Source organism: Pseudonaja textilis, chromosome 9 (genome assembly GCF_049901715.1).
Source record: "Pseudonaja textilis isolate UNSWEBS1 chromosome 9, rPseTex1.2, whole genome shotgun sequence".
Taxonomy (NCBI): domain Eukaryota; kingdom Metazoa; phylum Chordata; class Lepidosauria; order Squamata; family Elapidae; genus Pseudonaja; species Pseudonaja textilis.
In genome coordinates this window covers 13785113-13906903 of record NC_141998.1, presented here as the reverse complement: position 1 = coordinate 13906903, position 121791 = coordinate 13785113, and the positions used below count along the sequence as shown (strand labels likewise).

The 121791-nt window shown below is 38.6% G+C and overlaps 3 protein-coding genes across 11 annotated transcripts; 2 read left to right on the top strand and 1 right to left on the bottom strand.

The window, feature by feature from the left end:
* Positions 1-36677: 36677 nt before the first annotated feature.
* OGDH (oxoglutarate dehydrogenase) lies at positions 36678-83827 on the bottom strand. Of its 5 annotated transcripts, none has more exons than XM_087938924.1 (24): positions 83752-83827; positions 78350-78605; positions 71147-71335; positions 68206-68296; positions 63932-63976; positions 61292-61407; positions 58563-58717; positions 57510-57656; positions 57109-57199; positions 56078-56257; positions 55774-55902; positions 53428-53607; positions 51965-52117; positions 51312-51414; positions 50780-50908; positions 50050-50200; positions 48364-48491; positions 48069-48247; positions 47402-47473; positions 46743-46865; positions 44471-44543; positions 43623-43786; positions 42798-42952; positions 36678-37929 (listed from the first exon to the last, which is right to left on the bottom strand). In XM_087938924.1, the coding sequence occupies exons 2-24, from the start codon at positions 78575-78577 to the stop codon at positions 37809-37811; spliced, it is 3102 nt and encodes a 1033-aa protein (XP_087795050.1). In that variant the 5' UTR covers positions 78578-78605; positions 83752-83827; the 3' UTR covers positions 36678-37808. The 5 variants fall into 5 exon arrangements, with proteins under 5 accessions (XP_087795050.1, XP_026573835.1, XP_087795053.1 ...); XM_026718050.2 differs by lacking the exon at positions 68206-68296 and adding an exon at positions 67974-68076; XM_087938927.1 differs by lacking the exon at positions 63932-63976.
* A 20-nt stretch (positions 83828-83847) lies between these two features.
* LOC148125040 (interleukin-36 receptor antagonist protein-like) lies at positions 83848-105005 on the top strand. 4 transcript variants are annotated; one of them, XM_087938930.1, is made up of 6 exons: positions 83848-84162; positions 91547-91709; positions 98736-98910; positions 100160-100273; positions 102108-102241; positions 104446-105005. In XM_087938930.1, the coding sequence occupies exons 3-6, from the start codon at positions 98850-98852 to the stop codon at positions 104671-104673; spliced, it is 537 nt and encodes a 178-aa protein (XP_087795056.1). In that variant the 5' UTR covers positions 83848-84162; positions 91547-91709; positions 98736-98849; the 3' UTR covers positions 104674-105005. The 4 variants fall into 4 exon arrangements, with proteins under 4 accessions (XP_087795056.1, XP_087795057.1, XP_087795058.1 ...); XM_087938931.1 differs by lacking the exon at positions 91547-91709 and having other exon boundaries at positions 83957-84162; XM_087938932.1 differs by lacking the exon at positions 91547-91709 and having other exon boundaries at positions 84004-84133.
* A 2012-nt stretch (positions 105006-107017) lies between these two features.
* LOC113447706 (interleukin-36 receptor antagonist protein-like) lies at positions 107018-117325 on the top strand. 2 transcript variants are annotated; one of them, XM_087938929.1, is made up of 6 exons: positions 107055-107125; positions 108025-108120; positions 109070-109275; positions 112230-112403; positions 114448-114581; positions 116961-117325. In XM_087938929.1, exons 3-6 carry the CDS (start codon positions 109191-109193, stop codon positions 117213-117215), a joined length of 648 nt encoding a protein of 215 aa, XP_087795055.1. In that variant the 5' UTR covers positions 107055-107125; positions 108025-108120; positions 109070-109190; the 3' UTR covers positions 117216-117325. The 2 variants fall into 2 exon arrangements, with proteins under 2 accessions (XP_087795054.1, XP_087795055.1); XM_087938928.1 differs by lacking the exon at positions 108025-108120 and having other exon boundaries at positions 107018-107125.
* Positions 117326-121791: the final 4466 nt, after the last annotated feature.

Below are 121791 nucleotides of genomic sequence, written 5' to 3'. Positions count from 1 at the left end.
TCCCTCACCCTGCGGTACAGAAACCAAGTACACAATGGGATGAGACTACTGATTGATACTTACCTCCAAATTCCAGGATTTAATCTCTCAGGACTTGTAGGCAAGGGGTTTGGAGATCATAGGCCTTTGTAAGGGAGAGTTATCAGAAAAGGAGATGATGCAATTTATTTGCCTAAGAAAGGGCAGGAAGTAGGTAGCTCACCCACCCATCTCCTGGTAGATCACTAGGCCTTAGACCTCTTGCTGAACTATATTCCCCATCCTAACCTATATTCCTGAAATACTGTAAAGAAAGCTTGGGATAAATAAGATTTTTCCCCTTCTGGGTATTCAACCAATTCCTGGCTTTAGAATTCTTTTCAGTCTGCTTTATGCAACAGGCTAGGATTGTTGACTGATCTTAAAAGCACCAAAGGGGAGAAAAACAGTACACTTTGAATTGGAAAAGAGAATTGATTGTTATTATATTGGATTACAGGTAGTACTCAACTGAGCTGAAATTTCTGTTGCTAAATGAGACATTGGTTAAGTGCTCCATTTTACAACCTTTCTTGCTATAGTTCTTAAATGAATCATTGCAGTTGTTAAATTAGTAACATAGCTGTTAAGTGAATCTGACTTCCCCACTGACTTTGCTTGTCGAAAGGAGCCCAGGACATTAAAACCATCACAAATATGAGTCAGTTGCCATCATCTGAATTTTGATCATGTGATGATGGAGATGTTGCAATGGTTGAAAGTGTGAAGAATGGTCATAAGTTACTTTTTCAGTAACATGTAACTTCACACAGTCACTAAAGGAACAGTGGTAAGTCAAGGACTACCTGTATTCAGATTAGCACTTGTCTATCCAAATGCTTATCCATTCAGCCTTGTTAGGCCTGTGGCTCACCGGAGGAAAGAGGAAGACTATGAATCAGTCTAAAAAAGCAACAACAGTTGGGCAACAGCATCAAAAGCATCATTGACTCCTTTCCAAATGCTGTCATGAGTTTGGATGGCATAATGTTTGACTACTGGTAATCTAAATTCTAAGAATACATTAAAAATCAGAGCACCATCTGTAATTTATGCATGCTTTTGGGGAGTTAAAAAAAAGTGAGAAATACCTGTTGCCTTTTTGTAGAAGCAATTTTTACAGTTGGAATACAACTCTCAGCATCTATTTAAGGATGGGGCTGATGAGAATTATAATCAAGAATTCTGAAGCCTTTTAGATTGGGGAAAGTTTAAATAAACAGTTGAAAAGAAAAGAGAGTCAGAAGAAAATGATAATTCTGATGCGTATCTCAAAACACCTACAAAGCCACCACATTTGCAGCCCCTTTCTTCCACTGAGCATGTGGATTACCTTTCCACCAGACTATTGGTCCTTTCAACCACACTACTAGGTATACACACAGTGGTATTGTGTTGCATGGTTATCACCGATTAACTTAGTCCTAGTTTACTCTAGCCAGTACTTCACATAATGCTCCAAACCATAAAGCAATCACAACAGCTGAATTTTGCATGACATGACAGGCTTACAATCAGGTCAGTTTAGAATGTTGTGAAATATGTTCATTTAATCTGCATGCTGGACATTTTCAAGTATTCTACTTGTGTAAAAATAAAATGTAGGACTATAACAAAACCTTATCTTTCACAAGTAGGACAAATTGTTTTTAAGAAGCTTGTTTCCAGCTTCTAAATCTGATTTGTGGCAATCTATTCAGTACATCTCCATATTTTTCTATCTTTGCAAACTATCCATAAACTTATCTCTATTCTGTCTCTCTTTTATTCAAGATGTCATTAAATCTATCCACTTACTGTTTTCTTCCTCTCAAACTGTTCAATCGTCTACTGCATGTTTGTTCTGCAATTCAGCCCTCATGCATTTTCTGTGCCTGACCAAATCCCTTCAACGTATTTTTTCTGCTTCAGCATATTCAGTCACTTTTGTGTTTTAACTTATTCATCCAAAGGCCATTCATTCTTGACTATCTTCTGGTTTTAGGACCCCAGTTTCTTAGATTCTGCATTCCCATTTTCTAGGTTTGTTATTCTTAACTCTTTCTTGCTCTCTATGACTAATGGATTTTTGCAAGTATCTCTTTCTCATAATACTGTGTACAATATTCCCACATTCTAATTTTTGCATTAATAATTTTGTTCTATAGCTTCTTTCTCTTTATCATTTCATTAAGCAGCCCTTTACATTTTTCTTCTTAGCAATTTCTCTGTCACTCTCTAACATAATTTGTTTCACTCTGTTTCAAGTAACTTCTCTTTTCTTACATCCCTGTTCATTCTGTAAATTGTCTATCTGCTAATACATTTCAGATAGAATTCATACCATGACTTCATGCAATCATTCTACTTTGACTCTATTTTTGCATATTTTTCCCCTTTCTTCCATGTTTTCCCCAAGATCTTTTCTTGACATTACAAGAATAATTAGTCCACATTCAGAACATCTCATCATCTTTCTATTCTTCATTAATTATTTCAGTCATTCAACATAAATAATCATAACTATCACACTTTTAGACTGATATTCATTACTTCGCCATATGTATTTGTTAATAGGTTTATGTTTAGAAATAATGTGTTAAGCAGATCTTTGCACATTTTTCTTGGGTCACCCAATAGCCCAAGTAACTTTTTAAAATAATATCTTGTCTTGTTCCAACCTATCCATTTGCATCACCAAACAAAGTATTTCCCTCTTGACTGCTTTAGTTTATAGTGTGGTATAATTGTACAATTCATCCTTACCATTCATTGAAGTGTAACATGCAACTATCACCAACAAATAGATTCCTACTTTCATATACATTCATGACAACCTTGAAACAGCAGTTCTTACTTTCTGACATTAATTTTAGCCCTTTTATTCATAATGAAACCTGCACTTTCATTTCCTGCCATGTAGTCATAAACTTCACAAGATCAGACCCATCTTCATTTAGACCAGTCCCGTTTCACTTGGATTCACAGAGACAGTATATCAATTTTTCTTTCATTTGTTAATTAATGCAGTTTTTCATTTATTATTTCAAGTCATGGTCTTCTATTTGCCATGGACCACTAGACTTGACAGGTGCCTATTGTGGTTTTGATCACTTAGTGGTTTCATATAATGCTTTTTAGTAACACAAAGAAGGTGTAGACTAGATTACAAGCCTTAGTTGTATTTGTGTCAGATGGAGCATTCTCTGCTTAATGATAGGGACTCTATGGATCAGGTTCAATTCATTTTAATCTATATGTCAAAAATGTCACCTAAAGCTGAATTTTACTGCTCATACTATTCTATGCAAGCTAATGTACCATTGCTCACATCTCACCAAATTGGAGGTGCATGAAATTTACTGATTCATATGGACAGTGTTGATTGTCTATATGTCATTGACATAAAGGAGCTTGCCCATTACAGTTGTAAGTTGTGACAGTCATAAAGCAGGTCATTACATGATTTAGTTTCTAAGCAAACACATTGTTCACTAGGATGAATTTTTGCTGAAAGCCAAATGTAATTATCAAATATGAATGTAAGTTAAACAGTTAACAAAAAGTCAAATCTAATAACAGCAACAAATTCATACCCGAATTTCCTTCTTGGGGGACCTTAGGAGAGATATGGGCCATGGTGGTACATGTTTAGAATGTAGTACTGCAGGCTACTTCTGCTGCCTGCAGTTCAGCAGTTCAATTCTCACTGGCTCAGGGTTGACTCATCCTTCCATCCTTCCGAAGTTGGTAAAATGAGGACTCAGATTGTTAGGGGCAATATGCTGACACTCTTAAACCACTTGGAGAGGGCAGAAAACACTGAAGCAATATATAAGTTGAAGAACTACTGCTAGTACTAAGGACAGAGTGGTAACAGCAATCAGTCAAGATGCATGTTCCCATACGGAAGTGAGAATATGTGTGTCTTGTTGCTGATCCCTACTGGTATCACTTCTCCTTAATATAGTTATCTCCTAAGCCCTTTCCAGATGTTCTTGCATAAAGTGCATTGCCTCCTGTATGTACCTTGCCTTTCCCTGAGGATACTAATGCCTAGTGGGCACAGAGGGGAATATCAAATGTACCACAGATACAGATTCAGCTGGGCATGTTTGAGAGATTAGTCCTTTGAGTTTTTCACCCAATTCTTCAAAATCTGAAGCCAGCAGTGTACAACAATTGTGTTTCTCAAGCTGGTGCCCTCCTGTGTAAAGCTGTGTATACCCAAGAGAATCATCTTGGAGTTTTAAACTACTGGGCATGGCTGAACTGAAACTTTACAGGTCAGGCTGCAGCTCAGCATCATAGTTTGGGGGCCACGACAGAGAAGAGATGAACCTGTCTCTCCAAAAGAGAAAATTTGGAACAGACTTTCCAGTTCATCTGGATTTCCAAGCCACTCTGACAACTTAATATGTGACCAATTTTTTTTCTTGGATTCTAGAAAAACTGGTTGTAGAACAGAGACCATAAACAAGGATGGTCTTTTCTTCTTCCTTCCATACAGTGCAAAACCCCAGCCATGTAAAGCCCCAGTTCCAAAGAAAAGACATTGCTTCGCCAATGAATCTCCCCCAGGGAAAAATGGAAGGAATGCAACGACTCTTAGTGCTATCCCAAAAAGACAACATGGCCTTGCAACTGCAATGCTACACATTCTTCCTTTGATGCCTGCCCACCTGTTTTCCAAGCAGCATTAGTGGAGGCCCACTCAAAGGAAATGTTGATCCAACAGACAATCTTGACTGCATATCAGTGAATGAGATTACTGAGTGGCAGACCCCCATTTGGCAGCTTCAATCAACCAGAATAGAGCTGGAAGGGACCTTGGAGATCTTCTAGTCCAACCCTCTGCTCAAGCAAGAGACCCTATAGTATTTCAGGCTGTCCAGTCTTTTCTTAAAAACCTCCAGTGATAAAGCACCTGCAACTTCTGAAGGCAAACTGTTTCAATTGTCCTCCCTGTTAGGAAGTTTATCTTTAATTCCAGGTTGCTTCTGTCCTTGATTGTCCTTGATTCCACCCATTGTTTCTTGTCTTGAATTATGGTGCTTTAGAGAATAAATTGACCCTATCTTCTTTGTGGTCACATCTATTGCACTTCTGTTGCTTCTTACAGATGTTTGAATCAGAAGATTTCTGCCATTTGAAATCTGTTCAGAAGAACCCCAAATCTCCACACAATTTCAGTTCATTCCAGTCTTGGTGTTAATTAGCAGCTTTATGTGAACATAAAGGTTTGCAAGCAATTGATCATTACTCCATTCTCCCTAAAGAAAATAAATATAAATGTATTTTATGAATATAAATAAAAGGTATGCTATTATGTAAGTTATCTAGAAGGCATGTTTTCCACTCAAGAGCTGAACATCCATAAACCTCAACACTGCTGAAAAAACCCTGAATCTTGGCTCAATTCATGGAACATATTTAGATGCCACAGTGACTGGCTTCATCCTAACACACTAAATCTAACTCAAAAAAACCACAACAGGGTTTTGAATAATGTGTGAGTACTCCCCATGTCAGAGATTTTGTGGCGTGGGGGGAATTTATTACTCTCGATGTGATATTATTCTGTAACTTCTTGTTGAACAATTGTGATTCCCCATGTTTTTCTAAGGCAATCCAGCTTGTTTGGATTCTAGGATTTCTCAGTCCATGTTCCTTAAACCTTTTAGGTACAAGGAACAGTAAATATCACTAGCATTTACAGGTGAAACTCAAAAAATTAGAATATCATGCAAAAGTTCATTTATTTCAGTAATGCAACTTAAAAGGTGAAACTAAAATATGAGATAGACTCATTACATGCAAAGCAAGATAGTTCAAGCCATGATTTGTCATAATTGAGATGATTATGTCTTACAGCTCATGAAAAACCCCAATCCACAATCTCAGAAAATTAGAATATTGTGAAAAGGTTCAATATGCTAGGCTCAAAGTGTCCCACTCTAATCAGCTAATTAAGCCATAACACCTGCAAAGGGTTCCTGAGCCCTTAAATGGTCTCTCAGTCAGGTTCAGTAGGAATCACAATCATGGGAAAGACTGCTGACCTGACAGTTGTACAGAAAACCATCATTGACACCCTCCATAAGAAGGGAAAGCCTCAAAAGGTAATTGCAAAAGAAGTTGGATGTTCCCAAAGTGCTGTATCAAAGCACATTAATAGAAAATTATGTGGAAGGGAAAAATGTGGAAGAAAAAGGTGCACAAGCAGCAGGGATGACCGCAGCCTGGAGACGATTGTCAGGAAAAGGCCATTCAAAAGTGTTGAGGACTTTCACAAGGAGTGGACTGAGGCTGGAGTCAGTGCATCAAGAGCCACCACACAGATGGATCCTGGACATGAGCTTCAATTGTTGTATTCCTCTTGTCAAGCCGCTCCTGAACAACAAACAACATCAGAAGCGTCTTACCTGGGCCAAAGAAAACCAGAAATGGTTTGTTGCTCAGTGGTCCAAAGTCCTCTTTTCTGAGAGAGCAACTTTCGCATCTCATTTGGAAACCAAGGACCCAGAGTCTGGAGGAAGAATGGAGAGGTACACGCTGCAAGATGCTTGAAGTCTAGTGTGAAGTTTCCACAGTCTGTGTTGATTTGGGGAGCCATGTCATCTGCTGGTGTTGGTCCACTGTGCTTCATTAAGTCCGGGGTCAATGTAGCCGTCTGCCAGGAGATTTTGGAGCACTTCATGTTTCCTTCCACAGATGAGCTTAATGGGGATGCTGACTTCATTTTCCAGCAGGACTTGGCACCTGCCCACATTGCCAAAAGCACCAAAACCTGGTTCAATGACCATGGGATTACTGTGCTTGATTGGCCAGCAAATTCGCATGACCTGTACCCCATAGAGAATCTATGAGGCATTGCCAAGAAAAAGATGAGAGACATGAGACCAAACAATGCAGAAGAGCTGAAGGCCGCTATTGAAGCATCCTAGTCTTCCATAACACCTCAGCAGTGCCACAAGCTGATAGCTTCCATGGCACGACACATTGAGGCAGTAATTGCTGCAAAAGGAGCCCAAACCAAGTACTGAGTACATATGCATGCTTATGCTTTTCAGAGGTCCGATATTGTTCTATGTACAATCCTTGTTTTATTGATTGCATGTAATATTCTAATTTTCTGAGATTGTGGATTTGGGGTTTTCATGAGCTGTAAGCCATAATCATCACAATTATGACAAATCACAGCTTGAACTATCTTGCTTTGCATGTAGTGAGTCTATCTATTAGTTTCACCTTTTAAGTTGCATTACTGAAATAAATGAACTTTTGCATGATATTCTAATTTTTTGAGTTTTACCTGTAAACTTATATACCACTTTACAGTGTTTTACAGCCCTCTCTAAGTGGTTTTACAGAATCAGCATATTACCCTCAACAATATGAGTCCTCATTTTACCCACCTCGGATGAATGGAAGGTTGAGTCAAACTTGAGCCTGGTGAGATTTGAACTGCCAAATTGCAGACAGCTGGCAGTCAGCAGAAGTAGCCTGCAGTACTGCACTCTAACCACTGTACCACTGTGACCAGTGGTGGAATTAAAAAAACATACTACCAGTTCTGTGGGCATGGCTTGATGGGCATGGCAAGAGAAGGATACTGCAAAATCCCCATTCCCTCCCCACCCCACTGACCTGCTTTCCAGCTCCATTCTGTGTAGGGCAACTAAAGAACAACCAACCGATCAGCTGGGACTCAGGAGGCAGAGAATAGATGGGGTGGGGGCTAATCAGAGGTGGTCTTTGCCGGTTCTCCGAACTATTCAAAATTTTCTCTACTGGTTCTCCAGAACTGGTCCGAACCTGCTGAATACCACCTCTGACTGTGACTCATGTTTGTTTCTGCCAAGAAGCCATACCTTGTTCAAATCTGAGACACCTTGCAGCTGATAAAATGAGTGGCATAGAACATGTGTTGCAAAACTTAATCATTCATAAGACATAGAACAAAACACTGACCTAGTTTGCATATTATGCTGAGCTATGGATCAGATTCATTGAGTTAATATGTGAATGTGTAAAACAATCAATCATGGTTTACAATAGCAGAATGCAATGTGGCCTCTCAGTAGAAGAACTGAATATCAACCCTCATTGGTATGCCCAATTTTAGAAGAATGTGAAAGTTGTAGTTGCCTCTTGAAGACTTCAGTTTGTCTATCCCTTCCTAAGTAGCAAATTGTCCCATCCTAGTTGAGGAGGTGTAAAGAGGTCTGTACGGTAGAAACCATCTCCTGGCATTTCCATGACTTCCAAAAGTAAGAACCCACCCCCTGTTTCCTGCTAGATCAGATTATAGCCTGGCATTCCAAATTCATACAGGCAGCAGGTTTCAGCCATAGAAATTGCTGAAGTATTAGGTCTCCATGGATTCAAGCTCTCTGCAAATGTCAGTGTCCTGCTATGGACTTTTCCTTGCTTCTTTTGTTTCACTGGGCCCCTCTGCCAGTCTTACTGAAAATTGGGAATGTTCCACAGTACAGAGGATCTCTCAGTTAAGATCCAGAGCGGTCTTTAAATTTCTCTTGCAACAGCCATCAAGGATTGTTCTATAGAGGTCCAATAAAACCAAGAGAGGGCCAGTAGAGAAGGTCAATACAACCAAGATACTGTTGATAGACTTAGATGGATTGACATCCCCCCAGCTCTTGTGATGATCCAAGATACTGGAGGTAAGAGCAGAACTAAGGAAAGAAAAGAAAAGATGGCATTTAAACTGCTTGATCTAGTGAGCGAGTGAGGGTGGAGAAAGAAGCTGAGAGTGGAGAGTGGCCAGAGAGAAAGCAAGTAATTTGGCATCTGCACGGCCTTGGGAGAAATTTGTTGTGACTGAGAAATCAATTGTACCACACTGACCTGGTTCACACGCTGCAAGGAAGCTGTTCTTAAAAACGGCTTCTTAGATCAGCCACTCTTGAGCAATATGGTGATTTACAAGCCACAGCTAGATTCACACGCAGCTTTATGCTGAAACCATCCCTGTTTTGGGAGGAGGGCCAAACTAGTTACTGCTTAGGTGTGAGAAACATCACTGTTGTACAGGTAGTCCTCAACTTATGACCACAATGGAGCCCAAAATGTCTGTTGTTTAATGAGACATTAAGTGAATTTTGCCCCGTTTTATGACCTTTCTTGCCTCAGTTGTTAAGTGAATCACTGCAATTGATAAGTTAATAACCTGGTTGTTAAGTGAATCTGGCTTCCCCATTGGTTTTGCTTGTCAGAAAATTGCAAAAGGGGATCCCATGACTGTGGGACACAGCAACCATCATAAATGCATGCCAGTTGCCGAGCATCCATATTTTGATCATAGGAACAATGGGGATGCTGCAACAATTCTAAGTGTGAAAACTGGTCATGTCACTTTTTTCAGTGCTGTTGTCATTAAATGAACTGCTGTAAGTCGAGGACTACATGTATTTCCAGTCCCTGAGTCTGTCCCTCTCCTTTTGGGCTAAGAGTGGGAAAATCTGCAGCTTTGCGAAGGAAGAGATGAACCACTGGAGATGTCCTCTTCTATGGCAGACTTCTCAGGCATTCAAAGGGAAGGCATAGCAATCAGCTGTCACCTTGGCTGACCTTTCTCTCCCCATATGTCAGAGAAATGTTATCAGCAGCAATTCTCCTTGACTTGGTTTCTTCAGTCAGAACATCATGGCAGCTCACATGGGTGGGATGAGAGAGAGGAATGAATGCTCACAGGTAGCCTCCAGCAAGCCTTCGGAGACAGTATTCAACTCTGTGCCCAGGGTCTTGCAAGGACTTCAATTGCAATTCCCATAATCCACAATCAGACTCCCTAGGGGGGTAAAAATCAAATTATAATTTCTGGGAGAAGGGTCACAGCATCCTTCCAAGTTTTTTAAAATCAGTAACTGATCAAAACATCTCTAGTCAAAAATGCAGATGAGCAGCCTAATCAAACCCACAAATCCTAGGTGAAGTCAAATGTTGCACTACAGCTGGTTGGTCTTTTCTCTCCTTTGCTGAAGAAGTCATTGATAAGTATAAACCAAGCATAGTCATTGGGCATCTGAGGGCTACAATTTTTGTATGCATGTGTTACATTTATATTCTGCCTTTCCTTCTGGTATTCAAGGCAGCATGCATAGTCTTTCCTCTTTTGATGTTTTTTTTTCACCTAAACAACCTTATGAGGTAGCAGAGAGAGATCTCAAAACTGGCCAAAAATTACCCAATGAGTTTCCTTGGCATTGCTGCCCTCCTGCTCTCCCCCACAACATATCAAATAAAAACCGTCTTACTGGATGGTAAAATTCTGGGAGTTTAGAAACTTTGAGAAATTTTCTGAAAGTTAGAACAATTAATCAGTGGAACAATTTGCCTCCAGAAGTTGTGGGTGCTCTATCACTGGAGGTTTTAAGAAGAGATTGGACAACCGTTTGTCTGAAAAGGTTTCCTGCCTGAGCAGAGGGTTGGACTAGAAGATCTCCAAGGTCCCTTCCAACTGTGTTATTCTGTCTATATTCTTGCAGCTTTGTCTGTATTTGTCAGCTATTTTTTGTATGCAACAGAATGGCTTTATGGTGGACTGCTGGGGGATAAATAAAAATTCCTCATGAAGCTTCTGAAAAGCAGATGTGAATGCAGATTCTACAGGAAGAGCTGAGTTGCCTCTCCCCAGCTTAACAGGGACAATCTTTGTTCAGCAAAGCCTAGAGCACTGCATGGCAGGAAGGAGAAAGCAAATGTAGCTAGCTGCCTTCTGTATGTGTCCTCAGGCTTAAAGTCAGCCTGGGTTCAAGGGAATGTGATGCAGTTGGGAAATTTTAGACTTTGAGGTTGAGCGTGGTTCCCTTAAGATGGTGATTTGTATTTACTGATTTCACCATGTAGTAAGTCTGCATTTAGGGTCCCTTTTAATTACTTCATCAAAGGAGGCTTGATGGCACCACAGCCCCAGTAAAGATTGTTAGGGTTATATCATGTCCTATTTTGTGCAACTCCAGGCAGAATATGCAATGCTCTTCCAAAGTTGCCCGCAACAATAGAAGAACAGCTGCAGGTTTGGGGTCTAGCTAGTTAAAGAAAAGAAGAATTAGGGATGACATGATAGCAGTATTCCAGTATTTGAGGGGCTGTCACAAAGAAGAGGTAGGGTCAAATTATTCTCCAAAGCTCCAGAGACAAGAAATAATGGTTGGAAACTAATCAAAGAGAGAAGCAACCAGGAATTAAGGAGAAACTTCTTAACAATGAAGACAATTAACCAGTGGAACAGCTTTGCCTCCAGAAATCGTGGCTGCTCCATCACTAGAGGTTTTTAAGAAGAAACTTGTCTGAGATGGTATAGGTTCTCCTGCTTGAGCAGGGGGCTGGACTAGAAGATCTCCAAGGTCCCTTCCAGATTTCTATTCTATTCCTATTCTTTTCTCTGAGAGGTTAGTACACCAACTTGCTTTCATGCCTAAGGTAGGATTTGAATTCATGGCCTCCTGTTTCTAGTCCAGCATCTTAATCACTATACCAGTCTGGCTACGCATTGTAACACTTAAAGATAGCAAGCAGCCTTTCCTACCCTGTAGTATTCCAAAAAGTGAATCCTAAATTCAACCATTTCCAATCTCATGTTAACAACTTGGACAATACAAAGGAAAATTGATAGAGGTTTCTAAAATGATTCATTGTGTTAAGGAAATATAGAGGAGAAACTTAGCAGCATCCACAGCATGGCATAATGAAGATCAAATGATAATAGATGCCTGATGACAACACAGAACCCTACGTGTTCAGACAATATGCAAATGTTGGCATTTGTGTGATTACTTTGTCACCTGCATTTCTTCATTTCAGCTCCCTTGGACAGCCACAAGAGGTTTTACTTCTTTCTCTGTCAACCTTGCAAAAAAGCACACCCAGCTTTATTGATTTACTTTTATCCTGCCTTTATTATTTTTATAAATAATTCCAGGCGGCGAACATATATAATATCTCCTCCTCCTCCTATTTTCCTCTCAACAACCACCCTGTGAGGTGGGCTGGTCTGAAAGAGAGAGAGAGAGAGAGAGAGAGAAACTTGCCCAAAGTCTCTCAGCTGGCCATGCTTAAGGTGAAACTAAAACTCACAGGCTCCGAGTAATTTGGCCCAAAGCCACTTAGGCTTTCATGCCTAAGGCGAAACTATAACTCACAAACCCTTGGCTTCTGGCCTGGTGCAAATGAACAATGCTATTTTATTGTAAGGTTAACAGAATGTTGCAAGTCTGAAAGTACATTTCTCCCCTATCTCCTTTACAGTGCACAAAACTAGGGGAGGGGTCCCTTCTGAAATGTTTGCCATTGTTTGCCATTTGCATTTTCCTGGTGTGGGCTGAGTTGCCCCCTGGCTAATAGTTTCCCTGTCAGAACTAAAATTTGACTATGCAATGCATATTAAAAAGAGAGAGAAAAATGTTCAATTGCATGATTGAGGGCTGCTATCTCAGTGGTGGGATTCAAATAATTTAACAACCAGTTCTCTGCCCTAATGACCAGCTGGATGGGCATGACTGGGTAGTCATGTGACTGTGTGGTCATGGCCAACTCGAAGTCACTCACCTTGAGGGGTGCTTCCTCCCCCCTCCCCTCCCAGTCACTCCTTTCCTCCCTGCCCGGGCTCCTTATGGCCCAAACAGGAAGCAGTTGTTGGAACTAAGCAGCCACCACGAGAAAGTGTTGGCAAAACAGCTGACTCAATTCAAATTGGATCTGGCCAAGAAGGAGGCTCAGCAGAAACATCTCATTGAGGACTACGAGCATAGGCTTTCCAAGCAGAGGGAAGATTTGTGGGAGTGCAAGGCCAGGTGTTGGTGCCTGGAAGCTAGGTGGACTGAGATGGTCAGCCAGTTCCAGGCCATGATGCAGTCCCACTTGAACAAGGCCCTCCGGCTCTTCACCACCAGTGGCGTTTCCCTCCAGCCTTCGCTCAAAGCCCTGCACCAGGAAGCTGAAGCAGACCCCAAGACAGAATTTCCGCCTCCCTTCGATCCTCACAAAAAGACCCTGAAGCACTCTCGGCATATGGGCAACTGCAAGAAGCTGGCATGAGCCAAGGTGGGACTGCTGCAGCCCATCCTCCAGCAGCAGAACAAACTGCAAGGGAGCTCAGGGCCTGATTGCAAGAAATCCCAGGCTCCTGGGAAGAGAGGAAAGAAGCTTTCTGGTTTGCTGGCCTCTCACTCTTGTAGCTGCAGCAGGTAAGTTGCTATTTTTCATTCTTCCCCCAGTATCAGCTGTTTCAACTATCAGCTGTGCCACATGATTTAACTTAACTAGAAAGCAGGAAACCGATGGATTTCCTGTTTTCTAACTAGTCTAAATTGCTGATGTGCTGCTTCGCTTTCGCCCAGGAAGCTTCCCTGAGGCCCAGTCAGTGGTGATATTCAGGGGCTTGGGAGGGGAGAAGTGGTCTGAGACCAGAGCTGAACCTTCCTTAGGACTGAAGCTTCTATTTTTCAGTGCAAACTCAGGCAGCAGATTGCAGAAAGGTAGATCTGTGAGTGAATATGCGATTCTGCAAGCAACTCAATCTGTCTGCCTGCTTTGCCTGCTTTTGGGTAAAAGTTGCTCTTTTTTATAAAAAATTCAATATTTACATAAATATTTACAATATTTACATACCCAGCCAGTCACATGTCCACCAACCCATGCCCAGTCAGCAAGCCATACCCAACCAGTCACATGACCACCAAGCCACACCCACAAATTAGGCCATGCCCACAGAACTGGATGTTAAGAAATTTGAATCTACCCTTGGTTTCCCCACTAAGCACTTAAAGGGTTTTGTAATTTTTTTTTGTAAATTTTATTGGTTTTTAAAGACAAACATAAACAAACAAAACATAAAAACATCAAACTTTCTTCCATAAGTATACAAGCAGTGTGTCGGTTGGTTTACAGTTTGTTTTTGTGCATCCATTTCATAGTCTTCCATTATAGTTACATTGCATAATAGCTCATATTATCAATTGAAAATTGAATACCCTGGTATCATTATTAATCAATCATTTGACAATAATTTTATTCATATTTTGCGAGGTAACTATAATTTACTTAGTTTATTTTATAACAATTCATATAATCCTCCCAAATCTATCCTAAAAACATTTTGTAGATATATAGATATATATATAGATATAATCGAAAAAGAAAAAAATACATCTTTATTCATTATTTTCTAAAATTCTACATATTCCATTATTATATTTTATTATCTAACCATTGATAGAAAAGGTCCCAAATTTTGTAAAATAGTTTATCCTCTTGTTCTCTAATTTCAAATGTCAATCTACTCATTTCAGCACATTCCAATATTTTCTTAATGATTTCCTCCTGCAATGGTATTTTCTCATTTTTCCAGTTTTTAGCAAATACAATCCTAGCCGCTGTTAATACATTTACAATCAAATATTTCAAATCTTTGCTATATGTATCAGGTAAAATTCCCAATAAAAATATCTCTGGTTTCAAATCTATATGTTTTTTTGACATTTTTTCCAACCACATGTGGATTTTAGTCCAGTATTTTCTAGGATTTTGTATTGTTGTGCCAAAATAATTGGCATTTATTTGAAAATAGTAACTGTGCCTGAATGATGCTGCAAGTCCCTAAGGTAAAAAAGTCGTACTCTCTTAACACACAAAGGATGTGTAGCACCACTTTCACAGGTTTGTTATGAAGATAAGAGCTCACATATATTTATGGTAACAACTACTGGTAGTTTTAACTGGATTACTATCAACTATCCTTTTGACCCACACATATAGCCCATCTGCTCTAAACTGCTGCACCCAATTACAGTATACACTCCCTTAAACTAAATAACCATGAGTTTAAATTTTTAACAACCTTCAAAAATTTGATAGAGATTAGCTTTCCCCAAAAATGGGTTTTTAAAAGCCAGCCGAGAAAAAATATGGAAACCTGCTTGTTTTCTGCCTGTCTGGCAGTTGTTAAGATATAAAAGGCTCTGTTAGAAAGAAAAAAGACTAGTATTACCATATATCTAAACAAAAACAAACACTTGTTCAGATTTGACCCTTCTTGCTCCTTGATTTGGCATTTTTTGTTATTATTACATCTGCTAACCTTTCACAGAAAGTAAAGCTAGAGGTAACTAAATGAAAATATATTCAAGTAACAATAAGTATAACTAAAAAGAAGGCTTAGTGTTATAAAACAATGATATATGAAAATTGTTTCAAGAAAGAAATGAATCTAATCTGGGTCAGTCACTTGGACCAGAGGTTTAGTCCTCTGAGCTTTCAGACTCGTGCTGAAGCACATCTTCAGAGAATTTCTCTCTACACATTCCAGCAGAGAGAAGTTCCCTGAGGATGGACACCAGCACGAGTCCAAAAGCTCAGAAGACTAAACCTCTGGTCCCAGTTACCGATCCAGATTAGATCGTGCATCATTATCCTGAGACATGTATATTTTCCTTCATTCCTGAAAAAGTAAATTTTATATTTTTGAAGAAATGCATAGATTAACTTTAGGCAATATAAAGAATTTTAAAGGGACTCCCAGCTGTACTTCGTTGCCTTCTGAAGTGAGGACCACGAGCTCCACAGCCCGTTCCAAACTCACCTCATTGGAGGGCCCCAGGCCCCAATTGAAGCCGTAGCCACCCTGGAGGGGTGGTGAAGTAAAGGGGGACCACCTGGCAGGTAGAGGAGAGCTGCATCTCTCCTCCCTGACATGGAAAGTCCCCTCATCTGAAGACGAGATGCAGTGGCAACCAAAATGGCTGCCATGAAGACGGAGACTCTCTGAATACCCAAGACTGTGCAGGAACGAGGAGACAGTGAATGGTGTGCAAACCAGGTGAGAATGGTGTGCGAACCTTTGAACTTCTAAGTACAACCCCAATAAAGATATTCAAAAAAGAGAACTCAGAAAGATTTTTAGACTGGCAGCAACCTAATACTGGAGTAGAATTTTTAAAGCACTAAAAGCCTAATTTTAAAAACTGAAAGACAGAAGTAAAGTAAAATGGAAGAATATAGTAAATTTCTTAAAAATTAATTGAAAATTGGACTTTGTGATTGGACAGATGTTGGCTTTGGATAGGCATTTTTAAAATGCTGTAATCTATTTACAAAAAAGAAATACACACACACACACACACACACACAAATATATAAATTATATATAAATATTGGTAAAGTTTGATGAGACAAAAAGAAAAGAAAAAAGTGAAAACTGATCTAAAGTCACCACCTGCTGTTAAAAGAAGCTACTACATCCTCAAGTAAGATTGTCTGTCCATTAAAGATGGCTTCTTCTCCTTCATCCCAGCCTTCTTGTTGTTGTATTTCTTGGTAGGTAGGAATCGCCATTTCTAAAAAGTGAAAAATAGATCCAGAAGAGCCCTTGCCTTCTTGTTCCTCTTCTTTTAGCTTTTGAAATTCCATTTGCAATTCCTCAACAGATAATGCCATTTTTTTTCCTTAAGAAAAACCCAAATGTTTTTAATCTTTCAATAAATAGTTCCCAAAAATCCCAAAGTCACAAAGCAATCCAAATCAAAATAAATTGTTTTGTTTAGCACTTTCTTCTTTTTATATTTTCTCTTCCTGGGGTAGAGTTCAATTACACAGTTCCAAAGTAATTTTTTAGAAGCCTTATTGCCTTTTATTTCTGGTCTTATAAACTCCAAGCAGTCTCCTGCAATACAATCTTAAAGTATGTTCTTTACCTCTTCCCTCCCACTTACAGCAGAAAATATTTTAGTTTTTAATTCCAATGTTCAGAAATCTTTTATCCCCTCGGCTTTAAATTTCAAGTTTAGTTACCTTCTGTGCCCAAGCAGGTTTTTCCAATTTCCATCAGCTATTTTCATGGGGAGGGAGAGTGAGAGAAAATAACTTTCCCTTTCAATTTTCTTCCGCCACTTTCCAGTCTTCTTAGGGAACAATGTATCATTCAAACAATTAAGATTCCAGGGTATTTAAAAGTTCCTTGTTGTCCCGGTTCAGCCAAAAAACTTTCACTTTCTCCAACTTCCTCCTGCACAATCTTACCCGGCTGCAGGCTTCTTTATGGCAGCCATTGCTGACCGCTACTCCACCGCCTTGGGAAAAAGGAGTTTAGCCGGCTGAGGAGGGGGTTTGTGATACTCCCAAACCCCTATCTGGATCTCCTCTATCTTCGGTTGCCTCTACGGGGCAACCATATCCTCCAGATCTGGCTGGATCAGAGGCACTTCAGCGGCGAGCAAAGCAGGAACCATGCACGATTGCAGATTCCTGCCGCCGCTGAAGCCTTGCAAACCGGAAATCTTTAATGGACAGACAATCTTACTTGAGGAAGAAAAGAGAAAGGAAGGAAAGAAAATGGAGAATTCAGAACTTAAAAAAGCAACCAAGAAAGGGAAAAATAAGATGAAAAATCGATACAATGTCAGAAAGCAACAGAAAAGAGAAATACAACAGAGAGGGAAGATTAAGAGAGGGGAGTTTGAGAGATGGGGTGGCAAAAAGGCTAGAATTGATAAGAAAGAAAGGGAAAAAGGAAAGAGAAGTCATAAAGGTTTAAAACAAGATGTTAAAAAATAGGTTTTTTTCAGAGACAAAGGGTAAATTATAATTTAAAAAATGATTCTGCAAAAGTACAATAAGATTGTATTGTGGATTGTAGTATTTGAAATTGAGTTAGAAAACTGAAATATTACATGAGTTAATAATACATTAAAGGGAATGTATAAAAATGTTTAAGATTTAATAATAGAGTTTAACTTTCTATGGAATATTGTTTTTACTATCTTATAAACTTAATTCTCTCTTTTTTTGTTTTATTATTCTAAAATGTAATATTTAGAATGTACTAAGCAGAATCAGTATGGAAAGTATGTATTATTTTAAGTGTTAAATTTAGGGGAAAGATAAAAAGTTGTCATACTTCAACCAGTGATTACAGGAGAAATATTGTATTAGAAAGAAAAAATAAATAGATAATTGAAAGAGAACGGACAAAAGATGCAAGTATAATTATCTAAATTGAGATGAAATAAATAAAATAGAATTAAGAGAGTGAATGAAGAGAGAAAATATATAGAAAATATAGAATGTTAAATAAGATATGAAATAGTATATTAACTGAGCATGAATTTGATTTATGTCTGTACAAAAAGATGTAACCCGGGGTAAGCCGCTTTCCAAAAAGTTTTATGTATTTATGTTTTGTGTTTTGTTTGTCTATGTTTGAATTAATAAAACATTAGAAGAATGTTGGAAGAGAATAACAAAATTGTATAAGACAGATAGATATAATGAATATATATAATTCAAGGCAAAATAAATATAATTGAATAGAAGGAAAGGGAGAAATAAAGAGAAGTTGGGAAAAGATATGAAGTTGAATCGATAAGATAAATATACATATTAAACTGTGCTTGTATGGAAATGTGATAATTTGGAATTATCCTGTCTTTAAATAAGATGTTTTATTTGTTTTTCAGAAAAGATGTCTTATGTTATTATATTCTACATTTTGTTTGTTTGTGTACTGTTTTTAAAAATTAATAAAACTTGTTTTTTTAAAAAAGGAAGCTACTACAGATCCCTAAAGTTTTGATAAGACTTGACTTAAGGAGAATCGAAAGGAATTGTATGATCAAAAGATCCTGGAAAGTTACAATATAAAATTTAACTGGAGAAATTTGTGAAAGTTTCACTCTTGGGTTATTTAAAAGAATAGGTTGACTAATTTTGGGATGTAAAGACTCCTGGACGTTAGATTTTTAGTCTGAAAAGTGATTTTGGTTTGAACAAAAGACTGTTGGACAATTGGACAGAAAGAAATATAATAAACAAAACAAAGATGAGTGGAATTTGCAGCGAAATCACATTGGAATTTCAGGATATAAAAGATATTATGAATAGAAGATTTGAGGACATTTTAAATAAAATACAGAGCATGGCAGAAGATTTGGAAATGGAGACGCAAATAACAGAAAGAAAACAGGAGACCCAGGAAGAGGAGGAGCCAATTGGAAGAGTAACCAGAAAAACAGAACAGATGGAACAAATAGAAAGAAATGGCAAAAAGGAAATAAAATTAAAAATGACAATGATTGACGTAATAAACCAAAGGAAGAGCACTTTGAGGGAAATGCAACCAGGAATGGAAGTTCAGGGAGAATGTCTTGGGAGAAAGATAGGGGTAAGAGTAGATAATTTGAAAAGGAGACAATGGAACATAACAGAGAATGATTAATAGGAATGGTCAAAAAATGATAGATAATGGGAGACAAGCTAGGAAGCGATTAATTAAAACTTGTGAGAGATGATGGCTAAAAGGGAAGAAATATTATGATTTCACATAAATGTGTGTATTATTACTTAAGATATATAATTGCTAATTGTAATAAACATTAAAATTAATGTTTTATTGTAGGAAAAAATGACGTGGAATCTGATGGTAATAAAAATAATATAGTGAAATATAGCATAAGATAATAGTAATCATATTATTATTAGAATTGTATAACTTGCTAAATGTAAATAGGATTGATATTATGTTGTTTGTATTAAAAAGAGACTAGAAAGGGATTTTGCCTTAAATATATATGTAGTGGCACAACCAAGAATCAAAAAGGGGATAAATAATGGAAAATAGAAATTAATATGAATTTATGAATGGTTATTAGAATTATATAATTTGTTAAACATTGCAAATACAACTATTAATATCTATCTATCTATCTATCTAATAAAAGAAGTAATGTTAAGAACACAAAGATTAACAAAAATAACACATGGTAATATTGTATAATTAAGATTGATAATTTAACAAAATATGTATATTAATATCAAACCATATAAGAATGGCAACAGTATTAAATATGAAATTATTGTCATTTGTTCTCAGATGTAACACTCTGTTCACACAATGTTTGCTGAAACAAAAATAAAAAATGTATTTAAAAAAAAGAATTTTAAAGATTAACCAATGTATAGATTACAGCCAACTTTGTTAATTGATAAAATACAAATCCTGAATTACATCCACAGTTAAGATTTAAGAACTGTAAATAGTGAGGTGAGAAAAAATGGACAAATGCCACAGGTGATAATACCCATGTTAAAATCTCTTTATGGTTTTCCTGCTATGAAATTCACAACTGGAAGAGGAATCTAAAACTATTATACCTTTATGCTTATACATTAGCTGTGCATGCTAATATATGCTGTTGGACTCAGTAGGATTAGTTCTGAGTACACCTACATATTACTGGCTGAATGTACTTAACACAACTCCTTGTTGCTACAGCCCATCAAGTCAACCCTGATTCCAGAAGATTACAGGGACAAGTTGGTGCAGTTTTCTTAGCAACATTTTTAGAAATGGCTTCCCACTGCCTTATTCCAAGGAATGAGAGAGTAACTGGCCCAAAGTCATCCAGCCAGCTTCCATGCCTACGGCAGGACCAACAATCTCCCAATTTCTAATCCAGCACTTTATCCACTATACCAAACTGGCTTTTATTGAACCTCATTTTAGATTATTGTGCAGATCTCACATGCAGGATGAGATTATATCACTATCTTAGGTGAAACTCTGATAATTATATTAACTGAGTAAACCATAATTAAGCTAAGCATGGGTAGGTATGTTGTAAAAACACAACTGCTCTTCTGAGACTTCTATTTTTCTCTAAAAATAGAGAATATTTTTTAATGTGGTAAATAAAATAATAATCTTTATTAGGGTGTTTCAAAACTACTATCTGCCACTATTTGAAACAATCCAAACCTGAATGTTTATAGAGTTTCTCAGTCATCCAAATCATGGTTGTCCCAAAGATGCTTTTAAAAATCAAGAGAAAACTGGACTTTCTTTGTTTGTGCTTGAAGATTCACTTCTCATCCAAGAAGCTTTTTCAGTTCTTCAGAATAAGCTTCTTGGATGAAAAGTGAAACATCTTCAAGGAAAAATAAAGAAAATCCAGTTGCCTTTTGAAAAAGCACATTTGAGCCCCTACCTGACATTCTCTAGATATTTCTCACTGCTTTGATAGGCTTATTTATTGCCTGTCCTCCAGGAATTCAAGGGAGTTTATCAGGGTGGAATTACCCTTCATTTTTATTTTTTCCAGCCTAATGGAATGATAAATATAAATTATATGAAAGGGTCAGGATTCTATCTATCAGCATAATAACCCTATACATATGAACTAAACAAGACCAGTTTAAATCTATGGTGAGGAAGAAAAAGAAAGTTAAGTTTGAAAATAGACCAGATCTGGCTGAGGGTTGTGGAGGAAAATAAATCTCCCTCAATTTCCCCAATGTATTATCCCAGCTGGAAGAGGCAGCTGGATAGCCACTCAGAGATTGCCAATTGTCCAATTAGATCCCTCCTACCCTCAGTCCTATATCCCAGGAAGTAGACAAACCCAACGAGCATACATGGAGACAATATGGAAAGCAGAAAGATGCTTAGGTAGTGATAATGTTTGTTACTCTGAAGAAAATATAGATGCCTAGATATACTATTTGTTATCCTGAAAATAACATGTTATCTGCTACATATGCTACTTTAAAGAAAATATAGATGCCATTGCTACTATATATACTACTCTGAAGAAGATACAGATACCACTGCTAGTAAACAGATTGGACTGAGTCCCCAAAGCTTGTTTTGCTCTGCTTGCTTTGCCTTCTCTACTTGTTATCCTCATGTTGGCAACTTGTGGGATAGGTTGGAGTGAGAGTGCTGGCTCAAGATTGCCCTCTGAATGCCCATGACTGAGGGTGGACTTGGATGTGGTTCTTCCTGCTCATAAGACAGTATCTCAAGTGTCCCAATATTATTTACTGGTTTGTTATTAAGTGATGCAGATGGGATCCTCAGTTCCTTTACTGTGGTGATACAGGAATTCTTGGCTGATTTAAAATCTCAGTTTCCCATGCTTATCAAGCCACCCTTTCCATAGTAGATTGACCTGTAACCTGGACAATATGCCACTTGTGAACATGGCTGCTCTTGTGGTTGGATACTAGGAATCCTTACTACAGTGAAAGCTATTCCCATGCCTCAGGGAAGCAAGAGAAACCATTGGTTACACAAGCAATGAGTCTTAATTGCCACCACTGATTCTTCTCACCTCCTACAGCTCTGTTTAACTTGTTCCACTTGAGAAAGCAAAACATTATCTACTCCAAAGGGCTGAATCAAAGTTTAGCCCACGTGTAAACAGAGGCGAGGACTCTTAGTCATCTTGAAGCTACCTTCTGAAGGAACAGCCTTCCAAAGATTCTTCCCCCATATGCTGATAGCTGCTCTAGCTGCCCCCAGCAGTGACAGCAGGAACTCAGCTGGGGCCCTCTGGTGTCAAGTCATACTAGCCCACAAGAAATGAAAGGAAGGAGACAACTTAAGGGAGGAAGAGAAGGAGCAGGAATCTCGTAGTGGGTTGCAATTGCAAGCTATGTAGGATCTCCAGGAGCTTCTAAATACCAATTTCTCTGAAATGGAAGTTCCCTGCTTTGCTTTGGAGCTTCTGATGGGTATCTGCTTGCCACCATCAGAAAGAGGATGCTGAACTGGTCCCTTTTTCACAGAAACCTAAATTCCCCAGAGAATTCCATTTAATTGCAGATACTCCAACTCTTAGTGCAGTTGAACTAAGAACAGCAGCTTACTATTACTATAGGAGGACAATCAGTAGTCTATGGTAAACAAAATCCAGTCTTTTCTGACTAATTTGTTTCAATGAAAAGCACAAGCATATCCTTTGTAAAAATATTTGTTAATCCAAAAAGATGATTTCAGACTCCTTCTGAATTCTGGCTGGGTATTCAAGCAGGAAAGGTGAGCGTATTGCCTTCTAGAAGTTGTTAGATTACAATCTGCAGTAGCTCATTGTGTGGGACAAGTGATGAAAAATGCTGAGAGATGCCAGTTACATGCAGAGATCCGCAGGGTCTTTACCCTGACTTTATTTTTTATTCATGGTGTATGTGTGACACACAAACATACACATTCTCAGAGCTCTGGGGAGCTGAAGGGAGGAAACATTGGGAATTGGGTTTGACTGAGAGAGGCTGACTCCAGATGACCTAATCATCTGTATGGTCTACTAAAGACTTCACCTTGGTCTTCTAGAGTGAAGTACAACACCGAACACCATGCTGGTGCTAAAAGCAAGTGAGGAACACTATCTGCCTGGGCTGACTGGGGATAATGGGATCTGAAGTCCACCATACCTGGCACCAAGTTAGGAAAAGCTTTTTCCTTAAAAGACAGGTAAGGGCTTGACAATATGGAACTGGTGGGAGATTCAACAGGTGAAGTCCTCTAAGCCAGGGTGTCCTACCACTATATTGCTACAGAAATGCATGAAACCAAAGACAAAAACCTCCTAGAATACATATGGGTCAATATAAAACAAAAACAGAATGACATGGCCATAAGTGTATACTATAGACTACCCAATCAGCAGAAAAAAATAGATGTCCTTTTTGCTAACCAACTAGCAAATATATGTAGGACTACAATAGTAAAGGGGGACTTCAATTACCCTGACATCAATTGGAAGACTAATTCTGCACCAAGTGAGAAATCGAGTGTTCTGACCAGAAGTGGTATTCGGTAGTGGTGATTTGGCATGGGTCACCAAATGGGTGGTGACTCTTGGCTGGCCACACCCTCAATCCAGTCATCTGGTCGCTCAGTTGCTCACTTGCCCCAGTCACTCTCCTAGCTTTCCCTACCATGTGGCGGCCGTGACACAGCTCGGATGGATGTCCCAGGGCTGCTGTACATACACACTGTGTGTACAGCTGCTACACATGCAGTGTGCATGTGCAGCTGCCCAGGACATCCACCCGCCCACCTCCCCACCCTCCCAGAGCACGTTTTCTTCCTTCCCCTGGCAGACGCGCAGGCAAGTAGGCAGATGTCCCAGGACCACTTAAAGGCCGAGAACTGAGAGCAAATGTAGTGGTGGCAGGGGTGATGGGCATGTGTGTCCCTCCACAATGAGTATGAAGGGAGGCAGACACCGCACCTCTGAGGAAAAGAGGAGGTGCTGAAGCCCTAGCTGTCACCCGGGAGGGGACCGCGGAGGGACCCATCACAAGCCTGTTGCCCCTGCTGCTGCTACTTTTGCTCTCGATCTTGGCTTCTTTCATGGGGCACTCTTAAAGTCGATCTTTTAAGAGCTGGAAGACATTTTGTTAGATCGCCGCCAGGTATAGCAACTGAATTCACAAGAAATCTTGGGCAAAGTTCTCTGACTTTTAAATTCATCCGTGTGGTGTCTGCCTCCCTTCACGCTCCTTGTGCACGCTAGGAGCGCTAAACCAGAGCAAGATAGAGCGAAGTTGACTGCTATGAGGTGAGTGCTTTGGCTTCCCCTCTTGCTCCTCAGAGTCATCCTAAGCCGGTGCGGTTCTTTTCTTGGGCATCCAGTTGGCCACAGCAGTGCCCGGAGCAGCAACAGTGCTGCAACAATGAGGTACAGTAAGATTTGGTGGTGCAAATTTATCTCTGAAGGGCTTCTGGCAAAAAACAAAACAAAAACCACCCCAAAACAAACCTCATTCAGCAGGCAGACTAGGCAGGTAGTCGTGATCTTTAGTTGGGCTTTTTTTTTTTGTCAGCCCAAGGGCGGTGGGGGGGAGGTACATAGGAAATCACCGTCTCTGCAGTATCGGTCATGTGACTGGGCAAGGCCAACTCGATGTCACTCACAGCAAGGTGCCGCACCACCTTGCCAAGTTGGCCACGCCCACCCAGTCACATGACCACCAAGCCATGCCCATCAAACAAGCCACGCCCCAGAACTGGTAGTAAAATTTTTTGAATCCCATCACTGGTTCTGACTCAGGCTTAGGAGAACCAAGGAACGGACTCCTTGTCCTGAAAAAACCCTCTTTATTTAGTTACTGTGAATTCATGGCATTCACACAGAAAAGTCCTGGCAATAACCCTCCCAAGGATTAATTGCAAGGACAGATCTTATCAGTCCTTGGATAGTGCCAGCCCGATAGCTTCCAGTAGCAAAGCTGTAAATTAAATAACTGGCAAGGAGTCTCTGTGAGGCATAAACTCTGATAAGCAAATCTTCCAAAAGAAATATGAACTAATTGTATCCTGCAACCATCACTCTCCTTTTGCTTCTATTTATTTTCCAGGGGCCATTCAGTGTCCACGTGTGCCTTTCCTTCCAAGTTAGCCCCTGTTCCTTAATTGTTCTCCTCTCCTGACAGCTCTGCGCATATGCGCATCTGGAACAGGCTCCAACTCTTCTTCTTCCCCACTTATCTCCCTTTCCATAGGCAACTGGGAAATGTCAGACGGCCCTGGCCCTATCTCTGCTTCCGAAGCAGAGCATTCATCAGAGCTTTCCCCAGACTCCAGGACTGACCAAGTTCCTCCCCAACCTCCTCACTGTCCGAATCTACCGCCAGCTCTGCTGGCAGATGACAGGCCACAACAATAAGTTCCTAACCAACCTAGCTGACAACTTTGTTGTCCAAAAGGTACAGGAGGAAACTAGAAGGACAACCATACTGGACTTAATTTTTACAAACAGAGAATAAGTTATAGAGGCAGTTAAAACCACAGGAACTTTGGGTGAGAGTAACCATGTCATACTAGAATTCAAAATAATGCAAACCCAAGCAATAGAACATAATGATAGCAGAATCTTATATTTTAAAACAGCTGATTTAAATAAACTCAGAAAGAACTTGGGAAAGATTCCTTGGATGAATATCCTAAAGGGAAAACAACTCAAGAATCTTGGGAAACTCTGAAAAATATGATCATAAAAGCCCAGACCAGCACAATACCACTGAGAAAGAAAAACAAGAAATCCAGGAAGAAACCAGCATGGCTGCAAAAAGATCTCTCTGACAAATTGAAAGACAAAAGGGACAAGTACAAAAAAACAGGAAACAGAGAGAAAGCAGGGCTGCTTAACTCATTCTTTGCAGACCAAAACTGAATGCAGTACTCTAGGTGTGGTCTTGCATCGGTCTTCATGCAAAAAGAAATTATAGCCCAACTTACCAAAAACATAGCTGTAAAAGATGGAATAGAAATAAAATTTAAAATAAGAAAAAAAAATAGTAAGAGAACACCTTTCTGATCTTGATGAATACAAATCACCGGAACCTGACGGATTACATCCCAGAGTTCTAAAGGAGCTGGCGGATATCATCTCAGAACCACTCTACCACATCTTTCAAAAATCCTGGAGCACCAGAGGACTGAGAGGGAACTACCAGAGGACTGGCAAAGAGCTGAATGTGGTTCCCATTTTCAAAAAAGAAAAAAACAAAGCCAGGAAACTACAAACCAATCAGCCTAACATCAATACCCAGGAAGATACTGGAAAAGATAATAAAAAAACAGATCAGCCAGCATCTAGAAATGAGTAAAGTAATAACTAGCAGTTAGCATGGGTTTGTTAAAAACAGATCATGCCAAACCAATCTTATTTCATTATTCAACATAGTGACTAAATGATCTTGATGAGTACAAACCGTACTCAACGAGTAGTCTATAATGGGTCTACATCTACATGGAGGGAAGTAAGCAGTGGGGTACCACAAGGTTCTGTGTTAGGCCCAGTACTCTTCAATATCTTCAAAAAGGACTTAGATGAGTGAATAGAAGGGGAACTTACCAGATTTGCAGATGATACTAAGTTGGCAGGAATAGCTAACATCCTAGAAGATAGGCTCAAGACCCAGATGGATCTTGACAGACTTGAACACTGGGCCCTATCTAACAAAATGAAATTCAATGTAGAGAAAAGTAAAGTCTTATACTTAGGCAAGGAAAACCAAAAGTACACATATAGACTAGTTGAAACCAGGCTTAATAGCAGCAATTGTGAGAGGGATCTTGGAGTCTCAGTGGAAAATATGAGGCAGCAGTGTGCAGCGGCAGCCAAAAAAGCCAATGTAATCCTAAATTGCATTAACAGAGGGATACAATCAAGATCAAGTGAGGTACTACTACTACTCTATAAAGCCTTAAGACCACACCTAGAATACTGCCTCCAGTTTTGGTCATCACACTATAAAAAAGAAGTTGAGACTCTAGAAAAAGTGCAGAGAAGAGCAACCAGGATAATTAGAGGACTGGAGACTAAAATATGTGAAGAATTACAGGAACTGGGCTTAGCTGGTCTAGTGAAGAGAAGGACCAGGGGAGACATGATAGCAGTCTTCCAATATTTGAGGGGCTGCCACAGAGAGAAAGAGGTCAAACTATTTTCCAAGGCACCCAAAGGCCAGAGAAGGAATAATGGATGGAAACTGATCAAGAAGAGATTCAACCTAGAAATAAGGAGGAATTTTCTGACAGTGAGAACAATCAACTAATGGAACAGCTTGCCTTCGGAAGTTGGGGGAGCTTCATCACTGGAGTCTTTCAAGAAGAGATTGGACTGCCATTTGTCACAAATGGTGTAGGCTCTCCTGCTTGGGTGGGAAGTTGGACTAGATGACCTACAAGATCCCTTCCAACTCTGTTAATCTGTATCTGTAAGTATTGAACTCCTGGCAAAGGGAATGCAAAGTCAGCCTGCAATACTGCATTCTAATCACTGCACCACCATGACTCCTAAGTAACCTTAAGTAGGTTAAGTTGGAGTAAATCACCCTTGACTGCTTTGCACAACCCCTTCACTGAACCAGGGCAATACCTGACTCCAACCAAGCCCAGACCGTTTTTGCAGTTTAATTTAACCAGTTGGTAAATCTCCAGAGAGGTTGACATGATGGTTTTCCAGCTCTGCTGGAGGCTCTGGAGACCAGGCAGGTACTTCTGCCTATGGGTCAAAATCTGCAATTCTCATGAGCTTGAGCAGGCCTTGAGGAGGTGGATTATGGTCACTGGAGTAATGATAGCAAAGCCTTTGTCCCCAGAAACAACAGAGGAACCTGGTCTCTTTTTAGTGTTAGAAGAGAGAAATGCTGCTGCTTCCTTTCTGGCAGGCAGGCTGGAGAGCTGTTGCCATGGCAACCACAGGGTTACTGCACACCACCTTTCTTTATCCTTGGATGTGCCAGGTTCCCAAACTGACAGCTTTTTAAGCATGTTGAATCCCTGGCTGGTCCCCCCCGCCCCAATCCAACCAGATTCTCCACCTGGTGCAGCTGGCGAAGATCTCAATGGCTGTGAAATAATATTTCAGGGAAGGATCTTACACACAGTCCTTCTCTACCTGGAAGCTGTCTGTTGCCCTTTTGCACCCCAGAATCATATCCCAGCTGTCACATTGCCCACAGTGTTCATGGACAATAAACTTGAGGGGACAGTTCCAGATGGTCAGTGATAAAAGAAGAAGCTGATGTGTTGTCAGAGTTGAGACATGTGCATGTGTCAGCCTTCCCAATGCCTTCAGAGGCAACTCGAAGGATCACCAGAGATCATGGCTTCTCTCAGAGGGCATCCTGGTTCTGGGGTTTCTTTGGCTCTGCGACACTGCCATCATTGTCTTTGAGTTGCTCCTCAAATTGACCTCCAGATTTTCAATCTGCCTCCACTTGGCTTCACTGAACTTATGTTACATTATATTAATTACAATGATTTTTGTTGGTTAACACTGGAAGAGTGATAGTACAGGAGTCACCTTCAGTTTTTGTACTGGAGATACTGTTACAGAGGACCAGAATAATATAATAGCAATAGCACTTAGACTTACATACTGTTTCACAGTGATTTACAGCCCTAAGCAGTCTACAGAATCAACCTATTGCCCCCAACTATCCAGGTCCTCATTTTACCGATTTCAGAAGGATGGAAGGCTGAATCATTTTTTAGCTGGTGAGAATCGAATTGACAAAATGCTGGCAGTCAGCAGTCAGCACAATTAGCTTGGAATAATGCATTCTAACCATTGCACCACCACGACTCATAAAAGGTCCTTGTTCAAATCTGGGAAAGACAAGAGTCCTGGTGTCACCTTAAAACATTCCCCAGGATGTAATGAAGATGGAAAGATTCTAGGCACCAAGGTTGGCTGGAGTCTCATGGGTGCTTTGGAAGTTTCACCCAGATAGTCAGGAAAACTGCAATGAAATGATCTTGAGTGCTTCTGAATCCTCAATTGAGGAAGCAACCCATCTGACATTACAGAAAAAGAATGAATAGTAAAGTTAATGACATCAGCAAGATGGTGAAATTGGCAGCTTTGACTGACAACATCAACTAATTTTAATGTTGATTGTAAGTCCTTTCTGGAAGGGCTTTGTATGTGAAAAAAGTGAAAATGGTAACATACAGATTTGATGACTAGGAAAAATAGTAGGTAATAGGAAAAAAAAATCAAAGTAATGATGTAAACATAGGGTGAGAGCTTAGTACAAATGCTTAAAGGTAAAGGTTCCCCTCGCGCATACATGCTAGTCGTTTTCAGCTCTAGGGGGCAGTGCTCATCTTCGTTACAAAGCCAAAGAGCCAGTGCTGTCTGAAGATGTCTCTGTGGTCACGTGATTTAATTAGGGCAATCGCCAGAACCCTGACAGCTGGCATTACTAAACGCCAAAGGCGCACAGAACATTATCTTCTCACCAAAGTGGTCCCTATATTTCTACTTGCATTTTTACATGCTTTTGAACTGCTAGGTTCAAAAATGGCGCTAGGGGTTCGAACTGCTGAACTGCTGACCTTTCTGATCGACAAGCTCAACATCTTAGCCATTGAGTCACCACGTCCCTTAACAAATACTTATATCTATTCTAAAAGAAAGATGGAAGTCGTTCCTTTTGCTTTCTGGACTTTTGAGTTTTTCTTTTTTTCATTCTTCACTCCTGCCCTCTTTTCTATCTGAATTATTAGTTTTTGTTTCTATTTGGAATATCTAATAAAGTTATTTCAAGAGAAAAAGAGCGAGAACAGTCCATCAAGGGAAGAGCCAGGCCTTTCCTATGACCTCTGAAAGCTTCCTGCTTTGTCACTAATGCTATCACCAGAGGAAGGAGCCAACTCTCACAGATGTCCCTGGAAGAGGGGTGTTCTATAACGCCTGGGTCAATCCCACCAGAGAGTTGGGATTACTGCCCGTGATCCTTTACCTATTGCCCAGAATGATGTCTTCTTCTTCTTGTGCCGTATCTGTCATCAGACATTGCTGATCATGTTGGCAACCCTATTTTTATCAACAGCCACATGAAAAGTGCTGCTGAGTTTTGTTCAAATCAGTCCCTTAGATTTTGAAGCCATGATGTTCTTCTTCTACCTGGATCTTTTTTGCCTTCAATCTTTCCCTGGAGGATTAAGTGAAGAATGCCATATTTTTTCGGGTGTCTCACCACATGTCCAAAATATTCTAACTTTTGCTTTTTTATGGTTTTGATTATTTCCCTTGGCTTCCTTGGCTTATCACCTCGTTTCTGATTTTGTCAACCTAGCTTATATGTAATAGCCACCTATAAATCCACATTTCAAACGCTTCTAGTCTCTTCAACTGGTTTTCTGTCAGAGACCAACTCTCCACTCTGTAGAGCAGGATAGAAAAGATGTAACATCTGACAAGCCTGATTTTCAAGCGGCACGCCTCGTAGAAGTGGCATGGGAACCTCCATGGCTCTCTCCCAGGCCGCATTTGCTGTTAATGGTCAATGCATGCTGGGACAGCTGACCGGCGCAGGAGAGCAGGTCCCTGCTCTCCTGTGAGCGTGGCTCTACCAGGTCCCCGGGAGCTGCACTGATGTTATCTTGTTTGCTTTTTCCTTTTTTTGTAGCTAAGAAGGAGATCACTATACTATTAGCTCCAGAGACATTAGCTCTTAATGTCAAAAGAGCTGAGTCAAAAAGCTAGGGGTCTCAGCAGAGGCTGGCTTTTTATAGTGGCAGACTCAGCTCTATGACATCAGAGGGTGGAATCATATCTCAATTCTGGACTCACGAAGCAGCATGGAGATGTAATATCTGACAAGCCTGATTTTCAATCCTAGGCTTATGTCGTGACTGCAGAAGACCTTTTTCATTTTGAAGAATGCTGTTTAAGCTTTCTCTATCCTTGTTTTTACTTCAGTGGTCATGTTCCAGCTTTCCAACGAATGACTAGACTGAAAGAATTTAATACTCTACTGCAGCCAGGGAAAACTCCATCTACTCGATTTAGTCTACATCCTGTATTGTATAATTGCTACTTTGTGAGCATTATCTGAAGGTGCAGAGGCTGGTCAAACTCCAAATGTATGTCATCCTGAAAGAACACTTTTCTTCTGGCTTTATGTATAAGCATCAGTTAAAATCAGATTGTCGATACATTGAGTCATTTGTGCAGATGTGCCATCAGCTATCTGTAATGCTTGCTCATGTATTTAACCCCAATTCTAAAATTGTAAACAGTTCCCTCCATGTGTCTTGGAAGTCCTGGGATTGTCCTTTTTTAAAAGAGTGTAATTCTTCATACCTACTTAACTCAGATAACTTGTGTTACCTTTTAGAACATAGAGAACAAATATTTTCAAAGACTAGACTTGTTCCTTATATTATCTAGCTGTCATTTTTAAAGTTTCTTCATCAAAAAACAATATTTGGTTTCTTATAGGTAGTTAATAGCCAGCAGTTATACTTTACAGAGGTGGTATTCAGCAGGTTCTGACCAGTTCGAGAACTGGAAGCGGAAATTTTGAGTAGTTCAGAGAACCGGCAAATACCACCTGACTGGAGATTTTACAGCATCCTTCCCCTGCCACACCCATAGAACTGGTAGTAAATTTTTTTGAATCCCACTACTGTTTATAAAAATCCTAATTTTTTCAGTAGTTACAATTGGGTAGTTATATTGTCCTCCTGTTCATAATAAATAGAAAACTTATGTAATTTCTCCCATAGCAAATTAATGAAAAATGTCAGAATTAGCTGCAGCTTTTTCTATACTAGAACATTTTGATTTTTTCTATGATGGGAACACCACTTGCTATGCTCTGAGGATTTGTTTCAGTTGAAATCCCCTATAGAACTAAGTATTTGCTGCAATACATTCTAAAATAATGTTTGGTCTGATAAAAGATATTGTCTTTCCTCTGTGCTAAGAATCTGCTGCCATCTAGTGCATCATTAATATATACAATTATGTGAGAATCTGGTCTGCTTCAATAAAATACATTAGCACTTTAAAGAGGATTTGGAGCTAACAACTTGACACACAAAGTATCTTCCAGGTCTAGACATTTTCAAAAAGTTAAGTACCCACTCTGTACTGCAGCCCAAATTAATGTATTTATTCCTGCAAGGTGAGAACCAAGTTTTCCTTAAACCAGGTGTCTTCAGAATATTTGAGGCAGACTTCTATTAGTTCCAGCTTTTGGAAAACTTGATGATGGGAGGGAATATATACCAGTGATCCCTAACCTTTCCAACTTTGCAGACTGAGGTAGGGGGGCAACGACAAGAAATGGTTCTCTGTGAGTGGCAGATGCATGCAGCTCCATTTGTGTGAACAGCAGAATGGAGTTTTGCACATGTGGGAGTGCCTGCCACTCAAACAAATGGAGCTACGTGTATACATGCTCGCCCATCACTTGCATGGTTCGGTTCCTAATAGGCTGCAGTCCAGTACTGGGCCGCAGCCCAGGACTTTGGAAATCCTGATATAGACCAAATCATCCAAAGGCCACCATTTTGGGAAAGGTCAAACTCATGGAAACTGTAAGATGAATGGAACATGTCCACAAGGACCTCCTTGCAATAAAATATTTCTCCAGAATTAGATGACCATTATACTGCTTTGATGCAACTGACAGATATGAAATACAAAAATATGGGTACATTAGATTACATATTATAACTAAGTTAGTCTTCTTTAGTCTGAGTTCTCCAGTTGTTAATCTACAAGCTTCCAGAATTCTTAGTTACTGACCATGCTGGCTGTCATTCTTTATATTTCCTTGAAGGCCACTGGTAGAGGAAAAATCAGAAATCATTTGGTAGCATCTTTCCAGAATAAAGGTGTGGGTTTTCCTGAATTGTAGCTTACTTTGGCAGATAGCAGACTATTTTGTTAAGTCTGAAAACATGCTACCAGACTTATGATTTTGGGGTACCATAATTCTCCTGCAACAGTAAGTTGTTCCAGATCTACATCTTCAAAACAGTTGTTCTAGACAAGGGAACAATGATAAAATCCACAGGGAACTGAATGCAGTGCTTTATTCTAACAGTTACATAAGAGAACCTACTGAGATGTCATTTCAGGGTCACTTACAAGGTGCATATACTATTTCATGGTGTGATAACCATGACACTTCTCAAATTCTGTTCTCATAAACTATCCTGCATGCACACAGCTCAATTTGACATTGTTGCATTGTTCTCTGTTCTTGCTGGATTAACAAGATTTAAAAATGCATTTCTAATCTTCGCAAACTCACTTGGCAAATTGTTAGAGATGCCTTAAAATGGAGAAGGAAAAAATATGTTAAGAAAGTGACCCATATAGGAAATCCCCAAGTGAGACAAGACTTAAAAGTGCAGGTTTTCCAAACTCATACTTTCAGAGAAAGTAGTGTAAATGCAGCATTAAATCTGGACTGGACTTAACATGAATACATTGGAAAGATTAAGGTGATCATATGAAGAAGAAATGCAAAGTGTTTTGGCCTTATCCTCAATCATGTCAAACACCATATAATGAAAAGTACCTTCAAACAAATAAAAGGAAAAGAGTCTTTGAAGATCAATAAACAACTTACCACTGCTCCTGCATCTCTACCAAGGACAAACTGAACCATTCACTATTTGCAAAGGGAACACATTTTCAATTTTTTTTCAATCTGCAAACCCCACTGGAAGGCCAGCTTGGTTACACATGTTTTTGTTTTAGTTAGCACCTGTGCTGTCTCCTGATGGGTGGGGGAAGATATCAAAGCACAGATAAAGCATGCATCTTCTTCCTATGCTGCAGTCCAAACAAAAATAATCTTGCTGGAACTATTCAAGCCTTTTGCCTAAACAGTTGCAGAAATCTTTTCTCCAGCAATTTCATCTTAACAAATTACAGTAGTATGTTTTGCCAAAAGATTAAACCTTCTGGTTTTCAGAAGCTGGAGATTACTATCTATTTGCTGATATTTGCATATGATCACAAGAAGCACCACCTTAAATTTCCTGACATGGGAAAGGGAGAAAATGCCAATGAAATCAGTTTTGTTGTCAAAACTAGCATATTTATAAGCTTGTGTTAAAACTATTTCTCAATACTGAGGGCGAGTTATCAACAATAGCATCAATTGTAGTTTAATTTGCATCAAACTGAGTCATAATGTATTAGTGCCAATTTACACAAGTATAGATGAAATTCTGCCTATGATTTTTCTTAATATAAGCAAAATTCTGTGCTTGATAGCTATACAGCATTACAGAAAGGCAGAACATTGGATTTGCAGTTCCATGGCAGAAATCTGAAACTCATCCCATTAAAGATTCTGACTCTATTAAGCACAGTAGGTTGCAGACCTACTGAGCCTTTTTTGCAATTCAAGTCTTCCATTGATGAAATAGCTGCCTTGAGACACAGTTCCTTTACTTTATGGTTATAGCCAACTAAAATTCTTTTGATGACAATTCATAGGACAATTGGTTGTATACTTGCTTTTGCTTTGGCCAGATTTTATAGTTCTGATTAAGGATTACAGACTGTGACATTTCTGGACTTTAAAAGAGGCACACTAGCTTTAAAAGAAGTACAATTCAACATCCATACTGAATGGGTAGCAATTCTGCTTCTGTGAGCAATTAAGATACAGCCCTTACGTAGAAGGACACCTTCAGAATGCTGCAAGTGCTTTCAGCTAGATTGTTTGGAGATGAGCTGTTTCCAAGAGGGCTCTTTAAACACCATCTGCGACATGTCACTAGCCTACAATACTGCCTTCCCTGCTCGCAAAATTATGGTCTGAACAGCCCCTTACCCAAGTTCATTCCATATGGCCAGAAAGGTAGATCAGGCTGTCCTGATCTGAGTAAATCAGACAACTAAGCCAGCTGGACACATTCTAAGCCAGAAGATCAGGCTTTATTATATAAGCCAAACACATCTCAGTATGATTTTGTTTTAAAATCAAAATAAATAAATCAGGCTGGGAGGTAATAGGAAGATCCAGAACGGAACTGGGCCAGAACAGACAAACTCCTCTCTCACCAGTCTCTAAGTTTTGGCAAAAGTTAGGCACACCAGCATTTTTATTTCTTTTCTCACCATAACGTCACTTGAAGTAATCATACAACCACACCCTTGAAAGCCTAAGTCTCTCAATGGTAGAAATTGCTTGGAATGTGCTGCTTGCGTTAGCAAAGCAACACAGATACATATAAAGTCTTCATTAGGTAGCTCACCTCTTGTGTGGGCTGTGTGGCTGACAGCCCACACAAGAGGTGGCATGACAGAAGCTGCCCTATTAACTAGATGGAACCCATGTTGGATATATAACACTGAAGGCAGCAACCAGGAATCTCCTGTTTTTTTCTGGGCTGTGTATGGTCTGAACATGATTCAGAAGTACTCTGCAGCTGGCAAGAACACAGCTCTTCTCTGCTATTCCTTAACCTCGCCTATCTTTTTTTTTCAAGGATCTATGCAGGTTTGAAAAAAGAGCACTCAACTTACTGAGGAGAATCCTCCTCTTAAAGAAGTCACATCTTTGTCTCAAGCTTGTATGGGAAAGCTTGAAAAAGATAGGAGGGTTTAACAAACAGTAGCAACATACTGGGCTTGTGCAAGATCTGAACCATTTCTCGTAAATGATTTTCAAGACATGCACAGTCTTTGTGTACGCGTGTACTGTTGGAGGTATGGAATGCTGATATAGCAGAGGATCATATCATTTAGAGGTTCAGGAAGTCAAAGCAGAACACAGATAGAATGAAAAAGCAAAACTACATGTCAAGTCTAGAATGGGAACTACTGGATGCAAGAGAAGATCTTTGGCCAAGAATGTCTTCTGCTGTTGTCCTCCGCCAAAGCAGTGAGGTACATTTTATTGTAGGCAGACAACAGCAGTTACTTGGAAGCCACCATCAGTTCCTGAAGGAGGAAAAGGAGCTCATTAGCAGTCCCTGCCACAAAGGATAAATGTGCTTCCATTGCCCAGTGATGTTTCTTGAGCTCTGGATTTTAGGTGGATGAGAGGGAACACTAGCACAAGTAAAGCCAATCTACATTTTCCATTGTGTGCTTTAATTAAGTAGAAATTTTCAGATTTAGGTGGAATCTCTTCAGTGCTCTTAGAAGGCTTCTACCTTAAGAATCTTGTTTTAGATAGAAAAGTATGTGCTGAAAAGCCAAGGAAACTCAGCGCCTGGGAAGCCTCCAAAAGACACAAGATAGGGACAAACCAAACCAGGAACACTCACAGAATGGATGTTGGGAACTACTTCCCAACTTTTTTAATCTCTCAAGTGTAACTGATTTCACCCATCAAAAATGTAAGACAATATGAGTTATTTCCCCAATCAGAAGAGCACACAATCTAAGCTCTGCTTACAGTTTATGCCCATAATACTTAAAGTACCTTACGTATAAATATTTCAGCAAATAACATGTGTATGTATGTGTATTGACCCATGTAGAGAAACCCTTCTGCATAATAGAAACCATGGCTGAAAAATTATTTGTGACTATCAGTGGCATGACACAAGTTATGATCCAACTTTCTTCAAACTAAAGAATTATACAGGCCAAAAATGGATTTTCAGACTTTTAAAATTTGTCACTCCCATATACACAAGTACTTCTTAAAATATTGTTATATCCATAAGTTAAATCCCGTGAAAGAATTATATCTTCTAAATTAAATTAGTGTAAAACAAAAGTTACATACTTTTGCCTAAAATTCAGGGGGAAATGGGACAATGAATATAGAGTGGGGAAAAAAATTCTATTCAAGAGACAGAACAGAATCTCTAATGAAGTAATTTTTACTGGTGTATAAAATGACAAAACAAAGAGAGAGCTAAGTTTCTTAGCAGGGACATTGGAACCCAATGAATTTTCAGATTTTTTAGGTATACTGAGTCAGAGCCAAAAGCTAGATGAAATTGAAGGCCCATATAGTTATGGTTATGGTGACCATGTTAAAAAAAAGATATATTAGATGCCAAGATTCAAACAGGCCCTCATCCAGGATGTGATTTGAATTAGTAAGAGTTACAGTTTGATAAAACAAACACCCAAGTCTGTGCCTTGCAGATTATCCTGCTTCCTTCATGAAAAGAAACAAGATTTCCATAAAATATCCTCAAAGAGATACATCTAGTGAAGACAATACTAATCGTTAAATAACAGCAGTAAAACAGTGTGAGCCCAGGATTTTCAGTGTCAGAGATACGGAATACTGTTGAAAGGTAATATTGTCACCAAAATCAAGTTCAATACCAGCTCACACGCACCTTGAATAGTGCAATGGGGGATGAAAATCATAATTTGTCACAAAGCAGTGCCAGCTCCAGATTAATTTTGGGATTAAAGTCAAGAATCAGGCATTAACTAGAATCCACCATACCACCAACTACCAAGGGTTCTTTGGAAGGCCAATATTAGTCCCTTCGAAGCTCTCATCCTGGAGCAATGGAGCAAGGTAAGCCCAGGGGTTTGTGCAGGAGTGAATCCAGAAGATGCAGCAACCCTCAGAAACCTTAACACAAATATTCAGACAGGGATTGTTTTGATGGGGCACTTCTTTTAACAGCAGGAAGAGGTTAATAACAAGCTCCTTAAGTTAGCTTACAAGTCTATAGTTAAAGACACAGAAAAGAAATGATAGATAGAAACACCATAAACACAGGGTGTTGGGACAGAACTAAGGTCCAGATGCATCTAAGACAAGCCCTTGAAAGAGTCGAGGTTGAAGGCCGTGTCCAGCAAGCGTTGCAGTTCGGTTAAATGATTCTTTTTGTTGCCTGTTGCTGGGGCAGCAGCAGGTTCTCGGCCAGCATACCTAGAGGGAGAAAAGCAGACAGACAATTGCTTACTTGTAATTGCTGCTTGTGCTATTTATTTATTTGCCTACCTACCAACCTACCTCCTACCTACTTACTTCTTGTATATGGTATATAATAATGGACTAGAAATATATTAACATTTCACCTAGATTAGTAAAACACAATGAAATCTACATGTTAAAAGATCTGGGTTCAAATACCAATGTCTAGCCCATCTAACCATTGAAGTGTAGCATCATTTATATTAAAAAAAATCGTGGACTATATATAACTTCAACTTACAGCTAATCACAATATGATCTACAATTTGACTCCAGTCACACTGAGGGTAAGATGCTAGGCCTCATTTATACAGAGAGTCCTGGCAGATGCCATGTGAGATGAGAATCCTATTGAAAACTATCCATTGGTGACGTGGTAGTTCAAAGCCTGGCATCCTTTTTTTGTGGGATCATTTGTCTTCCAAAGTCTGGGTGTTCAGTGACCCATTTGTCTTTCCATTGGGAATCAATGTTAAATTGTGCTTAAATTGTTAAATTTGACTGGTATGTACAGATTTTAAGGGAATGTTTGTGCCCAAAAATAAAGCCTGGGCTATTGAAACTTTCTGTGTCAGCATGTTCTTTTCTTCTTTTCCTAGAACAGACCATTCCTTGTGCTCTCACTGGGATCAGACTGATTGTGCCAGAGCAATCATATAAACCTATTGTCAGCCTTCAAGTTTTACTTCCTTTGCTTTGCATCTTTCGGCTGTCATAAGTATCAGGGGGAGGAGGGGGGACATAGTTATGGGAAGTGAGCTGAAGGTTTTATAAAAAAGAACTGTATAAGTTTTGGGGGGGGGAGTTTCTTATGTTTCTTTCCTATGCTCTGCGCAAGCGCTGCTCTTTATCAAAATATGTCCAGGTCAACCGACAGAGGCCTCATCACCACCTGGAGATGCCCACATGACGTTATATACAACTTTTTATTGAATGGACAGTTTAAACTATTATGGGTGGGAACGTTGCCATCACTTTGTATATGTGATTTACACATTCATTTTCTCAGATTCAGAATCCTTTGATGCTACCACTTGATTGGTTCTGGAAGGGATAGCTGCAAAATGGATGGTGACTTTGCATAATGATAATGCTCTTCAGCTGATGAATTATGATGTTCATGACAGCATTGCGTGCCAGATTTGAAGACCCACTAGCTGAACATAAGGCTAGGATTAGGATGAAAACCATAAATCGGGGTGGAGATCAGTGGCCCATTACACCCTGGAATTTAGAGAGCTGGCGTGTCATATTTGAGGCTGGTCCCAGGGAGCCCTGATAAAAGCTTTTAAAGATGGGTTAAACAAAAATGTTTATCAGAGCTGCATTGCCAGAAGGGACCCCAGTGAGCTGCAGCTGTGGTACGTGCTGGCAGCAAAAATGGAAATTGATCTGACCTGAAACAGACACAGGGGTGGCCTTGGTTGGAGAAAATCATCCCCCCCACCCCTCGAGAAGCCTCAAAACATCAAAAGGGAGGGCCGGCGGCAAAGCCCAAGACTACTGCATGCTTTCGATGTGGGAAGGAAGGTCACCGGGCTGTAGACTGTCTACCAAGATGGAGAAAAAGGGGGTGCCAGAAGGAGGAAGAAAACCTGAAAAAACTCCAGTCAAACCTTGCGAAACAGCTCTTAAAGCCAAAGAGGTTGTAGAGATCGCCCCTCTGAAAGGAGAGGAGCTGGGAACTCCAATCTCTTCTGAAGAGAGTGAATCCAAATAGGAAGACGACTCGCTGGTAAGTCCAAACAAGGGCCCTATGACCATCCCAGTGAGATTAAGGTACCCATGTTGGGAGCCCAAGAGGAAACGTTGGCCTTGTTAGACTCAGGGTGCACAAGGTGCGTAATCAGCTTAGAAGTTGTAGAGAAAATGGGTTTAAAGCTAAAGACTTCTAAAATGCCCATAGCCTTTTGCCAACTGGATGGATCGGTAGCCGGGGGCGGCCCTACACATTTCATAACGGAACCAGTAGAAATGACAATGGGGAAGCATGGAGAGACTTTGTGTTATATTGTTGCCCCTGGGATGGAGCGCCCCCTACTACTGGGTTTGCCCTGGCTCCGGAAATGGAACCCCCAAGTTGACTGGAGGAGATCACTGCGTATACATACTGACCAACCCCCAGAAGGGGAGGGGCAATCTCAACAGAAACCGCCGAATCCCACAGAGCTGGCTTCTACTGGCATGGAGAATCTGAGGGGGGAGGAGAAAATTCCTGAAGAATATTGGGACTTAAAGAAGGTATTCAGTGAGAAGGCCTCGGACGAGCTTCCCCCTCCATCACTCAACAGATTGTAGTGTTGAAATTTTGCCAGGAGTGAAACTCCCAAAATCAAAACTGTACTTGATGACACTGCGGGAACTAGAAGATCCAAGCCGATGTGAGTGATGTAGCAGTGGGGGCGGTGTTACTTCAAGCAAACGAGACGGGGACTCTGCAGCCGTGTGCATATACCTCCTGTAAACTAACTGAGACTGAAAGATGATGGGCATCTGGGAAAAAGAAGCTTTTGTAGTTTGCTGGGCTCTGTTAACCTGGAGGCATTTTTCTAGAAGGAACAAAACACGCCTTTGAGGTGTGGACAGATCATAAAAATTTAAAGGCTCTGAAAACGCCTTGGAAGCTGTCTCCCAAACAAGTTTGCTGGGCGCAGTACTTCAAACGCTTTAATTTTTCATTGAAGTACATTCCAGGGGGGAAGAACTTCATGGCGGATGCTTTATCTAGATTATCTCAATATAATAGTGCCCCGCCCCAGAAGTGGTCCGGCCTATTGTCCCAACCAAACAGTTGGTGGTTCCAGTGGTTACCAGAGCCCAGAAAAAGAGGGAAATTGATTTATCAAATGATTTATCTGCACAGTTAAAAGAAGCTCTGAAATTTGATGATTGGTTCCTGACTCACTCAAATAACTGTATGGTTAGAGATGGATTGGCATGAGTGGGGGCCAAATTATACGTACTAGCAAAGTTGAGAAACCAAATATTACAGCAAGCTGATGACTCTAAAGCTGCTGGACATTTTGGATTTGTAAAAACCTTACACATGGTTAAAAGGCAATTTTGGTGGCCTACTTTGAAAAAGGACATTGAAACTTATGTGGCTAGTTGTCCTATCTGTGCCTCAGCCAAACAGCCTCCTGTTAAACCAGCAGGCTTGCTACAAAATGTAGCTAGACCAACTGCTCCATGGAAAGAAATTCCTATGGATTTTATAGTGGAATTACCTGAGAGTGGGGGAAATAGTTATTTGGGTAGTAACAGACTTGTTTTCCAAACAGGTACACTTCATACCTTGCGCAAAAATCCCACCTGCGAAAACTTTGGCTAAACTGTTTATTTTACATACATACAGGTTACATGGTGTTCCTGAACACATAATCTCAGATGGGGGTGTCCAGTTTACCTCAAATTTTTGGAAGGAGTTCCTGAAATTGTTGGGCTCCACCCAGGGCATAAGCTCCACCCACCACCCACAAACCAATGGGCTTGTGAGAGGACTAACTCGATATTGGAAAAGTATCTTAGATGCTATATAAATTATCAGCAAGATAATTGGGCAGACCTATTGCCATTCACTGAGGTAGCGTATAACAATTCGGTTCATAGTAGTACTGGGTTTACTCCATTAAAAGTGGCTTCAGGACCCAAGCTTCCACAGGAAAAATCTAGCATTTAGTCATTAAGTGAGTGGATAACCCAACTCCAGCTTTCCTGGCCAGTTACCCGTAAAGCATTAGATGATGCTCATCAAGCTCATAAAAAAATTGCAGACAAAAAGAGAGCTCCAGAAAAACAATATCAAGTTGGAGATAAGGTCTTCTTATCCACCAGATAATTGCAGACCACACAAAAGTCAAAAAAGCTTGGATCTAAGTATATCGGACCTTTTCCAATTGAACGAATTGTGAATCCTGTGGCTGTCCAACTGAAATTACCAAAAACTGTCCAACAAATCCACCCTGTCTTTCATGTTAGTTTATTAAAACCTGAACATACCTCCGACCTGAGACCAGCTCAGGTCGATCCCCCCATGCATTTGTTAATTGAAGGTCAACAACATTTTGAAGTTAAAGAAATTTTGGATTCTAGGAAACAAAGAGGTCGACTCCAATATTTGGTTGTCTGGAAACATTTTCCTCCTTCCCAGTCCAAATGGGTGAATGAGAAGAATGTTCGAGCTCCTACGCTTATCAAAGCATTTCATACTATATATCCTGACAAACCCTAAATTATAGTACTGTGGTATTACATGTATATTATTCTTTTATCTTGTATTCTTTTTCTTTTATAGGGCTAACGCCTCTTTTGCAGGAGGGCCAAATGTCAGCCTTCAAGATTTCCTTCCTTTGCTTTGCATCTTTCGGCTGTCATAAGTAATGGGGGAAGGAGGGGGGACATAGTTATGGGAAGCAAGCTGGAGGTTTTACAAAAAAGAACTGTATAAGTTTGGGGAGGGGGGGAGTTTCTTGCTTATGTTTCTTTCCTATACTATGCGCAAGTGCTGCTCTTTATCAAAATATGTCAAGGTCAACAGACAGAGGCCTCATCATCACCTGGAGATGCCCACATAATGTTATATACAACTTTTTATTGGATGGACAGTTTAAATTATTATGGGTGGGAACATTGCCATCACTTTGTATATGTGATTTACGCACTCATTTTCTCAGATTCAGAATTACTTTGATGCTACTGCTTGATTGCCAGTAAAATATATCTTTTCTCTAATTAATGGAGTCTAAGTATTTCTTTCTTGGATTTTGAATGGAGCACCAGCTGACACCTATCCCTCTATCAGAGTAGCCGAAGAAGCCCCTTACCACACTGGCTTTGCACGGTCAATGGTTGTGCGGAGTCTAGGTTTCACATAATCATAATATCCTTGGTTTTTGTGCTCTTCTTGACACCAAACTAGGTCTGCATTGGGGTATTTATGGAATTCCTTCAGCAGGAGGTCAAAAGGGAATGGCGACAGCTAGAAAGAAAAGGCCTTGGGTTGATTATGAATGATTTTCAGCCTTCTACCTTTATAAACAAATTGTAATAGGAAAATTTTAAAAAAGGTCAGTCTGGTTTACAAGCTCCATGGGAAAATGGAAAAACAAGCATTCAATCCATAAGATACTTATACAGTTAAAAAAGAAAAAAAGGACTGAGTAATGTATCAGAAATTTAAAAAGTTGTTAAGGCCAAGAAGGACTTTCATTTAGCAATATGTTGGGCCTAATCCAAATATTCTGCAGGCAAAGTCAGATCATGCATACTTTAACCTCCATCTTGGCTCATTTGCTAGGAGGAATGAAGAGAAAATTCATAAGCCTGTTCAGATATTTGCTGCACAAACCTTTTAGGATTCTTTTCAGAACCAGACATCTGTCAGAAACCTGCAAAGTATCGCAGAAAACCTGACTCTACTTCAGAACTGTAGTCCACCAAACAAAGCTAGAGGACCAGAATATGCCTGATACTTAAATTTTACTTTTGCCAGTGGAAGACTTAGTCATTTGGCGTACAAGTATAGAATTCTTTAGCTTCTTGTTTATAAAATTCTAGTAAGTTTCAAAATGCTTATTGTTCAGAGCTCAAAAAACATTCCGGGGTCCTTCTTTTGTAAGTCAGCAATATCATTCCCACAAAAGCCCTACCTGCTCTACCCTTGTAATGGCCACATCTGCTTCCCTATTCCGTGTCTTCCGCTCTCGAATAAGTTCATAATAAAGTTTACCAGTGCAGAAGAGAACTCGTTTGACTTGTTCTGGATTCTGTGCTGCCAGACTAGTGTCTGAGATGACACGCTGGAAATGAGTGCCTGGAAAACAGTGGAGGTTATTATTTTTTGTTATACATCAGTATACATAGTAAAATCCGCTCCAAGGAGTTTATAAAAAAGAGGAATGGGACAAATATGAGGAAGTTAACAAAAGGCAGAATTAATAGCAGGGTATCTTTTCCATAAAGGCCTGATTTTGTTGACAGTAACCACAGTATTCTTTGAAGCCACAGGATTTTTTTAAAATATCAAGATTAATGATAATTGTTGAGGTACTATGGCTCCAACTTTAAAGCTTTTGTCAAATGCATGTAGCAACGGAGCACTAATCCCTGTTCATGTATTTCTTCACAGGAAACTCCAAGTAAAAGCAAAGTGTTACGCTGCCTGTTGGAGGAACATCATAACAAAATTCATGACCTTAAACCAAGGTCTTGAGGACTGAGTCAGAGAAAAATGACAGCTCCAACTATTTTGCTACATATGAACTCTTTCCCTGGGTATCATTTAGTGATGGTGATAATTTTTCCTAGCACAGAAGACCCAGACATCCAAAACTGACTCTGTTCCTATGAAGGTTAACAGAACTTTAGGAAGGCTTGCATGCAGAGTTGTCTTTGTGACCTTGAACTTCAAGAGTTTCCTTGCCTAATTGTTCAGTCACATCTTCCTTCCTACCAAAGAAGACATTCCTCCCTAGCCCTGATCCCAAATCTACTGTACCTGCCAACATTTCATCAAAGCTGGACCGAGCTTCAGGGTGACGCAACAAGGACTTTGGAGTGAAGACTATCAGCTAAACAAAAGAGAGTGGGAGGGAGGGAGAGATAGGACCAGGGGAACACGACCCAAATCAATACTGAGGTGTAAGAACAGAAATGTTCAGAATTTAATGAAAGAACAATAATCCAAAGTTAATTATTCAAAGGTTCTATTTTTAACATCATCAGAATTGTACTCAATGTTATTAGGAGAACACTGACTAAAGAGAAATGCCAGGCACACAACCAGGATAAAGTAATTTTTCATACTTATCAGTAAGATATTTAGCAGGAATACAAAATAATAAAAGTGCTCTTTTTGGTAACAATATCTTTAGTGATAGTCAAAATTACAGGCTTAATTAATGCTCTTGCTAAATTTGATTTGATAGATTTGAGGCTGATTTTAGTTATTGTAATGTAGGTACTGATGAGTCAATACGAAATGCTTGCATCTACCTCTGTTCGTCTTTTGATTGTATTGTTTAAATTATTAAAAGGGACTGTTTTAAATACTCTGAAATATTTGATTTCAATCATTTCTTGAATAAGACTCAAATGGTGGTGAAATCCAAAATGTGCACTTGCTAGGATGCTGTAGAGATCCTAAAGTATTTGGATCTGTGGTTTAGCTTTTGGAATAGTAATATATCTGCATTAGATAAAGTACAGACAATGCTCTGAAGTAAGAAAGCCTCAAGAAGGTAAGAATAGAAAGTATGCCAGCAGATTTCATGGATTCAGTGAGAAAAGGAATCAGGCTGAGATGGCTTTAAAATACAGTCATGGATTCTGGTGGCTCTGCAGGCTTCCTATCTCAGAAGTGGTAAACCTGGATGCCAGGAGTGGGGTAGCTATGAGAAAGAGCCACAATCTTAATTCTGGGTTTCTTGGCTTTCCAAAAGCACTGAGTTAAAGGCTACTGGAATCAGGATACTGGATTGGATCCATTCTGCTAGCACTATAGAGGAAGTCCTTGTTTACCGACTATTCACTCAGTGACCTTTCAAAATTATGATAGTTCTCAACATTATGCCTGTGGTGCCCCTGCAGTCATGTAATCAAAATTCGGACCCTGGGCAGTTTGTCCACAATGACAAGGTACACTTCAGCCCACCCACTTGCTTATCTCTCCTCCAGATCTGCCCTTTTGACTGCCTGCACTTTGCCAACCTTGCTACCTTGCACCCCCAAGGCCCTGCACTCTACTGCCCTTGTTGCCCACAGCTGCTTTTGCATCTTCTTCCTCAACAAGATACACCCAGTTTGAACCTTCCTGAAGCAGCTGTAGGCAGCTGTTGGCATGCCTCAGCAGCAGCAGGAAGAAGAAAATGGTGAAAATTAGCTTTGCAAGGGAAATGCAAGTCAGGCTGGCAAGAGCAGCAGAGGGAACAGGAGCAGCAGGGGCAATGGAGTGGTAGATGCAGAGTGGCAGAGGTGACAAGATGGCAGGAATGGGGGATAGATAAGTGAATGGGGAGAGTTGGAGCGGCAATGAGAACAGCAGGATAGGAGAAGTATGAGGTCCTGGCCTAACAACTGCAACTGGAACTATTAAAATTGTCACCTCTAAGTAGGGAAGTCTTGATGTTTCACTAAAGGACTGCATCTCTTAATGGCAGAAATTCTGATCTCAGTTAGGGTTGTTAAGCGAGGACTACCTGTATTTGATACTTCCCTCATTATCTGCCAGTCAGTTCAACTGCTCTGAAAAAAGTTCTTTTCATCAGTCAGAAAAACAAGAGCTCCAGGATCATTGGGTTATAATATTTTGTAAGATACAATTTAAAATAATTTGCCTGAAAACTAAGGTATTAATATTCAGCAGAGTGTATCAGCTATGACTAGCTAATTAACTTTTAAGGCATGAATATGTATATGGCATAAAGTTCAACAAGGAAGTGAAAACATTTGACCACTGTCTTTTACTGGAAAGAGAACTCCTAGGTAGTGAACAGGGTGCTGTAAAAAATGCCAAGGAACAGAACTGGCCGGATAGTCAGAATCCACCAATAAAAACAGGCTCTTTGCAAATTAATTTTGTTTATAGTCCCCCCATCCAGCAGTGTTTTTCTTTGACTAGTGATAAGTTCAGAATTGTTTCACAAGTTATCATGTGCCACTTTCTACTTGACTTCAGGGTCTAATTAAAGCTCGAAAGCTAACATGGGGGGGGGGAGGGAGGGAGAACCCATGTCCCTCTTTGTACTAAGGAAGTCATTCTTCATACTGACTGGTTTCCGGAAGGGGAGAAGTATCTGCCGCCGCATAACATGGAAAAAGTTTGCTGGAGTGGAGCAGTTTACAACAATCCAATTGCAGTCGTACAGCTGGCGCACATCAAAGTCGTCTAGTTTCTGTAGGAAAACAATGATGGAGTTCAGAAAGGAGAAGAATTTCGTGCATTGCCAAAGTGATCAAAGAACCTGAAAATCAACTGTGAAATATATCTCTGGGACTAGGGAAGGGGGTTCCCCTTAAAAGGTGAGAGGAAGCAAGACAGCTAAACAGGGCGGGATGAGAGCCAAATTATAGTAGGACAGAGGAGGTTTTGAGGATTTTTTTCTTTGTAAGCATTTTGTTTTACAATTCTTGCATTGCCCATCTCAAACTGCTAGCAATCTGTGACACTTTTTATTTGATGGATATTGGTTAGATTTTGAATTGGGGGCTCTAATCTGCATCCTTGTAATCTCACATTGCCTACCCTGAAGTAAAGCACTGAGGTGATTACGGAGTGTTTAGGGACACATGGAGGAATTCTTCAGTCTACAACAAGACTTATCTCCCCCCCCCCCCAAAAAAAGAAAACTTCTCGGCATTCTTAGAAATGTGGCTAAGAGACGTGTGGACAGAAGGAAGTATGGCCAACAAGCACTCACAGCCAACTCACCGGGAAGACATCTGGATCATCATTGCACATTTGTAAGAATCGTTCAGGTCGAGCAGAAGAATGCTCAGGGCCCTGCAACAGATATGGGACTTCCTTGAGTAATGGCTTTTCCTTGGCTAAAGAGAACATTGAGGCAAAACTAAGCATTTCTTCCAGAAAGAGAGTTGCTATAGCGCAATGGTTAAGGTAACTGGATAGGAAGCAGGGAGAACCATGTTCAAGTCTTCTCTTAATAATGGAATTAGCTGGAGGACGTTAAGCCAGTTATTTTTTCCCTTAGCTTTCTCAATCTTGATAGAGGTAAATGAGAAATCAGCCAATGTATGATGGCTCTGAAACGCTGAACAAATGATGTAAAAAATAATAAACAAAGCAATAAAGAAATAAATCTAAATTCAAACCCCCAATTTAATATGCACTATTAGGCACTTTTCCATGTTCTAATATCAGAACAAAAGTTAATATTATTTCTCATTTTCTATTTTGTTATGCTGACACAGGCTTTAATGTTTTTAATTACCTCAACATATGTAACAATTTTCAATGCAGGGCAAATACATATATGTAGGATCTAATTTAACACAGTCTAAACATAGACATTGTCTAAATCCACCTATCAGACAGGTAAAAGGAGACTTATTAGAAAACAACACAAATGTTTCCTTACCATGCCCTCCATGCCATGGGGAAGAAGAAGTACAATGCCATTCTGCCTCACCCATTTGGCCTGCCCAGAGCAGATGAACTGGTCGATGATACACTGAGCTGTATTGTGGAAGTCGCCAAATTGAGCTTCCCAAACCACCAAAGCATTGGGACTGGCCATAGCAAAGCCCAGCTCAAATCCTGCATTGATAGAAATGGAAAGCTCTTTTGGGGGGAGGAAGATTATCAGGGAGGGATAGACTTAAAAATCAACAGTTTATATAACTTCTTTAAGTTTTAGTAGGGAAAGGACATACCTAGGACTCCGTATTCTGAGAGAGAACTATTGCAGACAGTGTAAGGAGCTTGATTTGGCCACAGATGATTCATGGGAATACAGGTTCTCTTGTCAACATTCTGATCATGCAAGACATGGTGCCGATGGCTGGAGAAGATAAAAGTGAAAATTTTATTTAAATTCCTGACAGAAAACTACTCCTCTAAATCATGGGCCTCATACTATACAGCTGTCACAGATTTCAAAGCAGCTTTGAATCTGATTTCTAGGCCCAACCTGTTGTGCAAATTGCAAAACTCTTCTATAGACAGAAGGCTGCAACTACTAATCTATACTGCAATCTCTGTAATCAAAGCCCCATAAAAGTTAAATAAAGCTCCAAAGAATACATCATTTTTTCCTATTGCATTAGGAAAGAAAAAAGGTTGTCAACAAGGATCCAAGATATCAGACCAGTGAGATAGAGGACACGGACAAGGCAGTTGTCAGTGTTCCAACTAACCAACTCCAAACCAATAAACTCCAAGACAAGCAATTCCTCAAAGTTCCATTTTATTAGAGTTGTCATATTGGCAAATCTGGGAAAACCCGAATTTGAGAGTTCCAGGTTTTCCTTTCCCAAAACAGAATCAAAGATCCATCCCCCTGCATCCATCAATCCATCACATGGCCCAATCCAATCTTCCTCCCAACTGGAGACATCCCTCCAGTCAATCCCCTCCAGGTGCAGAGCAACATGCCCTTGATTTGCTGAGAAAGAATGTTGTTATGTCTAAATTTCTACCTCACTATGAAATCCCCCCTCCCAAATACCCAGGCACTGACTGTGGCAGCCTCGAAGCTCCAAAGAGAAAAATGGCTTCCAAGGCTGACAGCAGTATTCCTACCCCATTAATTATTTAATTATTATATTAATGCACTAGTTGCCATGATCAATTACTTCTCACCAAAACTAGCCAAGAACCATATTTCAATTTCATTATATGCAGATAATGCAGATAATTAACTTCCCTGACAGGCTTATAACAGGTGCTCAAAGTTTTGGCCAATTATTTCTAGTTTTGGCTCTGGAAATGAACTACAAAAAGACCAAAGTGATAGTCTTTGTGAAATGCCATCCTATTTGGACTCCAAATAATCATTCTATCGAGCGGGCTAAATATGTTTTCCATGCCACAATCTTAAGCACAACATACAGAGAATATGTACTACAAAATGCCCAGTCAGCCACAGCCACTTTGCAATCATTTTCTATACTAAAGGGGACTGATTCACCCCAGCTGCATGCCAAGTGTACTCAGTTAAATATGAAATGCCATTGCTCCTCTAGAGTTATACTCCAATTTCTTAGGAACCTATTTCAAGTTCCTTGCTGAGTCTCAAACACATTTGTCTGCAGTGGGGATTGAGATTACTACTCGGTTACACACTTTCAGGTATTGGGTCAAAGTATACTTTGCCCTTCCTGGTCTGATATCTTGGATCTTTATCAACAACCTATTGTCTTTCCTAAAGCAACAGGAAAAAATGGTGCTTCTGGATTTTCATTAATCCAACTTTGTACATTTGTATACTGATATCCACCTAGCCTAAGCTGAGGATAATGCTAACAACATTTTGCATTTGCCCCCAAATGTTATGGATTTTCACTAAAATCCTGTATTCGTTAAAGAAAGACTACCCATGTATAGTCAACACACTTTACCTGAATGTTCCTCTTTCAACATCTTGTCCACTCAGCCGAATATGGATTCCTTCTTTAAGAAGAGAGCCAAACGCCATATATTCTGCTAAGGCCCAGTCTACAGTCCTATTGGAAACCATCTCTCCTCGTGTTTTTAGAATCCTGCTTAAACCTTTAGAGAAAAAATAATAATCTGATTGAAAACTTTAAGGTAGTATTTTCCAAAATGTATAGATGCCTTTTCAGATGCTTTGAAAGTCTGTTGCTTTGGGTAGCAAACAGTGAAGAATATTGCATCATACATCACTTCAGTAACTGAGTACCCTTCAGATGTATGTACAGAGTCTTCAACATGCTGGCTGTGGAATTTTAGGAGCTGAAATTCACATGCCTGGTAAGGCTGCTATAAATCAAAGCACAAATATAAACTGTAAAAAAAGAACAAAGACCAAGACTGAAAGATTAAGCTCCAAAGCAGAATCTATTTTCATCTTAATTTGATGACAGCTTGGATTGGCTATGAGGTAGGCCCAAATGCACTAGGATATAATACATGGAATCCTGTTAGCTATCATTAAAACATGCAAAACACAAGCAAAATACTGATTGTTCCCTTAATTCTGAACATCTATCTAAGACAGGCTTCAAGGAAACTTTGCAAAAGACCCCTCCATGCAAGTAAGATACTGCATTTTCTAATGAAATAATTAAAAAAGTAAAACTCAAGGGTTAAAAATATAGAAAACCATACCCCCATGAATGGTAAAATTTTCAACAGGAACTGAACTGGCCACCTTTCCTATATGGACCAAATCTTCTTCAGTCAAGCCGGTAGAAGGACAAGTCATGCTCCGAGGTTGGCCATCCAGGGTGAAGAAACCTGGACATTTCAGAAGATGACATAAAAAGATGCAAGGAAGACATTCACAGGAGGAGCAAGCTCTAGTTAGAACAATTCCTTTAAAAAGATGTTCCTCATTGCCAAATTTCTTTTGAGAAGGTATTTGGCAAATAAACTCTGTCCAATTAAACTACTGGATCATCCTGCCAGAGCATCTGGGAGAAGAACAAAAATTCTTTATCAAGTGCCTCTTAGTTTAATGCAAGCACATTTTGTTTATTAATAATGCTGATTACCTCTTATGATCCTTGTACAGAATTTTCAGAACTCAGAGTACTAGGCAAGGACAACTCATGTTTGTGCCAGAAACGGCAAGTGCAATCTTTTGGCCAAGAACTATTTTTTTTTCTCAATGGCCATTAGCAAGCAGACAGTAACTTACCAGGCCATGGAGAGTCTAACCAATGCTTGATGTGAAGGATTTTTTCATCCTTGGACCTGGCATGAGCCTCTTCACAGATTTTGTCATACTTGGAAATTTCCTCCTGGAATACAAAGGGAGCATAATGTAGAGATGACCCCAAGGACAAATACTATCAACACTTTACTCTAAACAAAATGCCTTCTTAGAATTATAACACATTTCTCAACCAAAACTAGTAGTAGCAATCACTGTAATTTATCTACTGGGCTGGGAATATCTGTTTCTATTTTGTCTATAATAAAGTCAGAGATTCTGCTGGGGCAAAGATGTCCCTATTTATGAAAAGTTGTTTCCAAAGTGTGTGTGTGTGTGTGTGTGTTCCTATAACAAGCCAGTTAATATACACAATGGCATATATCAAGTTAAACAAGTTTCAATAAGCTACACGATATCAGAGAAATTTTATCAGTTGCCACAGAAAAATAAGATTGTTTTACTAATCCTGGCTGCGTATTGAATGTTTCTGTACAGTGTCATTTACTGTAATATTTATAAAATGTAAAAAGTCTCTGAAATTATGAAATGTTTGATACCACAATGGGATGAGGAATATCAAGGTATCTAAGCATGGCTGGGCTACAGAATGATTGTTAAGCCATAAATGAAAGTACCTCATATTCTGGTTGATTTACTACTCCTTGTGAAATCAGAGTCTCAGCATACTTCTGTAGTACAGGTTTCTGTTTTCGGATCTGCTTATACATTAATGGCTGAGTGAACATTGGCTCGTCCATCTCATTATGCCCATTTCGCCTGTAGCACACCTTGCATGTTTGACAGGAAGAAAATTCCCAAATATTTATTCTTGACCTAAACAATTCATCTTCCCAAATTAAAAAGAAAGTTTTCAAATTCAGTAATTAGGCGGTAATGCTTGATTGAGACCAAGCATAGGTGTAAAGTGATGGCAAACGAGCAGAAATAGACAGCAACATTCCCTGGAATGTTATCAGAAAAGAAAACATTCCAGCTTTGGAAAATTTTACATTCTACTTAAACTTATCTTTCCACCATTCCATAAAACCCTTTGAAAATGATCCTCAGAGAGGTGGATATGGCCAAGTAAGGCAAGCTATTATTTATTTACTAATATAAATACCATTGACTTATGCAGACTTCCAGCTATAAACTATCCTTGTTTTCAACATGTCTATATACCATTTCAGATTCTGATTTTTATTTTTTAAACTTCATCTCTTCCTCTTGAGGAGCTAATGAACTGCATCCAGTCACAACTTTCTTAGTACTCCTCTCAACCCATTATTTCTTCCATGTATATTTGTTCTGCAGTTCAACCCTCATGAATTCTCTCTATATGTAACCAACCTGGTATAGCATATTTCTTTTTAACTGATCAGTCACTTAGCATTCATTTAGAGGTAATTTATTCTAGAGTCCCTCTCTTTTGGTTTTGCCACAGACATTTCTCAGGTCCTACATTTCCATTCTTCTCAACTCACTTTCAATTTTCTCTTGACATGCCTCTTGACACCCCACATTTCTATATAATAAAGTCCATCAAAGCCCACACATAGTTATAAATAGTCCTTGATTATGACTGTAATTGAGCCCAAAAGTTCTGTTGCTAAGTGAAACATTTGTTAAGTGAGTTTTGCCCCATTCTATGACCTTTCTTGCCACAGTTGTTAAGTGAATGGCTGCATATATTAAGTTAGTAATATGGTTGTTAAATCTGGCTTCCCCATCTCTTTTGCTTGTCAGAAAGTCTCCAAAGGGAATCATATGACCCAGGGACATTGCAACCATCACAAATGAGTCAGTTGCCAATCCCCTGAATTTTGATCACATGACCATGGGAATGCTACAACGGTTGTATAAGTGTGAAAAACGATCGTGTCACTTTTTTCAGTGCCATTGTAACTTTGAATGGTCACTAAATGAATTGTTGTAAGTTGAGGAGTACCTGTATTTTTTCCTGCTTTTAGGAAAATAGTACCCACCATCTTTCTGCTATCATTCCACATCTAAATCATTTTAAAAATACTTATTAAATAACTTATTATATAGCCCCAACTAAAAGTATCAGTTTGTCAGACAAATCAGTACTACCTACCAGATCCACAACTACATCTTTGTGGAAAGTACTTCTCCATTCAGCTGCCACATTGCACACATATACTACAGCCTCTGGATCATCAACATTGACATGGAAAATGGGTGCATTAACCACACGAGCCACATCTGTTGGATATGGGGAAGAACGGGCCATACGAGGATCGGTAGTGAATCCAATCTGAGATGACAACAGAAGCCATTTAAAAAAAATAACCATAAAGGTAATTACAAATTGTATGAGGATTTAATTAATACATCATCACTAACTCTCAGTTTTTTAGGTGATAAATGGAAAAGTTAGTTAAATGTTGAAGGAACGTCTTTTGTGGAACATTCCTTCCTGAGAATGATATGTATGTATAAAAATACTGAGACTTTAGCATGAAGCATGGATTTTAAAAGGTAATGTCCCCATTCCTAGTTCTGTCAAGAATAGTCAAAAGATGAAAACAGCACTCAGGGTGAATCAGAGGAGTTAAGAGACATATACTGTGAAAAATCTAATTTTGTTGACAATTCTAAAAACCATTCTTAACTATTTTTTCTGGAAAAGGGAAAAAATTAAACTAGCCTTAATTACGTAATTAACATTAATAATTTCTTTCCTCAAGATAGGGTTAGGATTCTTTGCTGTTTGGTGACTCAAAGCTACTTCAGCAGTGTTCCATCTTTTGTTTCATTTATTGCTAGTTCTATACTTGCAGTCTTGTAAGACTTGCATTCGGCATTTTCACTTTTGTTTGGGCACTTCTTTCTGATTCAAACAGTACTGAATGTTCTAGAACCCTAAAGCTGTTCTTTCCTACAATCTTCCCAAAGGCCATAGGTTAAAAGAGAGAAGCCCAAGACCACTGCTTTCCTATTCCAAAAGTCTTTTCACCTAGAGTAGGCGTGTCAAACTCACGTCATCACATCAGTGTCACGTGACATATCGGGACTCCCCCCCTTCACTAAAATGTGCATGGGCGTGGCCAGTGCACGACGCATCCGGCCCGTGGGCCAGGAGTTTGACAGCCCTGACCTAGAGGAATAAACAGAAACTGAAGGGAAATTTCTCAAGGATTACTCTGCAAAGGCACATAACGAGGGTCTCACCAGGGAAAGACAAGAAAAGGAATAATAAGAATTTTGCAGTAAGAAGAAGTAAGGCCTTTATTTTATACATAAGTTTCAGATAGGGTGGGTGTTAATTGATACACACAGCAATAGTTTCTCTATTCCATAGGTTCCATCCCCTCAAATTGCTCTGACAACAAACTAAACTGCCTCCTTAAAGAGGTTTTTATTATTCATTAATATCATTATATTAATATAATCATGAATGCAGCATAATGTACAGATCAATCCCCTAGTTTCATAATCATTGGTATTAAGTTTTCCTGTCAAATAAGAAAGCAAGAAACATGCGTGGGACATTCCAAATTCTTGGCTAACCATCAGGAAATCAGTCTTCATCTGATAAGTTTAACACTGAGTTAAATTTACTTCAGTTTTTTTCTCAATCAACTCTTTGATCACTTCAAAGTACCATATAAGGAGTATAAGACATACTTTTTCCACCCCCAAAAGTGGGTGGAAATGTCAGTGCGTCTTATACAGCAAATGTTGCCAAAGCCTGCCCACCCACTGCCCCCCCGCTCTTTAGCCTCTGCTTCCCAGCAATTTGCCTCTTTGCAAACAGCCCGTTTCAGCTTCAGCTTCAGTTTCAGCACCACCTGATTAGCACAAGCTGCTGACTGTTGGTTGGATCGGCCTCCCAACTATCAGCTGTTTCAGGCTGCAGGAATTGCCACTGCCTACTGCTGCCTCTGCGTGCCCCATTTTTGGCCTTTGGCCTTTTGTGTGCCCAATTTTCTGCCCATTCGAATCCCCGCTGCCCAGAATGGGCAGAAAATGGGCCGCAGAGCCGAAAACAGGGTGTGCAGAGGCTGAAAACAGGATGCGGAGGCCAAAAATGGGGCGCACAGAGGTGGCAATAGGCAATGGCAATCCCTGCAGCCTGATACAGCTGATCGTTGGGAGGCCAATCCAACCAATGATCAGCTGCTTATGCTAATCAGTCTGTGCTGAAAGCTGAAACTGAAACAGGCTGTTTGCTGCAAGGAGGCAAATTGCTGGGAGGCACATTTTTTTTCCCTTGTTTTCTTCCCCAAAAGCTAGGTGCATCTTATACTTCGGAGTGTCTTTTACTCTGAAAAATACCATAAATAAATTCAATCAAAACACTACCTTTAAAGTTCAGCTAAGAATGCAAAAAATAACATAGCTCCTAATCTGTTGCTTGTTCTTGGTAAAAAATTAAGTTAGAGAATCTGATATGGTAACAAAAGAACATGTATTTTACCTGATTGTTCACTACCACATGAACTGTCCCATGTGTTGTATAGGAAGGCAGGTCACTCAAATGGAAAGTCTCGTAAACGATCCCTTGCCCAGCAAAAGCAGCATCTCCATGCAAAAGGATTGACATAACCTTTTTAGACCAGAACAAATTAAAGACATATTAATAACTTTGGAGAATTAGGTGTCAAAGTGGCTGAAAAATGAAGCACCCACAACATTGTCACTGTAAAAACAAAAGGAAAAAGAACGCATGTACAAAACAGCAAAGAAAAGCACAAAGAAAAGGCTCATATGTGCCAGCTTACTTTCTTTCCTTCAGTATCCCCACAGTAAAATTGTTCTGCCTTTGTTTTTCCCTGAACAACAGGATCAGCAGCCTCCAAATGAGAAGGATTTGCAACCAGTGAAAGAGTGATGGTCCTGTCAGTGACACGGTTAATCCTTCGGTGATACATTCCTAAATGGTACTTTACATCCCCTGAGCCCTGAGAAAAGATAGTATTATTAGGAGGATACATTCTTTTTCAGTGAATTTTTAGAACTTCAAAATGCTACTTTGCAATTTAAAAGAAAATGAACACATATTCAAAATACATTCACAACAGAGTCTGAAATTTGAATCAGAATTAAGATAGTAGTGGGGTTGCTACTTGAATTCCTGATACTGGTGTTCACTTTGTATAATATTGATAGGATTTATCAGACTAAATCTAGCTGGTTTAAGTTGCACAGTAGAATTGTTACTCAGTCTATGAATGGCATAGTGTTTACTGTCAGGAATCACACATTTTCATTATTTTTGCTGTTTCTTGAAGTCATCTGAGATAGTTTCAGGATTCACCCCTTAAATTCAAGCTGATATGAAAGCACTTTAATGCCATGAAACCTCATTCCTGACATGCAAGAGCAATCTTGAAAACAACTGAAAAAATGTTAAGGCACAATGTTGAGGTCATACTCAATTTGTTTCAGTGACAGACACAGATGTTGTCACTGTGTTCAAAACTAAATACAGTGTCCCTTGGTACTCAACTGCTTTGAAACTCATCAAACTTGGTACTCAATGCATTTTGACGTGAACATTTTGTCCTGGTACTCATTATTTGTTTGGTACTCAATGCAGAAGCTAGAATTTGTCAGTGTCAGCTGCCTTGTGACTCACTGTATTATTCCTTATGGGAAAAAATGGTTTGGTACTCATCATTTTTGCTACTTGCTGCACCCCTGGAACCAATTAATGAGGGGTACTGAGGTTCCACTGTACAGTTGTTATTAACTAATATGAAGAAAGTTCCTGTCAAATAAAGTGTATAATCCCAGTAAAAGTTAAACTCACTTCATCTGCAGCTTCTAGCTTAGAATCAAACTGGCAGAAAATTTGCTCCAACTCCTTTCTGATAACATTGGCAAGAACATTGAGACGCCCTCTAGAAAATCAAAACCATATTTAGTCAGATACTACATGGAATTCATTGTCTGCTGTAGGAGAAATAATCATTTTGATTAATAAATTAAATCAAATATGACTTAAATAAGGTTTCAATTACTATTTATGGCAACCCTATATCCTATCAACATTTGAAAAAAGTGGGCCTTTGGACTGAAAAAAGAGCAAAATCATAAAAATGAATCACAAGAATACAGTTCAGAATGTTTTGACTGAAAGGCAGGTTGAAATTTGGGGTACACTCTCTTGACAGCTTCACTCTCTTCAGTTTCTTCCAAGGACAACTTTACCTGTGAGGCATTCCCATGATAACATAATCCACTCCTTTTTCACTTGACTTGTCAATTATTGTTTTTAAAGCAGGAATCAGAACCTCACAGCCTTCCAAACCAAACCGTTTCTCAGAAGACCACTTTCTGTGCAGGAACTCCTCAAATCTGGAAAACAGAGATGCTGTTTAAAGATACCTGTCATGTAATCTGAATGAGTGCCCGGGCTCTTCGGCAAACCCATACTAATATGCATCCCTCCTGTCCTTGTGAGGAGGGGATGTGGATATAAATTGTACTGCTCTTATGATCTTTCTTACTGCATCACAGGAGTGAGCCTGGGAAGTGTTGCTGCCCTTACAGAATGAAATGTGGAATAACTTGGAGACACTGATTAGTGGATTGTCTGCTTTTCTTCCTCCTGCCCCTGCCCCAAGTGTTACCTATCAGGAGAAAAACTAATCACCATTTGCTCTCCTGAATGAATGGTAGTCTGGGTGACTACTTCAACAAATCCTGCTACTCCATAGCTCTCATGAACAGCCAAAGTCAGAAACTTTATTGTGTGTTACAAAAATCTTATAATGTAATTAGACTGTTTGCCTTACTCTGAAATGACCAGATAGGCTTCATGGATCTTGGAAGAGGTCAAGCTTATGGCACTTGTGGCTGTACAATTACTCCAAGCTAGGTTCTTGCTTGACCCCTCCTTCCAGCCTAGATGGCAGTTTTCCAACAGTTACCCATCTTTACTCATTATCCAAGAACAGTTCTATACTGCCAATTGAAAGATTAGCCACTGTTTCAACACTGATCAAGAGTGATGGGAACTACAGTCTAAACATATATGGAGAAATTTTCCATGAGATATGAGCTTTCATGAATGTCATTACTGACACTTTGTGGGATTATAAATATGGCTAGGGTGGAACATTTACATCTCAATTTACTGAAGGTGTTATGTCCTCGTGTCTATGAAATATGAAACTAGGAAAGCTTAAAACTGAACCTAATTCTTCTACTACCTGTAACTTCAACCAATGGCAGTTATGCAAGTTAACAAAAAAGAAATACCTGGTTGAACGCACTAGCCTGGCCAGCAGGGTGCGCTTCTCCTCATTGGAGAACTGCATGATACCAGGCGTTTCAAACTTCTGCCTTATCCATTGACATTGCTCAAGATCATTAATAAACATGAATTCTACTCCAATGTGCTGACAGTAAGCCATCTGTTAAAGAAAGGAAAGATGCAAGTTGGAGTAGAAGATTCAATCATTTCCAAGCACAAATTAAAATCTTACTTTATTTGAGCTATGTCTTAATTTTATTCATAAGTTTTTCTCTTTCTGAAAACCAAGTTAATACTGTGATGATTAAGTCAATATAGTCTAAGCCAGATAATGAAGGTTCAGATAAACCAGCATTTTAGTTCAAGTACTGACACATCAAATCCAACAAATTACCTACTAGTTAGACATTATATTATTCTTGAAAAATGTAAATAGTCAAGATTTGGCAACTGAAGACTGCGCAATTCTATTTAATTATAAGACAAAAAGTTACATTTAGTTATAAATTGAAAAGTTAGTTATTTCCAAGATCTTCAATTATCAGTGAACATCAGGGGACCACCAAGTGGAAATTTCAGATATAGCACCCAATTTTTCCTAGGAAAACATAGTTGGTTATTGATTTACATATACAAGCTGCTGCACAGAAACCTTGATATGCTTTGGAAGGGGTCTGGTTTACATGAGACATTGACAAAAAGGGATGGTTTAAAATTTGCAGGAGCATGGCTGTGGCATTTCTTTAAAAAGAGCTCTGTGTGTTTCTTTTTCTTTAGTCTTCTAGCAAAAAATTGCCTGTAAAGAACTTGGCTGCTTTAAGGGACAGACTTATTAAAGAAGCTGCACTTTAATGAGAATGGCCTGCTGTTTTCAAAGTTATGAGGAATCTGGAAAAAAGCTGTAGTTGCTTTAAAAACGCATATTCCCATATTTTCCAAAGTACCTCTTTTTAATCATTTTCAAAGCAAGCACAGTTCTGTTGTTCAGTGCACTCTATAATCTGAATATTTGCTAAAATCAAAGGAAGATAAACTTAGGTGCAAAGTGCTCTTGAAGCCAGAAATTTGAAAATGACTGAATTTACACTCCAGGTAACTGATAAATACTGTGCCAGGGAGGGGTGGAGTAGAGGGACTACAAACAGAAACAGAGAATGTTTGAAAGAAATGGCATTTAAACAACTTTGCTGGAAATTATTTTTAGCCAGAGTCGTGACACAGAGAATATGAGCTGGGGCAGAGAATTATTCCCTTCATCAGAAAGTACTGCTATTAATAAAAGATAGAAATTAGAAGCTGGCTTATCGGGAAGGGGAGAACTCCAAAACCCAGAATGGGAAGCTGGGCCACAGAAAAAACACTGCTAATGAGGTAGCTGATGTTTTGTTTTCTACAGAAGGCAATTACAGCAGAGTCCTAAATGATTAAAATGACCTTGAGATACTGGGTTTTGTTTTTGCTTTCCAATTCCATTTCCTTCCTCTTTTCATTTTTTTGAGAGTCAGCAACAGCTTTTTTTCTATTTTTTTTAGCAGAGTCACCCATTATTATTAAAGGAAATTATGTGACTGCCAGGAAACAAAGGAAGAAAAGTGCTTCCCTTGGAAATGTCCATTTAAAACTTTTATATGTGAGAATTTTTCCACAACGCATCCTTTTTTAGAATGGAGAACTCACTAGAACAGCTTTGCTCTTTCCTGATTGTTTTTCAGGGTATGGGGAAACCATGTTATAGTTTTTATTTTACAGATTTCTAAAATAGTGGCTGGGCTTGCATAACATGAGGGCTGAAATGGGTCTTAGCTGTTGTTCTGACCCAACCCTGTTACCAGCAAGAAAATCTCAAACAAATGCAGCATCTCAAACCTTCTCAGCTTTAATCTACAAATAAACTTCTTTGTAGATAAAAGATGGCTTGCAGCCAATTAGTCCAACCAGAAAAGCTTTGACAGAATTCTTCAGATAAGCCGGAGTCTCTACACACAATGCTGGGTCCTTAGAGTGTTTTTGCTTTCTACAAAGGCAAAAACCTTTTGAAACCAGGCTTATATTCCCTGGAGGGAGGGGCCATTACGTTGCATCCTACTCTGAATTGCCTGTACTGCTCCAGCTGTTCTCTTCTATGAATCATCCTGTGCTCACGCACACTTGGCACAGGCTCCTTGGGAACCTCCTCATCACTGCTGCCAGCCCCCACAATCCCTGAAGGCAGCAGTCCACTCCCTGATGGTCCCGGCCCCTCATCCGAGTCCTCACTCTCCTCCACCATCCGCACCTGCTGCTGGCTAACCACAACAGCTATTTGTATTTCACAGCAGTAGGAAAGCCAGTTAGTTTATCCATTTATAGTTCAGTGTTTAGGAATTCAGGCAGTTGGGCTCCTTTGGTAAACCATGGTTAATTATGCAGCAGAATGTTGTACAAACATGGCTACCTAATTTGATAATGAATATCTAGTAGCCTCATAATTTATTTCCCTAAAAAGATTCATAAGATTATACAGGACATTATTATACGTGTTTCCATAAGCTAAAATATTCTTTTATTCATATCAAAGCTTGCAGGTCTTCTCTGTGGCAGGTCTGATGATGTCCACTCTACAGAACAATCTTCCTCCTATATTATGTAAGATTGCAAGTGCTGGCATATTCTTTTGCTGTTTTCCCCTAGTTACCAAAAAAGTATTCCTTATTATTATTCCCTGATTTCAAAAATGCTAAGCTTTCTTTCTTACCTCCAAACGACGGATGATTTCCCGGAGTGGAAGAGCGGACTCATTTCCTCCAATGAAAGTTGTAGTTGGCAAGTGAAAGACTTTGTCAAGATCCGATTCATCTAGACCATAAAACCCTGCAGAATTTTGCATAGGTAGCAGAAGGCAAAGGAGGATTGGGGAAGGTGTTCGGTTCAGGACAGTTGTTACACAGGAACCAGGTTTTTGGTAGAGATAGGGAGGGACAAGAAAAGCAGCACAAAGTAAGCATGAAGGAGGTTTGTTTGAATAAAACACGAGCAGGAATTAAAATATTGGACAGGTAAAGTAAGAACAAAAGAAGTATAAAAGTCACGCAGCATATGAACGTAAGAAATATACTTGCCACGAAAAATTGGTAATTAAACCCAGGGAAGTGATTAACACAAAATTTAGACTTCCACACATACATTTGTAGAACATATGGGGTACAAGTATAGCAAACACATAGTGCCACCACATTCCACCACATATTCAAAATTAAAATAAACTGAAAGAGGAAATGAAGAGTTAAAGGACCAATTTCCCAAAACCAAAAGTATGAAAAGCCGCAGGATGATACAGGGTTCTGCAGAGGACTCTCCTGAATAGCTCACTACAAGGAACAAGGATTTTATAACAAAATGGTCTCTATGTAAGCAAAACTCTTTCTACAAGCCTCACAAACACTTTGACTTCTGGAAATCTCGAAAGTATTAAAGAGCTATTACCAAACATTCCTTCCCACACTTGCTATATATGATGGTGTAGCTAGACTATAACAGGACTAACATTAGCATATTTTTGCTAGAATAATTAAAAATTGTTCTGCAATTGTTCATTGATGATCAGATAGCTTTGAAAGCTGGAACGATGACAGAAATGGAAACTTTCAGAAGTGCCAATTCTGTACTGCAACCTAGTAAGAACAGGCAACTACCATAGACAAATTTGAAATTATCCCTCACCTTCACGTCAACTAAATGCTAAACCCAAAACTATAAAGGACAAATCTAACAGAACTAAATTATCACAAAATACAAAAGAAACTAGAAAGAAGATCCCTAGTTATATAAAAGGCCAAAATCATATAAAGGCCAAATTCCTGACGGGAAAATTAACAACCAGAAGATTGGTAAAGCTACTGGATTGCTGGAAGTTATGTAGGACTCCTGGACAGCAAATCCCATAACTTGATTGTTATATCAAGAGGACTTTTCCCCCTAGATTTCTACCATCCATGCATCAGATCCAGACACAATGGACCATAATACTTGAGATAATATTGTGTAGGAGGCAATTCCATTCTTCTCACTTTAACAAGATTACAAACTCTTTGAAACAGATCAACAGGAAAAATAAATTTATATGATATAGGGCTATCACGAACAAAAGACACTCCATTCTTGTTTTAATATTATTTGCCACACAATGTTTATTCAGTTATAAAAATCGGTGGCCATCAATGATGGAGAATGATGGCAAAGAAAATAGGAGACCAATGAAATAGGTATACTGTAGAGAAGCAATGTTTGGCTGATTAATTCAATATCTTAAATAGAGAATGGCTTGTTTTTTAAATAGATATTTTGGGTCCAAATCTATATTGAGCTACTTAGGACCCCTGAATAAAAGATGAGATAGACATCTACTGTAATAATTGTATTGTAGATACTTGGCCTGAAAAAGTAGAGATTCTTAGTTCACATTCTTAGGCCAAAATACAATTATTTTTATTGTGAAATGTGATTGGAAGTGTTGTTTATTATAGGCATCAAATATGCACAAACAATAAGAGAATTTTCTCAACATCCTTCAGTGTTAGGGATATAGCCATTACAATAAGACACTAAGATAAACTGCATTTACATTATAAATCAACATTGGTCCTTTCAATCATTAGATTAAAAAGTACACATTTTCAGCTAAAAGTTTGCAATTAAAGTGCTCAAGTATTCTGCAAAAAATGAGTTTACAAAAAGATAGCAATTCATTTTTCTGTTAGCAATGCGGATGCAGTTATGAACACCCACATCCTAAATTTCACTATCCACAAAGACCTTTTTGCACAATAAAAATAAATACTGCGCAACACAACAACACAAAACTTAGCTAATATACTTCAACAAATTTGATATGTGTTCTGATGAACATCCAGTTAACAATTTCATTTAGAATAGAATGGAATAGAATAGAATAGAATAGAATAGAATAGAATACTTTATTGGCCAAGTGTGATTGGACATACAAGGAATTTGTCTTGGTGTAAATACTCTCAGTGTACATAAACATAAAATAAAAATAAAATAAAAGTAAATTTCAACAGAGACCAATGTGTTAAAGCACAACAAAACTTTCTGAACTATTCCAAAACAAGCAAACAGAAAGCAAACAGAGAAAATAGCTACCACATGGAATCCAATGAAAGAGAACATAATTGAGGAGCCTGACTGATGAAGCGCTTTGATCACACACATCTCTCTGACTTTAACACTGAAAGCGATTCTGACGGGAAAAGACAAGACCAAAAACACTGTTATAAAATCGGGCAAGTTGTAACTTTACCTACACTGTACATGCTCAGAGTCAACTATTCAGAGAGTCCTAAACTCCAGAAGAGTTAAATGCTCATTATTTGCATACCTCCTACTGTTAGCACTCTCAGCCGCTCCTTGAATACAGCAAGATCTGGGGAAGGAGGGAAAGGTCGGGTGCAGAAAGGAGAAGACAGAGAAACTGAGTCAAAGTTAGTTTCTTTTTAAATTCCAAAGAACTGAGAAAGTAGTTGCAAAAAGAGAAAGTAAGTTTTTAAAAACAGTATCTGCACATAGAGTAAAAAAAAAATCACCAAAGGGGGTTAGATGACTGTATGCCAAGGAGAAAATCTGAAGAATCTTTTAGAACCAGCCATACTGACCGCAAAGAGAATAAAATAAGTACAGCAGTTACACCTGACAGATAATGGCAGTTATGTTACCGTACATGTTTTGGACTTCATTGCTTATGCAAATAGAAAAAAATCCTAAACATTAAAGTTGTAAAATGTCCTTAGGACAAGTTTCTGGTCAAAAATCACAAGTGAACATGCATGACAGAATCTTGTACCCATTCTACATGAGACTGTTGTGATTTAAGATTTTTAAATCACTGCACTGGCAAGGAATAAGACAGCATAGGATTCACACACTTTATGCTCCTATAGAATTGAACTGAAAAGTAACAAAGATTAGGAAAAATTACAGATTTCCTTATACACCTGAACCTTAAGAACAATTCTAGTTTTCCTATTCTTATCTATAATTTATTTATATAAGTGAGAAACACAGTTCAGCTGAAAACAAGTTTATATCTTTGATTATAAATACATAGAATTATTACTCTTCTCTGTACAAGAGAGAATGCAATTCTGTCAGACAAGAACTTCAGCAATGTAGCCCGCAAATATAATACATTACTTTCTACTTGGATATTTTCATAATAACACAGAGGTAAAACTGTAGAATTCTTTTTTCCTCAAAATGTTTTGAATTCTGCAAATCAGCATGTAAAAAGTGCTGGACACAGGAATAGATGAAAAGATTCAACAGCTACTAGGGTTGTAACCTTCAATATCTGATATAGTGTATATAAGTTATTAGGATAGGCTTTTTATTTTGCTCTTGGTGTCTAACTGGTCTTGAGATTAGGGCAAAGATCATATTACATTTTTTAGAAAAGGATATGGTGATTCACAGAATTTGCTTTTTGTTCAATACATCTCTCATCCTGCCACTATGCTGGAGATAATGACACTTCTGTTCCAAATGATTCAGCTAATTATGTGGTTTTTGAATAAATGTATATGGAATCCTAGATATTCTGGATGACTGCAGTATTATGCGTTTTGCATTGCCTAACAGAACAAGCAAAAAGGCTTGAGGTCCTGAAACCCTTTTTAAATTGAAAATTATTGAGATTTTAAAAGATGGGGCAATTAAGGAGTTTTCTAAGAATAACTCTCCAAAGCAAATACCATGGGAATAGAATAATCTTTATAGAATGGTGAAAGGAGTTTAAATTATGATTCATCAAAATGATATGTCACATTTGGAATCTTAGTTGTTGTGAAACTTTGATCCCAAAGTCTTAAATCCCACATTTAGAAGCAGAGAATTTTAGAGCTCTCTGGATCTTCCTGCTTACTTGGCTATGAGATGTCTTTCTCACATTCTCCCAAGTGTCACTTCAACTCTCAATCCATTACATATGGTAAGAGAAGGGACAATTACATCGACCTTGTTTTAAGAGATTCTGATTTCTTCTGAAGTTACAGAACATTTTATCCTCACTTTGGCATTCTTCAGATATATTGGAATTTAATTCCTAGAATCCCACACAATCATTGCGCTGCTTGGGGAATTCTGGGAGTAGAAATCCATATATTTGGAGGGTGATCTGACTAGACAATGCTCTTTCGGATTAAAATGAAAATAAAGTGTGGAAAAGGGTCAAAGGTGAAACACTTAATATGAATTTGATTTTGTCTATTATTTTTAGATAATACAAATTTAGCTTCATTCTAAAACCGTTGACAAAGATACTAGTTACAAAGAAGTTGCACATCTCTTCAATAAACAATATTAGCTGTTTTGAGAGTTACAGAAACAAGAGTAATCCTCTTCGGAACCTTCCTGAAATGCAGTATATATCTATGAGCTACCTACCTACCAATTATGAATGGCATCCACCATTCATGCAGTTTTCCTGTTCTGAACATGCGCAGATGGATTCAAGCAAATAATTTACCTTAATTCATAAATACGTGGCAGTGGAATGTTGTAAAGGACAGAGAGAATGGCCTTGAAGGACAGGATGAAGAATTACTTTCAAGGCAACAATTATGTGAAAGGGGCTTGAGCCTGGTCAAGAAAACAACTAAGAGAAGCCCTTCCCTAGGACACATGGGGATAAAGAGAGAGAGGCGGAACTATATTCAGGTTTACAAGATCCTGTTATTATAGGTGTTACAACAAAAGCAGTACTGGTGTTGCTTTCTTTGTTTGGTCTGCCTTGTAGGCTGACAATAACTACTATGCATGGAGCCCATGCTAGTTATTTATATTTTATACAATGTATTTATATAATACACTGGTAAAATAAACAAAATACAATATTTACATTTCTTAAATCATCTCCTATATTGTTTAATTTTTATTCAGAAAAATATTATCATAATTTCTACATTCTAATAAAATATTCATGTGACAATTTCAATCATTCAATAGATTTGACAGAAGACAAAGATAATGCACAGATGAAACCACCTGAAATGTCCATTGCACACACATACACACACAATTCAGAAGCCACCATCATTCCAGTGCACTCCATTAACCTAAAATAGTTATGCCTGCCTAAGGTGAATCTTTAATCTTTGTGAAATGTGGAAGGAATTCTACAGTATATCTCCCCCACCCACCCTCAATACTGGGTCTCTGTTAAGGCCTAGTACAACCTTCTGAGTTTTGGAGTCCTGCTTAATATGCAGGGGGAAATAACTTCAGAGTGGAGATTTAGTAAAGCGAACTGCACTCAGTGTGTTCTTAGATATTCACCAAAGTTATATTGCTGTTTTATTTAATTGTATTAATTTAAAATATTTGTATAGTAGCTCATCTTTCAACCACCTCTGGTTTTCTCAGATTCTTTCCATTTCACTGATACACACATACATCATCTAATCAGTACACACTGCCAATTCTGAATGAGTCACATCATTTATTTTCCATGCACAAATACTCTAATCAAAGTTTAGTCTTGAAAAGGGTTAGTTGTCATTATTGTTACTCTATTCTAAGTTAGAAGCATGCTACTTAGAAGCATTTGCAGAGCCAGATTGATTAACCTGTGGAAAGCACCAGTGATCAGTAGAGCTCAGCCACCACAACTTGCCCTATACTGAAGGAAAAAATAGTGGCCAAAATTAACAAACAGTGAGCTCTACCGGAAAACCAAATTCCAAGTATTGCTCAACAAGTGCACCCTCACCTGAAAATCATGCATGCACCTCTCCAACGAAGGATCTGTTTCATTTCAGTCTTTTGATTAGATGTGGGAATGCATTCCAAAGCTTCCTTATCATGATCACTGATGGAGTCATTAGTCAAAGTTGAAACTGTGTCTATGTGTTTTCTTAGCTGTGCAGCTTGCCCTAAATCATGCATTGACCTGAAGTGAGTGAGGAAGACATCAGAAAAATTTGTCTTTTTCCCCACTCCTTCCTATAATACCCAACAGTACTGAGCTCCAAGAAGTCACCAGAGCTCTGAACAAGAGCTCTGCTGTCCTTTAGAATATTTTCAGTTTAAGGGATGCTTATGTGTCCATCACTCTAATGTACTCATTTTCTTGGAGTGGCAGTTTTCACAGTTGCTAGTCACACCTTATAGCTGGACTCCAAATCACAAGGACTGTAAGGACAAGACTGCAAGCTGTCTCGAACCGGGGATGCTATTATTTGAGGCTACAGTGACAAGTGACTAGGGACAGATCAACGCTGCCACCATTCCTTTTTTTTAAAAGTGATCATTAGAAAGGAAACTTAAGATCTTTCCCTTCAAATTTAGTGAAGCAATCTATCTAGAAGCTGTGAAAGTGAGAGAGGAGCCCAAGCAATGCGGCACTAGCTGCTTTTTGGAGCCCTCACCCAGTTTGTCTGCGGAACTGATAATATCAGCTGGAACGGAAGAGTCCAGATCAGCATCCAAGATGCCCAATGGGTCGAGCTGGGCTACATGATGCCCTCGAATCTATGAAATGGGCCAGAAATGAAAAGGATAGTGGAAACCAAAAGGGAAATGGAGGGGAAGAGGGATGGAAAGGAAAGGGGTATAAAAGTTAAATGTTGTATTCAATTTAACTTGCAGAATAATTCTCACCAATGTTTGGCGAATCAGTTACTGTCGAATCATCAAAATTTACACAACTAATGCCGAGAGGATCAAGCTTGGCAATGTGGTGACCCCTGACCTAGAAACAATAACAAAATTAGTCATGAAATTTGGTAACAATCATTCTTCCCATTGCAGGAATATTGAATTTATCCAAATCCACACTGTTGTATTTCAACAGTTATGAATTTATGAAAAATTGGCTGACGTTTATATACAAAAGTATTTTTCCTTGAAGTATGAAAGTTTGATGTATTTAGTTTGATTTACATTCTTGTGACCTAGTACTTTAAAATTTCCATTTGTTTAATTAAATCGAAAAAAAACAAAAAACAAAAATAACATATAAAAGGATACGTAACTATGCACATACCTATACAATTTTACACAAAAGTTTCATGAAATAATAACTGTATTTCATTAGAATAATTGACATAGAGTTTATTGCTACATGCAACACATTTGTAAGTTGCAGATAGCATCATGTTTTCAGACCACTGAGTAATTGGGGACATAAAATTATCTTTCCAGTGTTGAAGCCCAATTCTCTTAGCAATAGGAAAGACTTGGAAAATCAATTTTCTTGTCCAGTAGCTAATTTCTATATATAGATACATAGGCCAAACAGATGTGTACATCTGAATACAGACATACACATACACAAAGAGAAAGAGAGATAGATTTCTTCATAGAATATAACTATTTTAAGAAACACAAGAGAAAATGTGTTTGAGAAACATTCTCATTGTATTGCCTGCAATACAATAATTTCCATTTTAATACAAATGCAATTAAGTCCAATAAATCCAAAATATTCTTTATTGAATAAGCCTTAGTCTAAGATCTGTTTTATGGGTCATTATAACAATACTCACTTGGAAAACAGAAACAAAAACACAATTTCTGTAGCCAATGTTTACAAGTTTATTCTGAGAAAGACATACAGAGCATGTAATTTACATTAGCCCAATTTAATTCTAATTCCCCTGTTTACTGGGTTGTATTGATTCTAATGCTTGGAAAACAACATAGATGAAGCCACAGGTGACTGGATGTTTATACTGTCTACGTTTCTGATGGAAATTTGAAGAATATGTATTGATAAAATCTAGGGTGATGTATTGTAATTTCTTCATTTGTGTACACACTTCTCAGTCTAGCAAGGCTAAAACATATCTTATTAAGACATAATGATTTCTCTGGAACTGATTCTGTTAAGGCATTCCCCCCCCCCCCCATTTCCCTATATTAATGTACAATATTTTGACTAGAAATCTTCTGTATTGGCTAAACTTCAAGAAAATCCTGTCACCTCTCTCTTTGTAATAACAAAAGGTGTCATGTAACAGTTCTCATAAAAAAACAACTTGGGGTATGAGATTTGAATGGCAAGACCAGTATGCAGATTCAAAAACCAAAGTTATGTCTAGAAATATGACTTAGTGTGGTATGTATGTACTTATCTTACTCTATCTACAATGAACAATTTTAACTACAGTAAAATTATTATTTTTCTTCTAAGAATGATGTTCTTATTATTCATATATTTTTATAGAATTTCATTAAAGGTGTTTCTTTTAAGCTGTGCTATCTCAAAGCAAAATTTAATTTTGTTAAGGAAAAATTGTTTCTAAAAATGCTTATGGAACTGGGATCCATATACTTGATTCTTGACAGCAATGAAATGTCCCATCTATGATTAAGATACTATACCAGATGGTCTCAAGGGCAGAAAATGTACCCAGTCAGATTATCACCACTCTATTAAGTATTTTTTTGCTCCTGCCCATCATAACAAGTCATTAGATTAATTACACATATTAAATACTGTATGAAGGTACTGCATAAAACTGCATATTGAAAAAGCTGCTTTTTCTGACTTATTTTTTTCTGAAGCATTGTAAATGATAAGTCTAAAAAGTTGAGGTTGGTTCTTCTACTCAATGAATCTTTTAATGAAGAGAATTACTATATAAAATAAAACACATGTGTGAAGAAAGCAATTTACCACAGCAGCTATTTGATTTTAAAATGTGAACAATATAACAACAGAAATCATATTCTTAAGCAGGCAATTTCCTGAAATATGAAGCTATGTTAAAAATTTTCAGATAGTGCTTTACGATCCATCTCAAGAATATAGATTGGGAAAAATGAAGTAACAAAAGCCACTGTTTTAATCAAGGGAGAAAAAAGGCTTTGAATACAATAATATACAATTTATATAACTGTTCAAATCTTGGAATCCTGTTCAATTTTTAAAAATATTGTAGGAATCTTCTAGAAACTTAGGAATTTTATTTGCATAACCATACTAAAAATATCTGTAATGAAGTAAGAAATGTATTTTTTGTCAATAAGACTAAGAATTAGTCTAATGATCATATTTGACTCAGACTTCCATCCTTCCAAGAACCCAGATTGTTGGGGGCAATATGCTGATTCTGTAAACCACTTAGAGCTGTAAAGAACTGTGAAGCAATATAGAAGTCTAAGTGCTACTGCTAATGCTACTTTTTAAAAAGCCACTAGAATATGAACTAACAATAGATCCTGCTATACTGCATTTCTATAAAGATGCAAAAGCCCTCATTATTCTCTATTTTACAAAATACTTAAGCAATTCAGATTATTCTATGTACAGATGCTGTTATCAGGTCAGTGTGATTCAATTTCTATGAGTGTGCAAATTTTGCTCTGTTTGTAAAACAAGACATACAACCAAGCATCAGTTATCTTGCTATAAGCTCTAATGTTTTGGTTTGTTTCATCTGTTATTCCTCTGATTCAGTGATTGGAATAAAAAGTAAAGCAAGTTGACCAAAAATGCTCCATTCTATTTAAGCACCAAGTCTTATAGCTGAAACAATAATTACTTACCATATACAAATTAAAAATATAAACCATTAAAAAAACCACACACCCTTACCTGATATGCCCTGATAAGTGACTGAACTGCAAGATGATCTTCCACCAGCTTATCTACATTTGGCTGTGCTTGAACCAGAGATTGTGCATGGGCCAGGGTTGACAGGCTGGTATTTAACGGAGGGGGGCTTTGGTAAGCAGTACCTGGAGCAGCTCCAGCATTGGCATTGCGAAAGAATATGTCCCATGACTAAAGCAAATAAAAATAAAAGTCCATTTTATAGGGAATTACTTCTCCAAACAAATCTATTTTAACAAAGTCAAATTTCTATAACTTCTATAGAATACATACATTACTAGACACATTATTAGAAATACCCAAAATGTAGTTAGGATACTAATTCATGAATTCATTTCATATGATAAGATTTGTAGAATATATCAGTGATAGTCCTTGACTTACAACTATTCCTTTAGTGATTGGTTGACATTACAACAGTATTGAAAAAAATGACTTATAACTGATCCTCCCACTCACAACTACTGCAACATCCCCAGTCATATGAGCAAAATTTGGGCCCTTGGCAATTGGCGTGTTGGTTACAGTATCTTGCTGTCATATGATTGCCATTTGTGGCCATCCCACCCAGATTCCAACAAGTCAATGGGGGAATCCAGATTCACTTAACTACTGCAATTATTCCATTAACAATCATGAAAAAAGGTCATAAAATCAGGTCCAAGTTTCTTAACAACCGCCTTGCCACAGAAATTCTGGTCCTAATAGTGGTTGTTAAGTCCAGGACTACCTGTAGAAAAAAAAAAAAGATACCTGGAAAATAAAAATAAACAGATTGAAACAGACAAAGATCAAAATCAGAAGAGTTACATCACATTTTCTGTTTAGTCCAATTTGAAGGGCAGGAGTTTACAACAATTCACCAAAACAGTTCAACGCATCTCTAGCATTGTTGCACTGATCAAAATGTAAAATAACAATTGGTCCTTTCAGTAAAAGTTAAATGAAAAAGCAATGCTTAGCATTATGTTCTTGGAAATCAACAAATAACCAAACACAAAGCAGTTACTAAACGTTGCTAATTATGTACATATAAGACATATATTTTTCATTCTATGATATATGACTTTGCCCTGTTTAGTCATGGTTAAGAAACAATGGTAACAACTTATAGACAGATTATTTTAATAATCTCACTTCTTTATATTAAGAAATATAGTTTATTCATAGATTCTCAAATGGAATTTAGGTAATCAAAAAGTTTATTTTGCTTCTCAAATTTAAATATTGCCAAGTTCTATTAAACTTTTACCTTTGGCTATTACAAGGACATATCCATGTAAAATGGGAAATAAATAAATACAGGAATCTGATAATCATACACACTATTGTACTGAAAGTGCTTTTTTCAAGAGGCAAATGGACTTTCTGGTTTTTCTTTGAAAACATTTCGCTTCTCATCCAAGAAGCTACTTTAGCTCTGAGCTGAAAAAAAGCACCTTTGAAAAAAAACACCTTCGGGACAACCATGACCTGGATGATTGAGAACCTCCATAGACATATACACTATTTTTAAAAAAGGTTCCTTGGATGTCAAAAGAGAAAAAAGTATCTCATGAACTCCTGCTAATTTCATAGTGCAGTAGTATCAGTCCTACTGACACTATTTTCAGCTTCATTTTTAATGTAAACTGTGTATCACCCAACAAGACAAAATCAGAATATAACATGGATATTGAGGAAAAAACAGACTCCGGCTATGACTGTGCAAAATAATGCTTCAGATTTGATTCACAAATAATACAAAGGTGGCAACAATCTGCAATTTTTAAAGGAATGCTTCCCAAACCTTTCCTTCATTACCAAAAACATTTTCAGGATTCAGCAAAGTTTCATTGTATGGCCTTTATGAAGGAAAGAGTGGAAAGCTCTATTTCATGCATGTAGATGCTTCAAAATGCATCAGGATAAGTACATCAGGATCTCCTTAGCTACCACACCACAGGATATAAATTGTGAACTGTTAACAAAAAGAACTCTGAATAGTCCTTTTTTTCAAATAACATTTTGTGCTGACTGTTTGCCCTAGTTTGGATCGTCTACTCTGCTAAACCACTGTCAGTTTGTCTGTTTTTACTCCCCCAGAACCCACCTCTATCCAATTTTGTGTAATTTACCAAGGTTTGGGAAGCATTGGTTAAAGCAACTACAATTTTTATTGGAATCAAACTTCTCTTCCAAATGATTTCCAAAGGGCTGCATAGCTTTGGACGCAGTTGATGTATTTCTTGACGATTTGTTTGGTATAGTGGTTAAGGTTCCAGGCTCACTTGAGACTTTCAAAAAGAGATTGGATTGCCATTTGTCAGAAATGGTGTAGGGTCTCCCGCTTGTGCGGGCGGGTTGGACTAAATGACCTACAAGGTCCCTTCCAACTCTGATTGTCTGTATCTGTTATATAGAAACCAGGAGACTGTGAGTTCTAGTCCTGCCTTAGGCAAGAAGGTTAATAGGTGATTTTGGACCAGTCAAGCTCTCAGCCCAATTCACCTCCCAGCATTATTGTTGTGGGAATAGGAAAAAGGAGTAATATTAGATATGTTTGCCAATTTTATTAAAATTATAAAGTGAGATTAAAAAAACCCTAATAAATAATTAGTCCATGCTTTGTCATGACATAAAATAATTCTCTTTTCAAAACCTCAGACAAAACAGGTCTCAGTACTACTTTTTTTAATATAAGGTTGTATCTTATTGCTTTGCCAGATTCAAAGCAGTCAAGGGTTAAATGAACTCACAAGTCTTGATGTAAAACTTTGACCTCTATTGTAATAAATTACTCAATTGGCCATCATAAAATGTGACAACATATGATAAGAAACATTGGTTAGGACAAAAAATACTATTTCTTCATAGCCTCTCCAATATGGTCTCTATTTCATCACTACTTTATTAACAATTTAATTTAAAAGAAAAGCTTTAGGAAACAGATAAAATGAAGCAATATGAAAGCTTATAATTATTCTTACAATACTAAGACTAGTGGGTATAAACAGGGGAAAGGAGAGAAACGCACAAAATGCTTAATTATATTATTTTTTAATATATTATTAATATTCAGCTACTATAAACCATGTTTACACTGCAACATGTAAATGCTTCAACTGTTGGTACCTAAAATGATGCAAGATATGACATAATGAAATCCATAATGTTCAGCATCACAGATTAAAGAAAACCAAAATCTTTTTTGAGCCTTGAATACCTGATGTTGCTATTAAGTATTCAAAATATGAGGGAAAATTAACATGAGATATTTAGGAGGAAAAAATGTCTAAGTTGCAAGCACAGATACAGGTTTTTTTCTATAAAGGAACATACTAAATTCTTTATTTCTCTTCAATAGTTCAAACAGTTCTAACTTGTTAAATGAGGTGATTGTAGGAATACTGTTGATTCTAAATGCTACACTTGTGCATATTAATAGAGGAAATGAAAACAACACAAAACCTACAATATAATGTATAATTCATAGTTTAGACAATTATTACATGATCACTATTCCAAAGTACATCTCAAGCCATTCAAACTATACTAGATTTTTACTGTTAATCTTGTGACTGCTTTAGTCCAACACAAAAAAATATATTTTGCATTTGTTCAACAGCACCATCCCACTTTCCTCTCATTCTGTGGAGGATAGCAGCATAGTGCAACTATTAATAGAAACCGAACAGAGAATAATAAACTGTTTCTATAGACATTTCCTGGCCATTTGAAACAAATTAAACCTACAAAAAACCCACAATTGCAGCTGAATTATAAAACTCTTTCGGACTACTAAGTCATTTCCCTGGTAAGCTATAATATTCCTCCTATAATATTCAATGATGATAACTCTAGAAATCTGTAGAACACCAATTATAAAGCAATTTCAGGAATTAGCATTGGGTCACATTTTGCTGTTGACAGGCTTAGCAAAGGAGTGATTAGTTAAACCAGTGGTCAAGTGATATGATTCCTCCCCATGTAGATGTTACATCTTTTTTTTACTTTAGGTAAGGGTGCAATTACATAGTTCAATTCAAAGATTGAGAGGATAGTAGGAAAGTTCCCTTTCAATGATAAAGTAGGTCTTATTTCCTCAACACCATCCTCCCCTTGATCTCTGCAAACAACTGTTCTGAGATTAGAGTATCTGGCCTCTCCCTCAAAAACAGACATGCGGTGGGCTAGGTCAAGGCTAAAAAAACTATTAAGTGGATCTTCAGCAAATTTTTTGCTAAGAACCTAAATATTCATTTAAACAATCAGAGCAACTCTCTAACAGCTTCCCTCTGTCCTTAAGGGGGGAAAACAGCATTAGTAATCCTGCTGTTTTATAGCAAACAGTACTCTTAAGATTTGAAATTCCTCAGCCATTCTAGTTTTCATTTTACCCATTTTTAAGGACAGGAAACAAAGTATTTGCAAATGTTACAAAGAAAACATGGCTTTTGAGTTAGGTGACACAGAATGGGGGATAGCCTGTATTAAATCCCTTAGATGGTAATGAAAATTGGCCCAACTATCTTGAGATTAGGGAGAATTTCTGTAAGTGAAAACACAGAGCAGAATATAAACTGGCATTTCATTTGAGTTGGAGAGCTTGTTAGATTTTGAAGAGCAGTATCACATGGCCTGAATGATGTAAGCAGAATCTTATGTAAAAGAGAGCAGGGGAAGCTACATGTAACTATCTGCCTACCCAAGTCTGAAATATTACAACCACTGCCCTTTGATTCTATCAATTGCAGCAGCTGATTGGGATTCTGCAATGGGTTAAAGGTCTTTCCTAGGAATAAATTTCCATCTCCTTACCTAGAGATCATTAAGTTGAGTAGGGAAGAATAGAAGGAAGGAAGGTGATTTTAATGAATGTATGCAGGATCTATTGCCTAAACAAAAGTTGAAGAATTTTTAAAGTTCAGAACCAGGTAACATTTGGAAGCAGTTTAGGCAGACAGGTCCTTAATTTGCTGAACTACAAGGATGAGATGGAATAGAATAATCAGACTTGCAAGATTTTTTTATTATGGCCAATCTCAATAAAAATAGCTTTAGTCTGGCTGTGGTATTGAATAGTGGTCTGGTCTACCTAGTGGGGCTGACAGAAAGAGACAATATTTTTCACTAATAATTTTAGAGACTGTAATAGGGAAATGTAAAGATGGAAAAGATCTAAAAAAAGAAAAATCCAGATAGGAACGATAATTACAGGAATGTATAAAGGGGATACTATACTGAACAAAATGATTATCCAAATATAATACTGAACAAGGAATACATTATATACAGCATAGAAAGTAAGTAGATGGAAATGTTTTCAAAAGAGTAACAGGAGGATGGGAAGGGGTAAAATATAAAAAAATATTTTATTGTAAAAGAGATATTGGAGGAAAGATTCAATGGAAATTATGGAGTAAATTTAATTACTGGAAAAAAGTGAGAGGGAACATTTAGAAAGGAGTTAGAGAATAATATTTTTTTAAAGTATCCCAGCATTCCTCGCTATTGGTCATGCTGCTTGAGGCATACTGAATCAATCATACTCAGTCATGTCTTCTTGCAATAAGTTTCCCAATTCTGATTTAAAGCATCCACATATGGGGGGAAGGGAAGTTGGTCTGATCTTTGATGAGAACCCTAGTTAGTTGAGTGGATAGCATTGCACAGTGGCACTTTTTATCCTGGTTTGATTTTATGATTTTAAGTAATCTAGAAACTATAATTTAGATAGCATAGAAATGTGTATATCAGAGTTTATTTACAAGCCACCCTATTTTTAAAGAATTTTTCACTGTACAGAAAATAAGAGTCCAAAAGAGAATATTTGGACCTGCACTTTTATATTTAAATATGAAACTCCAAAAAATAGAGAGAGAAACCAAGTTGTACTTTCAGACTATTTCCCTACCAAATAGAGATCTTAATTTCTACAGCACTTTATCGGTGTATGTTTTGTCATAAATGGTATATGTTCTGAAAAAAAGCAATACAAATTATGATGCCCAGTAAGTAGCAATATTGCTTTACAGTGCTTCATTTTTCAGTGGCAGTAGACCAATATCATCAATGCAATCAGTCAACTAAATTTGTGTTGTTCTGCAGTTCTCCTAAATTGTCTATGGTACTTAAGTGCTTCATTGTCTATGGTATTTAAGTTAGTATAGTGCTTATCCATGAACTATCCCTAAAATGAATTCTATCTCTATCTCCCTTTTGCCCTGTCATTACCTTGGAAACTACATGTTGAATTAGCCAGTTTTACAATAGGTCAGTAGACCTTATTACTATGCCATAAATCTGACCTTCAAACAAGTTACCAGGTTTTTATTTAATCTTATCTCATGAGGCAGGGACTACTTTCTCTAAGAAAAGTTTAAAAAATCTATTGGTGTTGCAACTACCTTAAGCTGTGAACAGAAACTCAAAGTTCAAATATGTAATGATCACCAATTAAATCTAATTGAGCATTATGGACTTCATATCCTGTTCCAGCCCAATTCTTTCTCATGGCTACATTTAGCTGTCCAATTCAAAGGATTTCTTTCTCAAAGCAGTAACCAGTATTAATGAGTCCTCTATTATATAGTTTTCAATATAGTATATACTTTTCAAACAGAGCAATGGAAAAATAGGACCAGCTATACATCTCATAATATAATTTTATCTTCTGGTATGTTGCGACATCTAGAAATAATGTTAGCACAAACTACAGCTAAATAATCTCAGCCCTTGAAAACTACCTTGCACGTTCTTGAATTTGATTTCAATTTGAAATAATAAAATAGCCATTATACAACAGTACAGTTTATAAACATATAAACAGTACAAGTGCTTTTCTCCAATCCATGATCCATCTCTATTACTTTAGAAGCAAAAATCCACAGATGTTTTGTGATTCCTCATAATAATCAAGGGAAATCAATATTTTTTGTGTTCTTGGCAAAATCAGAAGAATAATTCTTCAGAGGAAGATGATCACAAATTTCATAAATTTGTTCCAATGTTGCCTTTCTCATCAGTGTTGTGCTGTGTTGACCACATTTCTGTAGAATTGGAATGAATTGAAAGGTTCCAGCATCATCTTCAAGATGGAACTTCTACTATGACCAGCTATACTTACCTGAAAATGTTTAGCTTTAAACCATGAGTACCAAAGTGCAGAAGAAAAAGCTTTATTCTAGGGAGGCTACTCCTTACCTTATGTACACTTTTTGGATTTTCCAACCAAGCATAGTACATTTCCTCCACATAGTTTGAACTAGTTCCACTCAAAAATGGCTCAGCAGCAACAGGTGCACTGTAACACCTGATCTGTTGAAACGTCCTTAGTGCTGCTGCTGCTGGTTTGTTTTGAGAAACTGTCTTAACAGTCTGTGAGGTAGTCAATGGCCTTAGTTTACTAGCACAAGTCCTTAAGTGAAACATTTTTTGTCCTGCAGCAACAGACAGGTTCCTGTTGGGAGAAAAATAAAAAGAGTCAGCAATTAAACAAAAGTACATAGACTATTAAATTAATCAAGCAGTCAACACAGACTATGGCGATTTATATTTAGAGTCTTTCACTACTCATATGGAGAATAAAAGAGATATGGTGGATCTGATTAAGAATCCCTCTAGTTCATGCTGTTTCCCTTACAGATTTAGAAACCAAAGAACTAAAAAATATGTGGTAGTGAATTATATAGCTTGTACTGTCTACTCTTAATGGCACAATTACCTTCCATCTATCTTATAATTTAGCTGATGATGCAAGCTCTTATCCCAAAAGCTTCCACTTGCAGAACATGAACAATATTTTCCAGATAGCAGTCACTATCTACATTTATTCATACTTGTCCAAGTTTTCCCCATGAACTCTCTATGAAACCATTCACTATTTCAATGCTGTCATATGCTAAATAAATGTTTCAATGCTAACTTTTCCTTCATACGTAGATTTTGCACATCAACAAAGTCATGAGAATGTGACAATTTGAACACCTGAATTTTCTCTAGTACAATACTTTAAAAAGCAGTTGCTTACAATTAGGTTTAAAATGAATTTCCTTAAAAATGCCTTTGTACTAGTCTCTAAATAAATTGATCCTAAGAGATGGCTGTCACACAATACAAGGCAGCTTGAAGAATTCCAACATGAAATTATGTCCAAAGGAATAGTGTTGATAGTTCTTCATCTAAAGCAGTAAGTCTTAAGACTCCATAATGATAACTCAGTTTATTATTGTCTATATTTTAATGGCTCAAAGTCAATTTCATTAGAGGAAATATCAGTTATTATATATTATTCATTCAGCCTTGTACTGATTATGCTAGGAAGGAGGGTCAGTAATTACAACATCCTGATTTCAGTAATGTGGATTTAATCAAAAAATGATGCTTCAGTGCATCTAGGTCTATGAACATAGTACCTGTTTAAAAATATTTAAAACACTTGAATAGTTTTGAAGTTCTACATTATGCTGGAAAAAGTTGCAACTATTTTAAAGAGCTACAGATAGGTATTATATTTGTGCTCCTGCATTCTCCAAAGAACTCATTTTGAAAATGAATTCAAAACTCTGGTCACTACTAATAAACATACAACTACCAAAAAAGTACTTGTTTCTTGTTACTATACAGTATTTATTAGACTTAAAATGGTTCATAGTTTATGAAAGATTTTAACGACTTTTAAAAGTTTAAAATGAAGTTCATTATAAAAATATTTTTATTATTTGAACTATCATTATCGTTGCTTTAGCTAAATCAATTTTAAAATCTATTTCTTAATCATCTATTTAATTGTTAAGTATCTCATGAATATTAAACTAATTAGGTCTGCTATTTAAATTATTAAACTATAGAATACTGCAATGCTTTAGCTTCCCTTGAGATAATGGTTTTACATATATTTTAAATATTTAACTTCCTTAAATTCCATTGATAATTACAGCTATATCCAAACAATACAAGTTGCTTTCCAATTATCTTACTTAATAGGTAAGCTACTGTTCTGGGCTCATGATTATCAAGTTTTAGATCATATGCCTATTTTTAATAATTATATGGAATTCTAATTTTACTGGTTTTGCAACCAAAAGCAAGCATGATTGTTCTGGAAATTAGAAAATGGAACCTTTATTTAAAGCACTATTTCAAAAAGAAAAAAAGAGGGTTTCTTGGCAAATTAAATTGTCAAATTAATTTACCCTGCCATAACCCATTAATGAGACAATTTTGTTGACTAATTTATCTGAATGGATGCAATTCATACAAAACATGATTGCTATTTTTGCATATCTGCTCTATCCTTGCTCTATAATTTGTCTGAAGAAAATGAATCTTTCTAATTCCATGGAGGAAATACAAACACAGTATAGGTAATAAGATACCGATTGGGATGGAGGTCTTCAATAAACAATAATATACTCTTGAAGATCTTGATGTTACTCTTACACATGTGACAGAAAGCTGGGTGCAAGGAATCAACTTTCATTCACCAACTCAGCTGACCCTTTACAAAGAAAGGGAATATTCTGCTGACTTCCATCCCATTCAGAATTTTTGTGGTTGAGTGGGAATCACAGTCCTTTCTGTTGAATACTATATACTACAGAGAATCCTAAGATAAGACAATTTATACAGTAGTATGTTATTTTAGTATTAAAATATATGTTTGGAAGATACAAGCAATACTTCCTTAAGCCTCTTGTATCAAAGATATCTACTTAGTTATAATACACAAACATCAATATTCATTTTGCCCTGGTTTAAATGTCATGAATAAAGTTAAAGAGATAGCATACTGTACTGCCTCTGTGATATTCAATATCTCATTATATTCAACTGATAAAGTGAACAGGATACATCCCCGAATAAGCTGAATTATTTTACTAATAAAATGATCTGGCTCAATGGTAGACAATCTTGTATTTGCTAGGTATACACAAAAGGGAGAATGGTAAGACTTGGAAAAACTACCTCGGCACAAAGCATACAGTACAATTTACATAGGTCTATTTTTTAAAAAACTACACAAGAAATATGCAGTTGTCAGTCATATGGTTTGGTGGTTCCAGAACCAACTTCTCATAAAAAGGCACTGCAAGCTTCATCACTGTTGTAAAGAGATCACCTAACAACACAAGGACAAGAGAAGTAGCAACATTTTAAAGTAGCTCTGGATATAAAACAAGAAATACAATTTACAAGACTTCATCCAGCCTGATAAGAATCTATGCTGGTTTAATAACTAGGATAACGCAGGAACAACAGACACTTACAATTTATCGTACACAGACCTATGTTTTAAGTGAGAGAAAATCTCATTAGTTGAGATTTCCTTCCTTGTAACTACGTAAGGAAGGGCATCTCAACTGAACACAGTCACCTTGGAGAAGAGTACCGTATATGGTGGTAGCTTTGTTTTTCCATGAGGTATAGTAACCACACTGGCTATTTCTGTCATTTCTCCTTGTAACTGAATCAAATGTCCAGTGATTACCTTTTTATCTTCCTCCTGCAACACGTACCAAATAGTAAGTGCCTAAGTTCCTGAAAACATTAATAGTATATGTTCTATTAGCTCAGCAAGCAAAATAATACTTTTATTGTCTTTAACTCATTTCTTATGTTAGAGGGCCCCTTACAACACTTTGACTGAGTTCATGAAACACTGTAAAACTAAGTTTATGAAACACAATTGCTATTTTCATATAACATAATATTACAAGCCATATTATAATTTTAATGCGATGGCCTGATTCACACAACAGGCAAAGACAATGGATAAATTCCCACAAGTGGCTGAAGTACAGGTTCTGCCAACTTAATTTTAGTTGAGCACAATGTGTTATGCACAAATGATAAATTCTATATGGTACAGTGGTGAAGTTCCAACACAAACAGAGGAGAGTCAATTTACAGTCATATTGTAGAATGCCTTCAAGTCAATGTTGGCACTTGGTGACTTCCTGCAGTTTTCTTGGCAAAGATTTTCAGAAGAGGCTTACTATTACCTCCTTCCTAGAGCTGAAAGAAAGTGGCTGGCCCAAAGTCACACACAATTTCCCATTCTGGTGCTTTTACCCTTACACCAATGTGATTCTCTTATATCCATCAGTAATCATCAGTAGTAATATTTGGCTAGGCTCTAATTAACTTATTTTGTTTAAAGAATTCACTGATTCTTGATAACCTGGTCAACATGCTGCTCTTCACATTTAAAAGTTTGAGACACAAACATGTATGGTGGTATATCCTCTCCTAATTGTTTGCCTAAATTAAAACTTTGGCTGGTATCTTTTTTAAAAAAAAAGCTCTTCAAAATTGAAATTAATTAAAGAGAAAAGAGCCTCACCCTGTATATGTTGCTATTCATTGTAGAATATTTTTCATAGGAAGTTATATGTGGTGCCAATTTTACTGGTCTTTGGGTGCCAAGCAAAACTTTTAAAACTATTTATAGTATTTCATTGTTACTGTCCCTCAAAAAGTCTTCATTTTATATGTTTCTCCACTTGTCTGACCAATATGTACATTAAAAATAAGGAGGAAGGGTGAGACAGTGTCCTTAAGAGGACAAATATTTTATTTTACAATATTTCAGACCTATCTCTCAATCCATTAGGCTTTGAAGTGTGGGTTTGATTTACACTTTGATTCACCTAGCCACAATTTATTGAGTAAATCACAGTTTGCTGGATCACCACAACATCCTAAACCAAAGACCAGGCCTGTCAATCCAGTTCACATCAAGGACTAATCACAAACATAGATGGCTCCTATGGTTTGCGCTTAAAAATACATAGGAATATCTAGATTTATACTGCATATATTCGGATCTCTGCAGCAAAGTGTTAAACAAGACCTTCATGTAGCTCAGCACTTCTCAAACCTGGCAACTCTAAGAAGTGTGGGCTTTCAACTTCCAGCTGGGGAATTCTGGGAATTGAAATCTACTCTTTAAAAGTTGCTAAGTTTGAGAAACGCCACTCATGGTGTCTGCTACACATTTTGCAGTCCACAGAGGAATAACTAAGTGTGTATAGTAAAGCTTTTCTCTATCTATCAAAAATCACTGTCAGTATTGCTGTTTCATCAAAGTGGGACTTCAAAGAGGTCTAATTACTGGCTTGGCCGCTTCCTTCATTGTGACTTTCATTCATAGGAAAGGAGAAGAAGGATGGGGTGGGGGCGCTAAGCGAGTCCGCCGCCCGGAAACTGGCCCACCTGAGGCCCCGGAGAAAGAAGGCCGGCCCGGTGCTGGCAAAGACGGAAGAAGCCGACTCAGCCAGCCAGCCGGCATTACACCCAAATAAGAGGCTAGGGAGGGAGGAGGGTGGTGGGAAGGTGGGTGAGTGAGAGAGAGAGGGGGGAGAAGCAACGCATGCGCGGGAAACTGAGAAGGCGCGCGGGGTCTGCTGTCCCTCGCCCGCCCATCCGCTGTTCCATCCCGAGCGACGTCGCCTCAAGGACACGCCGGCCTGTAGGACCGCCCTGGCCTCCGGGAAGGGCGGTGTCGGCCGTCCCCGCCCCGATAGTTCCTCTGTGCCGGTAGCTTTCGGGGGACCCGCTTAGCGCCTCAGCCCCCAGCATCCCCCCCCCTCACGGCCCGTTACCTGCCAACGCCTCTTCGGTGTTCTATGCCGCCCCCCACACGCTCGCTTGACAGCGCCAACAGCAGACCCCGCCTCTGCCGCTGTACGTCATCACGCACGCAGACCAACCCTAGAGTTAGAAAGGGAGGGAGAGGCCTCCTCGCCTGATCTTGCAAGGGTGGGTGGAGGGAGACAACCTTGGCGAGGGAGGGTCGCCCGAAAAGTCAGAAGAAACTTTTCCGGACAGCTGCGCTGTGGCTGACGCGGCGTCTCCACGAAGGCATCTGGAGCTCAACTCAGCTGGAAGATTTTCATAAAGGGAAGTCAGAATCGGTTGGACGTGGATAGGACACCAATAGGAAATCCCAAAAGTGATGGTCAAATTTATTACTTATCAGCTTCGGTAAGCTGTAGCTCACCTTTGTGCATCAGGTAATGTCAACTATTGCTCATGAAAACATGCCTATTAATAAAATTGATGAGCTGGGAAAGGTGCTGCCAGACTCCTGGCTTCTTTTTTTTTTTGCAGAGATGTGATAAGGTAAGCAATTCAATGCTCTTCCACAATATATGGATCAGTGGTAGGATTCAAATTTTTTTACAACCAGTTCTGTAGGCGTGGCTTGGTGGGCGTGGCAGGGGAAGAATACTGTAAAATCTCCATTCCCTCCCCACCCCACTAACTTGCATCCCAGCTCCGTTCTCTATTCAGGGCAACCAAAGAAGACCCAGCCAATCAGTTGGGACTCGGGAGGCAGAGAATAGATGGGGACGGGGCCAGTCAGAGGTGGTATTTGCCGGTTCTCCCAACCGGGAGTCTCCAACATTGGCAACTTTAAGACTTGTGGACTTCAACTCCCAGAATTCCTCAGCCTGGTCAGAACCTGCTGAATACTACCTCTGATATGGATGAGAGATCATATGAAAACCTGCATTGTCATGTTGGAAGAAAAATTCCAGGTCCAGTTCTAAGCTGGAGAAAGGCGCTGGAAATAAAATGGAGGCTGATTGGAAAGAGGGTCCGTTTATTGAAGGAGAACCACCAACTGCATGTGATTCTGGGACAGATGACAAAACAGAGTTGAGGGTGGGTGGGTTTTTATACTTTCTGGATTCCTATGGGGCTATGTAGAGGTCATGGCTGGCTCTATAGACAAAAGGGGAAATGCAAATCCTAGGTGTTTGAGCTAATTTTGTCAACCTTTTGTTGGTTGCTTATTTCAGTTTCTGTCTTGACCCAGTCTTTCTGAATGGATTACCAAATCTGCATTTCTAAAAGCTGGCCTCTTTAGTTTCTGCCTAGGGCAAGGGAACTGGTTTCTGCCTCCCTTAAGATTTTTCCCATTTCTTATTTAGGGGAAATATTATATTCTGCCTTTTTTAATGTTTCCCAACATACTTCATTTTTCTAGAGGGCTTCTCACAGTCAGAATTATATTCCATAATGTATAGAAATCAATAATGTATAGAAATCAATCTCTCTCCCCCTCTCTCTCACGTGGGGAGGGGAAAAAATACACTTGCAGTTTCCAGCTTTGCTAAATTCCACAGCTGTAGAGGTGGAGGCAGTTTGAAAGAACAAATCTTTTCCCTAATTCACAGAGGAAAACCATGTTTATGTTGACTTATCCAGGAAGTCCCACTGCACATCAGTGAGCAAACTCCTCTGAAAATATATTCCTGGCAGGTTTTACTCCACTTCTGTGCGCAAGGAGCATTTTATAATCCCAACAATGTCCCTTCGAGGTAGGTCAGGTTTATCGAGGTAGGCCTCAGTAAAACAAGTGGAGAGATATTTGCTTATATTGTGCGTCTCTTAATTTTTCTCGCAGGGGCAAGTGATGGCTAGAGTTTAAAACAGGTAGAATATGGATCTCCCTAAAGTGGGGGCATTTGAGTAGGCCAGTAGGGGAACTGGGTGCTTTCATGAATTCAGGGGTTTATAGTGGATGTTGGGGTCCCAAATCCGGATGACTGGACTTCCAACTATCACAATCCCCAATTTATGAATGGGAACTCTGGAATCCAATTGGGAAAGGCTGAAATACGCTGTACATTACAATAGAGCACACATGCTTATAGTACGATGCAACAGATGGTGCATCTACTTACCCTGGGAGCTGAGTTCACACAATATCTTAATCGGGTCATTTAGAAACCTAGTGGCTATGGGCACCCATTGCAGTGCTTTGGTAGATCTAATTTTGATTATTTTGGGGTGGTGGTGGTTTGGTGTACAATAAGGGTGAACTCACGCCCACTAGGGGGTTTTATGGCTTATTGTTTCGTGCAAACACAAAAAGCGGTGAAATTCAGCCTTTGGATTCAATCCAACGCAGCCATTATCTCGGTTTATCCCGCCCGCTGAAACATAAACCAACCGGGGTGGCTCCACAGTTCGCAGGGCAGGTGACGCTTCAGAAGCCACAAACCAACCAGGCTTGGCCAAGCTAAATTCTGCAGACTTCGGAGAAGAAGCCCAGAGCTCAGGGGCTCCCTCCAGCCAGTTTGCAGGGCTTGGCGTTTCCTCACTTGCCTTGCCCAGGGCAACGGTGATCGAAGTCTTTGCCCAGAAGGGTCGTCCGGTTTCGGAGTAAAAAATGCCCATCCGCTCCCTTGGCAAGCCTGATTTATTTGACTTAATTTCCAAGAAACGGAAAGAACTCGTGAAAATTTAACGGCTCTTGTGTACAGATATTCTTAGAGATATCGGCTATGTAAATATATGTATTATGTATATTTGCAGTTGAAATATTAACCTTTAAATCGCTACTTTTACCAGTAGGAAAAAGATTAAACATACTCTGTGCAGCAGAGGTGGTATTCAGCAGGTTCTGACCAGTTCTGGAGAACCAGTAGCAGAAATTTTGAGTAGTTCGGAGAATCGGCAAATACGAGATGTCTGAGTGGAGATTTTACAGTATCCTTTCCCTGCCACACCTACCAAGCCACACCCACAGAACCAGTAGTAAAAAAATTTGAACCCCCATCACTGCTGTGCAGTCAGAATCTCTAAATAAACTTCCCCCTAGTCTTTCTGGTAATAATAGGTGTGTTCCAATATAGAAAGAGGAAATTCTTTAGGCCTTTTTAGACAGTTGAAGGATAACAATCTGTTCACAAATCACAATGACTCAACTTCCCCATTCCAAATAGTTCAAAGAACACTATTTCTTCATAATATGAAAACCAAGAGAGATTTTAGTTGGCAACAGGCTTTGTGCTTTTATTTCAAAATGATTCCTGGCTTACCCCAAGTCTGCCTGGGTCAGGAATGAGAAGATAGCTCATTTGCTTAGTTCTGTGACCTTATGTACTTTTACATGTCAAGATTCTTTAAAGCCTATTTTTTAGAATGTCCTAAGATAGCTTTCCGAATCTGATACCATCTGGATCTGTCAGACAAATTGTTTGAAAACCAAGTGTCAGGATTCCGGCACTTAACCCCATTTAAATCATGAGTCTCGAGCCAAACTTGAAAAAACTTCAAAAGGATTTATTGGGAGTTAAAAGGTCCGCCATTGCCTGGGTGTACTCTGAGACACATCATGTATTGTCCCCCTTGACCCTGGTTTTCCCCCAACCACTGGGTGTATTGTAATTCATGGTCTCCAATGGGACACATCCATAGCCAAGAGTCATACTCTCCAGTTAGAATTTTACGTGGCAGAAACTTCAGTCATCTAATTACTATCTTTGAAAACATTTATGGAATGCAATTTCAGTTTTGCAAGCTGTTGCACGGCTCCCCCTCTCTGTTGGCAACTCTAAAAACAACATAGAAATATTTTATGAGTTGACACTCGGCTCCCCTCACTTCTTGAAGGTGACCTGTACAACACAAAAAGAAAACAGATTTATTGCAGGTATAGGACATAGGGTTGCGAAAACCCCCCAGGCTTGGTTGGGTTTTCTGCATGGAACCTCATCACAAGGCGATTGGCTTGGACGTTCCTACTCTTTACCCAAGATGCCTCTGATAAGAGGTAGCCCTTCCACTTGATTAAATAGTGGAGTTGTCTCCTGTGCCACCTTGAATAGAGGATTCGCTGCACCTCATAATGGGTTTGGCGTCCTATGACCATGGGATCTGGAGGCTCACGAGGTAGGGGCCTCAGGGTCGATCCCACCATGGGTTTTAAGAGGCTACTAATACCGGGTGTATTTTCCCCAACAATCGGGGCAACTTCAGTTGCACCATGACTGGGTTGATGACCTTTACTATGGAGAATGGTCCCATAAACTTTACCCCCAATTTCTTGCTAGAGAGTCTTAACCTCAGGTATTTGGTGGAGAGGTAGACCTTCATCCCCAGCTGGAATGGCTGCTGAGGGCCCAGTGTTTGTCTGCCTGTCTCTTATAGCTCTGTGCTGCTTTTGCCAGCACTTTTTTAACATTCTCCCAAGTTGCTTTCAGCGTTGATATCCAATGGGTCAGGCTGAGTGATGATGGGGGGGGGGGATCCCTTGGAAACTCAGGCATTTGGATGAAGTTCATACCGTTCACTACTTTGAAGGGGGTTAGTCTCATGCTACTGTGAACAGCATTATTGTACGCAACCTCCGCAAAGGCAGGAGGTCCACCCAATTGGATTGCTGAAAATTCACATAGCACCTCAGGTATTTCTCTATCATGGTGTTCAATCTCTCTGCCCCCCCGCTGGTACTTGGATTAAAAGCTGAGCTAAATCCTGGGAGGACCCAATAATCTGCAGGAACTCCTTCCAAAATTTGGCCATAAACTGGACTCCTCTGTCTGAGATAATTCTCCATGGCACTCCATGCAGGTGGTAGATGTGTTTCAAAAACAGCTTGGCTAACTGGTGGGCTGACAGTAGTCTGCTGCATGGTATGAATTACGCCTGTTTGGAAAATAAGTCTATTACAGTCCAGATGACCATGTTTCCTCCACTTTTTGGCAACTCCACTATGAAATCCATTGCAATCTCCTCCCATGTCCATGTTGGTTTTGCTACTGTCTGTAGCAATCCGGGGGTGGTGGTTCCTGGTCGTTTATTCATTGTGGCACAGATGGTGCAACTCTTCACAGTAAGACCACACCTGCATCCAGTTTTGGTCACCACACCATAAAAAAGATGTTGAGATTCAAAAAAAAATGTGCAGAGAAGATATGATGAACATATGACCATACAATGAATGATTGCAGGAACTGGGCATGGCTAGTCTACTGAAGAGAAGGACCATCTGTAGGTTGGACAATGAATAATGGATGCAAGCTGAACAAGGAGATATTCAACCTGGAAATAAGGAGAAATTTTCTGACAGAACAATCAACCAATGGAACAGCTTCCTTCAGAAGTTGTGGGAGCTTCATCACTGGAGGCTTTCAAGAAGAGATTGGACTGCCATTTGTCAGAAATGGTAGGGTCTCCTGCTTGGACAGGGGGTTGGACTAGATGATCTACAAGGTCCCATCCAACTCTGTTAATCTGATCTGGTTGTGAATTTTCCTCCAATGTGCCAGACATAACAATAATAAGGCTCCTGAGAACCAAGGCTGAATCAATGTGCCCTAGTAATGGCACGAGGGAGTGCTGAGAAGTCCATCGCCTGCTTGGATGGCTAACCTGACCTATGACACAAGCGGGCTGGACAGTATATATTCTTCAATTATACAAAAAATATGGGAATTATTCAGTGTTGGTTTCATCTCTGACCGTGCTGATATGATGTTCCCAATGAACAGGATTTTTGAGGAAGCAAGGCCTGAATCTTGAATTGATTGGGAGCGTTACTCAGAACCATGACATTTAGTTTATATTATTTAAGTTTGTTAAACTTTTCAATAAAAAAAATATTTTCTTTTTTAAAAAAACCCTCTTCTGGAGAAGTATCTGGTGTTCTGTCTTTAGTTTCAAGTAGACCTCTGACTAAAAAAGAAAACAGCGAAGGTCATTATTAAGATGAACTTGTCAGTATGGGATATCAGGAGTCCAGGCAGTTCAAACAAATATAGGCTTACAGGTAGTCCTCAAGTTACAAATATAATGGAGCCTGCCCATTCCATTTGTACCTCAAGAATTCGTAGGAGTGAATCTCTTACCTTGAACGAGATCTCTCCCTGCTTTCTGCCCACACATTCACTAATCGAATGCTTAGTTTGTTAAGTGGAAATGAGATAACTCAGGGTGGAGAAGGCCATGGGGGGGGTGTCTAATGATAGAACAGACTCCCCAAGGCCACCCAACCCACTAAGATACCTCATGCTTCTACCTCCCTTCCTGTGCGCTGGACTCACCTTACAAGATCTGTCACCTCTGTGTTTCTGTACCTTTGGGGGAGAGGAGAGTCGATGGAAGCACCTGGGTGCCGCAATATTGTATGAATTCAGGCAATTATCCTCTTTTGCAGAGACTGGGTGCCTGAACTCTCATGAGATCATGGACTCCAGAAACTTTCATTCTGGGTGGGAAAAGTGTTTGTGGTGCCTTTCTCCTGTTTCTAAATGGATCTGTTTCTAGCATCCCATGGGCGCCCAAACACTTTTCACTCGAACAGAGAACTGACATGGGCTAGAAGCTTCATTATCTTGCAAAAGGGGTGCTTAAAAATGGAGCGGATGGCTTTTCACTTTTCTGGGTGAAAAGTGTTCCAGTAGAAAAGAGTTGGAAAGGGGAAGCAGGAGAAATGCACCGCAAATCCAAGATGAGAGGGGGAAAGAATTGTGGGTAGTGGAGACGGGGAAATAGGGTAAATTTTGCAGACCTCTACAATTGTTCATAAGAGAGAACAACTGCCATGGTGCTGCAACATTTGTGATTTCAGAACTTGCTCGTGAACACTTGGGGACACTTATTTCGTAACTTCGAATGGGCACTAAATGAACACTCTTAACCCAGGGGATTACCTATATTGTATGCTAATGCTCTCTACAAGAATCTGAACTACTAATTGTCAAAGCAAATTGGCAGCACATAAGCATCAACAGAATTCAAGATGGCTTGGACTTAGATCTCTTATGAGCATGAAGAGACTCAAGATTGGTAACGCGCTCGACCCTTTCCCCTCAGGTTCAGCCTGGTCATCTCCTACATCATTTTATTTATTTCATACCAGTAGAACCTGAAAGGGTTGTTGGGGAGAGTTCATTGGGATCACAGCCTACTATAGATCCTACAAAGAAGAGGGTGTCAACCAAAGCACCTGAAGGAAGGACAAGAGGCAATCAATGGAAACTAATCAAGGAGAGAAGTAACATAGAAGTTTCCTGACAGAACAATTACTCAGTGGAACAACTTGTCTCTGGAAGTTTTGACTGCTCCAACACTGGAGGCTTTTAAGAAGAAACTGGACAGCCATTCGTCTGAAATGCTACAGAGTTTCCTCCCTAAGCTGGGGGTTGGACTAGATGACCTCCAAGGTCCCTTCCAACTCTGTTATTCTGTTATACTCTTGATATCCCTATCGCCTACCACTATTACTAGCTTACTATACTGAAGAGTTTTGTTTGAAGCTAACTCCAAATAAAGTTGGAGATCAATCAGTCAATCAATGTGTAATTGGCCAGGAGTTTCATAGCATTGTTTTCCTCTTTTTGTAATGGTAGATGAGTGTAGATGAATAAACAAGTTTAATTTATTTGGTGCGTCATAGCCATTTTATAAGAATGTAGTCATTGTGTGAAGTTTCATGTTCTACACATTATAACTTGAGGCATATATCCATTGAGGAACCTCAGGCAAGGTTTACAAGCACACCATGGTAAATTGCCCTATCTATATACATTTGTTTATATAAAGCCCTGGTAAGTTACAGTAAAAGTTTGCCGAAAGTACAACGAACTTCTTGTTTTATAGGAAGGCAACTTCCTGCTAAGTTTATACTGTGCCTAATCTTGAAACTGCAAATCATTAATGAAGTTTAACTACTGGGAAGTTGTTAAAACTTTATGCAAAACCATGGCAAAACCCAGAGTGAAAGAAAGCACAGAGCGGAACAGGACTTATTCAATCATTTCAGGTACTATTTTTTTAGTTCCTATTATCTTTCTTTATTTTCTTTCTTTTTTTAAATGTTCAGAATGATCTTTCTCTTCCATTTATGCAATCATTTTGGTTGTGAGACAGAAAATCAAGAATCCTCTAATTTTTCCCCAGTCTAAATCTCTACTTTAATAGCAAATGCAGAGGGTTTTAGATGGAAGGTCTGAGAGAGGATTCATCACCCTGTCCTATGGAGCAAATATCTCAAGCAACATTAAAGGATGCTGTGAGTGTGCTTTTGAATCAATTTACACTCCTGGTAACTCTTGGACAAGCCCTTGGAATTTTCTAGACAAGATTTCAGAAGGGTTTTGCAACTGCCTTCTTCCTAAGGCTATGAGAAAGTGAGACTGGTCACCCAATTTAACTTCTGTGCCTAAAGCGGGACATGAAGTCATGGTCTCCTGGTTTCTGATCTAATGCCTTAACCCCTGGCTCTCTTTTAAAAGGATGCCATAGAACTGAAAAAGAAAAAGAAAGAAAAAGAACAGCAAGAACTTTCTAACTCTCCCTCCTGACAGGCACCACTTTCCAATCAATCTCTCTCCGGCTCATCTTGATGCTCCAAAGCATCTCCTGCGGGACAGTCAAATTGGGTGAACTATATTTTGTAAAGATTGGGAAACATTTGAAAGGCAAAATGGAAGCTTGACGATCTATGCAGTTCCTTATTTGAAGATGTCTTTGGATTTTTATTCTGGAACCAATAAGGTTGTGGGAATGGATTTCTTAATAAAGGATGATCCCTGTTAGGAATGTACAACATCTTCATAGCTTCAAAACTTCACACTGATAGCAATGAAGATACACTGATCTCATTGTATTTTGTTAGATATTTACATAGTCACTTCTGATTGGTTGTCCATGGCGGCAGGAATTTAAAGAGCCATCACTGGTTGTAGCTACCAGCAGCTCTACTATAAAAGGAGCTGCCGTGGCTGCTGTGGTTGTTCTGAACAGTGCAATAAAGAAGCTAAGCAATCAGAGCCTCCCATGTTATCTCTCACCCACAACATAACACTGGTGACGAAGGTGGGATTCTGAGAGAAGCAGGACTGTGAACACGTGGCTAACCAACTGAAGAAAGAACCCAACATGGCTGGGAACAATATGCCACCTGCACTGTTTGACCTGATGACCGAGGACTGGGAATCCTACGTCGATAGATGTTCCTGAAAAGCAGTGACCTGATGAACATTATGGAACAGAGGAAATGAGCTGTCTTCCTCACGTATTGTGGCCCTGCTGTTTTCAAAATGGCTAAAGCTCTCACAGCCCCAAGCGATGTAAAAACGATGGCCTGACCTGAGGGCCCATTCTGAGGGCCCATTACACACCAGCGGTATCCAGTCTAATCAAGAGACACGAGTTCTACCGGAGAGACCAGAAGGACGGAGAGAGCATCAACGATTTTGTTGCGAGCCTGAGGGAGAAACTAAACCATTCCGGAACAAACAAAAGGAACTATCAATACTAAAAGGGTGTGTACTGTGGGGGCATCAGGTAATAATTCCTGAGAGTTTAAGGGACAATATAATGGAAATGTTGCATGCAGGGCGTCCGGGGATAGTGAGAATGAAATCCCTATCAAGGAACTATGTGTGGTGGCCAGGAATGGATAAAGAAATAGAGGCATGGGTATCCGTCTGCAAGGTTTGCTAAGAAAACAGGCCAGCATCTCCCACGGCACCCAACTATGAGTGGGAAACACCAAGGGGACCTTGGTCAAGGTCATATCAATTTTGCAGGGCCAGTAAAAGGACACACATTTTTTATCATAGCGGACGCATATTCTAAATCAGGCTTGTCCAACCCGCGGCCCACGGGCCGCATGCGGCCCATGTTGCCTCGTAATGCGGCCCAGTGCCCACCCCAACCTTCATGCCAGAGCCAGCAAGGAGGAGGAGGAGAGGCAGGCGCGAGGCGGGGCGAGGTGAGCGCCACACCAAGCAGCAACAGAAAAGGCAGGCGCTCTCAGAGCGCCACCTCCTGCTGTTGCCGTTGCCGCCGCTGCTTCTGCCAGTCCTGCCTCATCCAGCCGGGCCATTTGCAGGAGGAGAGGTAGGCACAAGGTGGGTGAGCTTTCTTCCCCTCCCCCACCCCCCACAAAATTTGGCCGGAAAATAAACCGTGATAAAAAAAACCGTGATAAAAAATAAATAATTTTTAATAATAAATAATAAAAATAATTTGGCCGTATTTTGGCTTGAGTTCGGCCGCAGAGCCAAACTGCAATCTGGCAACCCTGCGCCCCATCCATTGTATTAGCTCCGCCATCCTATATTAGCTCCGCCATCTTGCGGCCTGTGCCACTTTCTGGTAGTCAGGAGACTAAGGCTGGGTTCACACAACGGATTTTGACACAAAATTGGCTGTGGAATTCTGCATTGGTGGCTGAGAAACAATGTCAAACATCTCACTAACTTCACTTCCAAATAAATTTAATATGTTAACTATGTTTTCTATGGTTTTTTTGGATGATCAGGTATCGTTACTGTCATTTTATTTTATGTGCGGCCCAAACCAAATTTTCATCTTCTAATCTGGCCCAGGGAAGGTGAAAGGTTGGACACCCCTGTTCTAAATGGCTGGAAGTCAGCATTATGCAGTCCACAACAACAGAGGCAGCCATTAGAAATCTAAGGAAACTATTTGCCACACATGGCCTGCCAGACATACTTGTATCTGACAATGGGCCCCAATTCACAGCCACCCATTTTGAAGGGTTTCTAACACAGATACAGCATGCTCTATCGGCACCGGGACAACCGTCAATGAATAGACAAGCGGAACGCATGGTCCGATACACAAAACAGACCCTCCAGAAACTGGGGCCAGGGGACATGCAAGCAAAAATAGATAAATTATTAAGCGTACAGCACATAACACCCAGTGCAACAACAAATAAAAGCCCTGCCAAACTACTCATGGGAAGAAAGTTGAGATCACCCTTAGACAGATTACATCTCACATACAATCCAGACAGACCACTAGATTCATCCCGCAAATGCCAGACGTTCCAAATGGGTGATCCAGTTTATGCTAAAAACCTAACGGGATCCTCTATGGGTACCAGCGAAGGTGGCCCAAGTAACGGGGCCCCATTCTTACAGGGTTGACACAACAGATGGCTGAAGCTGGAGAAGACACATAGATCAACGAAGAACCCGAGGGGCATGGGGAAATACGGACATAAATAGAAAGGAAGGAGGAGACCCTTCACACATATACATTACAAACAAAGAGGAAGGGGGAGACCCTTCCCACAGACACAACACACCCAGAGAGGAAGGGGGAGACCCCATCCAAACAAGAAATAACACAGAACAGGCTGTAATGGCTAGTGAGACACAATCTCAACAACTAAGAATAGCATCAAAAACACTGAATGGAAATAGCAGACACTTACTGGACACACAAAGGCAGGAACAGGCCATGGGAGAGATCAAAAGGGCAGCATCTAGTGGAGATAAAATGGCTGCCCTAACTAGAAGGTTCCAGGAGTTTCCAATGAAGGGAGCAGGAGGAGCAATAAGTCCATCTAAACAACTCAAAGACCAGCCGATGACAGAACTGCCCAGGTCCAGTCACGCCCATAAGAGTGCCGCCTATCTACGTGAGTACATGCGCTAGGTGGGACAGGATTGGGTGGACCGGAACAGGGGGGAGGGGTATTAGATATTTACAATGTCACCTCTGATTGGTTGGTCCGTGGCGGTGGGAATTTAAAGAGCTGTCACTGGTTGTAGCTGCTAGCAGCTTTACTGTAAAAGGAGCCACCACGGCTGCCATGGTTGTTCTAAACAATGGAATAAAGAAGCTAAGCAATTGGAGGCTCCCGCGTTATCTCATATAACATATTTTACATTATATATCTCATATTTTGGCACTGGGATTGTTAAATATTAATCCTATAGTATCATCTATTAGTAGGAAATGATTAAAGAGTCTAGCCCCCTCCATTTCATTCTGTTAACTATATTGGAAGATATGCTAGGTGAGAGATTATAACCCTTCCTTTTATTCACCCACTAAACTTGCTGGGTTCGCTTCAACCCTTATAATCATAATATAATAATGTAAATATAATATAATATCTAATATAATATAATACTAGACTACAGATATCTTATATGAATGTATAAGCAAGGCTATCACCTGTGCAAGTCTCTGAAAATAAAATTCATTCTATTCTCCAGTGATAAAGCTGGGTTTTTTGTTTTGTTTTTTTTGTAGCAGATTGGCATACCTCCTACCATACCAATTTAGCTGCTTTTAAAAATAGTGCTTTGAAAACAATTACCAAACGCTTTGCCCAATAAATTTATCGCTTTGTGTCTAAAAACCACAAAGAAAGAGAACTGCTTGGTCCCAAAGTCAGAAATATTATAACTGACAGCTGTTTCTGCAGCTGAGCTTGCAAAAAATTATGTGATTTCTAATCCACTCTCCTATGACTTTAAAGCAGAAGGTGTAAGGTTTTAGAGACTTTTGTTAAGAGTTTCAGAACTCTACTAAAAAAAAATGCCACTAAAGAGGTAACTTTTTCTGGGGTCCCACGCAAAACTATGCATAAGCATAAGGCCACCAAATGTAGCCTAATGCTTCATCTTTCTTTTAAAAGATGAAGAAAAAATTCAAGAGGAGATACTAGAAAAGTTAACTTCTTGATTCTGAGTATTACAAGAGATTCAGTTGTAAACCAGGCAAATGTTCCCATCCCCACAGCTTCTAAACCCCCCAGGAAAAATAGCAATTTTGTTTGACCTCTTAGTTTGAGGAATGTTTAAATGGATTTTTTTAAACAAAACAATCAAGGACATTAAGATTGGGTTTGCCCATTTTGTTTCTTTTTTCAGTAAAAAGGAAAAAACCCTCAAATGCCTGCCAAATTTTGATATTTGCCCTTCAGTTTCAAGATGCACAGTTCTAATTTCTCACTTTTGCTACAGGCAATGTTGGGTTCAAGATGATAGTAGGCAGATTTGTTTGGAGAGAAATTCCAGAATAGAACCATTGTTTGCCTATATAGCCAAGAAGACAAATCTATTCATGTTATGTAAAAGGGGAACTTAAGTTAGCAGAATCATTTTCAAGCATGAATCCTTCTCTTGGAAATATGAAGGTCAAAAGTTATTTAGATAGGCCAGAAATTAGTTTTTCTAGTTTTACAAAATGCAAGACTATTTCAGTTGACTGTGGGCATGTCCACAAATTTAGATACTAAGTTGCTTTTTTGTCCTGTAGTTTTTTAAAGCTTTCCCTCTCTTTTCCCCTTCCCTCCTTTTTCCTCCTTTTCCCCCTTCCCTTCCCTTTCTTTCCTTTCCTTTTCCCTTTCCTCCTTTATCTAAAGCATTTTATTTCCCTAGTCCTATTTCAGCAAAAACCTAAGCAATCCTATGAGAACAATAAAGCAGTGCATTTTTGTCCCAACTATTATACCTATTTCAAACAATTCCTATAAAACTAGATAAATTTGTTTTGAAGAGCTAAAGAAAACAACAATGAAGTTCATCTGGTTAGGCAAGAAACTGTGCATTAAATTGAAAATGCTACAGGATGGAAGGAGCAGAGGTGGTTTTGGAGTACCAGAGTGGGAACTTTATTATCAGGCCATGACATTAACTTGGATAAAGGATTGGGTAAATTTAAAAAATAAAATAATTTTAACATTAGAAGGTTATGTCCTCCAGATGGGCTGGCATGCATTTTTATGGGGAAAAAGGAGTAAGGTACACTCTTACTTCTATAGACATCAAATAAGAGACTCACTTATTCAGATTTGAATGAAAATTAAAAAGAAACATTACATCAAGATACCCTGCTGGCTGTCAACTACCCAAATCATTGGATATAAAAAAAATGGTAAGCTATAACGGTTTATTAGATAATCAAGGGAATCTTAAAATGAACCAAGAGCTGAGAGAACAAGGAATTATAATTGACTGGTGGCCATATTTATAACTACAGGATAGGTATAAAAAGGATTTAGTGGAATTTGGATTTGACAAAGAACAACAACAATTAGATAAAATTTTAGTTGGAGCAGAGGAAAAATTTATAACTAAAGCGTATAACTATTTATTGGAATTCAATAGGTTCAATGATAGCATGGGCACAGAACTTTGGATACAGTATTGAATTAGATGAATGGGAGAAACTATGGACTAGAAATTATAAATTATCGACCTCCGCGGCTTAAAAAGAAAATTTGTACAAAATGTTCTATCGTTGGCACTTGACCCCAGAGAGATTGGCTAAGATGTCCCCCAACATAAGTCCAAAATGTTAGAAATGTTGACAAAAGTACGGTACCTTCTATCACATATGGTGGCTATGTCCCGAGACCAGGAAATATTGGGTTAAAATAAAAAACTGGCTACAAGAGATTACCAAACACCAAACTGAACTCAAACTGGAATTCTTTTTATTGGAATAATTACAGGACAATATAGTAAAAAGATTAAGTATATTATATTACATATTTTGATGGCAGCCATAATAACTTTCCCACAATTATGGAAAGGAGCCAATACCTCCTCAGAAGACTTGATCATACAAAAGGTACTGCAATGTGCCAAATGGATAAGCTCACATTGGAAATGAAAGACAAGGAGGATTCGGAATATTATGCAATAAGGGATAAATGGTATGAGTGGTTAAAAAACAGATACTAAGATTAGGAAGAAGGATTATGGCAAATAAAGCAGGAGACCTTAGTCGATTATCAATATGATTATAAATAAATGTATATAGGATATATGTATTTGTCGATGCCAAAACATTAAGACTATGATTGAGGTTTGTATTTTTGAAAACTGCAATAAAAACTATTTTTAAAAAAACAGTGCATTGCCTTCATTCTCTTGTTAAAAACCAGTTTTCTTGGCTCTGGTTTCTATCCATATGTAACAAAGCTCTTGATCTCTTTTCATTTTTTGCTTAGAATAATTATTGACTTTAATTCTCTTCTCATCCTAAATGTAATGCAAATCTCTTTCAGTTGCTTCTTCTAGAATTGTAACTATAACTTCAAAGAGGCATCTAATCACCTGAAAGGTAATCAGAGAGACAGACAGCAGTAATTGCTGTCATAAGTTACTCAGTAACTACTGAAATGGAACTGCAGAAGAGAACTGTTGATGAGGAATTAAAAGATTTATTCCATGAATTTAAAGGTAAATAGCAACTTTAGGGTTGCAATCTAAAACTTTCTTTGGCTGTGTATGTTAGAACTGGGAACTTGATAAATTGTTACATTGCAGTTTCTTAACAATGGAGGCATTTAGACTCATCTCACGAATTGAACGAAATGGGTCAAGGGAAATAGCGATATGCATGTTTGTAATTATATTCAGTGTCTTTGCAATTTGCAACCTTGATTTGAGCCATGAATGTGAAAAATGTTTGCAAGGTGGTACATAATAATAGCCATCAGAATTGACAAAATCACCACCAGTCAATTGCAAAAGAAAGCTTTTCTTGGAACAGGATATATCCTGCAACAATATGTTTAACACCATCAGACAATAACATCTGCTTATCCCAGGTCCTTGGGAGGGACTTGACAGGTATATAAAAATGCCAAACACAGTCTAAACATCTGACTGACTATGTGACTGACCATAATGATAATAATGGTCCTTGGAAAGAACTTGACAGGTAAACAATGCCAAATCCAGCCTAAACATCTGGTTGACTGTGTGATCAACCATAATTTATTAAACTTGCAGGCTTGCATCCCAATGACTGGGTGGCTCACAACAATCCAATCCAATAAAACATAAAAAATAAAGATAAAGGATGGCAAGCATGATGACATGCGGGGTCTCTCTTCTCTCTTCAAAGGCCTGGATGAAGAGCAGGTTTTCCTGGCTCTTTTATACAACAGTAGAGTGGTCAACATGCAGAAGCAGAAAGGGGAAAACTTATTACATTATACACAGGTAGACCTCAACTTACGACCACAATTGAGTCCAAAATTTATGTTGCTAAGTGAGACAGTTTTAAGTGAGTTTTGCTCCATTTTATGACTTTTCTTGCCATGGTTGTTAAGTGAATTGCTGCAGCTGTTGAATTAGTAACACGGTTGTTAAATGAATGGGGCTTCACCATTGACTTTGCTTGTCAGAAGGTCACAAAAGGTGATCACATGACTCCAGGACACAGCAACTTTCATAAATATGAGTCAGTTGCTAAGTGTTTAATACTTTGATCAGATGAAGGTAGGGATACTGCAATGGTCATAAGTGTGAAAAGCGATCATAAGCCACTTTTTTCTGTGCTGTTGTAACTTCAAGCAGTCACCAAAATGAACTGTTATATGTCAAGGACTACTTGCATTTTCTTCTACTGACACCTGCTTTCTATGCTAATGTATTTTCACCATTTTAAATATTTCTATTCACTCATAGCCATGTCTTCCAGATAAAGAAGCTATGAATGACCCCTGGAACTTCAGAATGTGGGATTTCGATCAGAAATATTTCTTCTTTGAGAACAATGTTCTGATAGCAGCGCCGCTGTATTCTATGGTACCAGGTATTAAGGAGGAACATTAGTACTTTAGTAATCCTCAGTAATCCTTGGCAAAAAGATAATTGGCCAAATCTGATCAAATAATAATTTCTGGATATTCCAAAAGTCCCTTTTTCCAACTGATCTTCCTTAGTTTTTTTCCTTTGAAAAACATTTTTGCTTCTCAATCAAGAAGCTTCTTCAGTTCAGTTTCAAAGTAAAAACAGGATGGTCCAGCTACCTTTTGGAAAAGCACTTTTGGGACCACCATGACCTGGATGATTAAGAACCTCTATAGACATGTAAATTCTGGAGTTGCATAACCAAGGTGTTGCTCTTGTTATGAAGAACCATGGAGCTGGTGATTCTTTCAGTTGCTTCTGCATCACATTCTTGTCTCAGAAGGAGATTTGCACAGATTTGTCATCTAGATGCTTCTGTTTATTCCTCTCCTAACATTTCCATATAAAGTTGCATCAGCTTTAGAAGTTGTTTGGGTCCATGCATTCCCCAATCAAGGAAAAAATGGGGGAAATGGAAGTGTTGGTATGGTGTTGGCATGATAAGCCAAATAATTGTAAGTCAACTTGAATTTTTGATAAGGCTTGAAAAGAGCCCTAGCAGCACAGTGGTTAAAGTGCAGTATTGCAGGCAAATTGCCCACAGCATAGAGTTTGATCTTGATGGGTCTCAAGGCTGATTCTGTCTTTCATCCTTCCAAGGTTGATAAATTGAGGACTCAGAGCATTGGGAGCAATATGCAGATAATGTTTCTACCTTGTAAACTACCCAGAGAGTGCTGTAAAGCACTGTGGGTGGGTATATAAGCCTAAATGCTATTGCTTATCAAGTGCCAGGGAATTAAGCCAGTTCAAATGAGTATAAAGATTTATTGAAAGCTTAAGCTCTCTACAAGAATCTGATCTACTACAGGTAATGGTCAAGGGAAATAAATGAGTGTAAGAAAGCATTCAAGGTGGGCTGGACTTAGATCTCTTTTGGGTGTGCAGGGACTCATGACATGATGCATCTCCTACATCACTATTGCTAAATGTTAAGGGCTAATACAACAGTGGACAAGAAGGGTGATATTTCAGATTGTTTTCCAGTGACTTTTCCCAAACCCAGGGGATAACATAAAGAACTTAAGATTTATCTCCCTGGTTTTATGGAAGACTTATTGCCGAAATAGTCAGCTAACTAACCAAAGTCTAAAATAATATTTCTGGTATATATTGCAGGAAATTCTGAGTCCAGAACTATAAGGAGCAATCTTGCAATTAAAATACAGACAAGTAGTCCAACGTTAGAGATTAGATTTTTAAATTTTATCCAAATAGTCTTGCTTTTTTGTGTGTGCAAAAAACCAAACCAAACAAAACCAAAAACCCCCAGAACCTCTTGATTGATTGTCTAGGGAAATAGCCATTACACCAAATGACTGGTGGGTTGAAACATGTTACTTCATCTTCCTTGTCACTATAACCCACATTTCTTGTGGGAGAGGAATTATATAGTCCAGATGGATGATCAAAAGAGAAAGATCCCAGTTCAGAAGGATCAATTCTTCTTATGATCAATAAAGATCTTGTTATTTACATGTTATTAGTAATGTAGATGTAGCAATGGGTGCAAGCTGTAAGTATCATATGTTCTGAGAATTTATCAGTGTGGACATAGAATAATTTAGGATCTAATGAATATCTTAAAACTAATACTTGCTTTATGATTTATTTGATAGCTTAAAAAGTTTTATTGACATTTTTCCACCAACAGCTTCTCATTCAAAACTCCACTTCCAAATAAAGATGCTTTTCTCTATTTTTGTTGACTCAGCTATATTGTTCTTGTTCTGCAGAGCAGTTGATGGCTGTGGTCCCCAATGAAAACTTAGATTTTAGAAACCGACCCATCTTTATAGGACTCACTGGTAAAACCAAGGTCTTGAGTTGTCTGGAGTCAGTTACTGGTGAGCCTCAGCTAGTGATATTGGTGAGTTTCATATTTTAATTCCTGAAGAATTGCATATATTCTCTCCTATTACAATTAACATTACTTACATACTGCATTAAAAACTACCACAGTATATGGTGCCTTCAGAAACCCCCTTCATTGGAAGAATAAGCCCATTCCAATCAGCCAAAAAAGCTAATAGAGCCAAAAAAGTGAATACAATCCTTGGTTGTATAAATAGAGGCATAGATTCAAAATCACGTGAAATATTAGTATTGCTTTATAAAACCTTAGTAAGACCACACCTGGAATACAGCATCCTCATCACAAAAAAAATATTGAGACTTTGGAAAAAGTGCAGAGAAGAGCAAGTAAGATGGTTAAAGGCCTGGAGACTAAAATATATGAAGAATGGTTGCAGGAACTGGGTATGGCCAGTCTGAAGAAAAGAAGGACTGAAGTGATAGCAGTTTCCCAGTATTTGAGGAACGACCACAAAGAAGAAAGCGGGGAGGGTCAACTTATTTTCCAAAGCATCAGAAGGCAACAATGGATAGAAACTAATCAAGAAGAGAAGCAAGTTGGAATTAAGGAGAAACTTCCTAAAAGTGAGAACAATTAACCATTAGAACAGCTTGCCTTCAGAATTTGTGGGTGCTTCATCACTGGAGGTTTTTAAAAAGAGACTGGACAACCACTTCTCTCAAACTGTATAGGGTCTCCTCAGGTGTGGGATTCTACCAGTTCAGACTGGTTTTGGCAAACCAGTAGTTCCGGCAATCATTTGACCCCTCCCACCCGCCCCTGCCCTAGTCCAGGGATCTCCAACCTTGGCAACTTTAAGACTTTTGGGCGTCAAGTCCCAGAATTCACAAGTTCACAAGTCTTAAAGTTGCCAAGGTTGGAGACCCCTGCCCTAGCCTGTCCTTTATTTCCATGTTTTGCAGCACAGCAAATTGCCACACCTCATTTGTGCATGCACACCGAGCTGGTTGTTACACCAGTTGAATCCCACCCATCTGAATCCCAATCACCAGTTGAATCCCAATCTCCTGCTTGAGCAGATGGTTGGACTAGAAGATTTTGAAGGTCCCTTCCAGCTCTATTCTATTCTGATTGATTTTCTAGAGAAAACACAGACACTGTAATTATCAAATCAATGCCTCCCCCCCCCTTGTTTATGGTGATATACTTTATCACAATAAGATCACAAAGACAATAAGATCACAAAGAAAAATTCCTTGTGTGTCCAATCACACTTTGGGCAATAAAGCTATTCTATTCTATTCTATTCTATTCTATTCTATTCTATTCTATTCTATTCTATTCTATTCTATTCTATTCTATTCCTACTTACTCTACTCTACTCTATTCCTACTCTACTCTAAAATGAAATTGTAGCCTTATTTTACTGATGAAAAAATGGTTTGTGGTGAAGATATCACTGGGAAATTTTCAGAATAAAATTTTAACTTGAACTTAAATTGAAGTAAGAATGACTCCCTTAAATATACACAGCAAAGCAGAATTAGACATCTGGCATTGAGACTCAAATAGAAACTAACAACAACTACTAATGTTTGATGCCAAGTTCAACTATGTAAACTGTGCTCAGCAGTTGTAATACAAGTGGAATTGTATTCATTGCCTTCCTTATTGATAAGAGGGGGGCATATAAATTAAACAAACAAGCAAGAAAAGACCTGCAAATAGAAGTAGAGTGACTGTGGAAAAATAAAGCGAAGGCAGTACCAATAGTAAGGGGTATCTTGGGTGCAATCCCAAAACAATTAGAGCAATAGCCTGAACACCATCAGAATTGATAAAATAACCATGAGTCAATTACAAAAAGCAATTTTACTTGGAACAACCTACATCCTGTGATGATACCTTTGACATCATTAAAGAACAGCATCTGCTTATCCCAAGACCTTAGGAAAGACTTGATAGGTGGACAAAAAAGATAAATCCAGTCTAAACTTCTGGCTGACCATGCAATCAATTATCATAATAATAAGAATAGGTGGGATATATCACTAAAACTGTACCTGTTCTTTTTTACAATGCTGTTTTAAAAGTAAAATGTAGCTGTCTTTTGTTTACTTATTTTATCATGCCTTAAATTTTTCCTTTGTTGTTATTTCTTTGTTTATTGGTATTATTTTTAACAAGTAATGTATGGATTAAAACAGAAGTAGTTAATCCTGCAGCTCTCCAAACCAAACCTTGTATTTTTTTTTCAGGAAAAAAACATCATGGATTTTTATAGAGACACTAAGGAATTCAAGAATTTTTCTTTCTATGTTGTCACTGGACGCGACAAATCAAATTGCTGGTTTGAATCTGCAGCATTCCCTGGTTGGTTCTTAAGTACCTCAATTCACCCAAACATGCCTGTTGGTCTTTGTAAACAAGGAGGTACTGGCATCATTTTATTTCATTTTGAAAAAGTTGCTTCCACTCCAAAGTAAAATTTTGAAGAAAAAGGAATACAGAGGAAAGCAGAAGCGCGGGGCTATGTTGCCAGCATATTTTGTTTGTAGTAGAATGAAGCTTTAGTCATGATAAAATAAGCAATAATAATGATTTGATTAAAAATGAAATATCTAATTGTGAGTAAATTCAGGATTGCCTCTTAGTGCTGTTTTATTTCTGGCTTCCAAGGAGCATGGAAGATGCAACATGGCATTGCTGATGCAAGAGGTGAAGCTGAAGTTGATTGCTTGTCTGTAACACAACCTGAATAATTTAGTTTTGATTCAATAAAAACAGAAACAAAAATAAAAACCTGAAAGAAAAACCAGCATTTTGTTGCAAAGTTTCAATAATGTAACTTGGAGGAAACTCCAGGGGTTGGGATCTATCCTTAGGTCTTCTTTTAGATTCAGGTAGAGAATGTGTAAGGAGCAGAAGGCTGCATGGAGGCTGTTCTCCTCATAGTTAATTGGCACCTGGTAGGAAGGAAATGTTTTGAGCAAGACAATAAGGTATGGAATACCCTTGTGAAACTCGAAAAATTAGAATATCGTGCAAAAATTCATTTATTTCAGTAATGCAACTTAAAAGGTGAAACTAATATATGAGATAGACTCATTACATGCAAAGCAAGATAGTTCAAGCCATGATTTGCCATAATTGAGATGATTATGGCTTACAGCTCATGAAAACCCCAAATCCACAATCTCAGAAAATTAGAATATTGTGAAAAGGTTCAATATTCTAGGCTCAAAGTGTCCCACTCTAATCAGCTAATTAAGCCATAACACCTGCAAAGGGTTCCTGAGCCTTTAAATGGTCTCTCAGTCAGGTTCAGTAGGAATCACAATCATGGGAAAGACTGCTGACCTGACAGTTGTGCAGAAAACCATCATTGACACCCTCCATAAGGAGGGAAAGCCTCAAAAGGTAATTGCAAAAGAAGTTGGATGTTCCCAAAGTGTTGTATCAAAGTACATTAATAGAAAGTTATGTGGAAGGGAAAAGTGTGGAAGAAAAAGGTGCACAAGCAGCAGGGATGACCGCAGCCTGGAGACGATTGTCAGGAAAAGGTCATTCAAAAGTGTTGGGGACTTTCACAAGGAGTGGACTGAGGTTGGAGTCAGTGCATCAAGAGCCACCACACACAGACGGATCTTGGACATGGGCTTCAAATGTCATATTCCTCTTGTCAAGCCGCTCCTGAACAACAAACAACATCAGAAGTGTCTTACCTGGGCCAAAGAAAAACAGAAATGGTCTGTTGCTCAGTGGTCCAAAGTCCTCTTTTCTGATGAGAGCAACTTTTGTATCTCACTTGGAAACCAAGGACCCAGAGTCTGGAGGAAGAATGGAGAGGCACACACTGCAAGATGCTTGAAGTGCAGCGTGAAGTTTCCACAGTCTGTGTTGATTTGGGGAGCCATGTCATCTGCTGGTGTTGGTCCACTGTGCTTCATTAAGTCCAGGATCAATGCAGCCATCTACCAGGAGATTTTGGAGCACTTCATGCTTCCTTCCACAGATGAGCTTTATGGGGATGCTGACTTCATTTTCCAGCAGGACTTGGCACCTGCCCACACTGCCAAAAGCACCAAAACCTGGTTCAATGACTGTGGGATTACTGTGCTTGATTGGCCAGCAAATTCGCCTGACCTGAACCCCATAGAGTGAAGGCCGCTATTGAAGCATCCTGGTCTTCCATAACACCACAGCAGTGCCACAGGCTAATAGCTTATATACCACACTGCATTGAGGCAGTAATCGCTGCAAAAGAGTACTGAGTACATATGCATGCTTATATTTTTCAGAGGTCCGATATTGTTCTATGTACAATCCTTGTTTTAGTGATTGCATGTAATATTCTAATTTTCTGAGATTGTGGATTTGGGGTTTTCATGAGCTGTAAGCCATAATCATCACAATTATGACAAATCACGGCTTGAACTATCTTGCTTTATATGTAATGAGTCTATCTCATATAGTAGTTTCACCTTTTAAGGTGCATTACTGAAATAAATGAACTTTTGCACAATATTCTAATTTTTCGAGTTTCACCTGTATGTTAGAAACCACACAATTTGTGAAATCTGACCATTGTAAGACCGGTTCCTCCTCAACTAGGAGTCCACATAGTTTAAATGCATGCACACACACAAACACAGTCATTTTTGCTTGAAATGCTTCTAATGAGAATTCTTCTCCAAAACAATATTTCCCCTTGCGGAAGGGGGAAATTGAACTAAGTATTCTTTAATGTTTTCACTTGAGGAAATGTTTTGCATTGTCCAGATAATTCCTTAAAGAAGAAAAAGCTTAATGCCAAACCATTTATGGGACAATTTCACTTAGAAGGCACACCCACCAGTGTCGTTGAGTGACTATAAAGGGTGTAAAATTTCAGAGGTGGACAGAGAAGGCCAAAGAAAGATTGTTACACCAGGACAGGTACAATCTTAATTATACTTTTCGATGTTCTGTCCATGTCTGTTTCCAGGGCTAAGAAATTCCATAGTGTTAAATTCTTTCTTGGCCAATTTTTCCATCTATTGTTGTGGTCATCTGAGGACCAGATTAGAATATGAATTAATTTTCTGGAGTTTTTAATAACCGGGTTCCTGTGACTTTTATGAGTTGCTATTGTCTTCTCTTTTTAAGAAATCATCACCCTGCTGTTTGATTTTAATCAGTTTGATCTTGAGGGTGCTATTGCTGAATTTGCTATTAAACCTCTTTGTGTGTAGGTTTCTCTGTCTCTTTGTGTTCTTTACAGAGAAAACTAATCAATTTATTAAGTAGATTTGACAAAACCTGATGCCATGATATGCTACAGGACTATTTGTTGTTTTATTCTGTAAATAATTTTCACTTTTCCAATTTTTCATTAGAAAATAGACATGTAAATCTTGAATAGGTGATAGGAAGATTTGGGAGAAATGGACTAAACCCTTTTTGCAATATAAAGTCTTTACACTCTCCCAAAGTCATCAGCCTAAGGAGGGATTTGAACTCACAGTCTCACAGTTTCTAGCCTGATGCCTTCAGCACTAGACCAAACTGGCTTTGGAAATGATATGGAAATTCTTATACATCTCCTGAATGAAGAAGGAGAAGGAGAAGGAAGGAGAAGGGGAAATAGAAAGAGGGAAGGAAAAGGAGGAAGAGGAGGAGAAGACGTTGATTGCATTTAGATTTGAAAGAGTTAATATTTTCTCTCCCTCTGAACAAAATAAGATTGCAACCTCAGATGCTTTACCTTTTCAAGAATTGAGTAATACATCTTTGCTCTACTTTGCTTTTTACCATTTGCTTTCTAAGCTAGTTTTTGATCTTCAATTCCTTTTTAGAACAAGCCTAACTCGATATAGGGTGCATCTCTCTATGTTGCTGAACTTTATTTTCCTTGGAAGCAGGAAAAATCCAGAAGCAACATTAAAAGCTGCGTAAGAGATTTGTCATATTTAAATAACTAAATTCCAAAATGTCTTCCTGCCCCCCACTGCCTTTGGTTGGAGATCCCACCCCACCAATTGATGGTGCATGATACTAACTCAATCATTCTGCATTGTTGCTTCACCTAACAGTGGCTCTTGAATCCACCTTTAAAGTTTTCCCTATTTTAGAACATAAGAGAGATACTGGTATAGGTAATTCAGGGTGTGACAAGTAGGAAATAAGGCATCCAAATTTTTCTCTAACAAACAAATCAAATATATTTATAGATTAATTAAATAAGGTTCTCTGAGAGAAATACATTTGTTAAACAATACATTAGTAAAATAATACATTTCATCAGGAAAGGAGCTGTTATTTAAACATTAGGAAGAAACATGAGATGAGATGGGGATGAATCTGTGGAGAGTATAGAATAATCTATAATAGAATAGATAATAGAAGATTTAGTAGTACTATAATATAAATGATAAGGATAGAAAAAAATATGTTTAAGAGATTCAAAAAGAGTAAAGATGATATGAAGGAAGCCAAGGTTTTCATGATACTCAGCAGCAGAGATTTTATGGGAAGTGGGAAAAATCCATGATACACAAATTTCAAAAAAAATTTAGTGTCCAGAAACACCAACAGATCTCTTTCCAGCAGAAGAAATCTCTCCATTTGGTGTCCCAAAGGTGCTTTTCTCAAGAAACAACTGGGCTTTCTTTGTTTTTCCTTGAAGATGTTTCCCTTCACATTCAAAAAGCTCCAGAACTAAAGAAGCTTCTTGGATGAGAAGCGAAATGTCTTCCAGAAAAACAAAGAAAATCCAGTTGCCTTTTGAAAAAGCACCTTTGGGATAACCATGTCCTGGCTGATTGAAAATCCCCATAGACATTTCCATTTGGTGAGTGTTCAGAATATGCTGAGTGGTATCTCTATTCTCTTTCTCTCTAGAATCACACTTTATGATGCCAACTCCTTTTAACACATTCTCTTAGGACAGTAATATTAAGTGTTGAAAATTTTTCCAAAACCTGAAGCAACAACCAACCTGGAATAACTGGGACAAATAGAAATGGAGATCCAGAAGAATAAAAGCTATAAGAAGAGCTGGGATGAGGAAATGAAGGAATTATTCCAACAGTTGAGACAACAGCAGGGTGAAAATTATTTATTATTTTTCTCCTTGTTTTTTTAAAGATATTCCCAATTTAATAATGTAAAATATATTTATCATTAAATACTTATGTAATTATGATCCATAAACTAAAAACTAAAAGAGAATGAATTTATGAATCTAAAATCTACACGTCACCATAAGATTAAGAGAGTAGATGTACTGATCTTGAGCTTTAACAACTTAGAGTGATCACACACTTTTAATAAGGAGGAAATGTTCTGAAAGAGGGAGAGAAAGAGAGAGGGAGAAAGAAAGAGAAAGGGAGAAAGAGAGAGATGAGAGAAAGAGACAGAAAGAGATGTGAGAGATACACACACACACACACACACACACACACACACACACACACAGAGAGAGAGAGAGAGAGAGATACCTGTTTCCTAGAGAAAAGAAAATACTGGGAGCCACAAAACTTCGGTAGGCATGGCTGGGGTGTGTGTCATGTGACTGGGTGGGAGTGACATTGAGTTAGCCATGCCAAACTAGGTTTTGTGGCTCCCGGTGTTTTCTGTGGGAAATGGGTCCAAATGGCTCTTTGAGTGTTTAAGGTGGCAGATCCTTGTACAAGACAAAAGACCTCCAGCTCCAGGGTGACATGGCCCTCCAGGACACAATATAATAGGATTAACCCATCTTGCAGCAGAGCTCACCACATGGCACAATCTCCTAAGCACATTACATCAGCCAAGCTTCAACCAAACCAGGGAGCTCAGACAACCTTAGCTATGACCAGGGGTGGGATTCTACCAGTTTGGACTGGTTCAAGTGAACCAGATGTTAAATTTGCATCTGGTTTGCCAAACTGGTATTTGAACCAACCAGCTGGCCCCACCTACCCCTCCCAGGAGTCTCCAGGCAGCCCATTTTTGATGCAAGTAAGTGCAAGGTCCACGCAGAGGCTCTGGGAGGGGGAAAAAATGGGCCTTCTGGAAGTACCAGAAGTTTGAAAACGGGCCTCCAGAGCCCGGGGGAGGCCATTTTCACCCTCCCAGAAGCCCAAGGTAGGCCTCTGGACCCTTGGGAAGGTGAAAAATGGCCTTCCCGGAAGTCAAAGCTCAAGTAAACACAAACGCCCCCTCTCCCAACTCCATGTGGTCAACTGCCGAGGACCATCAATGTAGTTCTGCTTAAACCATCTTTTAAACCATCTTTCCAGTTACTCTTCATGTTACAGGAACTGGGCATGGCTAGTCTAGTGAAGAGAAGACCAGAGGAGACATGATAGTAGTCTTCCAATATTTGAGGGGCTGCCACAGAGAGGAGGGGGTCAAGCTATTTTCTAAGGCACCTGTAGGTCAGACAAGGAATAATGGATGAAAACTGACCAAGGAGAGATTCAACCTGAAAATAAAGAGAAACTTTCTGACAGTGAGAACAATCAACCAATGGAACAGCTTGCCCTAGGAAGTTGTGGGAGTGCCATCCCTTGAGACTTTCAAGAAGAGATTGGACTGCCATTTGTCAGAAATGGTGTAGGGTCTCCTGCTTGGGCGGAGGGTTGGACTAGATGACCTACAAGGTCCCTTCCAACTCTGATTATCTGTTTTCTGTTATCTGTACCAGTGTTTTCCTCCCGGCTTGGAACTGAACCATTCTTCTTTCAACAATTCCATACTATTGCCAAGTAAACTACAAGAATATGCCCTTAAATCACCAGGGATCAAGCTTGACTCAAGCAATTTTTTATCTGTATGCATCAGCAGGATTATTAAGTAAAACAGATGCTCTTACCCTACAGGACAGGCAATGAGAGAAGTGACCTCCTACTATGGCTGCTAGAAAAACCAGTTTTGCAAACTGGGTCAATTTGAAACAAACAAATACAATAGCAATAGAGCTCAGGAGTGGTTTGGCCTTGCCAGGTTCCCTACCAAGGGAAAGCCAGGAAATTGTGGGAAGCAAAAAGCAGAAGAAAAGAAGAAGATGAAAGTGTGTCTGAGGGAGGGAGGAGGAGAGAGGGGGGGAGGCAGAGAGAGAGAGGGAGAGGGGGAGACAGAGAGGGAGACAGAGAGGGAGACAGAGACACAGAGAGGGAGAGAGCGAGCAAATGGAGAGCAAATAAGACTCTGGGAGACAGCAAAGTTGGGGACAGTTTCAACTTTCAAGATCAGATTTAGAATTAGAAATCTTTCAGGTGCCACATCGATATTAATGTGGACAAAGACATAGCTCTTTAATTCCTGCTTTTCATCTAAACTATACAATCTATACCATACTATACTTTTTATTTATTTGCATCCTGCTTTATTATTTTTACAAATAACTCAAGGTGGCAAACATATTCAACACACTTTTCTTCTCCTATTATCCACACAACACCACCACTGCAAGATGAGTTGGGTTGAGAGAGAGTGACTGGCCCAAAATCACCCAGCCAACTTTCATGCCTAAGGCAGGGCTAGAACTCATGGTCTCTAGCTTTCTGGGCTGGTGCCTTAACCACTATCCAAATGTTAGCAAGAAGTAAAAACAAATATTGCAATATCACTACCCAATTAAGTTTTGTAATATACACATGAGTTCCATATTAAGTGGTGTGAAATCTAGCATTCCTTTGGCTCTTGATCTTCTCTTGAAAGGAAGGTGGGTTTCTTTGGCACAAAATAAGAATAAACCTTAAGTAGAATTTCAAGAGGAGGTTTGAATGAACAAAATAAATTCATACATAATGCACACATAAATATGACAAACAGATCATTCCAATCAGTCATTCCCCATTGCATATTTTGATCATGTAAAACAGTAATGTCCAGGGCCTTACTGACCCTTTCCTTGCATCATTGAGCTGCAACCCCCAAAATAAATGGGGCAGTTGACAAATGATACATTTGCTGAATGGAGTGCTGAACCAAACTAACTGACCGTACTTTTCCTTTGCTTGCATGGATTCATGCAGAATGAATATGTGTAAACTTATGTGTATCTTTTCCATAGCATACTATCCAGATCTGAACATGTCACATCTGAAACCCTCTAAACCACCTCATGTGCTTGAGCCTCTAAGATTAAGGGAACCCCGCTTGTTCCGAATTTGGGATATTAGTCAGAAATTCCTCTTCATGGTCAACAGCATGCTGATAGCAAACCCCCTGGATTTCAATTCACCAGGTACCAAACTCTGATAGATAGATATTATCTTCTCCCAGTATGATTGATGGAACATTTTGGGCTGTTTATTCGTTCTGAGGATTTGATGGGAGACAGTGCAAAACATCTACTGTGATGATGATGATGATGATGATGATGATGATGATGATGATGATGATGATGATAAGGATGATAAGGATGATGATTATTATTTACTTTTGATCCATTAGCAAGAGCTAGCAAGTTATTTATAGTTAGATGAGCCAAGTCTGAATTATCCTGTCTTCTGTTGCTTCTTTTTACTGATAATCAAAAGGGAAGGAATAAAGCCATGGCTTTAAAATTAAATTGTAGAAAGAATTCTATTGAACATTATGCACCTTAAATGTTCTCTAATTGCTCATTTATGAACTCTTTAATATTGATTTGACATGCATGTAAACTCATCTATTTCAACAGACTCTACATACCCTTATTTTGAATTAAGATAAGGTCTAAAACATTCCCTCTCTCTTTCTTTCTCCCTCTCATTGGAAAACATAATTTTCATCTCTCCCTCCAGCACTCATCTTATCATGTTTGTTCTGCTTCTGAGAGTTTTGTCCCACTGGAGAGTACCCACTTCTCAATAGTGTGTCACTGCTCAGTCCAATTTAGAACATTTCCTCCTTGCTAAAAGTCTTCCAATGCTGTCATAGCTTTGGTTGCCAGCCATTACACTTCCAATAAAGGAAAATATTTGTAGCTCAGGGTTGAAATGTGTGATCCCTGGTGCTCTCTGACCTTGGCTGCAGATGTTTCATTACCCAAAATAGGACAGCATTATCAGTGCTCACTACACCTTGCCTTCTAAAAGCCTCCCTGTCTTTCCACAAGTCCCTTTTTAAAGGCTACACCTGTGCCAGCTCAGCAGCATTCTTGTCCTTCTCCTATGAGGAAATCTTCCAGCAGAAATGAAAATAGTTCCTGGTCTCAGTTTCTGCTTCTCATTTAATGTCTGTTTGGGTTTCTGGGTGGCTACATGATGGGATAGTAACAAGCATGGCAAGCATCATTGGTCAGAGGACACGTTTTAAAATTGTGGGTAATGGAAGTGTCAGGGGTTAGGAACTTTTGTGTAGTTACTGCTGTATTATCTTACTATACATGGTCCTTAACTTAAGACTGCAATAGAGCCAAAAATTTCTGATACTAAGTGAGACATATCAAGTGAATTTTGCCCCTTTTTATGACCTTTCTTGCCACAGCTATTAAGTGAATCACTGCAATTATTCAGTCAGTAACCCAGTTGTTAAGTGAATCTTGCTTGTCAGGTCACAAAAGGTGATCACATGACCCCAGGACACTGCAACCGTCATAAAGTTGAGTTATCAAAGCTCTGAATTTTCATCATGTGACCAGAGGATGCTGTGAAAACATGTCACTTTTTTCAGCGCTGTTGTAACTTGGAATTGTCACTAAATGAATTGTAAGTCGTGGACTGCATACTGAGAATGAAACTAGCTATATGCTCAATTCACCTACCCCCTCTGCAATTCTAAAGAGGTCTCAGATACGTTCCTATTGGATGCTAACGAGTTTACAGGTAATCCTCGACTTACAACATATCATTTAGTGACCAAAGTTATAACGGCACTGAAAAAAGTGACTTATGACAGTTTTTCACACTTTGCAGCATACCCATGGCCACATGGTCAAAATTCAGACACTTGGCAACTGGCTCATATTTATGACTGTTCCAGTGTCCTGGGGCCTTGTGATCCCCTTTTGCGGCTTTCTGACAAGCAAAGTCAGTGAGCATCCAGATTCACTTCACAACTATGTTACTAACTTAATAACTGCAATGATTCACTTAACAACACAGAGGGGTCATAAAATGGGGGAAAACTCACTTAGCAAATGTCTCAGTTTCAGAAATTTTGCAGTCAATTGTGGTCATAAGCTGAAGCCTATATTATTGTTCTATAATTAGCCTTATGTCAGTGGATTTTTAATCCAAATTTTCTGAACCAGCAAAAGAAGTGTGTGACGTTAATCTTGGCTTTTGTCTACCATTCTTCACCAGAAGTGTGGATGGCTGTGCTCCCCAATAATGCCTTAGATCCAAGAAAGCAACCCATCTTTATGGGTCTCACAGATGGATCGCATACTCTGTCTTGCACATCGTCTAGTGAGGGTCAACCTCAGCTACACCTAGTGGTGAGTTGTAACAATGGCAATTTGCTTATTAATTCATTTTTAGGGTTTTCCCTAAGTATAATGAGCCATGCACCTAGCAATAGCACTTAGATTTATATACCATTTTATAGAGGTTTACAAAGTCAGCATATTGCCTCCAACAATCTGGGTCCTCATTTTACTAACCTCGGAAGGATAGAAGGCTGAGTCAACCTTGAGCCAATGATAATTAAACTGCTGGCAGTTGACAGAATTAGTCTCAAATACTGCATTCCAGTCACCACGCCACAACTCTTATCAAATGTGCTGGGCTTACTTGACATATTAAGTCCTCCCCCTGCCAAACACAATAACAAAATCTAACCTTAAATCAACAAAATCTAATTCCTCTAAATCTTGCACAAAAACAACTACTAGAGTCTTCACCCAAGTGAAGCTGCTAAGTGGAAATGCTGAATTCCAAGACACGGAGAAGATAGCAAACCTGAGAGTTTCTTGGGAACATTGTTCTTCCCTTTCACAATATTGATTGCTACATTTTGAAATTGGATAAACTTTTGCTCTTCTAAAGCTTGCCAGGTAGGGAGAAAGCTTTCTTTGATTTTAATTTTTGAAAAAATATGCTTACAATGAAAATATGGTTCATTGAGGTTTGAGGGCTAACTGTAAAGTCTTAAATGTGGATTTGGCTTTCTTTAAATTGAAAGGACCCTTCACAAAAGCAGAGTGTATAAGCCAGGGGTGGATTCTACCAGTTCGGATGAACCAGATGTTAAAGTTACATCTGGTTCATCCGAACTGGTAGAATCCCACCCCTGGCTTATACACTCTGCTTTTGTTAAAGTTACATCTGGTTTGCCGAACTGGTATTTCAACCGACCAGCTGGCCCCCACCCCCACGGAGTCTCCACATGGCCTATTTTCGATGGAGGTAAGTGCAGGGTCCACGCAGAGGCTCTGGGAGGCGGAAAAATGGGCCTTCTGGAAGTCTGGAAACTGTCCTGTTTTTGGCTTCCAGAGGGCCTCCAGAGCTCAGGGAAAGCTGTTTTCGCACTCCCAGAGGCCCAGGGGAGGCCTCCGGACCTTTGGGAAGGCAAAAAATGGCTCTCTTGGAAAAACCAGAAGGCACGAAATGGGCCTGTTTCCGGATTCTGGTGGGCCTCCAGAGCCCAGGGGAGGCCATTTTCGCCCTCCCAGAGGCTCATGGGAGGCCTCCCCCAGGTTCTGGAGGCCCACCAGAATCCGGTAACAGGAAGTTCTGATAGACCATGCCTACCATGGCCACGCCCACCCAGCAACCAGGCAGCAAACTGGTTGCTGGGATTTTTGAATCCCACCCCTGGTACAAATGTTTGTTATACATTGTAGTTGGTCTCCAGAGCAAAGTAGAGCTCTGGAAATGTCACAATGGGAAATATCTGATTGCATAGTAACCACACTATGTTCTTTATATTGTCCTTCCATGCTTTTGATTTGTTTTTAATAGGATCCACTTACAGCATGAAGTTATCCAACATTAAAACATAAAACCTGGTTTATGGGCTACTAGGTCACTAATTACATGTTCCTTATTCTTAAAAGTGCAATTTCAATTACTGTTGTTGAGATATTTGTTATGAACAGTTCCTGAATCCACCTGCTTCTCATTTTGAGAGGTCACAGTTGTTAGTTCTCCCAAAGGTGCTGTTTTTCAAACTTCGTTTTTCCTTGAAGAACATTTCCCTTCTCATTTAATTTTCATTGGTGAAGAGCTGGTTCTGAAAGGCCATTCACAAGCTAACTTGTTTTGTTCTTGAGGTCAAGAATCTGTGGTAGTCTTGGGAAGGTTCCCTCTAGTAGGATTTTCAGATGATGCTTACTCTGGTTCTTTATTTTAGTTCCTTCCTCTTTGCCTGATTCTTTGTGACAAGATGAGCTATGCACAATCTGAAGACCACCTGGTCTTCCCCTTGCTGTGAGTCTGGATCTGGCCATCCTTCTAATTACTCATAAGGTTTAATTTAGCTTTTCATTGGAATATGAAAAACAATTGCTGAATTGGCCAGGTTAGCTTGGACTTTTGTCATCCCAAGAGGAACGAGGAGGAAGTAGAATATGTTGATAGGCAAAGGACCTGCTTTCAGGCTTTTTTCCTCAGGACCTCAAACCCTGCAGTCAACTCCAGCCAATCTATTGTTGCAATATTACTTCTGAGGGGTCCTTGATGCTCTTTGAGCTGGGTTGTTATTTTGCAGATGTTTCATTACTCAAACTGCACTGATGATGTTACCTAGTTTGGGTAATGAAACATCTGCAAGAAAACAAGCTCAGAGAGCAGCAAGGACCCTTAATTTTAATCCTGAGCTACAAATATTCTCCTTTATTAATATTGCTTTTAACACTTTTTTCATGTTTTCTTAGGAGAGAAACATTATGGAGTTATACAATCAAAACCAAAAGCTTTTGGACTTCAGTTTTTACAGCAAGATGGATGGCAGCTCAGAAACATGCTCTTTTGAATCTGCCCAGTTCCCTGGTTGGTTCATAAGTACGTCTTCTGAACCTAACAAACCTATCAATCTTGGTCAAAAAGGAGGCACAGGCATTACCCTTTTTTATTTTGAAACAAGTGAGAGGAAGGAAAAAGCGGAACTTGTCATTACGAGAATTATTTAAGACAAATGCCTACTTCAGGTTTTGTGGGAAATGTAGGTTTATTAGTAAGTAAAAGTTTCAGTTTTATACAATTGAGGATGCTTTTAGCAGATTGAGCAAAAATGTTGGAATTTCTCAGGTCATAAGACATTTAAGTAATGCCTACTTTTTCATATATCGTCAACATTATTCTTTGCTAAATAATAAAAATAGAATGATATCCTGTGGTTATATTTATTATTTGTTAAGAAACCCCCTTTGAGGGCACCCCAACAATTTGTGTGTGTGTGTATGTGTGTGTATGAAAGGAAGAACGAAGGGAAGAAGAAAGGAAAGAAAGAAAGAAAGAAAGAAAGAGGGAGTTGCAATAATGACATATACAGGTAGTCCTCAACTTACAACCACAACTGAACCCAACATTTCTGTTGATAAGTGAAACATTTGTTAAGTGAATTTTGCCCAATTTTATGATCTTTCTTGCCAAAGTTCGTAAGTGAATCACTGCAGTTGTTAAATTAGTGACACTGTTATTAAATGAATCTGGCTTCCCTGTCGACTTTGCTTGTTAGAAGGTCGCCAAAGTTGATCACATGGCCCCCCATTGCAACCATCAGAAATATGAACAAACGAGGGAGAAGGCGGAGCCACATTGCTGCGATACAGCTGCAATCTCGGGGCTCTGAGATTGCAGCTGATATCTTCGCCCCTGGTCAGTCCTAATGGACCTAAACCGTCCCGTAGAGACGGTGATAGTAAGGGGCGCGTTCTGCTGATCCCAGGGACATCGCAAAGTCCCTGGTTGATCCAGAAGAAGCCCTTTTACCATCGGCGGAGAGGCAGCCTTTAAGCTGCTGAAGCTGTGACAGCTCCGGAAGGAAGAGGCAGAAAGAGAAAGTGCATCGGCTGGTGAGAATCTTTTTTGGGGGGGACTTAAGGACACTCTAAAATGAGAAGAATCCTGTAAGACTTTGGACAAAAACTGATGAAACTGATTTAGCGGCGATTTTTTAAAGAGAATGCCAAATTGAGGCTTGGCTTTTTACTTTTACTTTTGTTTTCATTGAACTTCCATTGTGATCTAGTAACTGAAACTAGACTGGTTTTTTCTCTTATATTCACCTATTTTTTCTTTCTTTTTCCCCCCTTTTTTGACTGTTAAAACTTTGTAACACTGCCAACTAGAGGCTTGAAAATACTTCATTGGAAGTTGAGAGGGTTGTGAAGGAATCCTTTCTCAAGGACACTGGAACTTGATAAGATAGAGGGAAGAACACTGGAGGATGTTTTAACAGGTGTTCTTTGGAACTTCTATTACTAATTGAGTACTTGAAGTTTGGCTTTGGAATTTGTGGAGAAGCCATAATAAGAGCCTTGGATAACTAAATAAGATGCAGTGTGCTTTCTTTTTTACCTTCTTTTAGCTGTTTCATCCCTCCTCTTCAATCCCACAGTGTTTTGTAATATTTGTATATCTATTTTCTTTTTCTTTTGTTTGACTTTATTTTTAATTTTACTTTCTTCTTAAAGGGAAAGCCTCAGAATATTTTTCTTTTTGCTTATTGGGATTTTTGCCTTTTCTATTTTCTATTTTCATTTCTTATTTATTTTTATGGTTATTTTTTTATTTTTTGAGACCTTATAATTGGATTAAGGTGTGAAGAACCTGAAGAATTCTTTTTTCTTCTTCTTTTTTTTTATCATTGCTTTTTAATATTATTGGGTCTTACTCTCTTTTTCTTTTTCTTTTTTACTATTCTTAATTTTTATTTTTGAATCATAATTGACTATACCACAATAGGATTAAGGTTTAGAAGAACCTGAAGAATCTCCTCCTTTTTCTTTTTAATCTTCTTTTTCTCCTTCTCTTTTTAATCCTGGACTTATTTTTTATTGGTTTTTTTTTAAATGTTTTTCTTCTTCCCAACTGGATTATAATTGGCTACCCTATTAATTGGATTAAAGGAGCTTAAAGATCCTGAGTTATTCAAATGAGTAAGAAAACTTTACCTTCTGGCAGTTCAACTTCTGCTCCTGCTTCTCCATCAACAGGAGGACGACTATCAATAATGGCGAAGCAAGATAAAGTACAAATGGACCTAGCGACGATTATACAAGGAATACAAGAACTCAAAACGAGTATTGACCAAAGAACAGAGAGTATTGAACAAAGAATTGCGAAGACTGAAAATTTTCAACAAATGATGGCGAAACAGGAGGAGAGACTCCAAAAAATTGAGGAGAAAGACAAACAAAGAGATGAGACAATTGGAAATATTGTTAGCAAATTAACAACGGTGCAACAAGATATAACCGGGATGTTGAAGTGGGAGATGGATAGGTCAGAATTTTATCTCAGATTTCAAAATATAGAGGAAGAAAAAGGACAAGATTTGGCGGCTGTAATGATAGAAATTCTGGCTGGAGCTTTGGAGATAACAGAGGAAAAGATGATGGACGGAGTAGATGAGATATATCGTGTCTTCACAAGATATGCGATGAGGAATAAGCTACCAAGGGAGATCCATGTCAAATTTACTAAAAAGACTATTAAAACACAAATATTACAAGTCGCAAGAGATAAGGTGTTGAAATACAAAGGTAAAGAGATCATGGTTTTAAAACAAGTGCCCAGAAGAGTGAGAGAGATGAGAAGAGAATATCGATTTTTGACCAAAATGTTATTGGAAAAAGAGGTGAATTATAGATGGTTGATCCCAGAAGGATTAATGTTTATATGGCAAGAACAGAGACACAGAATCAACTCAATTGAGAAAGCAGAAATATTCTACAATGAATTTTTTGGAAGGAGAGAAATAGAGACAGAAAAAGAGACCATCTCAACTGAGCCTCAAGAAGACCAGATGGGAACGGGGAAAGAAGAAGGTGCGGTATGTGGACAAATGGAGACCAAAGAACAACGTGAAGTAAGATCTACAAGAACTGTTAGACCTAAATATAAAACATAACCATGGAGGAAAAAAAATTGATTTCTATGAATATAAATGGATTGAACTCAGCTATTAAAAGAAGAAAAATCTTTCATAAATTAGAGAAGTTAAAATTTGATATAATTTGCCTACAAGAAGTACATATTAAAAAACAACATCAACGATTATTGGTAAGACCAAAACTGGGGAAAATTTTTACTTCCTTGACTAACTGTAAGAAAAGAGGAGTGGTCCTGTACATTAAAGAAACTATTGCAGCAAAATTGATTTATACTGATGAAGATGGAAGAGTATTAATGGTTGAAATAGTGGATAACAATATAAAAACACTGCTTGTTGCAATTTATGCTCCGAATGATAAACAAGAAGAATTTTATAAAAAGTTACATATGAAATCAATTGGACTGGACCATGTCAATATAATTATGATGGGAGATTTTAATGGAATTGTAGATAATAAATTGGACTATACAGCGACAGCATTAAAACAAAGTAGAAAGACTCTCCCTAAATCTTTTTTTAAAATGGTAGATGAATTACATTTAAAAGATATATGGAGAGAAAGAAATGGTAAAACCCAGCAATATACTTTTTATTCAAATAGATATTTATCATGGTCCAGAATAGATATGATTTGGACTTCTTCAGAACTAATATCTAACATTCAAGAAATAAATATAGAAACGGGTATATGGGCAGACCATAATCCAATGACAATTAAATGGAAAGGACAAAGAAAAAGATCTAGATGGACATTAAACAATGCTATTTTAAAGGAAAAAGACTTTACACAATGGATGGGCAAAGAATTGGCTTTCTTCTTCAGTGAAAATAAAAAAGAAGATACTTCAATGCAGAATGTTTGGGATATAATGAAGGCATATGCGAGAGGATTAATAATGGATTATACAAAGAAAAAGAATCTTAGGAAGCGGCAAACTATTAAAGCTTTAGAAGATGATTATAAAAAACTGGAACAAGAATTGCAGAATATTTAAAAGATATATGGAGAGAAAGAAATGGTAAAACCCAGCAATATACTTTTTATTCAAATAGACATTTATCATGGTCCAGAATAGATATGATTTGGACTTCTTCAGAACTAATATCTAACATTCAAGAAATAAATATAGAAACGGGTATATGGGCAGACCATAATCCAATGACAATTAAATGGAAAGGACTGGCTTTCTTCTTCAGTGAAAATAAAAAAGAAGATACTTCAATGCAGAATGTTTGGGATACAATGAAGGCATATGCGAGAGGATTAATAATGGATTATACAAAGAAAAAGAATCTTAGGAAGCGGCAAACTATTAAAGCTTTAGAAGATGATTATAAAAAACTGGAACAAGAATTGCAGAATATGCCACAGAAAAAAGATATTAAATTCAAAATGGATATAATTAAACATAAGATGGGTCAGGCAGAGAAAGAAGAATTGGCACAAAAAATTAGAAGTGCTAAACAGAACTATTTTGAAGATGCAAACAAACCAGGTAGATGGCTAGCATACAAATTGAGAAAGGAGAAAGAATCTAGGAAAATAGTACAGTTAATAGATGATCAAGGCCAAATGTGTTATGGTAATAAGGAGAAAAAGACAATTATCCAAGACTTTTATGGACAATTATATAAGCAGGAGGATT

What these genes read in the sequence shown, in the direction of transcription:
- OGDH (XM_026718050.2), bottom strand. Translation starts at nt 78,577, where the DNA reads ATGTTTCACTTAAGGACTTGTGCTAGTAAACTAAGGCCATTGACTACC. An exon ending in AAGATGTAGTTGTGGATCTG is followed by an intron (nt 52,118 to 53,427) that starts GTAGGTAGTACT and finishes CAAACATGCAAG; the next exon opens with GTGTGCTACAGGCGAAATGG. An exon ending in CCATTACAAGGGTAGAGCAG is followed by an intron (nt 42,953 to 43,622) that starts GTAGGGCTTTTG and finishes TTTTCTTTCTAG; the next exon opens with CTGTCGCCATTCCCTTTTGA.
- LOC148125040 (XM_087938930.1), top strand. Translation starts at nt 98,850, where the DNA reads ATGGAACTGCAGAAGAGAACTGTTGATGAGGAATTAAAAGATTTATTC. An exon ending in TTTATTCCATGAATTTAAAG is followed by an intron (nt 98,911 to 100,159) that starts GTAAATAGCAAC and finishes CATGTCTTCCAG; the next exon opens with ATAAAGAAGCTATGAATGAC. An exon ending in AGCCTCAGCTAGTGATATTG is followed by an intron (nt 102,242 to 104,445) that starts GTGAGTTTCATA and finishes TTTTTTTTTCAG; the next exon opens with GAAAAAAACATCATGGATTT.
- LOC113447706 (XM_087938928.1), top strand. Translation starts at nt 109,191, where the DNA reads ATGGAGATCCAGAAGAATAAAAGCTATAAGAAGAGCTGGGATGAGGAA. An exon ending in CCTGGATTTCAATTCACCAG is followed by an intron (nt 112,404 to 114,447) that starts GTACCAAACTCT and finishes ATTCTTCACCAG; the next exon opens with AAGTGTGGATGGCTGTGCTC. An exon ending in AACCTCAGCTACACCTAGTG is followed by an intron (nt 114,582 to 116,960) that starts GTGAGTTGTAAC and finishes ATGTTTTCTTAG; the next exon opens with GAGAGAAACATTATGGAGTT.